The sequence below is a fragment of the Asterias rubens genome, chromosome 5 (genome assembly GCF_902459465.1).
Source record: "Asterias rubens chromosome 5, eAstRub1.3, whole genome shotgun sequence".
Taxonomy (NCBI): domain Eukaryota; kingdom Metazoa; phylum Echinodermata; class Asteroidea; order Forcipulatida; family Asteriidae; genus Asterias; species Asterias rubens.
In genome coordinates this window covers 767,358-911,536 of record NC_047066.1, presented here as the reverse complement: position 1 = coordinate 911,536, position 144,179 = coordinate 767,358, and the positions used below count along the sequence as shown (strand labels likewise).

General features: G+C 37.9%; 3 protein-coding genes and 1 long non-coding RNA gene across 6 annotated transcripts; 1 reads left to right on the top strand and 3 right to left on the bottom strand.

The window, feature by feature from the left end:
- Positions 1–42,809: 42,809 nt before the first annotated feature.
- Positions 42,810–73,281, bottom strand: LOC117290677 (myb-binding protein 1A-like protein). The gene is made up of 35 exons (XM_033772198.1): positions 72,989–73,281; positions 71,728–71,832; positions 71,502–71,585; positions 70,372–70,443; positions 68,894–69,004; positions 68,600–68,722; positions 68,025–68,117; positions 66,721–66,829; positions 65,738–65,919; positions 65,138–65,281; positions 64,678–64,751; positions 64,320–64,371; positions 63,279–63,401; positions 60,100–60,276; positions 59,583–59,633; positions 58,518–58,679; positions 58,051–58,117; positions 56,807–56,949; positions 56,352–56,406; positions 55,764–55,906; positions 55,056–55,187; positions 54,245–54,393; positions 53,027–53,084; positions 51,879–51,995; positions 51,273–51,348; positions 50,677–50,726; positions 50,418–50,540; positions 50,031–50,101; positions 49,001–49,052; positions 48,633–48,701; positions 45,892–45,942; positions 45,400–45,456; positions 44,742–44,852; positions 43,784–43,902; positions 42,810–43,246 (listed from the first exon to the last, which is right to left on the bottom strand). The coding sequence occupies exons 1-35, from the start codon at positions 73,241–73,243 to the stop codon at positions 43,156–43,158; spliced, it is 3,651 nt and encodes a 1,216-aa protein (XP_033628089.1). The 5' UTR covers positions 73,244–73,281; the 3' UTR covers positions 42,810–43,155.
- Positions 73,282–73,446: 165 nt separating this feature from the next.
- On the top strand, positions 73,447–94,410 carry LOC117290012 (eukaryotic translation initiation factor 4H-like). The gene is made up of 8 exons (XM_033771233.1): positions 73,447–73,519; positions 75,284–75,446; positions 76,424–76,478; positions 76,937–77,001; positions 78,619–78,682; positions 79,325–79,384; positions 88,821–89,009; positions 92,347–94,410. The coding sequence occupies exons 1-8, from the start codon at positions 73,464–73,466 to the stop codon at positions 92,496–92,498; spliced, it is 804 nt and encodes a 267-aa protein (XP_033627124.1). The 5' UTR covers positions 73,447–73,463; the 3' UTR covers positions 92,499–94,410.
- An 11,820-nt stretch (positions 94,411–106,230) lies between these two features.
- Positions 106,231–108,040, bottom strand: LOC117290011. The gene is made up of 3 exons (XR_004519022.1): positions 107,684–108,040; positions 106,712–106,824; positions 106,231–106,269 (listed from the first exon to the last, which is right to left on the bottom strand). It is a non-coding gene; the product is annotated as an uncharacterized LOC117290011 (long non-coding RNA).
- A 1,697-nt stretch (positions 108,041–109,737) lies between these two features.
- LOC117290010 (GPN-loop GTPase 3-like) lies at positions 109,738–134,363 on the bottom strand. 3 transcript variants are annotated; one of them, XM_033771230.1, is made up of 9 exons: positions 134,284–134,363; positions 131,545–131,652; positions 129,788–129,896; positions 128,421–128,508; positions 118,138–118,217; positions 116,411–116,545; positions 115,228–115,333; positions 111,550–111,640; positions 109,738–110,597 (listed from the first exon to the last, which is right to left on the bottom strand). In XM_033771230.1, exons 2-9 carry the CDS (start codon positions 131,590–131,592, stop codon positions 110,427–110,429), a joined length of 828 nt encoding a protein of 275 aa, XP_033627121.1. In that variant the 5' UTR covers positions 131,593–131,652; positions 134,284–134,363; the 3' UTR covers positions 109,738–110,426. The 3 variants fall into 3 exon arrangements, with proteins under 3 accessions (XP_033627121.1, XP_033627123.1, XP_033627122.1); XM_033771232.1 differs by having other exon boundaries at positions 134,201–134,359; XM_033771231.1 differs by having other exon boundaries at positions 134,206–134,359.
- Positions 134,364–144,179: the final 9,816 nt, after the last annotated feature.

Sequence of the window (144,179 nt, the reverse complement as noted above, 5' to 3'; positions counted from 1 at the left end):
GACGACTGTAAAATAAAGCTGACAATGAGGCCCCATGGCAAGGTCAAATTGGTGACATATTTCAGAAATTAATGGAAGTTAATTCATCCTTACTCTTGCTGTGTTCAGAAGCCAAACTCTGAGCTGCTTAAGCACAAAAATAAGCTGATCAAAACTAATGCTTACCAGAACATGGTTGCCAGAAGTACCATCTAATATGTACCATTTGTGACTGACATCCTGTATTTATGCTTAGCAGAATGATTGTTTTCAATACATTGCTTGAAAGCAGCTCTATGCAGCTCAGAAGCAAAATTGTTTTGTGCTTAGTTTCTTTTCATGATTCAGCAGCTATATGAAATTGGAGCCAGGCTAATGAACGAATGTTTCTCTCTGATTATTCTATGGTTTAATTCCGCTTGTTAGAAACAAGGTGAAGCTAGTCATGTCACCAAGTTGTTCCCTGGTGCACGATACAAAATTAATTCCAATTTCCTAGTTGCCTATTCACTGATCGTGAAAATGGTATTTCATGTCAAGTTACATACCGGTACACTGTTAACCTTAAATATTGTAAAAGGAGGTTATTAGCAGGAAAGCATAAAAACTTAAAATAGTACGGCAAGGAAAGTTCAAGATTTTATCTCCTACGGAGCAGAGGATTTACAATTACGTCCTTAAAAACAAAGTTCCTGCAAACGTAATTAGATATGCAGGCCCTAATATCAGACTTAAAAAGAAGCCAAGTATGTTTTGGAGAGTTGTGTTTTTACTTAGTCATGCAGTTTAATGCACCAATGAAGGGCAAGGACATTGGAATTTTTACTTAAAATTAAACACTATATTTGATTTGGTATGTTACCTAATTACCATAGAAGTGAGCTAACCAAACATGGGATGAGAGAAAAATCAGTTGGTCCTCATTGGGATTTGAACCCAAGACCCTTGACGCTCCCGGCAGATGCTCTAACAACTGAGCTTTGAGTCACAGCGGCATACTCCCTTAGGGTTTTTCCTAAAATCACATTTTTCTCTCAGCAAATTAACAAACACAATGATTTGGTGTGGTGCTTATAAATAATCACCATAGAAGAAAAATATAAACCAAACATGGGATGCAAGGAAAATCAAATGGTCCTCGTGGGACTTTAAGTTCTTAATATTGCTAAACACAAAAGTGTCTTAATGACAGCCAAAGCACAAGCACAAGTATTTTATATTAATGTGCTTGAGATCCTCACAACTGCACAGCATTTATTATGCCTTCTAGCATCCACATTGATTAGTCAAACTTTGTTTGAAGCTTTTCAACCAAAAACCAAGGACATTGTTTAAAAACGTCAGACATGAATCACTGAAAGTGACATTGTCAGGGGGCGACTCTGCCAAGGGGGGACATTTTCAGGGGGCGACATTGTCAGGGGGCGACATTTTCAGGGGGCAACATTGTCAGGGGGCGACATTGTCAGGGGGCGACTTTGTAAAGTCTCTAGGGCGAGCCGGTCAGGGGGCAACTTTGCAGGGGGCGAGATGACCACATCTTATCACAATCACGTCCTATTTAGCAGAATTAAACTCCTTAATGACGGTTATTAACTTTAAAGAAAAACACTGAAGTCACTAAATTCCTTGTATATTCTTCAACATACAACATGTAGACCTACACATGAATTTGTAATGATGAATTTGCGGAGAGGGTTAATGAAACATTGCAGGTGGCTGGAGGCGTGTGCACTGTTCCTCTAGGGCCCTTGTGCTGTGTACATGAACCAAGAAGTCTTTGTGCACCGTTAGGGTACAAACACTTCCCTCCTACTATGTCTACATGATGTTCCCTTCACCAGGCCTTTTTGTGCATGTAATTTTTTGTGCTTTTTATCATATTAACTACCTTTTTGTACATTAGAGGACATAAATCAAAATTTGTAATGCATAGTGTCTTTTTAATCAATATTTATGAAATAAATAAACCATTAAAAATAGACTAATACACTCCAAAGTGGTCTGATGATTATTCAAAGTTAAATTGAATATTCAATTGTGTACATATTCATTTATTAGCAAGCATACAATTTCCCTCGCACTACCGAGTGCTTTTAAACTCATCCCTTGCAACTCAGAATCTTCTGCAAACAATCAAAGGCTCACTCCCCCCCAAAAAAAAAAAAAACATTATTAAATTTAAATCTTGCTTCAAAAAAAAATTTATGAAAATATCCCTTTGTGCCACTATCACAATAGTTTCAACACCAGCCGTAAATTAGTAAAAGCTCCTGGGACCTTGTAAAACCATCAATAAAACATGATCATGTACAATGTTATCGGGAGACCAAAGGGACAACGTCGTCGACAGGCTCGTTGGGAGTGTCAATTCCTCATCATCCCCAAGACTTCTTAATTGCAATCATTCCATACACATGCAAGATATTACTGTCTAACAAGAACATTTCCGCATGTAACAAAACCCCCAAACATAAGTTCCGCAATAATATATAATACATTTAAAGGGAATGCAATGACTTCTTGAAACTTAAAGACAAAATCCAAAGGTTACTAATCCTTCAACTAAATAATTCTATGTTCAAACCCAACTTCTACTAGTCAGTTTCCCTTTAGATTTTTTATTGTACACTAACTGGTGATAGTTGTATGTCAACAAACGCAAAGCTGTTCTGTGATGTTTTAACTTGAATAACGCTACAGACCACTTTCTTGATCAGAAATAGTTTTTATATTGCATTTTATCGCGGGCGCCTCAGAGCTTTTAATCATCATTTTTTTCAAGACAGGTTTTTGAATTTTCTGAAACTATGATATCCGTGTATGTAACACCTTTACAAGGTGCTAAGTCCCATTCAGCAGCCACTGAAAGAAACGCCATGGCAAACCCCTTCTCTCAGTGACAAGTGCACTGTATCTGGGTGCTTTAACTCGCGATACACAACACAAGTTCTGATTGATCATATTATGGCTTCGCATTTATGCCCCATACACATACAAATATATTATAGGGAAACTATTAGATATGGTTCAGTGAAGATGCTGGGTGGATTGTGAAACGGTTTGCTAACTGGTCTGCCGTCGATTTCACCAAACTCTTCCAAACTCAGGATTAATCTTAGGACTTAGGACGGGTTCAGTTCCGTATCCAAATACGTAGGACACATTGAACTCATCCTAAGTTAGGACGGGTTACTCGTCCTAACTCGTGATAGGATTGATCCTAGCATTTCCGGAAATCGACTGCTGGCTACCTAAAGAGCTGCAAACATTTGAGTCTTGCAAACGGGGAGATTTTGTACAACAATCAGAGAGACATTTAGAATTAAATTCACTGTAGTGGAAAAGTAAGGTTTGCGGTAAGACAATGTAGTTGTAAGGTATAGTGGGAAAGGTTTCCACAATCAGGGAAACCATTTTAGAATTACACAATCAACAAGGAAAAATATTCTATAATCAGGGAGATTTTCAAATTTGTTTATCAGAACATGGAAAAATGGGTTTATTTTTAGGAAACTTTCTACAGAATCAGGAGAGTTGGAAGCTTTGTGTCTAGTACAGGACCAATAATTTGGTTGGTCTTAGCTATGGAAGCTTTTGTACCAACTCGTTGCACATATCCAATTCCAGCATTCTCTTTTAAGAGTCCACTGTCCAAATAACAGTTGAAACACCCGAGGACTAATCAAAATTCCCTAAAAGTGGCCCAACCAGCTAGCTCAGTTTTGAATAGCATTCATTATGAAATATGGCCTTCTGGAAAAGCCGAGACGGACACAGTGAAACAATAAACTACATTGTAACTGGTCCCACAGCACGTCACAAATTGAGGGCGAGTCCTTTTGCTATCATCGCAACCATGATTGTATTTATCAAAATTATTCAGTTTGAAAACAAAACTCAACTAGATGAGATTCCAAGTGAAAGTCATTGAATAGAAGAAGAAAAACTTTCTTCTTTTTTTTAAATGCAAAATTTAATGAACCTTTGGAACCGATTCATACGCAAATTTACATTCATAGTGGTGTAGAAGTTCTTGTTGCGTTGACATTACAACGCTGTCTGAACATTGCTTGTTCCACTAGCATGAGCCGCTTCACATGACAGACTTTTACATTTCACATGACAGCTCGACATAACCAGCAGCTCATGCCGTTTATTTAAACATGGGCCGGGTGGTTTAAACATTTCCACATGAGCCGCCCTGAATGAACGTGAATGGTTTGGCCAGGTGGTGAATCTAGTTTCCGTTCATAGGAAACTCTCCGCAAACCCCATGAGAAGATTGACGTCTGAGATCTATGTTCCAATAAAATAAAACCCTTTGTCCTAAATAACTCACTAAAAGACGATGCCCAGTCATACAGCATCTCAAAAATTAGGGGGAAAACGCAACACATTATTTGTCTTCTTTTGACTTCTTAAAAAATTATTACATGTGTCCTAAGGCTTCATACCTTTTTCATACATAAATAAATTATCTTAATAGGTAATATTCAAATGTAACTCTTGCGGGAGAAAGATTTGAATATATGGGTAGCCCCCCCCCCCCTCCTAACCAAACCTGCCACTCACAAAACACTCTGTGAAGCTCTATACAGAGTACTGTTACACTGATATATCACAGGCAACCACAGAACTCAACACATCAATGACCTTCCAATGTAAAACCATAAGGTAACCCAGCTTGGGCAGCCAGAATTCATTTCTGTAACATTTCCATCACATGATCATACACAGACTTGATACAACTAGGTTATTTTGAGTTGCGATCAATCGCTGGTCTATTGGAGGATGTTAAAGGAACATGTTGCCTTGGATCGGTCGAGTTGGTCTTTGAAAAGCGTTTGTGTTTATTGTTATAAAATGCATTAGAAAAATATTTAAAAAGTGGAATATAATCAAAATTGCGTGGTTTTCCTTTTACCTCGTCGACAAACAGGGTCAGCTATTTATGGGAGTCAAATTTTTGACTCCCTATAAATGGCCGACCGTGTTAGTTCGCAAGGTAAAAGGAAAACCACGCAATTTCGAGGCAAATGTATGTGGATCATTGTATTCTACTTTTAAAACATCTTTCTAACCATATTATATGCATTTTATAACAAACAGTTACAAACGCTTTTCAAAGACCAAATCGACCGATCCAAGGCAACGTGTTCCTTTAAGTGTAAGAAAAAATAGATTGCTCCACAGGGATTCTACACAGCCTTTAGAAATGACAGTTGGAATTTTAAGTTTTAAAAAATTAAGGTGTTTCTAATTCCTAATTCCTAACTGACAGATTTCCCTTAAAAAATAATCCTTTTGAACATGAAGCAACTTGCGCCCAGTAACTCCACTTTGGGGCAATTTGTATCCACATCATTCCAAGCTAAACAAACATCCTGCCAGTCAGGAGGCTGGTGGTACACCTTAACAGCCAAGCTTGCCTTATAATCCACTTGAAAAGGGCCCAATTTAACAAGGCATTCATACCCTCTCACAGAATGCAGTCATACATAATGGTGCTAATATCAATGGTGAAAAACAGTCAGCTAGTCTGTATTGTGTACAGTTAACACCAGGGGAGTGGAGGGAGCTTGAATAGGGGTCAGGAATAGACTTGAAAAGCCACTGACTAACAAGATTTCATCATGTATAGGTGTTGCTTGTACATTACCTCCTAAATCCTACAAAGTAGGACTTTGAAGGCAATCCATTGAAGTTGGGGGAACTAGTTTTGTTTCAAAAAAATTATATTAATTTCACAAAGAATAGTATAGAATGTGCTTTTTTATATCAATATAAACCACAAGGGAAACTGACTGGGTAAATTTTGAAATGAAAATGTCCTTTTTTTAACAGATTGGTATTTGTTGTGAAGGGAATGTAGGCCCTATACATTTGGTAATCACTCTACAAATTAATGGTTATAACAAATCATTTGGATAGAAGCCTACGGTAGTTTTTGATAATTTATAGCACTTTGGGAAACACGTCATTTCGAAGTAAGGTGGCTAGGTAAAAGATGTATGTTTTTATGCCTCAAAATTTGAATCTGAGAAGCGTGTTTCTCAGACTCGAGGATTATTCTTCCTGCGTAGACATATTCACTTGGGATTTTCAGCCTAACTCAAAAACGGAAACACATTTTTAAGTGAAACACGAGTTGTTTTGAATGTGGAAATAAATGTTATTATTGACTGATTGACTGGTAGTTTTATGATAAAGTATACATATTTAAAACAACCGCACGTTTTTTTGTTTTTTTTAACCAAAGGTACATGTGGATGTATACTTTGATTAACAACACATTAGTTTCTAACTTATTGTAGTCTCCCTTACAAGCCATATTTTCAAAAGTTACATTTGAAGAACAAGTCAGTCTCTAACATTTGAACACGCCATCATTTAACACAAACCTTTCACAATTGATTAAATAAATTTTATTATAAATCCACCTCCAACACGAGTTGTTTTGATCGACCATTTTACTGATCGTAAATCGCTTCAAATTGACCGGATCCAATTTATTTTTTAAAGGCACATATCATGATTTATCACCACTTTACCAATTTCCACAAGATCCAAAATCCTGAAATTTTGATCTAAAGGGGTAGTCAGTATTGCCCCCAAAATGATGAACTTCCTGTCTGAACAGAGTAAGCTTGTGACAAGAAAAGATCCGAAACCCATCAGGATAAAGAATAATACAAAAAAAACTTGTCTTAAATCCTCTTTCATCGAGGTCCATTCATCCAAACCACCTGTTTGACATCGTGCAAATTTGAGGTGCTTCTCATTTCAGCCTGTCTGAAAGCTACAGTACTGAGCACTAAGAAATTGTTTGGCTCCTAGAAATAAATCAACCCGCCCACCCCCTTTCCTAAAATGAACTGGTTGTGTAAGAATTTGACAACGAGAGGAAATTGATATAAAATGAGGGGAACAGGGGAGTGAGAATCATTTTGCACAGCTGTCTATAAACTCCAGCAAACATGGCTTTGATTTCCATAATTTCAGCAAAGATTCCACGGAACAAATTTTGGCCATGAGGGCTCCAAAGTTTATGAACTACCGGTTCGGCAGAAACTAATCTTGTTTATCTCGATTTTTCATACTTTATTTTTAAATGTTTTTTTACAGATACCCCTATTGAAACCTGTCAGTCGGAATCACATCAACATCAACTTGTCAGCACAAAAATTACATATTATTTTTTAAATAACAATTCTTTTCTGATTTTTTACTTTTAAGTCATAATTTTCTCCAAGATGAAACTGAAAGCACTAAGTGGAATAATTTCTCAAACCACTTTGTTCTCTTCAAAATAAAGTCAGCTTTCCAATATATCGGATGAACTAAACATTAAGCCCTAATTAGTTTAATGAAGGCCTGCTTCTGTGTTTTTCGTACACCTAATGTATTCGTCTGTCCTTGTTGTCCTTGTCTTTTTTTGTGTTCCTTTGTTGTTTCATACTTCATGTATGTCTGTCCATAGGTTAGGGCACAATCAGCATTTTGCTTAACCTTGCACCTAAATGTTGTCTTTAAGTTGCTGCTTATTTTTGGAGTATTGCGTACCTATACCTCATACTATATTGCTTGTTTTAATTTCAACATAAATATACATTATTGTATTATTGACAGCATTGAAATAAATGTTACTGATACTAACCTTCTCTTTAGGTTACAACATTTTTAAGGTTATTTGTAAACGTTTTCAATACAGACCAGCTAAATAAAATAATTTCATAGAAAACATTCCTCCAAAATGAAACAACTTGATTCTAAAAGAATTGGGGCAGTTCCACACTATAACACTATTATCTTAATGGATTTCAGAATTAGCCTTCGTAAACTGTATGTCTCCCCGAAGTAATGTTTGTGTAGCGTAACTCAATAATGATAATGTGTGTAATTGGATTTCTTGTCATGTTCCTTATGATGCATGGTCAGTCAGTGTTCATCTATCATGTGTAAAATACTTGTCTAGGATGTCTGCTCAATGATCCAACGATCCAACATGCTGTCTCCAGATCAAGGACTTGCCCTTGCTCATCAAACAAAATGACAACATCAGTGAACGATTCTCCTTGTATAGCAGAGATGTAGCAGATCAAAGTATCAGTGGCTACTCAAGACATTCTGATTTGCAAATAGGTAGTTGCTTTAGTTTGTATGTTTCATTGGCTACACAAGACATCCTGATTTGCAAATAGGTAGTTGCTTTAGTTTGTATGTTTCATTGGCTACTCAAGACATCCTGATGTGCAAATAAAGGTAGTTGCTTTAGTTTGTATGTTTCATTGGCTACTCAAGACATCCTGATTTGCAAATAAAGGTAGTTGCTTTAGTTTGTATGTTTCATTGGCTACTCAAGACATCCTGATGTGCAAATAAAGGTAGTTGCTTTAGTTTGTATGTTTCATTGGCTACTCAAGACATCCTTATGTGCAAATAAAGGTAGTTGCTTTAGTTTGTATGTTTCATTGGTGGTTTATTTATGTCTCTTTAAATCTTGTAATAAAGCTTCCAATAATGTATAGCCTACAGTATATTTTTTATTGCAAAAAATAGTTAGTAGCCTGACGTTTTGACCCTAGCAGAGTCTTTTTTCTCAAAGGCTAATATATATTTTTGTATACGTAGACTATTTTTGTATGTAAACTATTTGTATAAATTGTAATTCTTACTGTAATTTGGCCATTGGCCACAAGTGTAAACAAAATAATGAACTACACTATCTATCTATATCTTATCTAACTCAATGTCAGCATTCAGTGTTAAAAAAAAACAAATTTAGTCTAAATATTCAAAACCGTTTCTAGAACATTCATATTATTTCTGCAGCTTTGAGGCTTGTCGGAAACAGGGTGTACAATTAACATTGTGCTAGATATTTCATTGACAAGTGTCCCCTGTCTGTGGCTTAATCCCATCAGCTCAAGCAGTAAATATTGATTAGTAATTTGACCAATCAATAAACTAGCAGGGCACCAAGCATAACAACATCATTATTTCATGGCGTTTGTCTGACAACTGCTCATCAAGATTTTGTTCAGTGATTAGCAAATTTGTCAGCTTTGTGAAAATGGGGTCTATTTCAGCACTTTTCTTTAAAATGACCCATAAATTCTTCACATGGTACACTTTATTTAGAAAAAGATCCCTGAATTCTTCACATACAAAGTTCTTCTTATTTTTTTTAGAAATACAACTCATTATTTAAATTGTGCTTAAACAACCCACACTTATTTAAAAACTTGTAACTGTTCACCCGGTCATTTTTTTTCTTCTTCAAAATTTGAATAACTTTCAAGGAAATTTCCATCAAATAGTATGAGGAATATGAGAATTGGAATTTATCCATGCAAACCAAAAATATCCTGAACTCTAAAGATTGTAAAAACTCCTGTGTTAGAATTTACCAGAAGTCCAGGTCAAAGGGAGTCCAGTCCAGTTCTGGGTCAGTTTGACCCAGATGACAGTCTGGTCCCACCGGTACCAAGAATCCAGGTCAATTACTGTGCAAGATTTTTTAAACCAAGTCTGCAAAGACGATTAGCAAGGAAATGTTGACCTACAGTCAAACTTAGCAGCTTATCAATTCTTGATTATAGAATTTCAAGAAGAACAAGGGACAATATCTGTGAACATTCCACTAATTTTACTTCTTTTGGTCAACAAAATCAAAGACCACTTAGGGATTCAAACACTGTCTACTACATATTCACAATAATCTTGAGAACTGTCCAAGAGAAAAAAAGAAGCGCGCCACACAGGAGAAGTTCTCTGATTGTTCAGTTCCGGCTTGAGGTTCTCTTTACTTGATAAATCACCAAGCTACTTCAGACACAGAATCTGTAAACAGTTGAGTCTTTATAATCAAGCAGAGAGAGAGAGTACTTTGGTGTGATAGAGCAGATGTGGTCTGACACATACAACCCTTCTGCATGCTCCCTGCTCAATTAATATTTCACTGAATGAAAATGAATGGCATATCAAACACAAGGCTTGCCTACACGTTATGCCACTCCATAATTGCCCGTCTACAATAGAGGCTGCAGAATTCAGATGTCCTCCTTCTGCTTCAGGCCTGGCAGTGAGATCTGAAAACCTAATCGTAAATCAACATGGCTTCCCCCGGCCATGAAAGATTCATTTTCAATTCCTACTAATGTGGGGATAACAACCACTGGGTAATTATCGTAAGCATATGTACGCAATTCATTACATAGTGCATACATCCTTGACAACGAACAGAGTAAACCAACATGTTGCATATTGAGATTTCTTTCCACTTTTTAAAAAGAACAGCCTGTTCAAATTGACTAAACCTTGTTAGATGCCTCAAACAAATTTTTGGTACATTATACAACAAATAAATCAGCTTGAACAGTCAGTACAAGAACCAAACAGAACAAATGAATTAATTAATTCTAAATGCATAATGAAGCATCCCGTTCTTCAAAATCCATAAACTTTTCATTAAAGCTACGCTGTGTTTTGGCCATGCAATAAAATTATAAACAGAGCATTAAAATTAATGGTCTGCATGTTGAAGTGCGTCACACACAGTACATAGCAATCCCCACACTCTGACTATCGGACCGGGAGCCTATACACTTCTACCTAACCAGCAAAATGTCCGAACGAACTACGTTTAGATCAACAGCAATTTGGGCACTAGTGAGGAGAGGAATTTTCACAAATTGAATTAGGGTTACTCAGGCAAATATGGCAGGGTCACGAATCGATAAACTCTTTGGTGACAGAAGGGAAGTCACAAAACTGTTGCCAATAAAAAGTATTTAATATTTAACCTACCCTGGACACGTACAACGCCAATAGCCAAATAGGAGTGTAATCCCACAGGGCTCCAACTTCAAAATAAATTTAAACCAGAGAACAGGGTCATGTATTTCAGACCTTTACTTGGACCAGAATTATTTCTCTCCTTACTTCATAGTTGATTTATTTTTATGTGGAGGTTTGAGACTGAAAAGCTGGATTGAACAAATTAGTAGATTCCTTCAAAGTAGTTTTTCTTTTGTTTAATCATGTTTAATCAGGCAAATGCTTGAACAGGTTTTTTTGTGTATCATCGCATTGTTTGTTTGTATCGTAAATTATTGTTCAGCTTTTTGTAAAGCGCTCGGTATATATGGATGATATGTATACGTATATTTTGATTCCTCACCCATCGCAACAATACCCACACCCCCCCCCCCACTTTCAAAGAAGAATTATTACTACTTTTATTCTTTGCAATGTATAGTTGAAATACTATCACAAACAAAACACCACAAAGTGGAAGCTTGATTAAATTTAAACCCTGCTTCATACAAAATAATGGTGAGCGTATTTACTATACAGATTACCATAACATCTTTTGTTGCAGGAATCTTGGATTTGTGAGCTCAGACACCTGGGGTAAAGAGAACACTGTTATTTGTGGCGTGTCCTGGCCAAGCAGTCAAGTGCACTGGACTCAAGCTCTCATGTTTCTGATCAGCTGAGTAGCAAGATCTGGTTCTGACACTCGTGTCCTTAAGCAAGCAACCATTATTACTTAATTTTTTATACCTCAGTTGTGACGTAAAGCTGTAGGTCCCATGTGTCGTGCAATGCACATAAAATAACCAAGTTGCACTTATGGAAAAGAGAAGGGGTTTGCCCCGGTGTTTCTGGCAAACCTGATAAGACATAAAAAGGTTGCCGTTGTCACAAGAAAAAAGTGAGAAACTATAAACCACTGATTTCAAACGCAGGATTCGGATCAACCGCTTACTCATTTCTGAAAAACTATAGCATTTTAGGCAAACATGTTTCAAGGTAAGTTTTCCACAATGACCATGTAAGTTATGTGTAAATCTTTGAACATTTATATTTTCAATCTAAATAATAAGACTCTGTGTACATGAAAAGATATCATGCATGTTTACCTACATGCGTGTCACCTTAAATGCGTAGTGCAGATGCAAAATTGCCTCACAAAATGGCGCAAAGATTTATCATTAGTGATCAGGGCCCAATTTCATAGAGCTGCTTAAGCACAAAATTTTGCTTGAGCAAAAAAATCCCTGCTTAGTAAAATCAGATTACCGGCCAAGACTCCACTCCATTGTTATGCTAAGTAAACAACAGCTAAATACCAGTCACAAGCAACCATGAAATTTTGGCCAGTAACATGTGTAAAATAGGCGAGCTGTTTTCGTGCTTAAGCAAATTTTTTGCTTAAGCAGCTCTATGAAACTGGCCCCTGGTCAGATCAACTAGATCAGTCGTCAAAACCCAATTTTTTCTGTCTATGATGGGCTACAGAAGTTATTTTTCCCTCCATACTACTACAAAACTTATTCGTAATACACTATCAAATGAGCAGTCGTTCATGAAACACACATCTTTACCCTTTCCCCAAAATCCTGATTGCTATCACAAGCACCGATAGGATCAAAAGTCAGTTGCCAAAGTCAGTTGCCATTTGGTGGGGCACTTGTCTCAATTATATTTCAATTGGTCACGCTGTATGCACATGGAAATGCCTAATTTAAGAGGAGGGGTTAGGCATGTCTGCATTTTTTTCTTTTTCGTTTAATCCTGGTTAAGAAAGTGTGCTATTTAAAACAAAGATTTTTTGTGTTGCCAGTTCTTTGAAAGTATAAAGAAGAAATTGTTGGTCTAATACTCAAAACTTGACTACGTTTTTCACTGGTCATGGTGTACTTACACCAATTTACATAAATGTCAGTTGACAGCTTTTTCAGCCAAACATTTCTAAACTGAATAACTGTTGCCCAAAGTGATATTTGAAGTCTTTGAGAGACAGCTGTTTCCTTCAAAATAAATTGCATCATAAAAAGTTCAAATGGAAACAAATTCTGAGAAAATTGAACTTGTTTTTAACTTTTTTTAAAATCACCACATGACAAAGCAATTTGCGTCATTGATCGTCATCAAAGTGAAAATCCCTCGTCTTTCTCCAACTCTAAACTTAATCATAGACTGAATGACATGTAGTCTATGTATATTTGGTTTGCGGTAACACCATGTGTGTATCTACTTGCCAGGTAGGGTTGTTCTTAGGGAACTGTCTTGCTTTATTCTACTGCCGTGGAGTAGATAATCGGAGGTTCGGGAGACTTCTCAGTTCTGAAAAGAACTGTCCTGCTTTTTAACTATTACCAGGGCGGATAGTATAGAAATTAGACTGGACTACTACTTTAGCTTATAGGATCGTTATTAACTGTACTGCCGCGGAGTCAGTTCTGAAATTGGTCTCAACATTTCGACTAGCTTGCTCTAGTCATCGTCAGGAGACTGTGTAGTCTGTGACCCCATTTCGGGATGATGGGATTAGTATTCATCTTTACTAAGTGTACACAGTGAACAAGACTAACATGGTGTGGCAGTCTGAACAGGGTCTACTCAGCATAATTTACCTTTTATGAGTCTTCAAGTACCAATTTGACCATCCTGATTTAAACAACACACATGCAGTCCGCCTACAAAGCACTTAAAAACGAAACAGTTCTTGGAAAGAATTCTCCCTCTACTTGACACATTTCCCTAATTTTATACCTCACTTTGTAAAACACATTTAAACACATTCCCACTCTTTGATGCCTAGTGTGAGCCTATACTTTGCCAGTCAGAATACTCTCAACTCTGCACCGATACAAACAACCCAATCAACTATCTCAATGTCTACATCCGCTACTCGTAGATGACTACCACATTTCCTTGTCAACAGTTTTCAAATGTTGTCAGCAGTGGGGCAGATACACAAGTCAAAAAGGTCTTACTTAAAGGGGTTGTGTCATCATGATCAAATCAGAACAGTGGCTGTACATGGATTTATAAACATTCACGCAGTTACTGCACGCAAACCCAAGCTCTCCAAAGATTTGATATGGGGGGGGGGGCGAGTGTGCAGAATTTTAAGAGTTAATCATTCCATGTACAGCCGGAGGCCTGCTCTAATCACGACGACACAGCCCCATTAAACGGATGGTACAGCTTGCCAAATTTCCATACAGCATTTGATTCTAGCTGTTGATTCCAAAAATGAAATTGTGCAAACATGTCAGTGATTGCAATTATTTGCCTTGTACTAACAAAATCGTGGTTAATGCCAACATTCTTAATTGTTTTATAGAGCCTGTAAATGTTTATCATATCGTGTGTGTAAAATGCATGATTTGGCACATTGCATCGACTGAGGAGGTACAATCATTCCCATTATGCATTCCCATCCAGGTCAAGTATTTGTAACTTATAGGCCATGTCTAAGACGGTGACTTCGGCTACTGCTACGGCTAGATCAGCGTGTCTGTCAGTGTTGGATAATAGGCAGACGCACGCACTCTGGCCGTAGCTGTAGCCGGAGTCGCCATTTTGGACACAGCCTAATGTTCATCAGCTCATCCAAGCGGACTTGAATGAGACCGGTGGGGCTGAGCAAATAAAATCAAGGAGCATTTAAACTGCCTTGTAGTTCAACCTCTCACTGACCTCACATGTACACATCACATCAGTACAAATGTGTACTGATTTCTTTTGCCACATCAATATTTTGAACCATAGTTGGCAAGCCCTCACAAAGGTAATTTGTGCTCTTGACACAAATTAATTTTGATTTTAATTGTTTTCCTTTATTGCAAACTTTAGGTGACAAAATTAGTGACACTAACGAATGAGCAAGACCATGACTTTGTAAACCTTTAATAAGGAAGGTGTGAGATTCATTTGTAACCACAGGAAGAATATGGTAAGAGGTAATCCATCATCCCTCGAGAACGCAAGATGCTTCTTTCAACCTTGCCTATTGAGGATTAGACTGCCTTCTTCTTTCATGGCCCAAATACCCTTGAGTTTCTAGCAGCACATGGTGGAGAGTCCACAATGTGTGGTTTAGAGGTTCCTCTTCTATTCAGTTTATGAAAAGAGTATTTAAGCTTAAAAGGTTGGAAGTGGCCAACTGTGAACAAATGTAAGAGGGAATTAGTCAACATGTTTGTGAATTCAGTTTATGTAATGACCGCAGAGAGTTAATTTTGTGTAATTTTTTTACCTGAAAGCCTACATGTACTTTTAATTTGGATGGTAATTGTAAAACGCATTCTAAGAAGTTTATTTCAACTTGCCTTTTTGGAATATGGCGGATACTATACTAATTGTAATACGCATTCTAAGAAGTTTATTTCAATTTGCCTTTTTGGAATATGGCGGATACTATACAAAAGCGCTGTGGTGCCACAGTATTGTGTCCACCACACCTCAAAATGGCTTATTGAAGTGCCCCGTAGATTAAAAGTATTTAGACATTGTTGGTCTCCAAAGATTGCTTTCAGGTAACCTTTGGGAATTCCACCTTCCATGGTGTCCATCTTGTAGGCCTAAGTGTTTCGACCATAGATGCGGTTGGTACCCGCTAATAACCTCGCTAAACTTAGAAGAATTCAACATTCATAATGAAAATACTGCAAAAGTTGTCTACCCTTTTTCTCACCAAGTAAACACTGTTTATACAGCTGAAATTTTCACAGGTGACTTTTATTAATTTGGTCTATAAATCATTCAGCATTACATCAATAAAAACCAATCTATGACCCTACTTTCAATGTAGGTATCACCTAAGGGAAGAAAGAATTATTTAAAGACAAACTGAAATGTGCTTGAGTTTTCCTTTTTTTTTTTGCTGGATTTACTGGCTTGTCCTGTAGCTCTTTAGTATGGGCGCATTTACAGCTGTTTCTCCGTCAGCATGCGCTGAATTTTCACACAGGAATTTGAGACACAAGGTGTAGAATCACCAATCACTTCAGTAATAAGTTTTGACACTTTCAATTTGGGAGGTGTATGGAACAAGTACCTGTAGTACTAGGATTTCATATAGTTTGGCTTGGGGAAATGGTATGCTATATTATAAATGGTTTCGGGTGGGTTTTTTTCTGTTTAGGGAACTATCGGATTAAGCTTTCAATTGTTCCTTCCTATTACACAACATCTATTTATGTACTTTCTCTTTGTGCACGTACTGAACAGAACTTTTCAATTTGCTGCTGAATTGGGTGTGTTCGCTTAGTGATTTTTTAATTGACATCCAGAATTGAAGGGCTTGTAATTGTATTTCAATGTTAAATTCAAAACTTTTGACAAAACACATCTTTAAACAATAAGAGTTTTAATAACTACACTAAATCCACACTAAGAATTTCAGTACAAAAGATTCCAAACAACAATGTACAAATTGGGAAAACAATAAACAGTAGAATGGTTTACAGGGCTCAAACCAGCCTAGCTTACATGTATATTGCTAAGGAAAATCCACCATAGCCTAGTAAACACCACTTTTCAACTTGCCCTGTGGGCTACAAAAAAACTGCACAACCTACTTGGTGGAAGTGCTCATATTTCTTCCTTTTCAGATGTGAATGCCACAAATTTAAAATAAAAATTTCTAATTTATTTTTTGAGTGTGCGAATGTAAATTAATTTGAGAATGACACTAGATATTAATAATATTAATAATAACAGTTTAACAACCGTGAATCCACTCAAAGTGAGTGCTCGATGGAAAATGTAGGTCCATTTACTAGCAATATAGCACACCACTCCATTTGAACTGACCTGGCTTTGTTGCATGGTCAACTGCCCACTTGTTATTATTACATATTTGTATCTTAGTTGTTCAGTCAACCGTGCCTATTGCTACAGAATATATTGCTATTGCTACCATTATTGAAAAACTGGCTGAAAAAAAATAAAAAATAGTTTCACAAAGTTTCTTTGTCCCTGTATAACAAAAGTCATTCTCCTTTAAAGGCACTGGACACCTTTGGTAATTGTCAAAGTATGTACCAGTATTCTCACTTGGTGTATCTCAACATATGCATAAAATAACAAGCCTGTGAAAATTTGGACTCAATCGAAATTGCAAGAAAATAATAAAAGAAAAAACAACCTTGTTTTATAAATATGCCTGAGAAAGGCTTAAGACATGGAAGACTTTCTCAGATTAGAATATTTTAGTGAGATATAAACTCTTTTTCAAAAACCACGTTACTTCAGAGAGAGCCGCTTCTCACAATATTTTGTACTACCAACAGCTCTCCATTGCTCGTTACCAAGTAAGTTTTTAAGCTAACACATTTTTGAGTAGCTACCAAACATGTTGTTTTAGTGTTTGCATTTTCATCATCACCTGTTTGTTATATTTACCAATCCACCTGAGAAAGTATTTCCATCTGAAATCCGGGCGAATTGGTAACAGATGTGTGTATAGACCTTATTCTGATTGGATTATCTGTGACCTTGTGAACATAGGGAAGTCAATTTGTTAATACATGTATGAAACTGTTTACTCTTAAAACATTCACAAAAAAATAGTTATTTTTTACCCTTTCAAAGATTTTCATCTCTAAAGGATCAATCAGCATTTGATAAAAAAATTTAAAATGAGGTTTTTTTCTCCTTTTCCTTTTTTTTTTTTTTTTTTGGGGGGGGGCTTATGTTTTTTCAAGAATCAAAGGCGCAGTAGCAAAAAGGAACTGGCCAATTGTTCCCTGATGAAGCCTAGTGTGTAACACCATGCAGAGGCTGAGCAAACAAAATACCTGTGTACGCTAGTGTCCTATGGTCACCCTACGAAATTAACTCCTGCATGAAGGCGCTAGCGACATTATCATATCTAAATACCAGCCACATGCCTGCAGGTTTAATAAATAATGATCCATAAATTGAGTGGCCAGTTGTTGTGTAAATGGATTGCATTACAAGCAAGGCTACTATTGACCACTGCTACAAGAATTATTAGCACACACATTTTGTGACTTTATCTGTGGTAAATTGTTTGCACTGGACTTTGCCTAGTGTTTATTCAAAGAGAATGGTTAAATAGTCTGTAGAAATCTGTCCTCTGAGTTAACATCACAACCTTATTCTAAACCATTCTTTCTGTCTCAGTCGCTCTATTGTGGTGGGTTCCATTTTGGTCCCAAACCACAAAACGAAAAGGGATGCTGCTGCAATAGCGGTTGATTCTGGTATGGCATTCAACAGGCAGGAAATATGTGGATTTGTACCATTGTATTTCTTTTCAACTCAGCTTACCAAGAATTTAAATATTTTTAGTACAAGAATGACCTGCTACTAACAAATTATTTAAAAATAACAAGACAAGAAGTGGCCCCCACCAAATAATTTAAAAACCAAAAGATGTGATACACTTGCCTCTAAATGCGATGAATATATTGGGTCGGGAAACCTACATCAATTTCAGAATATTTTAGTATACATCACTAAATGATTTGTATCCATTGGACAAATTAAAATCCCCAAAAGTTTCTGTTTAATTTTTGTCTACCTGGTAATACTGGCCACTCCTAGTTAGTTTAAGGTATTCACATCAGTCAAGTACAGTTGTCAGAGGTGACCAAGGCATCGGGAAAATCAAGAACTGAATAGCCTACAATGCTAGTTAAAACACTTTCAGAAAGCCTGTAAGCACAAAAACTTACTAAGTACATAAAAGCATTGCTTAAAAGAAATTGGTTACCAGCCAAAATTAAATAAAGCTTACATTTGTTTATTTAAAGTCATTATACACTTTCGGAACAGAAAAAAAAATATAAGTTCACAAATTTACAAATAACTTACAGGGTTTACAGAAGGTAAAGGTAAAAGACTTCTCTTGAAATATTATTCCATGAAATGCTTTACTTTATGAGAAAACATTGAAACAATTATCAATTCTCGACAACGCGAATTACGGATTTATGGTAAAACATGTCATGACACGGCAAAACGTGCGGAAACAAGGGTGGGTTTTCCCGTTATTTTCTCCCGACTCCAATGACCGATTGAGCCTAAATTTTCACAGGTTTGTTATTTTATATACAAGTTGTGATACTTTAGACAATACTGTTTACCGTAAGTGTCCAATGGCTTTAAATAAAATGTATATTATAGTATTTCTTTTTTACGGCATTTTCTGCTTAACAGCTGAATGAAATTGGACCATTAAGACCATGGTTAAGACCAGTCAAAAAAAATTACAAGTGGTCTGGCTTGCTTGATCAGAGTTGAAAGCATCCCTATCTAATATGGATTATGGACTAGCAAAGAAAACCAAAACAAGTCAGGCTGACCCAACTAAAATAAAAGTAAAACTTTGCTGACCCTCTGCATTTTCTTTAAAAAACTAGAGGATTTAACTGGTTATCCTCTTCCCAATAAACCCATGTTGTGCCATCCCTTTAAGATCCCTAGACTAATCCTCAGGTGAGCCTCCTATCCTCCAGATGTCACTTGGGATCTTCCCAATAGTGACAAGAGAAACCTTGAGTTCACTAAACCCTAATACAGATTTCCGACAATTACAACGTGATAACTCTCCACACGTACCAGACAGGGAGATTCAAACCAAACTAGAGGAATTTGCTGTCGATCCGCAACTGCGCTGAATGAATCACAGGACTTCTTGTGTACGGTCCACATCAAGCCGGAATCGCTAGTTTTGGAGTTCTTAACCCAAGCTTTGGATACATACGTGTTACATGCATGCAACATGTGGGCAGGATGAAATTCTGATTTGATTATCACCGTACTGAATCACACTCTGAGTTTGACAAACACTGCGTTCATCACCAAAGAAAATAAGAGTGGATACCTAGAAAACTGTATAAAAACAAACGTCTCAACTTTCAACCAATACTCTAAGACTGTTGCTTCCATTTTTTCAGGTTTTTTGTTCATTCAAACTAACTTAAATTCATGTTTCAAATATACGGACCCAACATTTGTCCCTGTCTTGTTGGGTTTGGTCGCGTTTAAAGACTGCAAGAAAACCAGTATGTTCCCTGACATTCCCTTAAGCTATGTAGATTTTGCCCAGCTCTTCTAATTCTTTTGGGAACCTATATATTCAGCGCTTAAATCTCAATTCAGACATACCATTCATGCTCATTCAATTTGTACAGTTGAGTTCTTTAGTAATTGATGATTTTTTTACATTTCCTTTTTATGGTAAAAGGGAAGAGAGCTATGTCTGTTGGCTGATCATTCAAACTGTCAATCAACTTCAAATATGGCATTTTTCTGATAATCTGAATTTTCCCCTGAGATCGTTTTTTCTTCCTAGATTTTTGTCAGAATGTTTCAGATTGATGCATGGTTCAGATGTGAAACAGTGTTTAGACCATGTAAAACCATATAATAAGCCTCGGATTAACCCAAGTCACCTACAGCAATTGTCGTGATGCCCTGTGCTTTTACTGGGGTGCCCTTTGCAAACTTCCAATACAAATTAACATTTTCCTCCTAGAAGTGCAAGCCCCTTAAAAAAGGAAATTTGCTGTGCCCCTTCAAAAATTGAAATTCAAGGCTATAAATATAATATCAGTTTTCCTTTGAAATATTTGCTCTGACCAACATCTGTTACTAGACTGAACTTGATCAAATTACAGTCCAAAGTACACATGTACCCCCATTTAGATACGTGACTCACAGAACCATGTTGAAATCCACAACATGAAGTTGGAAACAAATACCACTCCACTCCCTCTTGCATCTATGCTGCAATTACTGTCACTGATACAGATACTCTAATAACATTTAAAGCCATTGGACCCTTTCGGTTCAGAATTAAAGTTCACAGATTTACAAATAACTTACAGGGTTTACAGAAGGCAATGGTGAAAGACTTCTCTTGAAATATTATTCCATGAAATGCTTTACTTTTTGAGAAAATAGTAAAACAATATAAATTCTCGTTAACGAGAATTACGGATTTATTTTAAACACATGTCATGACACGGCGAAACGCGCGGAAACAAGGGTGGGTTTTTCCGTTGTTTTCTCCCGACTCCGATGACCGATTGAGCCTAAATTTTCACAGGTTTGTTATTTGATATAGAAGTTGTGGTACACAAAGTGTGGGCCTTGGACAACACTGTTTACCGAAAGGGTCCAATGGCTTTAAGGTCATTGGCATAGAAACTTCATTTTTAAATATATGAAAGTTTTTTTCTTTATAATTGAAAGTACACCACCTGGTGTTTCAATCTATTTAGCAACAACCATTTTGAAGAAATTTGCATGCTGCTGGCTTCTTCAATGAATGTCCTCAGACAAGTGTATATTTTTCAAACTTTGTTTTGAGTTAGCCATAATGGTTGCGTGTCCTCCCTCAATGCCAAGATACTGTGTGTGCATGAAGGTTTGTTTACAGGTTTTGTGTTGGCCCTACCTTTTGTAAAGAAATGTTGTGGCTATGACATGAATCCCTACTCACCGTGAATGAAGATGTATGTAAATTTACCTGAGAAGATACAGAAGATACAGCCTCATTATAGTCGTCAAGTTTTTTGAGAAATAAGGGAAAATCACAGAGCATTGTTTTCAGGAGTCACCTAAATCTGATTGAGATGGACTCTGCTAGGGTCCAAACGTCAAGCCATGATTATTTGTCTAAAATAATTTTGTTTAAATTGTTATACCCATTTCTCAAAAACTACAGCACCTCGTTAGGTTATTAGTTGAAGCTTTCCACAATCATTATCTTTAAACAAAGAAAGTAAAATGTAAATCTGTGGACATTGAGTTTTGTGTTACAAAAAGTACCCAAATCCTTTAAGCCTTTTTGACTGTGAGAAACCAATCAATAAAAAGAATCCTTTTAATTGATTGGCTTGATAAAAAGCCTCAGGGACTCCTTGATTGACAGTCGAAAACATGAACCATAAACTGTCTTACAGAAATGTTACTGTTTTATCTCTGAATAACATGGCCTTTTGAACAATATGAAAGGCTGTGTTTTGTTTATGTGCACACCATGCAGTAAAATTTCACAGCATGGTATCATATTGCAGGCTGGCATATGTATCTAGGCTATCATTTCAAACCCCATGGGATGAAAAGGACTGACCAGGCTGTTGCGTACTATGGTCAGACTGATGGTTGACTGTAAATTCACCTCATAATATTATATTGCAGACTGGCATAGGTTTATTCAAAACCACTGGTCAGACAGACTGTGTACTGTGTGGATGTATTCACCATGTTGTATGATATTAAAGACTAGTTAACATAGTTTATCCTATATTAAAATCCATCGTGAAACATTGGGAGGGTTGATTTTGTACTACATCATGTATGTAGATCTATGCATTCACTTCAAGATATTAAAGAAGCATGCTACAGTGTAGCATTAATCTGTGATCCAAAACCACTGTGGATGCTATTAACTATTATGGTGAGACAGTAGGAGGGTGAGGGTTGACTGTGAAATGTTAAGACACATTCACCACACGATATACCAAATTGTAGTTAATCTTTCATTCAAAACCACCATAGATTATATTAAACGGTCAGACGATGGGAGGTTGAAAGTGAAACCAAAACCATTCATTTAGAAATAATTTACTCATTCATATTCATTGGAAGATCATCTTTATAGGGTGGCATTACCATTAACGTTATTTAACCAATGACCAGTTCCTCTCAGTACTGTATTAATCAACTCTTTAACCACAAACACCAGAACTGCAAACTGTTTCTGCAAAACGCTAATAATTACATGTAAAATTACACCATTCACAGACTATTCAAATATGTTGACAAAGGAGTCAGCTCTACTGCTGATTTTACATAAAATCTACAGTCAAAATGAGTTACAGAGTTTGACTCAGACAACAGTCAGTCACATAGTAATTGGCAATTCACATTCATAATGACTGCATGGTCCCCCAGAACTGCATGTATCTTATGGCATTGGATAAGGATCTGCTTATAATACACTCTGGTTTGAAGCATTATTTGGCTTTGCTGTTTGGCTTTGCGCTGTCTGCAATATTGATAAACAATCGGTGACCTCCTTGTCTGTTTGATCAGGCAGAACTGAAGTGATCTAAAGGGAGTTAAAGCTATCACTTGCAACTGGCTTTGGAGATCCCAATCTGTCATTATATTTCCATAAAAACAAAATAAAGATTATTTATTGAACTGGGCGACAGTTTACATTACATACCCAGGCAGATGTTGAGAGAGGATAATTTCATTTCAGTATTTTGTAAAGGGAACCGTTGGTATCAGAGTTATTTCCTGTATACATTTTTAATGTTTATTTTTGGCACATGGTGGATTTTGTGGAGCATATTTCTGGCACAGATATCAGGGAAATAACTTGGTGTATAACTGTATAACATAGATTTATTGATTATTGAAAACTGAAACTAAACTTAAATGTGTATCTGATCTTCACAAATTCCACAACTGCTTAAAATGTTATATGAATTTTATTTTGTATGGTATAGCACTATATTTTTAAACAGACAAAATTATATTGAAACGATATAAGTCAAAGAAAGAGGATCCAGTTCATTTTTTTAATAAAAACATAATTTTTTTAGTACGGAAATGTTTCCCATGTAAATTGATTTAATTCAGTGTGTGTTTTTATACCCTCAGGCCAACCCAGCAAGAGATTGTTAAATTGGTGTACTCAATGGGCCTATAATTAATAAGATTGATATACAGAGATGCCAACATTGAATTTTAAAAAAGAGTAGCATCTCCCAAATGTTAAGGGCGAGCGCAGCTTGGGCTCCCTATACCGATCTTTCTATTACTCTCTACAATGCTAATTAGCTCATTTTCAGGCATTGTTGTGAAATAACAATTACCTGTATGCATCAACAGAACAGCTACAAATGTTTATAATGGCCAGTGAAAAAAAACTTGAAAAAAAACCTGATTTCCCTCATCTTCTGACTTTGTTTCAAAAATAAATGTAACATAAAAAAGGGTGGCCTTACTTAAATGTAACATAAAAAAGGGTGGCCTTACTTAAATGTTTTTGTTTTAATGATCAGAAATGCAACAACAAGGTATTGGGAGAGAGAGAAAAAAAAAAAAAAAAGAAAAAAAAAAAACAAACGTGTCCGGATTTTGGGCAAAAAATACGTGTCCGTATTTTGGGCATTGTCTGGACATCGGTGCTACAATTACTGGTAGGAAAACATGGAAACTGTCTAGCTTAGACCTCACAGGCCACTTAGTTGAAGGTATTTTTGTTCAGAAGGTCTCCTTTTTTTGTCGCCATTATTTCGTACTTTTTTTGCCAAGCTTCGATGAAGTACAAGTACAGACAGCTTGGGCACAATAATAGTGGATACAAGAGGATGAGGTAACTGTGACACGTTAGCTCACACACAACCTCATTCCCCACGCACGTGTGCACTATTCCCCATCGTGTAATAGAGATGGGTACGATCTTGCAGCAATGCACTAGCGTAAAAAATGCACACTCAGCCGGCCAGCCAGCGGGGGAGGGCACGCAACAATCATTACGTCGAGACACGTACATTGTTCGAGTGAATTGTTCGAGTGAATTGTTCGAGTGAATTCGCCGCTATTATTCAACACTGCGTTCTAAAATTAAAAGTGTTTTTTTCTTTTCTGTTACAATTGTTTTGATATTTTTCTTAATTTTTATTTCCACTAAATAGTTCATTCGTTGTTTGCATGTATTGTACGATTTAATAAAATTATATTGGGCGGCTTGTTTAGCGTGTTTTGTTGAGTATTATCGTAGCGTCGTAGTCACAGCTCGAAATCGTATTTGCTACGCCCAAATCGTGTATGTTGGTATCTCTGGATATATAACTGTTAACTCTTGCATTAACTTTTTCCTTGACACTTTTTAACGTTTATTGTATGAAAAAGGTCAAAGTAATGTTATCTCATTTTTCATCATTTCTCAACCAACCACCCATGAAAAGTAGGTTTGGTTTGACTTGAAAATTCAATCACATATCATACACAGTCAACCAGATTTGAAATCTCCCAGGGAAACTAAAAATTTGGATCACAAAAGCACTGAAAAGTACCTAATAAAAGAATCCGCTCAATAACACAAAATGCATTCATTGTCTGTACTGAAAGTCACCCATGTATGAAAACCACACATACCATGTCTGATGACTTAACAATGAAACAGCACACCTGAATACACATAGGACTTTCCAAAAAGACTAACAATGCTCCACTTTCTGGATGTTCCTTAATTGATTTTTTGTTAACAATTTCCGAAGGGGGTTATTCAACATCGAGATGAACTTATCAAATCTGTTTAAAGCCATTAAACACTTTCGGAACAGAAAACAAATAAAAGTTCACAGATTTACAAATAACTTACAGGGTTTAGAGAAGGTAATGGTGAAAGACTTCTCTTGAAATATTATTCCATGAAATGCTTTACTTTTTGAAAAAAACACTAAACAATTATCAATTCTCGATATGTACGGGAAATGTATATTACATTAGAAGCGTTGGGGGTAAAATATATTTTGTCCACTGTGCTGGAAGTTGAAACTGAAAACCATGTGACACTTTTCAATTTGTTATGTATGGGGGTAAACAAGGACAGGGAAAGCCATTTTGATCCTCTTTGCTGAGGATAGAGTAAATAATTGAAGTCAAATTCTACATAATATTGATTTGTTGCGAGGGGTAAACATTGAGCATGCGGGGTCGTAATGGCCTGATTGACCTAGTTCTGATCGATGTGCGTATAATGGACGCTGCAAGTCGTCATCATATGCTAGTAGAGTCCGAGGTGAAATCTTTGATACATACAGACATAGATGGAATAACTGTGAAGCATCATAGGTCTTAATTACTGTCTTTAATCATGTGAAGAAGAAGAAAATTAAACACCTGCTGAAGAAACAAAACACACAAGATAGTTCATCAAGGATGTTTTTTTTTTATATGTTATGATCATTTGATCAAGTATAAAACAAGGGGAAAAATTGTTGCCAGTACCAATACCAATCATCATTGAGAGTTGTTTGTGTTTGATTTTATGATTGAGGTTTTTGCTTGGTGTTTCTGTCAACAGTGTCGTGCAAAATAATTCTGCTCAACAATGGCTCACTGAATTTGTTTGTTTAGCAACTCTTTGAAATTTAGTGTGAATTGGAGTGAACAGCTACATTTACAGTCAAATAATTATCATCATTATTCATTAATACATTTTCCTTTTATTTAGATTTATATGAACTTAAAGCCATTGGACACTTTCGGTAAACAGTATTGTCCGAAGGCCCACACTTCGTGTATCACAACTTAATATAAAATAACAAACCTGTGAAAATTTAGGCTCAATCGGTAATCGGAGTCGGGAGAAAATAGCTGGAAAACCCACCCTGTTTTTGCGCATGTTTTGCCAAGTCATGGTTGTTTAAAATAAATCCATAATTCTTGATATCGAGAATTGATAATTGTTTTAACGTTTTCTCAAAAAGTAAAGCATTTCAGGGAATAATTTTTCAAGAGAAGTCTTTCACCATTACCTTCTGTAAACCCTGTAAGTTATTTGTAAATCTGTGAACTTTTATTTTGTTTTCTGTTCCGAAAGTGTAATAATGGCTTTAAAAACACCACTTTACAAAAACAAGCTTCAGGGGTAATCTGCATATCAAAAAACAACATAAAAAAAAAAGTTGTTTGTGGATCTACTCAGTGTGCCAATGGGTTCTTTATTAGAGTGTTATATTATGAATAACCAAACCTTGCTGAATGCCTCAAGACATCGGTGGGTGAAAGTGTGGCCTGAAGTCCAAATTGTCAACAGAAATACAGTCTTAGCTCTCTATGTTGTCACTCGTACCATGGAGGTAGATGCTCGTACATTCTTGTCAGGGCTAGGCCATTTTAAAATAGAAACTTCCAGTTCTTAAAAATGACAAAAGGAGCATCTAAAATGCCTTTGAAGGGTTACAAATGGAGGCATTGGCCATAGGAAATGGCCCCTACGGCCTTAAAGGTGTTCTAGACCGTTAACTCTCAATAATGCAAGAACTTGGTCACTTGAATCTTCATGGATTATTTCCAGCTGAAAACATGAATTGTTGTAGCGTGCTCTTCTCACACCAAATTGTGCATTTAACCATTAAGAGTTGTCATGACCCACACGAGAAGGTTAGTCATTTAAAATGATATCTTGCAGAGGAAGGACTTGTTTTTTATTTCAGCCAATTCTCAAGATAGTCTCATGTGCTGGTATTGTGGCCTCCTCTTAAATGCATGAATTGATGATTAGTAACAACTGGGTCAAAACATCCTACTCTCCCGGTGCTGCTGCAACCGAATCACATGGTTTGTATTACACCTGCAGGACCCAGCTTGGCCTTGGAAGATGCTCGTTTGCGATGCCACAATTTTCATTTAAATTATCCCCGCCTTTCACCATTGGACTGAGCCCAAACTGCCAGCAGCGATCAGATTCATCACTTGTCCTGACTTCAGTCTGTGTTGTCAATAGAAGAAATGGGACAAGCGTAACAATGTGTTCAACACAAAATTATCCACGGTGCATTGGGGGGTGGGGGTGGTTCACTTTTCAATGATTGTGTGGCCTTCTGCATGACGATTCAATCACAAAAGAAGGAAAATTGACAGTTCTCTTCATAGATCTGTTTGTGAGCCGACACTGAACACGTCAACAAACGGAAGCAATACTTTGTGACTATGTAGACAAGCAACAACAACACTAGTACAAGGGTTAATCTGAATAGCATTGCTGCTGGGAATTCTAAATCTAACCCTGACCATGGATACTACTTTCATAAACAACATTTTATATTGTAATATGTGTTCACAGGACTCTGGAAAGTACTAAGTATACATTGCTAAAGCACATCGATATGGGTAAAAACCGAAATTAATATTCGTTATCCCCGATGCAAATTTAACTATCTATTTTAACATATTATAGAGTTGCTTTTAAAACTGTTCTCCCTTAACAGTTTGTGTGCTGGCCAAATGATTACATATAATTTTAAAACATCAGAGGACCAGCCTAAACTAACTCCAACTAGTTCCGCTGAGCTGGCTATTCAGTGTGGAAAAGCATGGATCCCTGTTTAATTAGACAAGTGATAATGTTCGGGACTAGTATAATGGAAAGCTACATTGTAACTAAACTAGTCCTGCTGGTTAGTCACTTAAAACTTAAAGGCAGTTTTCACTGCTTAGCAGAAAAGAAGGGTGCTTAGGACCACATCTGAACTGAATCTAGATTGGCTGTGGCTACAGCAAGATAACTGCTTAGGCTTTACTTCAACTTTGCCATCTGCAGCCATTGGCAGTAGCCACAGCCGCAAGTCACTGCAGTTCAACACATTTGGATGCTCCCTAGAAATTGTAGTACGGTCAGCAGAGAACACTTCAGAAACAATGTTTACTGATATCAATCATATGTCATTTTGGTAGGGTGCTTTTTCAAGTTTTTTTATTCCAAGTTTGCCCCAAATAAGGATAAAAGCCCCTCTTGGTAAGAGGCTTCGCTACAAACAGAAAATTTGTTACTAAAGAAAGCTCTTCTGTGGTCATAGTTTAGAAGATTTACACACTCCAATACAGATCCATATCCGGCATGACAGCCACTGGGAAATTAAACTGAGACACACTCCAGCACAGCGACATCATTCCACTTCCAATCCACCATCAGTCATTTGTTATCATTTATCACCAGTAATAACTCACAACTACAACAATCAGATTGTATTTTTCAAAGGTCAATCTCAAATGAGTTACAGATAATTGGGATGAAAGGTTGCGGTTACCGTTAAAGGGGAGATACAATTGTTAGACTACAATTTGAGATTTTCAAGGAAATACTAGGTCTAATTTCTCTTCAGTGATTTTTTTTTCAGTTATGAAAGTAAAGCATGAAGCAAAGAACACTCAGAGGGAATGATTGCATCCAGCAATTTTGCATAGCAAAATAGTTTGACTTAAAGCCATTGGACACTTTGCTTTCGGAACAGAAAAAAAAATTCACAGATTTACAACTAACTTACAGGGTTTACAGAAGGTGATGGTGAAAGACTTCTCATGAAATATTATTCCATGAAATGCTTTACTTTTAGAGAAAACATTAAAACAATATCAATTCTCGATATTGAGAATTACAGATTTATTTTAAACACATGTCATGACACGGCGAAATGTGCGGTAATAAAGGTGGGTTTTCCTGTTATTTTCTCCCGACTCCGATGACCAATTGAGCCTAAATTTTCACAGGTTTGTTATTTTATATAAGTTGTGATGTGGGCCTTGGACAATACTGTTTACCGAAAGTGTCCAATGGCTGTAACAGATTTTGTGCACACAGAATGCTAATTATTGAGGAGCAAACGATGATTTTAGAGTAGCAGAGCAAAATGCAGTCAGCATTTTGCTCTACCTCAGAAGCAATAGCTCTTTAACCCAGAGATCAGAAGATAATGTTTTTCAATTCAACAATAACCAATGGATGTAGGAGGGAAAACTCTACAAAACCTTAGTAATTTGGTAAGGACTGAAAACTATCAATATTACAAAAACTTAACCGAGCATTTCCTTTATTCATTTATCATTTTGCAGAATCTAGTTTCTATTAGCGTAAATTTGTCACCTTTTTAATTATCCTCTTTGCATTGAAAATGAAAGCTTCCCAGACGGGAATTTCCACCTTCGCTGGAAAACTACGAGCAAATTTACCCTTGGCTATAATAGCAGGTGTCAAATAACTATCATACCAAAGTTGCAAATTACCCATTTGTACATCACTTATTAAAAGATGCCAAATAATGATCCTATCTGAAAAGCTTTCCATCATCACTTTCTTACCTTTGATGGAAAAGATAAAGAAGGGAAAACAGAGCGAAAGGAATTGCGCTTTATGTGCCCCCAAGAATGGGCAACATTTAATCTCTTTGTCAAATTCTTTTGGGAACCCCCCCCCCCCCCCCCTCCTTGGTTGAATCAAGAGTCAGCCAAGTAAACACAATCACTCAATCATTAAGTACAGCAGCCTGGGTGACAACAATGGCTTACCACTTCAATCTCAATATATCACTAGAGTGCCAACCCTGAGTGCACCAACCACCTCCAACAAAAACTACTGGCTCTCTTTTTCTCTCTCTCCACTACATGTACCTGTACCTTGGACAAACTCCCTCAATCTCTCTCTGGAATTTACTGCAGGATGGAATTACTCAAGATCGCTGGATGTGGTTACCCTGGGATTGTTAAAGGTGTGCACTTTGGGAGGAATGTTTGTAATTTATGTATCCAGACTTGAGCTGTGAAGTGTGAGGGAAAAAAAACTCTCCAAGCAACATGCATTTTGTTCCACTGGCTCAAGAACTTAAGAACCAAATTTATGTGGATAGGACCCAAGCCACCAAATGTCTCTGATTGTCCCATTTTCCTAATTTTTCTTTACACATTATAATTCGTTTACACAAACCCATTTCTTTTTGTTTAAACATTTTCCAGCTCGAAGATCAAAAACAAGACAACAGGAGGAACAAAAAAAAAACCGCTGACAACTTTTAGGCTAATCTTTTATAAATCCCAAGAAGAATTATTCTAAACGGTGCAATGGATCACCAGATGGTAGTCCTACGTCAGACTCGACAAACAATGCCGTGATTTCTCAGGAGGAATGGGATCCAATTTTGAAATGCAAATTTCAAAATGCAAGAAAAACTATTTTTTTAAACAAGTAAGGATACACAGAGATGGGTTTACGCATTTTTTTTTTTAAGTCACCAAAGTCATCAACATCACTGATGATGATAGTCTAAATCGTTATTTCCTTTTCCCTCTTCCTGTGACAGCAAATGGTTTCCACAGTGTATTTACGCAAAATTACATTACATTTATTGATAACTATTTGCCTTTATATATTCCCTCATTTATTTACACATTTTCGAGGATCCTATACATTTAACTAGACATTATTTTTTTCTAGGAGTTTTTCAATGTTTGTCTGATTACAACAGTCTACATAGTAAGCATACACAAAGCGCTGCATTATAATATTAATTTTGTCACATAGCTTTTAAGTACTACCATGTTTATATTTAACACCCCTGGCATCCAAGCACTTGTTTACTCAACACATTGCCAATAATGTGCTAATTTGAATTCCAAACAGCAATGGGCATCTGATTGATGTAACAAACTCATCATTTACTGGGGTTTGGTTGAATCCACTCCAGTGGGTCCTACAAGGACGTCTTCTAATCATTCAAACAAGATGTCATACTGCTTGGCAGCTCTTAAATGCAGGAATTGAAACTCTCCTTCTGGATGTTAAAGCTATCACAGACAACATTTAAAGGGCAAAAGATATTTCCTCAATGGTAAAACTAAGCAAATTTCCTGGAGCTGCTGGCCAATAGGGCGACAGATTTGTTCTCTCAACAAAACAGGGAAGTAGGCCTATCTTACTCCTCAATGGTCCAAAACAACAGTATACAATAACACTTAGCTCGAAACCTATTTATTAATTATGCTAATTGCTTTAGATCACCAAATGTGTGTTCTTTCATTGAAACTAACTCCTGATATGTTTAATCACTAGCAAATTAAAGAAATGTGCAAAATGTTTTCTCCTTAAGTTGCTTTTAGGCAAACTTGGTCGGTCATAATCAAAACTTAACACTTAATATAAGTTGACAACCAAAATCTAACAATGAGGGAAACTCTTTTTTTTTTTTTTGGGGGGGGGGGGGTAATATTCTTAGTAATTCACAACTTTTCTATATTGCAATGTTTTTCTAACCCCCCCCCCCTTTTTCATAAAGGATTGGGATGTCAGAAACGCTACAGAAAGTTCTCGAGCTCAACGCATTCAAAAATCTAAGCCATTCCTGTACAAATTTGGGTTCAATTTGGGCCCGTGTCATAACCCAAACAAACTCAGAGGAAGATAACAACCAATAGAGAAACAAGCAGTGCCATTCCACAGAGGAAATGAACTTGAACAAACTATAGTCTCTGACCCTGGACAGCTCTTCACAAACAGCGTTAATTAACCTTGAAATGTTGTGACGGTCTGCGATCCATGCCACTTAAATAACCTAGCCTACAATCAAGTGATTAGATAAGCGTTTATTTTAGTATCTATTACACGCATAGATTGATCCATTAAATTACATGAAGACAATGTTGTCTTTTGCATGCTAAATATAATTATGGATTAATGTCCAAAAATCCTACTTAACTAAAAGGGTTTTGTACAACATCGATAAGATTGAAAACATAAATACGCACAAATTTCCACATGTGTTACACAGTATAAAGGTGATCATCTTTCCTGGCACTAACAAAATCCAACACCAACTGAACACCCAAACTGTTGGACTCTGATTGAGGTGGTACAGTATGTCTGATCCAATGTAAAGCAGTTAATGTACAAGTACTCCAAGAGTCCCAACAGAATCAAACAATACTAGTTGGACTTTGAAGGGTTGGTTTAATTAAATACTCCACTGTGTTTGATTATTTTGGGAGATTTGGAGTTTTGTCTTTTATTTGGTATATGGTTAACTAATGCTATAGTATATGAAAACTAAGACATTAAGTTACCTAGGCAATGATGCAAGGCATAATTTCAAGGCCATTATGTTGTTCAATTCTGAATGTCAGAATGTATCCTGTTCCAATACATTGAAATCATCATTCAAGAACAACAAAAGGGTAAGGCACTTTTAAATTGACTTGAACATCACTAACTAATTTTTTTTCTCAAAGCATTTTTTTTTTTGTATGAGCAATTTGCATAGTCCTAAAAATCAAAACAAAAACAAAGTTAGAATTTCTCAAACTTTAGCACCAACCAGTTTGGTGACAATTAATGTGAATGAAATCAGACGTGTGTTTTTTTTAAATGGATCAACATCACTAATTGTGAATCAATTCTATAACATTAATTCAGTGTAATTAACTTACTGATCACCACGGTATTGAAAGCTGAAAGCAAAGGCCAGCATACCCATATTGAACGTACCCACAGGGACTTTCAGCCAAGCTAAATGTAGCTATATTACGGCTATTCAGAAATAACACTTTGATGAAAACCGTGAACATAACCCCCCCCCCCCCCCAACTCTACATCAAAACCATAATCTGTTTGGGCTAGCAGCACATTTAAAGAATTTTGTTCTAGAGCATGGCCTCCAAAGCCAAGACAAGGGGGAATCTTGGTGACCACGTCTTGTTCTTACCTGTGACTCATTCTGTGTTCCCTTTCTTTTTTGGTAAAGAATATTTGGTCTGATTTAAACACTATAATAAGAGCAGAAGTCAATGCACTTTTCAGACAATGCAGTTTCACATGTGAAAACATGTAGTTTGGAATCAATTTAATTATGATGTTGCTTTTTTTAGTGATATAAGCATCTGCCAAGGTTTGAAGTTCAGTGGAGAGCTAGTCAAACTGATTTTCAAATATCTCTCTCAATCTTAGTATTCTAATTGATTTGTAGTTATCGGACCCGGTTTGTTGTTTGTTGTTTGTTTGGGTTCCATAAAGAGCCTGAGATAAAGCATTTCTACTGGAAAATCTTAAAGTCCAGGCCTTGAATTTCATATTTAAGAGGGCATGGCCATTTTCATTTTCCAAAGGGCACTTCCATTGGAAAATCTTAAAGTCTATTGGAAACTTTTGAGGGCAACAAGCCATGGCCTCAATGCTTTTCCTGGCTCGTACTGGTTGTGTGCCAAAATTCCAATAATGACAAACATTTTAATAAATTGAATAAAAGAAATTACATGAATAGTGCTCAGGCCCTTCACAGTTGATTTCTCAGTCCTTAACTGTTTTTGAATTCTAGTTGGTTTAATATCGTTATTGTTTTTTAATTATTGTTATAAAAATACATAGTCTATTGCACTATTCTGTACTTGTGTATTGTGTGTAGTGCCCTTCTTATCCACTGTATAAAGCAACTCCTACATGGTTCTAGGTTTCAAGTCATTCTTGAATTGTTTTAGGTTTCACATCGTTCTTGAATGGCTCTACAGATTTGTACTCATTTCCTCATTGGTGCTTGGTTTTGTTATAGTTTTCTAGTAATTCCTTCGCGGTTCTAGGTTTCTTGTCGTTCATTCCTTCGCGGTTCTAGGTATTTGGTAATTCCTGACGATTCTAGGTTTCTAGTCAATCTTTTGTAGTTTTAGGTTTTTTAGTCATTCCGTTGTGGTTCTAGGTTTTTGGTTATTCCTTATGGTTCTACATTTCTAGTCACTCTTTTGTAGTTTTAGGTTTTTTAGTCATTCCGTTTTGGTTCTAGGTTTTTGGTAATTCCTTATTGGTTCTAGATTTCTAGTCAATCTTTTGTAGTTCTAGGTTTCTAGTCATTCATTTGTGGTTCTAGGTTTTTGGTAACTCCTTATTGGTTCTAGATTTCTAGTCAATCTTTTGTAGTTCTAGGTTTCTAGTCATTCATTTGTGGTTCTAGGTTTTTGGTAATTCCTTATTGGTTCTAGATTTCTAGTCAATCTTTTGTAGTTTTAGGTTTCTAGTCATTCATTTGTGGTTCTAGGTTTTTTGTAATTCCTGACGATTCTAGGTTTCTATTCAATCTTTTATAGTTCTAGGTTTCTAGTTATTCCGTTGTGGTTCTAGGTTTTTGGTAATTCCTTATGGCTCTAGATTTCTAGTCAATCTTGTGTAGTTTTAGGTTTTTTAGTCATTCCGTTGTGGTTCTAGGTTTTTGGTAATTCCTTATGGTTCTACATTTCTAGTCAATCTTTTGTAGTTCTAGGTTTCTAATCATTTCTGCGCGGTTCTTGGTTCCTTCGTCATTTCTGTGCCCTTCTAAATTTCTAGTTATTCCTTCAAAATTCTATAGGATTCTTTGTGGTGGTTCTAGGTGTCTAGTCACAAATCTTCCTCCACCTTACAAAGCTAAGCACCTGGAACATTCTTGTTAATACCTTCGTCTGTGCCCGCCTAAGTTACTCCCAATTGGTATAAAATCATCAGACTGGAACAATCCCATCATGTTTTTGGTCCAATTTATGTGATCCATCACTTAGAACATGATTCATTTCAAAAATTCTTATGAATGTTCCTACGACAGCTTATTTTATAATTAAATGTCATTATGGAATAGGATGTGATTCATTGACCATAAAAATTAGACTTAAGTTTACACACTTTATAAACGTTACGGCACAATGGTCTATCGAAGATGAACGATACATATAAACATAGGCCTACGTCTGACCGTTGATAACAATTACTGCGATGACCTTTTTAAAGGGAATACAGGCATTCAAACTTTTATACAACTTGAAATGAGAAAAGGTTAATAGTTGGTCAAAACACTGGGCCAGTCACAATAATGAGCCGGTCAGATGCTTGATCTGTTCACCTTTTTTTTATAGTCATTTCCTTGGGTCAGTTGTCCGTCTTGATCTTTCTTTTGAGACGTAAAACTATTTGGCCATTTTAGGACTGCAGTCATCGTTTACTTAAAATTTGACACGGGTTAAAGGAACATAAACTTGATCATAGGCCTACCCCTTGGCTTGGTGTAAAATAATTTCAACCACTCCGGGCTCCGTACCTTATTTTGTTGACTGCGCACTGTTAGTGTTTGGACTGTAGTTTGTAGTGGTACTGAACAGTCAGTGATCTAACCTATGGAAATCCCAACATTTGAAAGTGGATATTCGAGTTCAATTGGCTTCAATTCGGAGTAAGACCGACCATTTAAGTTAGTACTTCATTCAATTTTTCAATACACAAAAGGGGCAAAATTAAGTCTGAAAAATCATTGAATGGTAAACTTACCTCCAAAGCATCCAGTGTTGTGTAGCTGGAGATAGCAAAACCGTCAATTATATCCTCATCATTGGAGCTAGAACGGGAGTTTTTTCGTCTCTTGAGCCGGTGTCTCGTTCTTTCCCTAGCACCCCTTGGGGGTGGGGGGCCGTCATCATCATCATCCCCACTACCTCCATTATCCTGAGATTTATGCTCACCGTTTTGAAGCATTTGCATTTGTCTTTGCTTCATCTCCTGTGCACGTTCACGGCGGCGAGTTCGCTGCGAACATTTCTTCTTATCGTTGTCCATGTCCGGTTCACAATGGCTCTACAGACGCCCAGAGAATCACCCACGTCTTCGGTGGGGCAATTCCGGGAGTTCAGAGCCCCTAAACGGCTTAAAATCGGCCAGATTTGATGGTAAATTTAGTAGAAGCTTGAATCTAGGTTTCCAATAGGAAAACACTCCTCTTCCTTTCACATTCACTGATATCCATTTTTACGTTGAAACAGCCATGAAACCGCCGAGTACCAGCTATGTCCCTTTTTTTAGCGGATGAACACAAAACTTGCGTGAGGGCGCTATTGCATGATTGATTTTGATCAGCAAAGTAGAGAATAGACATCATGTACGTCCGCCAGAAAAATAGTTCATAATAATAATGTTAATTAATATACTATTTAATCTATTTACTGTACAGTCATTGTTACTTATGCGGTATTTAATAGTTATCTTGGGTGTGTAACTTCGGAGACATCAACCAATATTGATGAGAAAAAGATCAATCAATTAACAATGCCAGACAGGTGTCTAGGGGAAAAGGAACCACCTGATCAAGATGAGATTCGAACCAAGGCAAACAGTAACTAATGCCCCTGACCAATTGCCTAAGGCGTCATGGTATGATAACCACTCGTATAATATTTTGTGAGCAGTCTTTCATAATATTTCGTTATTAGTGCATTTCAGCGGCGTAAAATCCCTGGCAGTGTAATGTTTCACTGAGCGAGTGTATGGTTCAAATGTGAGACAATCCTTTTATCTGAAATTTCACTTGTATAAACTGTAATAACTATAATTTTGTAGTTTTGTTCAGTATTTTGTAGTTTTGTTATTTAAACGGAACACATTCCATGGACGAGTTTGCAGCCATGGGTAATATACATACTGCGAACCAATTTAGGGATGTGTGTCAGGCATACATTAGTGTCAGCGAAATGCACAGGCCTGGCCTATTATACCGATTTTCGGATAGGTTCAATTGTATTAATCCTACATAAACGACTGTAGACATTACAATAAAACGAACATTTGGACATTTTATTTCAGCATAGGTGGTAGACATTATTGCTGACTGGAGCGGAGTGACGTCCATACGGGAGGAATAATCCGTACTTGGAACACGCAATCTGAGAAACGTTTTATGTGTTTGAATCCCTCTAAGGCGAACCCTCGGCTGCCGCTTCCCATGTTGTTTTGCAAACTTGGGTGCAATCCCTTTACGCTTACCCACCTTTACACACCACAGCATGTAACGGTTGTATGGCTTCTGACTGGCACCCAAACAAAGATGTCGACAAAATAGACCGCCAACATAAAGCTATAGATAGCTCAGTTCAGTTAGTATCGGCATATTCATAAAATAGACCGCCAACATAAAGCTATAGATAGCTCAGTTCAGTTAGTATCGGCATATTCATAAAATCACGCTCAATATTTAACTTTGTTTCGTTCAATCGAGACAAAAAAAAGTACTTTTTTTTTGGGGGGGGGGGGGGGGGGTTGTACGTATTTATGAATTATTTACTTTTACAATCTATTATGACTGATTAATTTGTTGATTTATTTGACTCATCGGTAATAATACAACAATTATTTTATATATTAATTTTGTTCTTCCAATTCGATATTCAGTGCACTGAATTTACTTTTCCCTATTTTCCCCTCCTTTCTAATTTCTTAGAATCATTCTGACCTAGTTAGATAACTCTCGATTCTGATTTCGAAAAGACGGTCTCGAGAAGCGAAAGTGCCATCTTCGTGGAATTGTGAAACACTTAGACATGACGATGACGTGCTCATCTTGCTTGATATACGTTTTCGGGTAGAGAGACCCAAATGGAGTTGCATTGTAGAAGAAGATTTTTTGAGACAGTAGCGTAACTATGTGCCCCTCAAATACCCCCCCCCCTTAAAATCTGGACTTGTAGGATTGGAAATTATGCACAGTTTTAAAGGAACACGTTGCCTTGGATCGGTTGAGTTGGTCTCTGAAAAGCGTTTGTAACCGTTTGTTATAAAATGCATATGGTTGGAAAGATGTTTTAAAAGTAGAATATAATGATCCACACAAGTATCACTCAAAATTGCACGGTTTTCTTTTTACGTCGCGAACTATCACGGTCGGCCATTAAATTTATGGGAGTCAAACTTTTGACTCCCATAAATAGCCGACCGTGTTATTGGACGAGGTAAAAAGAAAACCACGCAATTTCGAGGCATATTTGTGTAGATCATTGTATCCTACTTTTACATCATCTTTCTAACCATATGCATTTTATAACAAACGGTCACAAAACGCTTTTCAAAGACCAACTCGACCGATCCAAGGCAACGTGTTACTTTAATGTAATAATTTCAATGTTATTAAAACTTTTTTTTTCAATTACTCGCAAAAAATGAGGCCTTTTGTTTTTACTGCACACAGGGCAACAAATTGCTGTAAATCTTCAACATGTACTAGCCCATCTTTCACTAAAAAACATTTTGTTTGGTCATTAATTTTTCCCATAGATTATAGTGTTTCAAAACGAAAAACATACACACAATTAATGTTTGCACTTGGATGGATCCCAACAATAATTCATTTTAATCTTTTAAATAACATATCACTTATCATGACGGATGCTTTCGTGCAATACCCTAAATAAAAGCTTATCAGGGCCTAACTTCTCAAACATTAACAAGTAGCTTTTTAAAAATTAAATCTAAATTTGTGGGTTATCTCGGTCCCGAATCAGACATATCATCCCTATGGATAAAATTAATATAAAATGTGCCAAAGCAAATGAATGTTTTTACAGGCAATGCGTTGAGTGAGTAAGTCAATACCCGGCCGAATGTCTCCGCTAGGGGGCATTGCAAAGAACACTTCCAAGGCCTACTTCTTAGAGGGTACACTTTTTGTGAATTTTAGTTCGATTGGTCATCAAAGTTGCAAGAAAATAATGGTGAAAACACATTTTGCATAGAAGTATGTGCTTTCAGGTGCATGAGAAAAGAACGGTGCTTCATGCCTGAAGCCCATCTCATTGTTTGGGTGAAAACATTACCCCTTTCTCACAAATGTTTTCTACCCTCACCTGTGCTCCTTACCATAGAGCAAGGGACACTGTTCCTTGCTCTATCTCCTTACCAAGTAAGTTTTTGAGGTAATTCGATTATTATAATTTACCCGCAAACCTAATTAATTTATGGAGTAATTACCGAAAGTACATCGTGCCTGCCATTTCGCTGAATGGGCGAGGCAACCGCCACAGTCACACACGCATCAGTGGAGTGGCTGTGATAGTAGATAACCATACTCCATGGGAAGACTGTTAAAGCATGCAGGTGAAAAGTGGGCGTTTTCGTCAGTGGAACTCATCGGGCATCTCAGAGCGCGTATTTATAGGGGTTTAAAGCCATTTTTATGATCACAGGCTTGCAATCGGAAGATGATATAACATTTTCAGTATCAAGTTGTAACCCACAAAGGATACTGGAGATGAAATCGGTTAATGATTGAAGAGATATAAATTGGTTTTGAATGAGTTAACTTGTTGACATAATCGTTTTTGTAATGAGCTTAAAGATTATCTCATGAATATGATTTGAATAATATCATTATATAGTGGCATAAGTTAGGCCATAGTAATTAGATTAATGCATAACGAGATAGCATTTTATATTAGTTATGGTTCTTTCCATTTCTTAAAGACACTGGACACTATTGTTAATTACTAAGAAGTAGTTGTTAATAAAAACTTACTTGGTGGGAACTGTTGATAAAGCATAAACATTGTGTGAAACGGCTCCCTCTGAAGTAACATAGTTTTTGAGAAAGAGGTAATTTCTCACTCAAAAAATAAAAGACTTCAGCTGAAGCCCTTTATTAATATTATGCACCTGAAAACATACAAAGTAAAGCAACAAGGGTGTTTTATTCTCATGCAAATTCAATTATCAATTGAGCCCAAAATGTTCACATGTTTGTTATTTTACGCATATACTGGTCTTTGGCATTAGGTGCCTTTTGTGCCTCCCACTCTAGCTCTGAAACGAACACACATTTTCGAATCAGCAATAAGAGCTGCAAGGTGGTTTTACACAATTTTTTGATTGATTTTCGCGCCGGTTTCGATTTCCGTTAAATTCGGAGTGTCGTCATTTCTGAGTATCTGAGATGATCGATGGCGGTATCCAAACTGGCGGCTTTGGCTACGAGCTACGACTGTTGCTAATGACGTCATATACTTCAACACATGATGTCACAGAAATCGAGCAGTAGCCATAGCTAGCTGTAGCCGCCAATTCGGATAAACGACCTGTCTTTAAAAACATTATCCAGCTCATTTGGGGCCGACTAAAGATGCGCTGGGTAGACGACATCCAATAATGAGTGCGATATCAACGAATACAAAGCAGCAGCGCTGGAAAGACAGGCTGTATTGGAAGCGATGCCAGAGGGTTACAACATCTGAGGAGACTGTGGGCAAATGCCTTTGTATTAGAGATAGAGAAAGCTATTAAAAAGAGAAGAAAAAAGAGTGCTTTCCTATGTGTTGGTCTAACAATGGTACTTTGTATACCCCAAGCGATCCTTGCCAGTGAAATGGTGGAACTGGCGTCACGTGTCATCCTGTATTTTAATGTTAACTTGGTTTGTTGTATCCCCACGTGATTGGGTCTTCTCTACTTCGTGTTGTAACCATTCAAGCAATAAAATACCTCCCTTGCTTATACAAAAAACAACAATTACGTTCACGATATTATATTACAAGACATTTTTTTTCAAACCGTCTCTTTGTCTTTCTTTTGTAACAGAATTGGAATTAAACAAATGAAATAAATACACAAAGATTCTTACTTGTCTTGATTTTAATCATTCATGATTAATTTTTACAACATTGTGTGCAATTTATTGATTATATTACATGGATGTCAAAATCTTAACATGAGAAATGTTTTCACAGTCCAAACATGATAGCAGCATTCATGGAAATATTAATGGGGGAAAATGATAATATTACATGGTACGAAAATGGTCCTAAAGGTCAAAGTATGTCAGTCAGAAGAAGCTAAAACGTAGAACAGTTCAAACCAGACAGTGACCAAGTGGAAATAAATTCCAAAAACAAGTTTACGAATTCATGTCTTCAAGTAAATGCCATCATCAAAGAGTATATAACTTGATTGTATAAAATGTGCAGAAAGCATTAAATTGTTGAGAATTGTACAACCTGGATTTGCATGAATTTAAATATCAAACCAGGATTATCCCCAGTGGCTTCTTAGAAACTACAGCCCCAAAACATGGAAATTGAACTTTCATACAAACATAAAAATAAACGATATACAAATGTTTATTTTCTAGTCTGCCTGATTGATTATGTTAAAACACAATAAAAAGTAAAATATAGATTTATTAAAAATTAAAATGAAAACAATCAAACAGTTTTGGGTTTTATTCCTTTTTAAAATCACAGGTGATGTAAAACTATTTGATGCTGAATATGTGACCTGCTGTACCCCCCCCCCCCCCCCCCCTCTTATTGTGTCGTCATTGTATTGTGATCTATGAATCTCAGGAATTCGTTAGAGTGTACTTTGGAACATGAAGATTGTGTTCAAGTATTTTTATTTTTGTTTATTATTATTATTTTTTTATTTGTCCTTTTTGGGGGGTGGGGGGGGGGGTGGTAGACACCCTCTGCCAATTTCAGAGTTAAGATTGATTTTAACTTCAAATCAATCTTAAATTCCAAGTAAAGTGTGATGTCACAATGGTGATTACTGACAGCTCATCTTAAGATGAATCTAAGTGCTTTGTGAAATCGACCCCATGTCCAAAAAACTTATGTCCATTCACTGTGGATGCAATGTTTAAAATATTCTGTCCAAATGGTCTGATGCACAAACTTCCTGTCTTTATTGAACCCGGTATTGACCCAATCCAATAGAAGAAAATGATTCATTTTCATTTAATTTAATCTGTGAGGCCTAGTAGTACTCTCAGAAAAGCAAACTTGATCACTGTACCATCAACCCAATGGAGAGACGACAAGGAAGTTTCCTTGATCACTGTACCATCAACCCAATGGAGAGACGACAAGGAAGTTTCCTTGATCACTGTACCATCAACCCAATGGAGAGACGACAAGGAAGTTTCCTTGATCACTGTACCATCAACCCAATGGAGAGACGACAAGGAAGTTTCCTTGATCACTGTACCATCAACCCAATGGAGAGACGACAAGGAAGTTTCCTTGGTCACTGTACCATCAACCCAATGGAGAGACGACAAGGAAGTTTCCTTGATCACTGTACCATCAACCCAATGGAGAGACGACAAGGAAGTTTCCTTGATCACTGTACCATCAACCCAATGGAGAGACGACAAGGAAGTTTCCTTGATCACTGTACCATCAACCCAATGGAGAGACGACAAGGAAGTTTCCTTGATCACTGTACCATCAACCCAATGGAGAGACGACAAGGAAGTTTCCTTGATCACTGTACCATCAACCCAATGGAGAGACGACAAGGAAGTTTCCTTGATCACTGTACCATCAACCCAATGGAGAGACGACAAGGAAGTTTCCTTGATCACTGTACCATCAACCCAATGGAGAGACGACAAGGAAGTTTCCTTTTAAGATGTGGGCAGGAAAACCCCCCAAAGAATTGTTCAAGGGAAAAGCAGCAGCCAGGTAGGGACTGAAAACCAATCCCTGTAGTAACCCCAGCAAAAATTATTCGGGGTAAAATACCCGAGTCCAAGCAACACCAGTAACAGGTGCACTGATTGTGAAACAATGCTGTACACATAAAACCTGGCATAATTACATGGAAACTACAGCATGGCAGCCATCTTAGCAGCCCTGACCTATGTTTCCCAAAGATGCAGAATAGCTTTAAACCTGTGCATAGTGGGTGTATAAAAGCCGGTTTATAGTCGGTCGCGCAATGGTCGCGCGATGGAAACCTTGCGCGCAATTTTTATGATCGCGCGTCAAGATTTCCATCGCTAGACCATCGCACTACCGACTATAACTCGGACTTAATCAGGTATGGTTTGCAGTAGCACTTTATGTAAATCTCTTATGAGAAGTGTTGTTTCTAAAAAGAACCGGTGGTTAACAACTCCTTATTATCTTTTCAGAAACAAGACAAATCAAAAGAGATTTACACATGGTGCTACCATAACCCTCACCTAGTTTGTTCCATTGTTGACTTCTTGTAACCACTAAGGGGTATGGGTCCTAAATTGACAAATATGATTTTTTGATTAATTAAAGTATTATATTCTTCTAGTTGTGAATGGATTTTGCTCGCTTGCTCTGTTTGTTCCTCTTGCTTTTCCTTTTGTGTTTCTTGCCTGTAACTTTAGCATCAGTGGGTCTGCAAGGAGAGATAAAATGGATAAGTACTTGAGAAAGTGATGAATAACAATAGTAGTAGTAATAGCAGACATCTGTATTGTGCAGTACATATGAAAACACTCTATAGTGCAAAGAACACAAATGGGTATTAAACTTGGATTAAAACACATATAGTGAAGAAGACTGTCGAATACAAGGAGGGAGATTGTTCCATAGTTTTGGAGCAGCGTACACAAATGCCCAATCACCTAGGGTAGCCCTTGATTTCCTTGATGGGTAAGACAAGAATGTGTGGTCTTGCGAACTCCTGGGATGGTAAGTTTTTTGAGAGAGTGATTTCATGGTTATGAGCTCCTGAGTGTACATTGGTGCTAAACCATGATCATGGCTTTCAAAGTTATAACCAGAACTTAAAATTATATCCTTTGAAAAAATATCTAGAAAGAGATTTTGTTTTTGAAAGCTGAATGTGTTTTTTAAAGAAACATTTTAAAATTTAATAGCTAACTAATGATATAAATATTATGCCTGATACACCACCCTAGGCCATGCTTACCTGTTAGCAAAGGATTTAAGGACACTCCTGACTGTCGAGGTGAGCTCCCCTGATCGACTTACTTCAACCTTCTTCTGGAGTTCCTCAAGTACCGAAGTCATCTTAGAGAAGTCTGGTAACTGTACTCCGTCAATAGTAAAGTATAGTGTTATACTCAGTTTCAATTATTTAAAGGAACACGTTGCCTTGGATCGGTCGAGTTGGTCTTGCAAAGCGTCTGTAACCGTTTGTTGTAAAATGCATATTGGTAGAAAGATGTTGTAAAAGTAGAATACAATGATTCACACCAACATGCCTCGCAATTGCACGGTTTTCCTTGTACCTCAACGACAACCGTGTTAGTTCGCACAGTAAAAGGAAAACCACGCAATTTTGAGGCAAATTTGTGTGGATCATTGTATTCTGCTTTAAAAACATCTTTCCAACCATGCATTTTAGTATATAAAAACCTGGTTACAAACGCTTTTTAAACCTCAAGGGAAACTAACTGGGTAAATTTTTGTTTAATGACTTTGGGTTAAACAAAGAAAAAAACGAAAAAAATGGGAGTTGAACACATGATCTCCAAATTAAGGTGTCAGCTCTACCAACTGAGCACTTTGTCACGATGTTGGCGGTCTCCCTATTTTCTTTTTTCAACCCCAAATCATAATTCAAATGACAGTCTCTGACTATTTGGCCTTGCATTCAGCAAATTTAAAAACCTACAGTGTACCTTTAAAAAAATGTCTGGTGTTGTGTTTATTTCTGCTTAGTAAACAATTTTAAAGAACTTGTTACGCTTCAAAAGTTCTATGAAATTGGGCCCTAGGCTAAAAATGGGTCATGTTGGTGGTTCACATAACCTCAAGACAGTAGATACAAGGAATTTAAAGAATAAAGCCTGACTTGAGAACTCATTGAAGTAGTTTTGTTGTAATTTCTCTGAGCTCCATGATCCACAGTGTAGTTTGCGTACCTTATCAATTGAGTGACATGCCATGGCGTACTCTCTCTGAAGAATAAAGATCTGAAGAAGAAACTTTGGTTTGATGACTTGACCCTCATCTACCAGTGCACTCTGTAACAACTACAAGAGATTAATAAAAGTACCGAATTAGGTCCCAAACAAATAACTCAATTGATAAAAACATAATTAAGACATAATGATGTGAAATTATCATCTTTAAGGTATGCTGTCCTTTGAAAAAATATGTTTTACATTCCACCCAACCACGACAAAATAAATAAATAAATAAAATAACATTTACAAATAAATTTGTACACAAATAAAGATTGAAACAAAATTTTAACACATTTTAAAAGATCCTCTAAACAATGGATTACAAATTATTAACAATAGCAATTCTTATTGTTATATAATTAACATCTATGCCAACTTTCTGATGTATGTTTTGTCTGGTCAGTGCAAAAATAGCACTTACATTACACAAGAGTTTAACATTTTCTAAATATGTAGCATCTCGTCTTTAATAGCCTGGATAACATGACGAGATATGACATTCTTGCCCGGAGCATATTTGTGCGAGATACAATAGTTTTACTAACTTGTGACATGACGCTTTTGCATTGATTCAGCAATTATTACAAGAGAAAGAAAGGAAAATAAGATCTACCTGTAGAGTTTCCTCTGTGAGTTTCTTGCTGGTTCTTGACCAATGCGGTGTTTCACTCTATTGATGGAAAGGATAAACAATGTTATCAAAGAACATAATAAACTAGTATTACTTTTAGGACACAGATATTAATTGATGTAAGTGCATCATAAAAGAGTATAATGGGATATGACTGGGATTTTAGACCACATGTTTCTGTTGCTAGCTCATAACTCAGGGATGAGATTTGACGGATTTGAAAATTGCTGAAAATGGCTTGCGGCTCTGTATTCTAGACCCAGCACCTTTCAGGTGTTACAATGAAATAAGGTTTACAGACTCCACATCTTTAGAAATACAAAACTGGGACTATTTCTTTCACATACACACTTTTTCCATTTGGTGACTGCTTTACTTCTTCCTTAATGAAAATTTGAAAGGCTCAAGGAGTTTTGAAGAAAATCCTGAATCAGGAAAATTGCTGATAAATGACACGCCTAGCTGATAACTTACTTGTACAGGTCTGCTTGACATGAGTACAGCTAGTAACCGACAGGCTTGAGTCTGAAACAAAAAGGAAATATTATGTATGTTATCTTCCCGCATTGAACATAATAATCTCATGATATATTTATGGTGTGTTGTGGCTGAGCAGTGTAGTGCGTTTGACTCATTGGAGGCAAAGTCATTGGAGTTTGGGTTCCAATCCCAGACATTCTGAGACCCAATTATTTAGCACCTTATAAGGGTTTACAAGGTGCTACGGCGCATACAGCAGCCACAGCCAGGAACACCGGGGCAAACCCCTTCACTTTTTGATAAGTGCACTGGGTTCTTTTACATGCCTTACACAACATATGGGACCAACGGCTTTACGTTCCATCCGAAAGACAAAGCAATGGTGAAGTGTCTTGCTTAAGGACACAAATGTCACGGCTTGGGATATGCATATGTTGAGATACACCAAGTGAAAAGACTGGTCTTTGACAATTGCCAATAGTGTCCAGTGTCCTTAAAGAAAGTGGACACTATTGGTATTTACTCAAAATAATTATCATCATAAAACCTCACTTGTTAACGAGTAATGGGGAGAGGTTGATAGTATACAGGCATGAGAATGGAGTCTCAGAAAAAAGAAGGAAAAGTATTTGGTAAAAAAAAAGAGACAAAATTGCGATGGCGAAGCCTGCTCGCGCAAAGCGCGAAGCCCTTACGGCGTGGGGTCCGGGGCCCGCTTTAGGGCCCCGGAAATTTTTTAGGTTGTAGATGCTCTCTGGTGCATTCTAGGCCCTTTAAGAGACATTTTGATTCATTAAATTTATCTGGAATGGTAAAACAAAATGCAGTACATCACTATCTGTCCAATGTTTCAGTTCCTTAAAAATGTAATAAAAGTTCAAACAATTTTGAATTCTAACAAGGGCTTTGTTTTTATTACGGTTACCAATACTCAAAGTCAAGTAATGACACATACATTTAATATTGGTTCACCACAGTTTGTAACTTCAAGCAATTTACACTATTGGTAATAAACATCTTGAAAAGAGTTGGGAAAAAATAACAAAAGAAAAAGAAAAACACTCATTTTTTAATATTTATGGTCTCCTTCCTGGTGCCTTGTTCTTTGAAAGAGCTTCCAAAGCCTTCTTTCGGGCAATCCTTCTCTGCTTTGCCTCGAAGGCCAACCTGCCAACCCTATCAGCAATAGCAGCCTGTCTCTTGAAGGCAGCCTTTGTTGCCGCAGGAGTCGCAACTTTCTTTTTCTTTTTTGCTGCAAGCACAGCCTTGTAGGCAGCAGCTGCACCACGCATGTTGTGAGTTAGATGGGGAGATGTTTTAAATGCAGTCAATGCATTCTTATTTCTAGCCAGCATATGGTATTTGACAGTTTGGATGGAGGAAAAGGTAGGTATGTTCATCCTGCAAGATTTAGGGTCCAGGATATGCCCCATATGCGTTTGTGCTCACTCTTGGTTGCGTGTTTCTGCAACGCAGTCCAGCCAGAGCTTCCATATCTGATCGTGGCTTGGCAACATGTACAAAATGCATCGCCAGCTTGATTAAGCTTGCGAAAACAATCGCCGACTAAATGCTGGTCAGGAGATCCAGGAAACAAAACTTTGCCGCACCAGCTCCAATTCCATTTATTCTTTATCGTTTTGTCAATTTCCTTGACATCAACAGCGGCATCACGTTGCACAAACGCTACACTGAGTGCCATTTTGACTCAGCGACAGCGGAAAATGTCTGCCATGTGCATGCCGCTGGTTGTGCAACAACATGTGTAGCAAATAGACTCGCACAAGTCGCAGTTAGTTATTTTGTTCAACACTAGCATTGTGATACACATCGCGCGCGCCAACCACACACATAAAACACACAGAGGACTTGTTCTTCACAGTCTACATGATGTAGTGAGAATTTGGCTGACTGCACAGTGCCCCGCGTGTATGAAAGATTGTATTTTACGTATCACGTCTTGACAAATTCTCCATACATGCGCATTTCGGTGACGTAAACAGTGAGGATCCGAATATAAGAAACACTTCGACGTCTTTTTGTGTACACATATTAAACACGGACGAAACGAGAAAGCGCACTTCCTTTCCATCCGGCATCAATGAATTAAATATGCATTTTCTCGGGAAATTTTCACAATATTTTTCAACATTTGACCTTAACTCACCTGGACCTACCCCCCAAATTTTATATCAAATTCACATTGAACTCGGAGACCACATATTTTGAAGTGAAAAATCCGGAAATCCGGAAAAATCCGGAAGATTCTCATGCCTGAGTATAAAACATTGTGAGAAAAAGCTCCCTCTGAAGTGACGTAGTTTTCGAGAAAGAAGTAATTTTCCACGAATTTGATTTCGAGACCTCAAGTTTAGAATTTGAGGTCTCGAAATCAAGCACACAACTTGGTATGACAAGGGTGTTTTTCTGTTTCATAGTTATCTCGCAACTCCGACGACCAATTGAGCTCAAATTTTCACAGGTTTGTTATTCTATTCATATGTTGAGATACACCAAGTGAGAAGACTGCTCTTTGACAATTACCAATAGTGTCCAGTGTCTTTAAAGCAAGACACTTAACCATCTTTAATTCTCATCACCCAGGAATAAATGGGTAAATGTGAGGATAGAGTTTGTAGAATGAAAAGAAAGGTTTTAACATATCTTTAAAATGACTTCAGCATCTAAAATGGAAGACAACAAATTCATGAAATAGAGTAGGATATTTAACTTACCTTTCTGTAAAGCTGGCAACCGGTAGTCATATACTTAACAAGGTCCTCAGCGAAGTACCATGCAAGATTCTGTTTTTTGCCAAACATGAAAAAATGCAATGGTCAGAAAGTTACAAATTAGCTGTTTGAATGTGCTTATTAGTCTAAAGAACCATTTACATTAATATAAATGCGTTACTTAGGAGGTTTTATTCTTTGTAAAGTATTCTTTGTTAAACCCAAAATTGTTTGAACTGCCAATTATCCCACATGTTGGGTGAGAATTTTGAACTTTATTGAGTCATCTAAAGAGAACGGATCAACAAGTCTTGTAGGTTAGTTACTGATAACGTTAAAGGCAAAACCCTGAGAGTCTGTTTTCTACTTACTGGAAACCTCTCTATCAGCTCAGAAAAGAGAAGAGGATGAAGACATGTTCCCCTGATGAAGAGAAGGATTCAATTGAGAATTTTATTTTATTGGATGCAGAAGTCATTTTCATTCAAAGGGTTGAAAACACAGTGTCCACAGATTTACATCAAACTCACACAGTTTGAAGATAATGATGGTAGAAAGCTTCCCGTAAAATATTACTTGCTGAGGTGCTGTAGTCTTTGAGAAATGAGTAAAACAAGCTACAAAAATAACTTTTGTCTCTAAAGACAAAAATTATTCTAGCATGTAAAACATATTTTGGTGACATTGTTATACTCATTTCTCAACTGCAGCACCTCAGGTAGTAATATTTGAAGTAATCTTTCTACTACCATTATCTTCAAACGGTGCAATTTTAATGTAAATTTGTGGACATTGTGTTTTGTGTTTAAAAAAGTACCCAAATCTTTTAATGAAGTGTGGCATAGATGTGGAAGGCTAGGTACAACTACGACAACCAAAATTGTTCGACCCACGTCTGACCTCAGTGCGTTCAAGTAGCTTTGAAGTCATTGTCGTAGCTCACCTAGGTCAGACCCAATACCTGTTCATAGAACAGGGTAACTTGGGTCCCACGCCATGATGAGAAAATGTCCTCCATGACCACCAATTCTTCAGTACTTCAGCGAGACACTTTATGAAGTTTGACACATATTTTCACCCTGTAACAGTGATTATGTTACAGTTTTATCAACTTAAGACCGATCTTAGCACTTGGGGAGTAAAAGTATGGTTACTAGTACATGAAAAAAGCAGATGAGCAGTATGAGTACAACATTTCAGGTTAACTCAAGACTAATCTCAGCCCCTTGTGCAAAAAGGACCAGTACTAGTACATGAAAAAAAAAGTATTTGAGTGAGAACCAGTAATTCAACTCTGGTTTACTCAAATTAGCGAGATGTGAGCCTAGGTGCTTGGCTTACAACAATAATTATACAGAAAAGAATGATTTCTTAAGACTGAGAGAGAAATATGTAACTCACCTGTGAGTCATGAAGTCTTCCAATGCACTGGAGTAGAGTTTGCCTATCCTCTCAATATCCAACATATTCGACTATGAAGACAACAAAAATACAAATTGTCAAATCTTTCACAATATGAAAAGCCCCCCAAATAGATACATGCTTTAACATATAAGAATGACCATCTCAAAAATGAAATTTCAATCGTGTGAAGTGAACTTGACATCACAGCCCTGTTTTCGTCGCGAATGTTTTGCAAGAGAATTTGCCTGAAATTTGTGAAGTCAAAATTCGCTATCGCATTCGTAGGAAGTATGAAGAGTGGAGGGGATCAATTTTTCTGACAAGGAATAAATTCTGAATCATCAATGTCAGGAGTGGTAATATAAGAGTAGAAGATTTAAATACCTCAGGTGCAGCAGCAGCAACAATCTTGCCTGAGACGCTTTGTCTTTTCTCTTCAGCTCTCTGATGTCTTGTCTTCACTGGAGATGGGTCTGCCATCTCCACGTTTCCTCTCAACACGCGAATCTAAAATAGGAAATAATATAAATCATCTAACTCCCCAGATGTGACCTTCATGCGTCTAAAGTTACCTTGAAATTCATTTTTTCATCAGGTGCCAATAAAAATTAGTACACAATTTAAACTATTGGTGAATAATTACCAGAAAAAGGCAGCCCGCTGATGCAAGGGAAACCGTCATCAAAGATGTCGCTGAAAGTGAAAGAAATTTTGTTTTAGTAATTATTCTAAGGAGTAGCTTATTTGAGTGGCTATTGCTGTGGCTATTGACTGCAGAAGACAATGTATTTGTACTCCTTGTTTCAGTGCAACAAGGTCCCTAATCAGTATCGCAAAAGGTCATACCATGCACATTTATAAATAAACAATTTGCTCTTTGTAAGGTCGTATCTCAGTCCATTGCTTTTGGGAGAATTTTAAACAAAGAAGCACTGCCCAAAATTCAAACTAACTCAGGGTTTTTTGAATTTACAAGTCGGCCAAGCTAACTGCTGATTTCACAATGTCTAAAAAAAGTATGGTCTTCTCGCTACCAAATCAAAGGTTCTTGATTTGCAATTTATAATCACAGCCATTAAACTAGTGTTCATATAAGAGAGATTGGCTGTTGCCAGCTTGATGTTTATATCCCCCTTTTGGTTGCTTAGGGCCTTTGCTTTACTCCCTTGATGGGAAGATCATCTCAACAAACAAACAAATAATCAAACAAACAAACTTGTCTAATGGTGAAAGAGTTACCTTTCTTGGCTATTTGCATAATTTCCTCAATGGTTTTATGCAGTGACTCTCTTTCTTCTGTTATGTTGTGTGGATACTGAAAAATAGAGTCACAAAATGAAATATTTCATCATTAAGTACAATTTGAATGGTTTCATTACCAATAAGATTAAAGAGGAAATAAATAAAATAAATCAGGGGTGAGATTTGATGAATCTGAACATTCCTGATAAGTGGATAATTGGTCCAGGTTCGCCCTTAACCACCCAGAATCATAGAGATGTTACAGTTTAGGTGGTTTACATATCACTTTCCATATCAACAGAAATACAACACTGATGCTTTGGACACCATGTGAACTATTTAGAATAAATAAATTTGTAAAACTACAAAATCAATTAATATTGATTGAAAATAAATGAATACTGATTGAAAAACAATAAATATTGATTGAAAAATCAACAAATATAGATTGAAAATCAATAACCATTGTTGGAAAACCAGTAAATTCAAATCTTCCTTTTAAATTCTCACTAAATATTTGGTAGCATCCCAGCCAGTTTCAATTAAACATGAAAATCAATCTAGTATATAAAGTTGACATTATTATGTTTTGTTCAAGCATACCTTTTTGACTCTGCAGAGTTTGTTGCGATAGATACTAACTGCCTTCTCAGATAGAACTTGCTGGTCTTTGTGAACAGACGCTACCTGAGCGACCACTAACAACGGATGCACTAATTTCTGTGGACATAAATTGGGTCAATTATTTGACAGGTATAGCTTTAATCAAGATAAGAATTCCAAATAGTGGAACCAGTGTCACTTTTGTGAAGTTTCCTTCATGTAAAGACATTTACTATCTCACACACCGACCGGTTGCTACCAACCGGTTAAAATCCCTTCAGAAAAAATAGCTGTCAAATGAAAAATAAAGATCATACCGTCAAACAGTTTTCAGAATAAGAAAGAGGACTCTTAATTGAGGACATGACTGTTCCAGTTTTCCTGTGGCAGTGTCAGATGGAAACAAGCCGTTGTAGTAAAGGTATTCGGACCTAGTACATGTAGGCGCATTTTTTTGACTACCACCTCAATTTCCACAAAATTTCATCAGACCTATTAACTGTAAGAATTATTGCAGGGAAAACCCAGGCAGCACCCAATCCACAAAGTTAAGGCTGTGAGGCAGAGCTTGCAGAGCTTGCAGAGCTTGCAGAGCTTGCAGAGCTTGCAGAGCTTGCAGAGCTGTGTAGTTTGCACACTTTGATATTGAAAATACAGGTCTTAAAGCCATTGGACACTTTCGGTAAACAGTAATGTCCAAGGCCCACACTTCGTGTATCACAACTTCTATATAAAATAACAAAACTTTAGGTTCAATCGGTCATCGGAGTCAGGAGAAAAAGGGAAAACCCACCCGTGTTTCCGCACGTTTCGCCGTGTCATGACATGTGTTTAAAATAAATCCGTAATTCTCGATATCGAGAATTGATATTGTTTTAATGTTTTCTCAAAAAGTAAAGCATTTCATGGAATAATATTTCAAGAGAAGCCTTTCACCACTACCTTCTGTAAACCCTGTAAGTTATTTGTAAATCTGTGAACCGAAAGTGTCCAATGGCTTTAAATAACACCGAGATTTGGTCTGGGTCTTGGTGTGCCAAATTAAACAACTATTGTAGAAAGAGAAAGATTTTCCATTGGAAGTGCCCATTAGAAAAGAAATTGTCTTCATCCTTAAAAGATGGAATTCTAGGCGTCTTGATACCTACCAGTATGAGAGGATTCAACTGCTGCCGTTTGATAAAGATATCCAACAAATCAAGGACCCTAAAAAGCAAAAGAAAAATAGTCAGTAGAGAGGAAGGAATGAGATCCTGAATCAATTGGGGCTTTTTTCAATGATGTGGAAAGATTCGACTAAACCTTTCCAAAACTTGATTTGCTTTGATAAAACCTTCTACATGTCACAAACCTTCTCTCATCAGACCGTACAGTTTTCTTTATTGAGTTATTTGTATGTGACCTAAATCTAAAGCAAATTTTGGTGAGGCATTAATCAGTACACACAATTTTTTCCAATTGTGACATCAAAAAAATTGCTTCGCTTTTGCGTGAAGTATAAACCAGGTTTTATGGTTTGAACAGTTTACTCTGATCACATTCGGAGCAAACCTCACCTATCTTTACCCTGCCCCCCATCACCTCACCTATCTTTACCCTGCCCCACCCCACCCCCATCACCTCGCCAATCTTTACCCTGCCCCCCATCACCTCACCAATCTTTACCCTGCCCCCATCACCTCACCTATCTTTACCCTGCCCCCCATCACCTCACCAATCTTTACCCTGCCCCCATCACCTCACCTATCTTTACCCTGCCCCCCATCACCTCACCAATCTTTACCCTGCCCCCCATCACCTCACCTATCTTTACCCTGCCCCCCATCACCTCACCAATCTTTACCCTGCCCCCATCACCTCACCTATCTTTACCCTGCCCCCCATCACCTCACCTATCTTTACCCTGCCCCCAATCACCTCACCTATCTTTACCCTGCCCCCATCACCTCACCTATCTTTACCCTGCCCCACCCCACCCCCATCACCTCACCTATCTTTACCCTGCCCCCATCACCTCACCTATCTTTACCCTGCCCCCCATCACCTCACCTATCTTTACCCTGCCCCCCATCACCTCACCTATCTTTACCCTGCCCCCATCACCTCACCTATCTTTACCCTGCCCCCCATCACCTCACCAATCTTTACCCTGCCCCCCATCACCTCACCTATCTTTACCCTGCCCCCCATCACCTCACCTATCTTTACCCTGCCCCCCATCACCTCACCTATCTTTACCCTGCCCCACCCCACCCCCATCACCTCACCTATCTTTACCCTGCCCCCCATCACCTCACCTATCTTTACCCTGCCCCCCCCCATCACCTCACCAATCTTTTCCCATCTACCTATATATAAGTACATACCTGAGTTTGAAGTGAAGCAGTATTGTATTAGCCTCTTTCTTTCCTTTCCTTCTGTCGGCCATCTTGGCTTTAAAGAGACTGGTCAGTGCAGTGTCCAGCTTGATCATCGTTTCATCATCAAAGTCACTGGCAACATCATCACTGTCATCCTTAGTCAAGTATTACATCAAAACAACGTTATTCACTGAGTCTTCTTCTGAACCTCGAAAGGTTATCAGTTTATTACATAACACTTTCTTGTATTTCTAGTTGCACTATATATGGGTGCCAGAAATGGTCAATTAAAAAAACAGATGTTCAAGAATCAATTTGTTGGGTGAATTTTGCAAGTGACTTGAACAGACAGAACATCTTATGAATCAATCTACAATAGCAGAATAAGAATAAACTATAAATGATAGTAAACTTGCGGCTACAACCATGTAATCTCTTTTGAGAGAGTGTTGGCTCTGAAAAGAGTCGGTTTCGTTTTGACGTTTTGAAACAGTATACTCTGGTCGTTTTTTTGTTTGTTTTTTTCCTGCAGAAGATGAGCAGAGTATACTGTTTGTATAACGTTGAGACTAAACAGGCTATTTTTGGAGCCAACACTGCCTCAAAAGAGACTTATGACATGGTTGTACTTACAAGTTTACCATTATTTAGAGTAAATTCTTATTATTCACACCGTGGAAACATTATAGTTCTTATTTAAAAATTGGTTTTAAAACTCTCTGCAGGGTAGTTCCATGTTACCATCCTATATTTGAGGTAAAGGTTTGAACGCTAACCACAATAAACTTGACTTAGTTGTTGTGAATTTGACACGGACCTCATTAGCAGCAGCGTCACCGAGAGCAGCTTGAATATCAGCTCTGAAGAAATCATCCACTTCATCATCGTCTTCATCCTCATCATCTTCACTATCTTCATTCTCACTGTCTGAGTCTCCATCAGTCTTCTTCTGTTAAGAGAACCATTTAGTGAGTTATCATTTATAAATAACTTGGACAGTTTCCAGACTCCTTTGACCCCGGTGAGGGCGCTTAACGGACCATTCTCATTCTTTTACAAACTCAATGGTCTCAAAGAATCATGTCTCAAAGTAATGTGATTAATGCACGAAAGAGATGGGAGTCATCGTAAGCTAAAATATGGCCCCTGAACATGTCTGGAAGTATTGTTAAACGAGAAAAGTCACAAAATTTTAGCAATTTATTTCCGTTAAAAAGGTATTTATTAATGGGAATAACAGAGCGAGGACCCGGCTTGGTTTGCTAACAGCGTCCAGCCACCAACCCGGTCTTTACCACGCAGTTATTCCCTAATTAATTGCTATTGTACACTTGGTCCCCCTCATTGGGCAGTCCCTCTGAAGTAAAGCTTCCTGTGTAGCCCATATGGCATTGATAACCATTTTATGAGGTTAAGAAAATTCAACATTTCTTACTACTTTCATGAGGACTCTATTTATTAGAAAATGAAGGCATCACAAACTGAACTTTACTCTGTAGCCCATCTTGAAGGACTATTAGCATACCTTTGCATGATTTCCATTGCCATTTGGAAGGCTTTCCTTCTTCTCTTCTTCAGCATCTGAATCCTCATCTTCATCATCATCATCTTCTTCATCTTCTTCCTCTTCTTCTTCAATCATCTCGAGATCTCCTTCATCTTCATCATCTAAGAAAGAAAGTTCAAGAAACAAGAAGCTAGTTTAGTAAATGAGAAGACCTCTTCCGTGATGTCATTGAAATGCAAGCACTGGTAAACGTGTCAAAATGTTTGAGAGTTTGACTTGCGACCAAAGAAGGGCTGTCCAAAACCAAGTACTACAGTTTTAATCCACAATGGTTTGTTTCGTCTAGCCAATTCAACAAAGTAATCTGTTAAGGGCTTCACTGGTACTCGATCCATGTTATGAGCAAATAACAGCGGGAACCATTTCAACTATTCCTGATGACGACTACAGCACACTAGTCAATACGTTGAGAATAACGGACCGGCTCTTTTCAGAGCCAAGTCAACCTGGTAAATAGACAGCCAAGTAAATATTTCTTAACTTTGCAGTGAAAGAAACTGTTTTTAATGAATTATTTAAAAACAATCATCTCCAGAGTTAACTAACCTGACTGCGTGATCTCTATGTTATCATCCTCCTCGCTCTGCGTTGGGTCCAGAATCTGAACAAATCAACGTTTGAGAATTTAAAAAAAACACAAATTCTTGGGAAAAGGGGGAAATAATTAGAATCATAATTGAAACACTTTAAATTGTGCACTTTATATAACAATGATCAAAACAGAATAAGACATTTAAAAATGCAAAGAGTGGTTGAAAAAAGACTAATCATCAGACAAGTGTCCAAACCAAAGAACTCTGGAAAGATTTGAGTATACTCTGCTTGATAGGCATTGGTGTATTAGGGTCAAAACAAACTATATTCTTCATCCCTGATACAAAAATAACATCTATCAAACCACAGTATGCGGAAACATCTGGAAAAACAGTGCATAGTAATTCTTTGCACAACAGAATCTTGTTTTGCTTTTCTATGTGATGCAAATCAAACTTTGGACTCACATTCAGCAGTAGTTGTAATGCTTCTGGTGTCATCTGAGGGCAGATCATCTTGAAGACACCATCTACCACTGTACGTAGGAGATGAGACGGCTTGGAGAGGAGACTAAGTAAGATTTCTGTTACGACCTCAACCCACTCTGGTTCTATACACAGGAAACAAAGAAGGAGTAAGCAATCAAGGTAAGAACAATGGGCCCCCATGTAATTCAGAAAATTAAGCTCCGCCCCATTGCGTATTGACCAATCACAACGCAACAAGGTCCGACAAACGAAGTCCAACATGCGTGCGCCTATGCTTGTGCAGAAAGGCTTTTGGGAGGCTCACGTGTTCTTGCTCACACGTGCGTCGTGGGCGGAGCCTAATGGATCGGTCTATTGAACCTTGGACCAACTTCATGGCTCTGCCGGGCACACTATTTGGTCCTTGGAAAAAGTAGAAGTAGGAACATTGTATGTGGTACAACAGCTGAACTACATGTCCACATGTGATAGACTTTTCAGGGATCCTTAGTAAACAAATGTTTGGATTTTTCCAAGGAATACAAACCCCCCGTATAACATACTCAAGTAAGAAGACTATCATGCTTGGGCTCTGCTTGCAAAATATGCAATTTCAGCGCTTATGGTAGCGGAAAAAAGTGCACAACTTTCCATGTAACAAACGTTTGCGTAATACAATAAACAACTTTTCCTAATTTAGGTTGAGTTGAATATGTTTTCAACCTCAAAAATTCATATGGTAAAGGATTAAAAATCTGTGGAAATCCTGGTTTATCCTGTACAATTCATCACTGCAATAACCTATCTTTCTGAAAGTTTTTATGTACTCGGCGCCTCGAGTACCTTGTTTGGTAGATACGTGCGCTATATAAGACTTCAATATTATTATTATTTATTATTATTACAAAATAAATCAAATATAAAAAATAACCACAACAAAAGTTATCAAAGAATTTCCAAGTACTGTAAAATTTAGAAAATCTTGTATTTTATGTGACGCTTTCAAGGAGTTCATGACCAGATATTTACTTATTGTGCATGAATTATTAAGTGTCAAAGCAAGGTTCTCACTTCCTGCAAATACTTCATAAGAAGCCAATTTGACGTCACAAATTTACTATGAACAAATTGCAAGAGAGTTGAGCTGTGCCATACTCCTAGTGACGTCAAGTTCACTTCGCACGAAGCAGTCGCAGGAAATATCAATTGAGGGGTGTTTGCTTGTGAGGACTTTTTGGTCATACCTTCCGTGTCAATTTTCTTGGCTGATTTTCGTCTGTTGAGAGCTCTGTCATAGCAACCATGAAGATCCTGAATAAATATAAAAGATAATCAATCGAATCATGAATTTCAAAGGTGTCATATTAAAAACTAAAAGTAAGATTATTTCATATACGAAAAGTTTACACAAAATCTGGAAAAAATAAAATAAAATTGTATTCCCGGCCAATTTCCTACATTGGAGTAGTAAATAAACAGCAAAGTTCTTTTCAGAACTGAGAAGTCTCCCAAATTCCAAAATCTACTCCACGGTAGTAGAATGTTTAGCAAGACAAGTTTTCAAAAGAACATAATCTACCCAGCAAGTAGATACACACATGGTTTTACTGCAAACCAAATACACATTGATACTTCACCATGCAATGCCTCAAATCCAATATAAATAATAAAAAGAACTCAACGGAGTCCGCAGGTAAACAATATAGCTTACATCTAGAATTTCAACAGCTTGCTGTGTTTCGCTGAACATCTGCAAGCCAACATGAAGGAAGAGAAGTTGGAAGGCAGGTACAGCCGACGCACTCTTATCAGGTTTCATCTTCTTTCGGAGTTTCTCTACCACGGCCAGCATCAGATTCCAGGCTTCTGCAGCCTGCATCAAGTAAGAGAAAATAACAGATACAATCATTAGTGACTTACAAACAAAAATTGAGAGCCAAATTTTGTATTACCATTGACAAATAGTCAATGTTTTGTAAGGGATTTTGTGCCTGCTCAGATAAATGCTTATTTCAGTTTTGACAATTGAAACAAGCAGCGGTGATTGGGGTAGTGGGAGGTACTAGGTTTATTGCTGATCTTTATTTAGTTTTTCAGACAGACATAATTATTTGTCTGGAAGATCGGCGCTGGTATGAACTTTATAATTACCAAATTTTTTCAGCTTTCAAATTACAAATCAATTCTCTATTAATCACCAATCATTCACTTTAATCCACATTATTTTAGATCCCTATAAAGAGGGGCTCCAATCTCAAATTCAGTTTTGTAATCCACTCCAACAAAAGGAGTCTCTAGCCTCACATTAAAATGGTAAGAAAAGTAATTTTATCTGATATTCTTTTATTGCCAAATTTAAACGTGACAGCATCGTACAGCAAAAACAAACGGGTGTGTAAAATACATAGAACAATTTGTTGTGAAAGTCCAAAGCTCAAATTCAATGCCATTTTGATTAAACATCATCAAAATACAGGAATTACCTAAATCATCCGTACACAAATGTACAGACTATATGTTTGCAAGATGATGTAATAAAATGTTCTTGGATTTTGGCAAAAACTGCTCTTGAAGAGTATCAAACAGTGTCATTTTACACCGTTGTAATCCAAGGTTAGAAAATTCTAACTATTTTCTATTTTCAAAAAGACTTTATCAAAAAATGAGAGCATCACAAACGAGTGAATTTGACCCTCTTTTAAGGGATACATGACTTGAACTTGAAAGAAGAACAGATGTTTTTAAATAAAGTACAGAAAGCATTTATTTTACAAACCTCCCCGTTAAACTCTACAGCACATTCGACCTTGGGAGATACCAGAAGTTCCTGCAAAACACAATTATGGAAAATTCATTCATAGCAATATTAAAAGCTGTTAAAAAAGGTCTTCCTATGCGCGTCATGTTTTCTTAAAGATAAGTTGTAATCACCGATGTGCAAGTGGAATACAGAAAAATGAATTGCTTCAGGGTCCCACATCCATTGAGGCTGAAGACCAAGTTGGTGGTAGTGGGACGCAGAAGTGTTATATTTGCCTGTATTTCAGGAGCGCATCTGTGATAACGACTTTATCTTTGAGAAAACTTGAAGCACAGTTTAACGCAATACTCAGTGTTTGACCACTGTATAACGTTTAGCCTAAAATAGCGCAATACAAAGGGTGTGACACGGGCATTGCATTGTTATGAAATTGGGCCCAGTCTGCTACAGCAAGCACGGATTCTTCACTTGTGATAAGCAGTGAAAATGAACTTATGTCCTTCGTAGCTTCCAGCTGTTTCCCTAAGCCTACCTGAGCGTATTTAACGATGACATAAACCCAGAGCTCTCCTTGCTGGCCAGCATTGCTTCCCTCAGCCTCCTCCGTCCTGGTTGATAAGTTACAAACCACACCCAAAGCATTGTAGAAATGTTGAGATATCTGTTGCCTAAGAGAATCACTCACAGGTTCGCTCAGTACTGTCTTGCACTGTAATTAAAGGAAAAGTATACATTGAGAATCAATCTTAAAATCAATGACAATAAAATCTGACTTGGTTAGAGATACAGCAGCTTTTGATTGTATAAACGATTTTGAGAATCATTTCACTATGAAGTTATGTGGTTATAGAAAAATAAATCAGTTTCATCCCCTAAAATTAGAATCATAACTGCTCCAGATTTTCGATATCAAAAATTGCGACCACCTTTTGAAATGCAATTTTTGTCCCTACTTTCATTTGTCCCTACTTTCATTCTTTTTCTAAATTGTTTTTTGCCTCAACAGGTATGAGAGTTTGATCAGCATTCCACCACAAAAGAAAGCTGCACCCTCGTCATTGGCATTTGACCCCAATCAGCCAAGCACTAGTTCTGCTCCTATCCCATCCCCACAAATTGTTCCAGCAGAAGGCATCGAACATCTACCCAGTTCTACACTGGTTACCCCTCCACGACAAAGCTCACGCATAAGGCGACGCCCCCAACTACTCATCGAGCAGCAACTATCAGATTCCGAAGATGATTATAGCAAACAGCCAAGAAAACGGCGTAATCTTCACTTGCTGAGCAGTTGTCGCCGCCAACGAGTAAATATCTCTCCACTGCCAGCAAGATCACAAGTGAACTCATCCTCTGATCAGCCAGAATTACTTTCATGGAAGAGTGCAGATGTAGAGGATGATGGTCCACAGCATCGTCTACTGTTCACCCCCGGTCATACCCCTGGTACCCAGCTACCAGCCATCCACAACTACACCCCAGGCCAGTTATTCAAGTTGTTCTTCAGTTCAAACGTACATGTAATGCGGGATATCGTCAAGAACACCAACAAGCAAGGGCAGAAAATGAAAGATGCCAGTAAGAAGTACAACTGGAAGGAGACCACGGTGCAAGAGCTGTATCGCTTCCATTGCAGTTGTCATTTTTATGGGCTTGGTGACGGTTCCCACATTGCAAGAATACTGGTCAGAAGACGGATTTTTGGGTCGTCTTTTTGCCAAACGCATCATGTCCCATTCTAGATTTATGCCATTACTCTGGAATCTTCATCTTAGTGACCCAGATGAAGATCTAGAAAACCAGTGACTCAAAACCAACAACGACCCCAAATACCACCAGATAGCGTGCCAATCATTTTATGTCCCAAATATAAATATCTCCATAGATGAGCGAATGGTTGCCTCCAAAGCCCGGGTTGGCATCAAACAATATATAAAAGACAAACCAACAAGATGGGGTTTCAAATTATTCGTAATCTGTGATTCCAAAACGGGATACTATCTGATTTTATCATATATGCTGGCAAAAGCGAACGTCGCACTGACCATGGACTGACATATGATATTGTGATGCAGCTAAAGGCAAAGGGTACAAGCTATTCCTCCAGATTTGTTATACCAGTCAAGTTCTGATTCGTGATTTATACATCCGTAACACATTAGCATGTGGGACAGTTAGAGAACACTGCAGAGGTTTCCCCAAATCACAAGAGAATCATATTCCAACAAATGCCAAACGAGGAACGATTTGATGGATAAGAGACGGTGAACTTCTCTACGTTAAGTGGAACGACACACGAGAGGTGACAATGTTGTCATCAATTCACTCTGCGTGTGGGAACGACACTGTCAAGAGAAGGACCAAAAATCAAGACACGGGAGCGTTTGAAAAAGTTGACATTCCAATCCCTCCAGCCATGAAGGATTATAATCAATGGATGGGTGGTGTGGATCTTTCTGACCAGCTCATTCATTACTACAACGTCCTCCACAAAACAAAAAAATGGTACAAAACGATCTTCTTTCACTTTATTGACATTGCTGCCATCAATTCTTGTTTATAATGCACAAGGAAATGAACAGCGCCCTCGGATTGCCAGCCTTGTCTCAGAAAAACTTCCGCAAGCAGCTCGTCTACGACCTCGTTGGTGACGAGCTGATGCCACAACCCGGTGAAGACCCACCTAGTCCAGCTTCTGCTCATTACCCTTAAGAAATTCAACTGGCAGAAGACATGTCCAAACGTGCATCATTTGGGCGGAGGAATTGTTACTACTGCTACAACTGGCACAAGAAGGTACACAAAACTCCATGTAAATGTGCCTCCTGTAGCATCCCTTTGTGCATCATTCCAACTAGGAACTGTTTCAAAATATGGAATGAACTTTCCATGTATATAGGCTAACATTTCAAACATGATCACTTTCAATCTGATGAAAACTAGTGTGCCTTGTTTACATGTACACCCATTTTATTTTACAGTTACAGTTTATTTTCTTCAATTTTTACTGGTAAATTGGCTGTACATACTAAAATAATGTTTGTCTTACCAAGACAATTGTTTTTTTTCATGACATTGTTTTACTCATTTCTCATAGACTACAGCGCCTCAGCAAGTAATATTTAAAGGCAGTGGACACTATTGGTAATTGTCAACGACTAGGCTTCACAGTTGGTGTATCTCAACATATGCATAAAATAACTAACCTGTGAAAATTTGAGCTCAATCGGTCATCGAAGTTGCGAGATAATAATAAAGAAAAAAACACCCTTGTCACACGAAGTTGTGTGCATTTAGATGGTTGATTTTGAGACCTCAAGTTCTAAATCTGAGGTCTCGAAATCAAATTCGTGGAAAATTACTTCTTTCTCGAAAACTATGGCACTTCAGAGGGAGCCTTTTCTAACAATGTTTTATACCATTAACCTCTCTCCATTACTCGTCACCAAGAAAGGTTCTATGCTAATAAGTATTTTGAGTAATTACCAATAGTGTCCACTGCCTTTAAAGGCTTTCTACCATCGTTATTTTCAAATCATGCCAGTTCAATGTAAATCTGTGGACATTGTGTTTTGTGTCCCACAAAAAGTACCCCAACCCTTTAATTTTAATAGCGTACTGTCATATTTTCACCCTTTTACCTCAGCCATGTTTGCATAGTATGGTTTAAAATTTTTGTTTGCGAGTTTCTAAGAAAGACTTTATACTTACACCAGAGACTGTTTGTGTGCTTTTCTTGACGGTGAAGAAAGCATGTAGGAAGAGAAACTGGAAGCATTCACTTAGCCAATCTGTCTGCCGCTGTAGTTGAGGATTCCTCACCAAGGATAACACCTGTTAAATGGATTACAATTAATTACTTAACAAAGATTAATTTTACTTTTGTACAACTTTGTTTTTAGGTATACTGGGCTTTGTATTTATCACTATTATTAATTTTTGTTTTAAACCATACACCGACGTGTGTTAGCACTGCATAGTCAGTACTTTAGTCCTGTGAAAAAATATCACAAACATTACTAAAATAAAAATCATATTCTTTATCCCAATGCAAATTTAACATCTTCTTTATCACTAATGTTTCACTTTGTTGTACCAAAACCTCATGCAGTTTTTTTTTACATTTATTTAGTTAGTCTTTAAGAGCTTCCACTACCTTCCTTGTTTTTTCGTATTAGTAAATCTATATTTTTATTGGTCCAAGCTAAATAGGTTATTTTGTATAGATTATTTTTGTAACAACTGGTATTTTGGGGGGATCTTTTTAAAAGCTTGGTACTGTTTTAACTTGATACATGTATATGGCTATTTGTCTCTGTTTATAGGGTTGCACTGTGTGTATTTTTGAATCCCAATGATCCAGGCTACAGAAACCCAATAGTCTTGGCTATGGAAACCAATAAAGTAAAGTGGATGTATCTCTATTCACAGAATGACTTAAAGACACTGGACACTATTGGTAATTGTCTAAGACCAGTCAACATGTGAAAGTTTGAGCTCAATTGGTCGTTGAAGTTGCAAGATTATAATGAAAGAAAAAAACACCATTGTCACACAAAGTTGTGCGCTTTCAGATGCTTGATTTCGAGACCTCAAAATCAATACTACATTACTTAAGAGGGAGCCGTTTCTCACAAAGTTTTATACTATCAACAGCTCTCCATTATTCGTTACCAAGTAAGTTTTTATGCTAATAATTATTTTGAGTAATTTCCAATAATGTTCACTGCCTTTTAAAGAGAACATTCTTACCTGCATTGCTACCCACTGTCTTCCAATGTCAATATCAGGCGTCTCATCATTTCTGTAATAAATAAGAAAAGTGTCAACCATGAAGTATACATATCTGATAAAGATTTCCTCTTTACATTATTACGAATTAATAATGACAATATTTTTTATATAACACATGATTTTTATACAGAACATTATCTAGTGACATTCAAAGTGCTTTTACAGTCCAATCTGCCAATAGTTTCAAAACTGTGATACCACCATGCAAGGTTAATTGATGTGACTTCAATTTTCAAATGCATTTTGCAAGAAAATAGTTTACAATTATTTAAAATACTTAGAACTCAACTATAACTAAAATGTTTATAAATCTTACCCAATATTTGCAGCTCCTGTAATGAACAGCTGTTTTAACCATTTGATATATAACTTGACTGCGTCTGAGTTGAACTGTAAATTAATCAAAAGAATGTCAATGTTAAACAGTTTCTAAAAAAATTTTTTTTTTGTAATTTGCAAGCCGATACACTGTATGGTACTCGTTCTTTCAATTCGCTTTACCTGAGGCTCTATCTGAATTACAACAAGTCAACATGTTTCCTTTAAATTGTTGCTTTACTGAACTTTGTGTACCTAATATATCATACCCCATACTATATTGCTTTTGTAATTTTGACATAAAGGTGCGTTATTGTTTATTGTATTGTGACAGTTGAAATAAATGTTACTGAGCTGAACTGAATTTTTGCTTTTTAATTCAATTTTTTAATTCCATTTGAGTGAAAGTTTGAATTTCTTGGTATTTGACACAACGTCTTTGGTCAGTTTATACTTACATTACTAATCACTGAGTACACTGTTCTACTCTTTGTGATCTCATCAAAGTTAAAATGGCCGGGAGTTTGAAGTAAACTTTGTGCCACGGCTAGCTGGGTATGTGGGTCCTCCAAGCTCTGAACAATGGTCCCCAGTGTTCCACTCTGGGGGGTTAAAGGTCAAACAAGCAATAATCAGTCTTGTTTTATAATAATACTAATTTATTGATTTATATTGTGCTCAATCCACAATAATCAACAATAACTAATTTCACAATAGGGTATGGATTAAAAAACTAAACCTGGAAACCACAAATTAAGCACAAATAAATTGGTAAAAATTGGTTTTAATTGTACAGCGCTGTGTGATGTCTGTGACATGGAAGGCGCTTTCAAATAATAAATATTATTATTATAAAGAAGCGAATCAAATGAAGACTGCATTTGCATGAAACAAAAGAGATGTCTTCATTGTGATTTACCAAATGCTTTGTTTTAGTGAAGACCCAACATCAGGAAATTTGTTCACCAAATAAATACCAACTAGTACAAATGCTAGTTCAATTGCAGTGTACTTTCTGAAATGTTACAGTTTATGCTTTAAAGGGTCTAGGCACTTACTAGTTTGACTGCAGCGGCGTATAACCCAGCCTGTCTGTTGGCCAGACTACTGATGTAACGTTTCAGCAAGTTTTTGGAGAAAACCACCCGTACTTCATCTGTGTCGCAATTGGGGAGGACGATTTCGACCAAGCGGAATGCCAGGAAGACGCATTCATCTTGCGTGCTGCTACACAAGTACTCTGAAATGTAGACAATTTAGAGTTTAAGTGAGCAGGGATGAGAAGCATTGCTAACAGAAAACTCTGAAACCAGGACCCAACTTTGAGGCGTGTGTTAACATGATGGTCTTTCTAACTACTGTTAACCCCTTGGGTTTGGATTTCACACTCAACACAAGAGAAGTTGATCAAAGAGCAGGAGTTATTTCTATGTGGACAAAATAACAGCTGATTTTCTTCACGAAGCCGTCTTGAAAAGTCTGAATTCAGAGGTGAGGTCAAGGTACTGGGATAACTGTTGCATCTGGAAAGCTAAGCAGGCCTGAAATTTCATCTTTGAGAGGGCATTACCATTTTGCAAGGGGCAGTGGAAAATCTTAAAAGTCTATAGGAAACATTTGAAGGGGCACCAAGGCCAAGACTGGGGCAATAGAAACAATGGCCTTCATGTAATTCTAGGCATAGCTAAGGGCATAATAGAGGCTCTTGCTGGAGTTCGCACAAGGACAATTTGTTGATTAGCGGCTGGTATTTTCTGGAACTCATGCTTAAAAACATGACTTAAGTACCAGGCAACATCGAAAGCTAGTTGACAAATAGTCAGTGTGAACTTGGCCTCGGTCTTTGTATGCTTATTCATTTTTTAATGATCTTCCCATCAAGGAAACTCATCAAACTCCAACAAGGGGATATAAGTGCTAAGCTGACAACAGCCAATCTCTCTCATACAAACATTGATTTATCGTCTATAATTATTAACTGAACGAAACCAAGAAATTGTGATTCAGTAACTAGACGACAATACTTAATCTAGTAACTCACCATCAACGACTTTCTTCCAGAAGAGGGAAAGTTCCTTTCTTTCCGTTACCCATGAGAGTAGTATTTCACAAACAGCGTGTGGGTTAGGATGGGAGGCAGCAGTAGAGTCCTGTCATAGTAATAATAATATAATAATAATAACTGGATTTATATAGCGCCAAACTACCAAAGGATTGCAAGGCTCTTTAGGAGAAAAGAAAAACCAAAGTGATGGTGACAACCCGCTACAGATTGGAGAGGTGTGTCTTGAGACCATTTTTGAAGGACAGAACAGTCCGAGTTTTTTTTTCAAATGGGGACAGGAAGATCGATTCTTTGGCGAGAGCCAGCCTAATAATGACATTGAAGTTAAACAATTCAAAAACTGCCCTCGCTTCACTGGGGGCTAGTTTAATGGTTAAGACACCTGGGCCCGATTTCATGGCTCTGCTTACCGTGAACAAAGAATTGATGCTTATGGAAGCAGGGAATTCTGTGCTAACGTCAAGCATGTTTCACAAGTTAGCAGGGAATGTTTGCTTGTGAGCAAGCAGAGTCCCTGTTACTAAGCTTTCTTCACTTACATAGATAGTACAGAAGCTCATCAAGTGGAGAATGGTGATCGCATGCGCAGAATTTGACAGAAAATATTTAAATAATGGCATTTTGAAAAAATTGTCACTAGGAAGGAGAAGAGTCCTCTCCTCCTTAAATCATCCAGAGCACTTCCGTCTTAAAAAGTGGTAAACTTCCGTTTTCTCTCCAACAGACCCAATTCACCTGACGTCATCATATGATCAATCTTAGTTGTGCCATTTCATCAGAAACACTGTGTTACTGTGTAGTGCGCATTTTAAGCAATGAGCATGCAGTTAGAAGTGCATCGTATCTTTACAAGTGCATCGTATCTTTACTCGCATTTTGATGGGCAGACCATGGCCGACAGTAGCAAGGTGTGGTGTCAATGCATGGGGTAAAGACTTCACCTTTTTGTCGAGTATTTAATACACCGTATAGAATAACCCCCTTTGTTGCTATGAAAGTCGCCAACTTGTAGGGCAAACTGTATGCGCGTCAAAACGCGTACATCAATGAAGCACGCAAACTGTATGCGCATCAAACGCGTACATCAATGAAGCACGCAGCGGTCCTAGTTTGATTTCTATGGCACACGTACACATACCCTCACGGACACCATGTTGTAGGGCAGGTATTTAAATGGTGACGTCATATTCAATAGTCTATAAAATAGGAAAAAAATATTGGTTCTAATTACAAAACACCTAAATGAAAAGTTGGTTAAACAGCAATGTTACAATACTCACTGCAACAATTCTCGCAATGTGGTGATAGTTGGTAACATCCAGTAAGTCAGCGTGGCCCCAGTGTTTCTGCATAAATTTGTCCTCTATGATTTTCTGTCAAATAGAAAAATCAGGAGACACGGTAAATACTTATCAATACAACAATATAGTTATTTAGTTCAGTCATCTTAGAATAGACATCGAAATTTCGCGCAAATTCGAACATATTTGGGACCACTTTGGTCCCACATATGTTGCTTTAAGGAGTGAAGGAAACAAACATGTGCACATTAACAGGCGCCAATGTTTGATGCCACGTGTATCGTGCACAATCTATTAGGATCAGCAATGGTAACTTGGTGTTTGTAGTTGTACTGTTGGCAAGCTGCTTCTAAGCCTGTATGCTAGCTAAAAAGCATTGTGTAGCATATACAGTGATATTACACACTGTTGAAAAGTAAAAATCTAATAATATCAACGGTGATGTTTTAGTTGTCTTCACAATTACTGCCATTTGCTCACATATCTTGAATAACATGGCAAGTTTTGATTAGGTTTGTTTGTATATCAAAGTCTGCATGAATGATTTTACTCACAGGAAAGCGTCGTTTACTGGTGACTAATAGGGCCAGGGTGTAGGGACTGCAGGAACCCCACCCTTGTTTAAGCTCCGACTTTAAGGTCGGCCAGATGTCCTCTTCAAACACTTCAGTCGTGCTCTGTAACAAAACAAACACCAAACAAACAAAACAAACTATTTATTTCTTGAAAAAGAATATGACTAGAATGAAAAACAAAAAGAAAACGAAAAACAACAATATTTGGGCTACGTTTATCAAATTCAAGCAAGGCCATGCAATGGACAATTATAGGGAGAACAATTGACTTACTCTCGCAATGAGATCAGTGACAGCTCGGAAACAGATGTCTTCAAGGAAACCTTTCTGTACTCCAAGATTCTGAAGTTGTTTGATCACCTCAGCTGAGAAACGCCCATCCTCCTGTGAAACAAAACAATAATAATAATACACAGTTCTCATATCACATCTGAGGGCATCTCAATACCCTCACTATTATGTCTATGAAAAATACGAAGCGATGTAGCACCATGTAAATAAGGTTTACAGGGTCCTGTACGCAATCTGCAACCAACCAAGTCCTACATGTCATTTCATTCAGATGATGCGGAGCATCGGATGATGGCCCTCCAAACACGTTAGTCCTCCATTGCTGTACGCAGCTGATCACCAAACACTGGAGCTTGAGTCCAGTGCGCTTGATCACTCAGCCACAAAAAAAACAAAGAAAGTTATATGAATGAAGCTGAGATTGGTGAAAAGTGTTAATAATAATTGCCATTTTTGTTTCTTTTCCAAAACTGAGACTAGAAGTTGAAATAGTCTGGTCTTCTGGAGAATTGCAATAGCACACAGGAGACATAACAGAGAGAGACTAAGGCCGTGTCTGAAACAGCGACTTCGGCTACAGCTAAGCTTGGGCGATATCACGATATAATCGAAAATCGCGATACCATTTCTTAAACGATTACCATATCGTCTTGATTTTTTTTAATCGAGTTATCGGCATATCGTGGTTTTGATGAAGTATCACGATGTCTTCCCTAATTGAGACGTCTTGCAACCACAACGGGCTGTTTAAAAAAAAAGTCCCAGAACCAACCCCAAGATCCCCCAATTGAAAAAAAATAACATGAAACACTTTAGCGCCCAGGCGGTCTCTCACAGACACTTCAGAAGTAATACAATGTATCAATTACCTCCCCTGTGTGGGAGCCTTGTGCGCCGCCTTGCCGCCGAACTGCAGACCACAATGGGATCATATTACACAAACCACAACCCATCCACAACCGTTTTATGAATGAGAGGTCACCCCATGTGCATTATGGATGCTTATTGGTCAGCTAGAATGAAATGGGCAGGATATACATAAATAAGAACAGTCATGCGCAGTAGACACTTTAAAAGACACTTTATGTGTGTGGGTAACTCATAGAGCTACAACACCATGGGTGGTCAGTACACCTCACAGATCCATACCTCGATTTGTTTTAAGTTTTGAAATGGAAATTGAGCATAGTAATTTTCAGAACTTTATACTTTAAATAATATACATCGCGATTTAATTGAATATCGCGATACTTTGTTGACGATATATCATGGGATAATAAAAGCAATATCGCCCAAGCTTAGCTACAGCTACGGCTAGATCGTGCGCGGCTGCCTATTATCCAGCACTGGCAGACACGCTGATCCAGTTGTAGCCAAAGTCACTGTTTCGGGTACGACCTAAGACTCCATTCCAATCAATCTCTCTGATGAAAGCGAAAATAGACGAGGATAGAACTTACCTTTTGTAGTTTCCCTGATTGAATAATTGCCAAATATGCAAATGCTTTCCCAAACAGACACTGTTTCTCTTCCTGATATTGGGAAAAAAATTATTATTCAGTAAATCAGCAACAAAAATTACAAAACTGATAATATCTCATCAATAAAATAATATTTTACATAACAATGTGCAATAATTCAAACAACAAAAGTCACTAGTCTACTTTATATAGGGTCAAAGGTCAGGATTCTTTGCCTTGAATCATTTAGGGAACGTGCAATAAAGAAACACCTTCAAAGAAACATTTCTTAGTGGTTGGATACACACTGCATACAGTTAACTACAAGGCGACAGTGTTGATAAAATAAATTGAGAGTTTAAAAAGCAAGCAAATGAAATGACCCCTAAAGAAACCTAATATCATAGGTCCTTATTTAAAATATATACGATTGTTTTTAAAGAGGTACTATTTTTTCATTACTTCATTTTGTTAAAGATGCTATGTAAAATGTTTGGCCCCAAACATTAAAAAATAGTATTTCAAAGAGTATCACCCGCTCTAAAGTTTTACTTTTAATGGTCAGGAACCATGAATTGGTCACGTGATATATTGTCGGGATCCCGACAAAAACTAATTTTGAGCACTTTATTTCACTGCTACTAATAATTGGTGGACTTTTTCGAGCAATGGCTCAAATGAAAGCTTGTAACTTTCTCGATCCCCATCAAAATACCTATTAAATTTTAAATCAAGATCGGCCAAAAATCTGACATAGCATCTTTAACTCTTCCTGGTAAAAGCACCAAGGGATTCCCTATGACGACTAGGTCTGTAAGCGAAAGTCCTGATGTAACCAGTGTAAAGAAGACGATGAAGAAACTGTTCACACCAGTCACTCTGTTTTCACTCTCATAGACAGAATGTTTTGACTCAGTTATTACTTTACTTTTACCAACACCTAACACTGAAGCTGTATTGTGCATTTATGAACCTTTCAAACCCAGGCAAAACTATGGGAAGGTCTTTGAAAGGCATTTGAAAGGTCTTTGAAAGGGGTTTAAAGTTGGCATTATTAGTTTAATGGTGACAGTTATCCATATAGTTTATAAATTGAGGTGCCCTCCTCTTGAAAAATGAAGGAAACTTACGCTCTTAAGACCTTTGATTTCTAGGTGCTCCTGGATGAGTTTCAAGACGTCAGCGAGAAGGATTTGATCAATATGTTCAAGAAGCTGTAAGAAAACAATCAACCAAAATATAAAAGTTTAGCCAGAAACTTATCTTTATCAAAAACATATATCTGACACAATTGCACCTCTATATTAACCAGCAACATCTCCTGCATACCTCAAGGAAGTTTGAATTATATCTTACCTCGGCCAAAGCCATAGCGTAGCCTTGTCTTGCACCCTTCCTTGCTGAAGCCAACCCCCTCACCAGTCTCTTCAAAGTGTATTTAACTTCTTCACATAAAGCCTCCTAAGAGTGAGGAAACAAATACTAAAGTTACCAAATCTGCCACTTACAAATCCAAATTACTTAGATGTCAGTCTAAGACCATCTACAACCAGGTACAATTGATGTTCAGTTTGAAAATCATAGCTCCTGGTCATGTCTTCAACAGTCTTTGACTGTTGAGAGTCCGGATTGAGAACTACTATTTATTAAAAAAAACAGAACTTTTAAGAAATCGCCTAACATCACTTCATTGTGAGAGATGCACTTATTTGGGCTGTCGACTTAATCCAACTGTCACTGTACGTCAGTGACATGTTGTCACCTACTCCTAGGGCTGAAATAAGGCTTTCCCCTTCACAGTCCGCAAGGCTTAAGGTTACGAAGGATGTAGGCATGGGTAATATTATTATTATTATCCATGAGGAGCCTGGCTGGTAGAGCAGAATACACTTCTTCTCAACTTTTTAGGAAGATGATTATTACAGCGGGCCCAATTAGTCAAAATATGAACCTGGGAATTCGCTCCGGGATCTGGTAAGTTTTTGTCCATTTTTCTTCGAAATATATTCTAAATGGTGTTTTGAGTATTATGGCAGGCTGCATTAGACATTGCGGATTAAGTTCGTACCCTCAGAATTTGTGTCATGATTTTCTGAAAGTTTGCTGTTGAAATTGTACGTGTTGGACCAGATCAACCGTTTCCGATCAAAAGAATCTCGTAACCCTCTCCGGCCTGGCGGCCGTCGGGAGGAGGGTTACGTTATCGCAACTACATTGAAACCAGCTACTGCAGATTGGAAACAAAGTCAATTAACATGATGAATTGGATAATTAATTGAATTGGTCATTGACATTGTTTAAAAACAAATTTAAAATTAAAATAAAGTAAAACACTTTTTGTATATTAAAAGTTATTAAAAATAAAATTAAATAATAAAAAACAAATGAAAATAAAAGTTAACAAATTAATTAAAAAAGACAAAACAAAAAATAGTTAACTTGATGGAAAACTTGATCACGGTTTCGGAAGGTGACACTAATGATGAACATAAAAATTAGTGAAAATAACAATGCCATTCTTGACGACATTACCGACAGTCATGGCCCCAGTGAATTTCATGCATACTGTAACTGGTAAAGGTAATTTTAAACGCTATACCAAAGTCAAAACACGCACCGTAGCTCCATTTTTCTGATGACTTTCTTGCTTTCTGGTGACAAGTTCGATAAGCTTACTGGCCCCTTCAAGCCTTTTGTCATCAGATGTAGCAGCAAGATCCCAGAATGTCTCCAGAAGTTGTTTGTCCTGTTTGCCATGTCGCTCTGGGTTTTTGGATTCCGACTTTATTTCATCCACGTGCGCCATTGCGTTAGCGGCCATGCAGTAACCCGACGTGTGGCTATTTTTGGATTTTAATGTTCGGTGTTTCATTACTCCACTGAAACCAACGAAGGTTTAATTAATATTTGAAAGCAATAAACCCCCATAAAATTACATTATATTTTAATTTTATAAATATCAATATCAGAGGTGTTAAATAAGCATAAATGTTTTAATTTGCTTCGAGGATAAAAGACACAAATTCGTTTTTTAAGAAAAAGGTCAGGCTGTGTCAAAGGTTAAAAGGTTAGATCTTCTTCTCGACTTCAAGATGTCGGGGTATGCTGACAACTACCAATCTTTTTCAGGAGGTGCTGGTTATTCTAGGTAAGCAAAACATATTTCTCACTTTTTAAAATATTTGAAATCAATCAATACTTTTTATAATGTGTCAGTATGCAAAATGTGATGTATTTGGTTAAATTATTGGTGAAAATGTTGAGTAAAGTGAGTTGAAAATACGTGTACGATCGAAACAAGCTGTGTGTGTGACTGTACCATGCCTCATGTGATAGAGACTATCATGTGCGTTGAGAGGTGGGCGCGGGAGGGCGCCGCTTTGATTCGACGTTTCGTCGAATCAAGGGAAGTGTTTACATCCAGCAGGGCTTTACTTTATGTGTAACCTCATTCTATGACAAGAACATTTAGTTGAGCATACTTCATCACTCTTCATTTTCATGTGTGTGTCTCTCTTGCTTGGTCTTGCTGGATCATTCAATTTCATACTTTGGACTTTGGTTGAGAAGATCACTATTTATTTTGTTGTTTTTTGTTACACAAAAATTAAAACAAAGAAAGTAATTTATTTGATTTTGTTGAATCCCATTGATTGATTGCAAACACTTTCTTGTTGATTTTGCACAACGATCAAAAGGAAAAAGGTGTTCCTTTTTTCTTACCACAATGCCTTTCAAGTTTCTACCAATTCCATTGTGCGAAATCAACCATGTGTTAATAATAATAATGGAAAAGTTTCCGTATGGCGCCACCACTTTTTCATTCGAAATAAAATAATATAGTATCTAATTTACCTGATTGATATATCCCTTTTTGTAAAAATTAGTGAAAAAGTGGTGGCGCCATACGGAAAGTTATCCATAATAATAATAATAATAATAATAATAATAATAATAATAATAATAATGGAGTCTTATATAGCGCCGGTATCGGAAAAGTTTCCGCATGGCGCCACCACTTTTTCATTCGATATGAAATAATATAGTATCTAATTTACCTCATTGATATATCCCTTTTTGTAAAAATGAGTGAAAAAGTGGTAGCGCCATACGGAAAGTTGCCCCTGGTATCCGCCACAAAAAGGCGCTCATGGCGCTCGCTCGAGATACAAAATAAACAGTTCAAAAGAAAGGAACAGAAAAAGTTTGTAGAGAGATGAGGTCATTGTTTAACTGCAAAGAGGTGGGTTTTGAGGACAGTTTTGAAAGAAGATGTTGTGTTTGCAGTCCTGATGTGGTAGGGAAGACTATTCCACACCTTCCCCGCAGTAACCAAGAAAGCACGTGCTCCCCATGTGTTCTTTGCCATATGTTCTACGAGGAGACGTTGATCGGCTGATCTTAGGTTACTGCGGAAAGGTGCATACTGAGTGATGAGATCTGAGATGTAGGATGGCGCCATGTTGTGCGATGATTTGAAGACCAGGAGACCGAGTTTGAAGACTATCCTTTGCTCAACTGGAAGCCAATGGAGTTGCTTTAGGATAGGGTGATGTTGTGTGAGCTCTTGGGTGTTAGGCCTATTACAATAATATACCTTACTTAGTTCATCATGTTTATTCTTAAACAATATGAATATGAATTAATGATGAACAACATAAGCTTGCATTGTGTGGTAGCCAGAATGCTTTATAAAGGCTAGCGAGTTGTGTGGGCTGCACAAAACAATTAAGGACCCAATTTAAGCGATTTACATAAAACATAATAATTAAAAATTCAACATTAATAATTTTCTTGAATATATATTGCGCTGTCTCCAGGAGCAACCTGTTGGAGGGTTGCATAACAATAACAAACACTAACCTTGTACTTTAAACATCACATTTTGAATTGATTGATTTATTGTTTTCAGGGGCCGGGGTCGTGACAATGACTCCAGGGGTGGTGGCGGATATGGTGGAGGCGGTAGAGCACCAACAGCTTTACCAACTGAGCCACCATTTACAGCTTACGTAGGCAACTTGCCGTCAGACTGTCTCCAAGGGGACTTGGATACTATTTTTTCAACTTTATCGGTAATTTGCTCTTTTAATTTTTTTGTCAGTAGTCCAAGGGCCAAACTATAAGCCTCAAATGACACAGAGGTCACAAGGTCTCGATGCCCCTTCAAAAGTTTCCCATAGACAATAAGATTTTCCAATGGTATGGTCCAACCCATGGCAACCAATGTATTAAACCCATAGCAACCAATCTACTATACCCATAGCAACCTGTGTACTATACCCGTAGAAACCAATCTAATATACCCATAACAACTTGTGAACCATACCTGTAGCAGCCAGTGTATACAGCAGCTTCTTCTCGGTACCTAAACATCTCTAGTATCTTATTTCTTTGTGTATCTAGCAAAAGTTTACCGGAGAAAGGGCGACAAGTAAAATAGTTTCCAAAAATGTGTTTCAAGAAAGATGACTATGAAAGTTTGATCAGTTTTCTGCCATTCAGTAATTGTAGGAAGGTTAAATTATAGCGTCAAAAATGAAATAGATTTTTTTTTTTTTCAGTTGGAGTAATTTTTATTACTAGTGGCCTTTCGTTTTTTTTTTTTACTGTATACTTTGTGTGTCTGAAAGTGCAAAGAGGTTTATTAAATTATACCCTTCTTCTGGCCACAGTATGGGGTGTTTTATAAAACAAGTACTGGCTGCTTTTGCTTGGTTAGTGATTAAAACTATGACTTTGCATCAGAGAACTGGAAGGCTCCAGGGATCCCTTAATAATAATAATAATAACAGTATTTATAAAGCGCCAAATTGCCAAAGGATACAAGGCGCTGAGAAGGAAAGAAGAGGGAAAAAACAGAACAAAGATAAAGACGACCAGCTACGAAGAGGCAAAAAAGTTGTAGTTTTACCAATAGCACTCGAAATAGTTGATACAGTAGTCAGACTGACCCTATGATAGAGAACAAACTGCCTCCTTTTAGAATCATCACTGAATTATGGTTATTCCAGTTATTCCAAACCTCAAAGTTTTGTTTTTTATTTTGCAGGACCAGATTCGAGGAATTCGTCTAGTTCGTGACAGGGAAACGGACATATTCAAAGGTGACTAGGATATTCATACATGTGTTGTAACAAAGTGGACATTTAGCCTCGAGAAAGAAATGGTCCACATTGTGTCCAGAACAGTAGTTTTATATTTCTAAAGATGCACAAAGTCTAAAAACAACCTCAATTGTAACATTTAGGTGCCGCAGACTGTTTTCCAAAAATTCAGTTTCCCAATTCCTTTTCCTGAATTTTTCCCCCTGAAATCAGTATCTATAAATAAACTTTCTCTTTGTTGTGAGTTTGTGGTGCATTCATTCCAGTGCAGATGAGCAAAACGGAATAGCAAAACTGTCTTAGGTATTTATGAATAAAGATTTAAAAAGCGCACAAATCTGCCTATAATAGCACCCAAGGCGCACAAAGAAATACTAGAACAGTGCACTCCCCAATGGGTAATTCAGATTTATGATTTGTAAGGATTCTTTAGGTAATTTAAGTTTCTTTCTCTTCAGGTTTTTGTTACGTTGAATTCGCTGATCAAGATGCGCTTAGAGAGGCATTGGAGTTGGACAATGCTGTAAGTACTAAGTTTGATACATTACCGTTTATTTATATTGATTTATTTATAATAAAAAATGTGTTCAACCCCAAAATAAAACTAAACTTATAAATTTGTATTACTCCAGTACTCGCCAACTTATACCACTCAGAACCACGTTAGAAACAAGTAAAATGCAAAGGAAGATAACAATCTAGAAGTTCATAAATACAGTTTATCATCCCTGAACAAGAAACCTATGAAGTTCTTCTTTAAACTCGGCAAAGATGAGGAAGATGCAAATAATTTGGGAATGAGGTCCGTCCAGTGGCTGCTGAAAATCCATATTATGAGGTATTGGACCTTGTGGGCATTATACTGGACCTTATGGCCATTATACTGGACCTTGTGGCCATTATACTGGACCTTGTGGGCATTATTCTGGACCTTGTGGGCATTATACTGGACCTTGTGGGCATTATACTGGACCTTGTGGGCATTATACTGGACCTTGTGGGCATTATACTGGACCTTGTGGGCATTATACTGGACCTTGTGGGCATTATACTGGACCTTGTGGGCATTATACTGGACCTTGTGGGCCATTATACTGGACCTTGTGGCCATTATACTGGACCTTGTGGCCATTATACTGGACCTTGTGGGCATTATACTGGACCTTGTGGGCATTATACTGGACCTTGTGGGCATTATACTGGACCTTGTGGGCATTATACTGGACCTTGTGGGCATTATACTGGACCTTGTGGGCATTATACTGGACCTTGTGGGCATTATACTGGACCTTGTGGGCATTATACTGGACCTTGTGGGCATTATACTGGACCTTGTGGGCATTATACTGGACCTTTTGGGCATTATACTGGACCTTGTGGGCATTATACTGGACCTTGTGGGCATTATACTGGACCTTGTGGGCATTATACTGGACCTTGTGGGCATTATACTGGACCTTGTGGGCATTATACTGGACCTTGTGGGCATTATACTGGACCTTGTGGGCATTATACTGGACCTTGTGGGCATTATACTGTGAGTCACAGCAGAATCACCCATAGGATTCCTGCAGCTGATTTCACAAAACGCTAGGATTAATCCTATCGCGAGCTAGGACGAGTAACCTGTCCTAACTTGGAATGGGTTCGATGCGTCCTATGTATTTGCATACGGAACTGAACTCGTCCAAAGTCCTAAGATTAATCCAAAAATTATGAAGAGTTGGGTGAAATCGATGGCTGGTTCTCCCCTGGATTTTTTTACAACTGTGGGGCATTCTGGACCAACAATTTTATGTTTGGCCAAAACATGCTGAATTGGAACACAGTCTTTAGAATGTTTTTTACTTGGTTGTTATCTTGGTTTCAAACGTTCTACTGTGCAACCAGGAGCATTCTAAATGTTTTCCTCTTGATTATTTGGGGGATATAAAAGTTTCGCGTATCGGCGCATATTATTACACAATCTGCGCATATTGGTACACAATCTGCGCATATTGGCACACAATCTGCGCATATTGGCACACAATGTGCGCATATTGGCACACAATTTGCACATATTGGCACACAATTTGCATGGGGAGAACCTGTTTTTGTTGGGAAGCAAAACTAATTTGTTATTGTTTTTCTCTGTTTCAAGTTGTTTGAAGGCAAAAACCTCAGGGTAAATGTAGCTGAAGGAAAGAAGAAAGATGGACGAGGAGGTAATTATCTTGACTTATTTTTGTGTTTGCTTGAAAATAAATTATGTTTTCTGTTTAGTGAAAATATAACCAATGGTAGTGTCAATCTCTAGATTGTTTTTTTTTAACAAACCTGTGAAAATTTGGGCTTAATCGGTCATCGGAGTCGGGAGAAAATATCTGGAAAACCCACTCCTGTTTCGCGCGTTTTGCCGTGTCATGACATGTGTTTAAAATAAATCCGTAATTCTCGTTCACGAGAATTGATATTGTTTTACTGTTTTCTCAAAAAGTAAAGCATTTCATGGAATAATGTTTCAAGAGAAGTATTTTACCACTACCTTCTGTAAACCCTGTAAGTTATTTGTAAATCTGTGAACTTTTTGTTTTTCTTTCTGTACCGAAAGGGTCCAATGGCTTTAATTGCTAAATAATAATAGTAATAATAGTGGCTTCAGAAATGGCGCTTACATCCGTCAGTCAGAAATGCTCAAAGCGCTTCAACATTCAGTATTTTCCTCAAGGAAACATTAATATTTCTCTAAAGGTATTTTGTACTAAAATGAACTTTACAATCATTGAGCTTTCAGATTGTTAAGAATCATTCCTGTACATTCTGTTTTTAGATGATGTTTATGCTTTGTGGTACATTTTTCTGTTCAGGTTTCAGAGGTGGTCAAAGAGGTCGAGGCGGCCCACCCAGAGGGGGTTACAGAGAAGAAGGTAAGAACCTGGGGATCTAGCCAATGGGGAAGCCCTTTAACAGAACTAAGAGAATGCTGAGCTCATCTGTTGTCTGTGTTTGCTGTTTACGCCCTCTATGTCAGCTATAAGAAAGAGTACCAGTTCAGTGTTACTGGAATGTATAATAATAATAATAATAATAATAAGACTTGTAATGCGCACATATCCACCCTGCTGGGTGTTCAAGGCGCAGTAAAACCAAAAACAAAACAAACACAAAACACAACACTAAGAAAAACAGACACAACAAAATTAGTCATTGAAAACCTGTGACATAAGATAAGTTTTGAGAAGAGACTTGAATTTTGCAGTACAAAGACAAGATCGAAGATTAAGTGGTAGAGAGTTCCAGATGCGTGGTGCGACTGAAGAAAAAGACCTGTCACCCCATGAGTGTCGAGACGTGGGTTCAATGAGGAGAAGCATAGAACTTGATCGAAGATTCCTTGATGGAGTGTAAACTTGAAGCAGTTCAGAAATATAGTGGGGAGCCTTGCCATTAAGAGCTTTGTGGACAATGAGCATCAGCTTGAAGATGATTCGTTGAGAGATAGGGAGCCAGTGTAGTTGTTTCAGAATGGGGGTGATAGAACAGGATTTTCTAGACAGTGTCACAATGCGGGCAGCAGTATTTTGGAGCCGTTGAAGTCTGGAAATCTGGTTGTTAGGAAGACTGTAGAGAAGAGCATTGCCGTTGTCAAGACGAGAAGTAACAAATGCGTGAATGACCTTTTCAGTGGCACTTTTGTCCAAGTACTTGCGAATCTTACCTATATTCCTGATGTGATATGATGATAAACGAACAACGTTGTTGATGTGTGGCTGAAGTGTCATTGATGAATAAAAAATAACCCCTAAGTTCCGAGCTTTCAGCGAAGGAGCTATCTGAGCATCACCGATGGAGATGTATGGCACTGAAACCTTAGTTAACTGTTGACGTGACCCAAATAGAAGGAACTCTGTCTTATCATCATTTAACTTCAGGAAGTTTTGTTGTGTCCAACGTCGAATCTCTTGGATGCATTTCTCAAGTCTTGCAATAGATGCATTGGCGTTTTCTTGAGAAGATTTAAACGTGATGTATAGCTGAGTGTCGTCTGCGTACACATGGTAATTCAGATTAAATTTCAGGATGATGTCACGAATCGGTAAAGTGTATAGCGTAAACCACTGCGGGCCGAGTACCGACCCCTGTGGCACAGAGTAGTTCAAAACAACAATATTGTATGATGCAATTTAACAGATGGACCAATAGGAAGAATGGAACTTGCCCATAAAAAAGACATAATAACAGACTTCAGCTCAGCATTTTTGGGTTTTGCATTTAGCCAAAAATTAAATAAAATATTTACATCGGACCAAGGCCCAAATTCATAGAGCTGCTTATAAGCAGAAAATGTTGCTTACCCCAACAAAATTAGCAATATACTAGTCACAGACTACACGAGAAATAATATTTCGGCTGGTAACCATATTCTGGTAAGCATATTTCTTTTGTGCTTATCTACTTTTTCTGCTTAAGCAACTCTATGAAATTGGGCCTAGCCTTGAGCTTCAATGGAAAGTGCATCAATGTAATAAAGGAGGACTACTGCCATTCCAACCCTCTTGTTTTCAATAACCGCACCAAACTGTGAAATTTTTATTGGGTTTGGTGTCTCGAAAAACAAATGAACAAACACTTGTTGTTTTGTTAGGGGTTTTATGTACAAGTTCGCTCATATTAATGCTTATTTGAGTTGCGGCAATCAAAATAGGCAATAGTTATTTGTGCGGTATTACTATGCTGCTTCTTGGATGTTGGGAGTAATTAGATCATTATCTAATAGAGCAATCTCCATAAAGAAGACAAAACATTTGAACATACATCTGTCAGTGGAATATAAAAAGTATCAAACAAGGACGTCACTCTAGAGTAAATATCTCGCATTTATTTTAACAAGAGTCCTAGTGTTCTACTATTAAACAGAAATTGGATAATACGGCAGTGTGAAAATCAAACCACAATGGGCTTCATTAACAGCGTTTCTGCTACAGGTCATAAATTTTTATTAGAGGTGACCTTTACTGATAGTCCTTAAGAATGAGGGAATCACTTTCTACTTTAAAGGAACATTACAGAATTGATAAGAAGAAAAAAATTGTGAAGATCACAGATTTACATAAAACTTACACGGTCTAATAATGATGATAGTAGAAAACATCCCTAGAAATATTTCTGCAAAAAATAGTTAATGGCCTGACGTTTCGACCCTAGCAGAGTCTTTCTCGAAGGCTAGAAATATTTCTGTCTGAAATGTCATATTTGATGAGAAATAAATAATCTAATTTTCCATTTGGAGTTTTTTGCTCAGTGTGCATTTTATTCATATTTTTGTTTGCATCAATGTCATGCAAAATGTGTAATCGTTTTTTTCCGGCTGTTTTCTCATAAACAAGATGGGCGATCGATATCAAACTTCTACAGGTTTGTCAGTTTATGTACATGTATATGGTGGATTACATAAAGTGCTTACACTGCCAGCAGCTGTTTTGTTACCAAAACCAGTTCTGTAATGTCCCTCTAAGCTGATCAATTAAGGTGATTTCTGATCAGATCAATAACCCAGTGCAGGGCTCGTCTTTGGGGGCAAATTCACAAGACTGCAGGGATTGTAAATCGACATTCATAAATACCTCAGACAGTTTCACTATTCCTATTGGTGGAGAGCGCCTCACGTGGGTGTGTATAAACTATTGTTTATGACCGGTAAAAAGTGTTAATTCATGGGCGTGACACGCAACCTTGCACTCGTTCTTATAATTAGACAGTTTCTTCATTCCTATTGGTCAAGAGCAATGGCTGAAACAGTTGTGCCACATCACGCGATACGCACAACGCGCACAGCATTTCCTTATAAGGAGTTGTTTACCCGAGGGCGACGGAGGGCTTTACCATTTCATAGCTGGAGGGGTGTTGTGTTGAAAGAAATCATTTTACAATTATAATTTTTACATTTATTTTACTTTTTGACTAAAAAGTGATGATGTTTTTGACCGAAAAAGGTATTTATGAATGGGAATCAAAGTGTGTTGAATCGGTTTTCAACTAGTGGTTTAAACCCGCTGAGGCCTGGTTATTTATAATTTACCTCGTCTCAGTAAAATTATCAAGAACCAGGCCTCGTTGGGATTAAACCACTAGTTGAAAACCTCTTCACCACACATTGATTCCCTTATTTTAACTGGACCAATTATTTGTTTTCCAAAACCAGATTCTAGCTTCAGGCCAGTGGACCAGTGTGAATTTCTAACCCTGCTGTGAAATTGAATTGTAAAATCCAAATTACATTTATCAAGGCTCTGTAAAAAATATTCACTATGACTGTGAATTTACCAATTTTGGCGTGGCCATTACACTTTGATTTTTGGGGTTGAACAAAGAAAAATTGACTAGAGTGGGATTCGAACCAACGACCTCCAGATTAAGGTGCCATTACACTTCGTTATACTAATACAGTTTATAAACAATCAGTTATTTTGATGGTGATCTCATTCTCACTGAGAACAAACACACTGGTCTATTTAACTACAAAAACCAATCCTTAACCCAAACAAGAATATATACTAAAAAGTAAATCAGTATTTCTACCAAAGTTAACTGCTGCACTTACATCAGCAACTCCCATCTCTAAAGTACGTAGGGCAACACAAATAAAAATGGCAATTTACCGCTAATAGTTTCTTTAAAAGTTGTCCTATACGGGATGGTTTTTATGATGAATATTTCAGACAAAATGTATTTTTGTTTTAAATAAAAGTACACCTTCCTAGACTCCATGAATTCTAGGCCTGATTGCCCTTGGCCTTGGTGCCCCTGGACTATTTCCCATAGACTTTAAGATGGAAGTGCCCTTTGTGAAATAAAAGTGACCTTGCCCTCTCAAAGATGAAATTCCAGACTTGTGTGGGTGCTAATAGTTGGAACCCAAAATGTTGTTACAAAATATTCTAATGGTCATTCATTTGGAAATGCAAAAAGACACTGATAATTACAACCCCCAAATTAGACTTATAAAAGAAATGACACTGTTTCGCTGAACAGTTCTATCAACTACAGATGTGATAAATCAGGAGAAACACAAATATAGCATTAGACTTGCAATAAAATGACAAAGATCCCCGAAACATTGTTCCATTATTTGTACATACATGCTTATAAAATATTGTTGAATTGGCGGCTACGACTATGACTGTTGCTAAGGGTGTTGCTAAGTACTTCCTATACTTCAATGCACGATGATGCTGTCAATTTAAGAATGACTTATTTACAAAATTACAGTTGTACTACTTGTACTAATAGAAAGCAGGCAATTTCATTCAAGAGTTGGAAACACTTAGTTAAAAGGCAATTTATGCAAAAGCTGTAATAATTCACCTAAAAGCAAAACTTATTTGGGGCCTACAATAAAACAATAACAAGTCAATAGTACGACTGCATCTTGGCCCAATATTACGGCTCTGCTTACCAGGGAATTTTCCGCTTAGCTGAACAAGCTGAATTTCTGCGATATTTGTGTAAGCGAAGAATGCTTAGTATCGTGGAGTACACACGCGCACAAGCAAAAGTTCCATGATAACTTATGAAATTTGCTTAACATAAGCACAGAGTTCCTTGCTTTCGCAACTGTTGATTCTTTGCTTAAGGTAAGCAGCTCCCATGAAATTGGGTCAATGTCTGTTCATAACAGAGCAAAGAACAACTTGGTAACACACAATTGCAATAATCATACAAAATTTAAGTATTTTCTAGTATTTATAATTTGTGCACTAACCCTATAATGTGAGGTTCTGCAAGCTTCCATTGGTCAATTTATTTTTGGATATGTCAAAATAAGTTGCTAGTCCCAAAAAGAACACTTCTATAAAAAATCCCTACTACTAGCAAATTCTGGATTTGACATCTGTTGTCTGGCAATCTAAATTGAATGGCACATTCCAAAAAACAAAAAGAAAGAAATATCTTGAGCTATGTCGTATCTTTCTTGCCTAGAAATGCCATAAAATGTACAAGGCTGGTCACATCTTTTTGGAAGTGCAACAAGAATAAGGTACATACAATTATATACTAATTTGGGTTAAATACACACGTCCAAAATGTTAAATCAAGCACTTGAACACCAAGTCTACAATTATATTAACTGGATATGTACATTATTGTTTTATTTACATTGTCTCTGCTGTGCCTTGAACATCCGTTTAGATTGATTTGGCGCATTACAAATACCTATTACTATTATTATTATATATATTTTGTTTTGGCCTTTATCATTTGTATTTTAATAATTTTTGACACCCATTTTTTCCCCTGCTTTTTTAACCTTTTGCAATAAATTTTATAGTTTCAGTATTTATAAAACAATAAATAAATAAAACATATGCTAGCAGGTGCATGCTAGTGCTTCCTTTAAATACTGGGAAATTAAATAATAAATAGCAAACAATCGAAAGATGTCCGTCTTTAAAAACTTGGTAAAAAGAACTTTGTAAGAAGCAATGAGATTTTTACCAGCATTATAGAAATAACAAACTTTACAGATTTTTAAGAATAGAAGTGAAGATATATACATGTTTTCTTAAATTGTCCTCTTAACTCTCAGAAAGCAAAAGAGGGCATTGTTTCAAAACCAATCCCTGGCCCCCTGCAAGCAGTCGCAATTCTGTTACATGTATGTTACAGTTTGCTCTGTGCACTATTTTGATCGCACATCCGCCCCCTTTACCTTACAAACATTAGTCTGCTTTGACAAATAAAAATGATAAGCATGTTATTATTTCACACTTGCAAGCCTGGAAATAACCAACGGCACACACAGCAGTTGCTGTGGTGCCCTGTACTTTGCTGTGGTGCCCTTTGTAAAGCTCACAACAAATTTATAATTTTCCTCAACAAAGAGTGGCCCTTCTTACTAGAGGAAAATTGCTGTGCCCCTTTAAGAGCGGGGTTCAAGGCCTGCACTTGTTTACCAAAACTTCAGAACCATCTCCCAACTTTTAACACGGATTTTCCACCACTGCTTATAAATTTTAATTTTTAGTTATTTTCAAAATTATCCACAGAACACTGAATTTTGCTGAGTAGGATTTGAAACTTGGCATGGTGGAAATACGATATGGAAAGGTTTGCATCTCTAAATGAGTTGGGGTGGTTCTGAACAGAACCGTTGATTTCAACTCGACGTTTCATTCAGTATGCTCGGATCGTCTTGTGGAGAAAGCAGAAAGCAGAAGATGATCAGAGCATACTGATCGAAACGTCAAGTTGAAACCAACGGTTAACGGTTCTTTTCAGCCACCCCAACTCTTTTAGAGATAGTCATTACATGGAGTTATTGCAAACCTCTCCATATTGAATTGTCTGGTTTAACTTTTAGGAATTGTGCTACTTTTTCTTTGGTTTCAACTGAAATGCCGACATGCTTTCTGCAACAATCATGTCACCACATTGTGTTAATGTAATACCTCGTGGATATGAGCATTCTTTATTGATGTATCCAATGTATTGGCCATCAGGGCTGTACTGCTGAATTCCACCGGCTTGTCCTTTCCATACCGCAACGTAGACCGTGCCATCACTGTGACAACACACACCGTTAGGGGAGCTGTCATCACCAATATCTACTGAGTATACAAGATCACCATAGTAGTCCACTGAGAGAAGTTTTTTATTCACCCAGCTTGTGTAGATAAAAGTGTTCTTGTGGATTGTCAAATATTCATTTATCATTGGAGCATATATTGTTTTGATGAGCGTTGTATCTTTGTTGTATAAAGATAGTTTTCCGCAATGATTGTAACCCACTGCAATGAGATCGCCTCCGACGGCCAGACACGATGGTTTTTTCCCATTGTATGTAATTGCTGAGAACTGACTAAGGAGCTTGCCGTTCTTACTGAAGACCTTGACGCCGAAATCATCAAGTATGTATATCTTGTCATGTTCATCCACGGAGAGGTGACGTGGACAAATAGACAAATCTTTGATCTCCAATCGGTTATGAGGAACACAGGATTGAGGCTTTGCATCTTTTATAGTAAACCCTCTGTGGTTAATGTCGGCTAGGACTACTACACTATTAGACAAAGCTGCAACGTCATAGAATTCATAGCTTGGTTTGTATAGGATCTGGGCCTGAAGGTTCCACTGCTGTGAGGGTTCTGTTGATGAAGCAGCTGCTGGCTGTAGGCTTGCTGACCTAAATATCTGACTCTTAACTGGCGTCTTCACTGGTTGCGCAACTTGCTTCTCTACAGATTCCACAACGGATGTTTTGTCAGTTTCTACATGTGGTTTATGTTGAGGCACTTTCGTCTTCACTGGTTGCATAACTTTCTCATCTGCCGAACCCACAACGGATATTTTGTTGTTTTCTCCATCTGGTTTACGCTGAGGCATTTTTCCTTTCAACATCTGGAGGTTTTGGAGGAGTTTGTGTTTAAGATTGACCACCTCAAAGCTAGTTGAGTGAGCCATCCTTTGCTTCACCAAGTGTAACTGCTTCTCTGTGTGAGAAACTTCAACCTCACATGTTTCTTGAGATAGTTTCAGTCTGTCGACTTCATCTTTGTAACTCTTGTCCAGTTTTTCTATTTGTTTAGCTTCGTAGTTCTTCAGTTTAGCTATCTCTAATTGTATATCTTTAGATATCTTGTTTTTTGACTTATCAAGTTGAGATTGTTGTTTCCTTTTGGTTTGTTTAATGTCATCTAGGTCTGCCTGCAGCTTCTCCTTGCACTTCTCACATTCTGCAATTAATTGATCAACTTCTAGTTTGCACGAGTCTGCAGCTTGATGCAAATCAACGAGGGCGTGTTTTGGAGTCTGATTGTTGCATGTTAGGACAATGCACAGTACACAGACAAACTTCTGACATGTGTTACAATGAAGGCTTAGAGTTTGCTGTGTGTGTGTCTGGCATTTAGGTGTAAAATCTCGGAGTTTGCTCCTGTACTGAATTTCCTCTGATTGTAGCTGATGCAGCGTGTATATTTGGTGAGACTTCATTATGGCCATTTTTTCATGTGCTCGCTGACATTCCATGCAAATAAAATTTCCACAGTCTGTACACCATGCAGTGGAATGGTGCTCATCATCACAAGCTTGACATGCTATTTGTGACCCTTGACCTACAAGGAGTAGCTGTTCCTGCATTGTAACCTCCTCTACCTGGGCACTCAACTCCAATGCATCTGGAAGTCCATTCACACCACTCCCCTTCAGCACAGTAACCTGTCTGCATTGAGGGCATTGTACCTTGCCGTCATTTAACCCATTGTTCTCCTCACAGTACAGTTGCAGACATACTGCACAGAAACTATGCAAACAGTCCAGAATTTTGGGCTTTTTTAAACGTTTAAGACATATTGAGCAGTCTAGATCCTCTTTAGTAGTCGCTTGTACTGTAATGGTGTCCATACGGTTGGTGGCCATCATGACAAACTGTGGATAAATACAAAGTGTATAGAGTCTGTTTAGTGTTGAGCATAGACAATGAACTTGTTACCTGTGCTGCATTGCAGCTTAGTGTTAGGGCTTTCAACATTTAGTGTTCATTGTGCATGCTCCTTGAACTACATGTTGATGTAGAGACAGCAAAAAAAGTAACGCAGCTGTTGTAAAAGCACCTATAATTTTAAAATTGTTACTCGTATTCTAAAAATGAAAATACCAGGAGACGGACACTTTAATTACGGTGATTTTGGCACCTTGTTTGTAACAATCGATCGAGTATTGTTGTCGCGGTATGTGCTTAGTGGTGAAAAGTGCCAATTTCCATTGTTGCAGTAATTCCTTTTGACAAGAGCAGCTTTTCAAAATTAAATTAAATTAAATTGTACGTTTTTCTGTAGTGCTGGGCGAATAGTGAAATTTTGGTATTCGGATACCGCTGGCCAACTATCCAAAATTAACCGGATATTCGAATAGTTTTTGATTGGCAGATTGATATTAGTTTTAGACAGTGTCACTCGGTTCATTCATAAAAATAACTGGATCTATTTTAAAGATAGCGATTTGCTTTTTCTTTTGATCGTGATTGACTCTACGTGAAAGAAAACTTTGTAATCTTTGAACAAATTACGTCAGAAATGTCATTTTTTTAACTCTTCACGGAGGTGAGCATAGTTAAATATTAATTTAGGTCCGCATCCAATAAAAGGATGAAATAGTAAACTGAGCCTTTAGGCCGTGGATTATGACGTCCTTAGCAACAGCTGTAGCCGCCAATTCGGATACGGCCTTAGGCTATTCAAATAATATAAATGATGACATCATTCTTGACAGGGCTCTCTGGTGACTTAGTTTTACAACTTTAATTTGTTTCTGAAAACCTTTGGCAAACTGTCAACTTTGACATTCTGTTACCTTCACTTTCAGGTGGTTTTGGAGGCGACTATAGACGGGGTGGAGATAGGGGAGCCCCACGTGGTGGTGAGGACTACAGAGGAGGTAGAGATGACTACAGGGGATCAAGAGGGGGACGTGGAGGGGCTGGCAACAGAGATAGAGGGGGCTATGAAAGAGAAAGGACTGGCAGGCCAGATGATTTCAAGGAACCCGATGCAGGCAAGTTTCTTGGTCCACTCATTTCTGATTCTTGATCAAAAGTCTGAAACATTTTCCAGAAGGAATTTGGCAGGTCATCCTCCAGATTTTAAAAGGTTTTGGTACTTATTGTTATACACAAAACACAAACGTCCACAGATTTACATTAAACTGACACGGTTGAAAGATAATGATAATAGAAAGATTTCCTAAAAATGTGACTTGCTTAAAGCCATTGGACCCTTTCAAATTGTCCTCGAAAAATTATGAGTGTGCGCTTCATTGGACACTTTCTGAACAGAACAAAAATTTTAAGTTCACAGATTTACAAATAACTTACAGGGTTTACAGAAGGCAATGGTGAAAGACTTCTCTTGAAATATTACTCCATGAAATGCTTTACTTTTTGAGAAAACAGCAAAACAATATAAATTCTCGTTAACGAGAATTACGGATTTATTTGAAACACATGTCATGACACGGCGAAACGCGCGGAAACAAGGGTGGGTTTTTCCGTTGTTTTCTCCCGACTCCGATGACCGATTGAGCCTAAATTTTCACAGGTTTGTTATTTGATATAGAAGTTGTGGTACACAAAGTGTGGGCCTTGGACAACACTGTTTACCGAAAGGGTCCAACAGAGATACCAACATACACGATTTGGGCGTAGCAAATACGATTTCGAGCCGTGACTACGACGCTACGATAATACTCAATAAAACACGCTAAACAAGCCGCCCAATATAATTTTATTACATCGTACAATACATGCAAACAACTAATGAACTATTAAGTGGAAATAAAAATTAAGAAAAATATCAAAACAATTGTAACAGAAAAGAAATAAACACTTTTAATTTTAGAACGCAGTGTTGAATAATAGCGGCGAATTCACTCGAACAATGTACTCGACATAATGATTGTTGCGTGCCCTCCCCCGCTGGCTGGCCGGCTGAGTGTGCATTTTTTACGCTAGTGCATTTCTGCAAGATCGTACCCATTGATCTCTATTACACGATGGGGAATAGTGCACACGTGCGTGGGGAATGAGGTTGTGTGTGAGCTAACGTGTCACAGTAACCTCATTCCTCATGTATCCACTATTATTGTGCCCACGCTGGCTGTACATGTACTTCATCGAAGCTTGGCAAAAAAAGTACGAAATAATGGCGACAAAAAAAGGAGACCATCTGAACAAAAATACCTTCAACTGAGTGGCCTGTGAGGTCTAAGGTAGACAGTTTCCATGTTTTCCTACCAGTAATTGTAGCGTCGATGTCCAGACAATGCCCAAAATACGGACACGTATTTTTTGCCCAAAATCCGGACACGTTTTTTTTTTTTTTTTTTTTCTCTCTCCCAATAGCTTGTTGTGGCGTTTCTGATCATTAAAACAAAAACATTTAAGGAAGACCACCTTTTTTTATGTTACATTTAAGTAAGGCCACCTTTTTTTATGACACATTTATTTTTGAAACATAGTCAGAAGATGAGGGAAATCAGGGTTTTTTCAATTTTTTTTTCACTGGCCACTATAAACATTTGTAGCTGTTCTGTTGATGCATACAGGTAATTGTTATTTCACAACAATGCCTGAAAATGAGCTAATTAGCATTGTAGAGAGTAATAGAAAGATCGGTATAGGGAGCCCAAGCTGCGCTCGCCCTAAACATTTGGGAGATGCTACTCTTTTTTAAAAATCAATGTTGGCATCTCTGGTCCAATGGCTTTAAGCGCTGTAGTTTTGTAAAACAATTTCACAAAAGTATTTTAGCTTGTCAATGGATTTACGTGACTCTCCTGAAAGCATTGCGCTGTGATTTTCAGGTAAATTATGTTACATACATGTACATGTACATCTTCATTCACAGTCATGTCATGTCATGGCCAAAAACTTGATCTACGAAAGATACAAAACCCTTTAAAGCTCCTTTAGAGAAACCCTACTCTGACCCGACTTAGGACTCGGCACGGCTTCACCAAACTAATTCTTTGGTAAAATGCTGAGCAGTTAATAATTTAATCACAGTGCAGTTGTTTTTTTTTTCGCGACAGATTTAAAGGATTTGTGTACTTTTTGTAACACAAAACACAATGTCCACAGATTTACATTAAACTTACACCGTTTGAAGAGAATAGTGTGCTTTCGCAAGAACACGGTAGGGACACAGGACGGGAGAGAGTATAACACTGTAGTCCGTATGCTCATGCTCCGGTGCTCCCGTCCTTAAAGTTGTGGACCCGGGTGACGTAAAATTGACTCAAGGTCCATTCCCATGAGGGTCCTTTTTTATCCAGTCACATCACACATGGAGGAACCATGCATCACCTAAACATCAGACAACTTTTACGAGGCTTGCATCCCCCAACCCTTGACTGGCCATTCTCGGGACCACAATCGCTACATTTTGACTTCGGATATATGACTAGGGACTTCTCACACGAAAACGGGGCTTAAATCAAGTCTATCACAAGGCTCCCTCACCAACCATACAACGTGTACAAACGACATCACTCCGTTGTCGTACAGACCGGACATTGTTTCATCAAAATAGCGTTCCCAATCTCTACACGACGGAGACTACTTCAGTTTGGCGCATGCATCGATCGATTTCTCCTGCTCCCTTACACTGATCTCTATTATATACAATCAGTAATCCCTTATAGCGTATTTTTCCCCCAAAGATGAGGCCACTAAGCATTAATGTACGTGTTGTACATGTACCTTCTTTCTCACATGGGCGCAACCAACCAAGCATGTCTAGAATACCCTCTATTCACGTGTACTTGTATTGCATCTCCATGCATAACATGCAGCGTCCTCCATCTTTCGATTGGGACGGTAAGGCCATGGAGTTTTCCTCCATAAGGCACACGTTGTTATTGTAGCCTCATCTTCCCTGGGGAAAATAAAACACGCTTAGAATTTTTTACCGTCCTGTGTCCCTACCGTGGTCTTGCGAAAGCAGGCTATTGATAGTAGAAAGCGTACCTTAAAATATAAGTTGCTGAGGTGCTGTAGTTTTTTAGAAATGAGTAAAACAATGTCATGAAAATTAAATTTTACATGCTGAAATAATTTTCATCTCGTGATCACTGAGACGAAAATTATTTTCATGACATTGTTTTACTCATTTCTAAAAAACTACAGCACCTCAGCAAGTAATTGTTTACAGGGAAGCTTTCTACCATCACTATCTTCAAACTGTGTAAGTTTAAAGTAAATCTGTGGACATTGTGCTTTTTGTCCTACAAAAAGTACCTAGACCCTTTAAACTGTGGCCTAGTGACTCAATCAAACTCTTCGATATCTGTCACTTTGTCTCATGCCATTAACCTCTTTCTCTTGATATTGCAGAGGACTTGGCTAGAAGGCCGAGACTGAATCTAGCAAAACGCTCCGTCAAAGATCCCGTAAACCAGTTGGCAAGCGACATTCAACGTAGCAGCATCTTTGGAAGTGGGAAACCTCGTGAAGAGGCTGCTAAGAAAGAGGGTCCAGAAAATTAATAATACCTAGACTTGTTCATTGCTCATCCATAAATTATACCAGTAAAAATGATAAATAATTTGTTGGAACTTGTTTAGTGCCTGAAAGCTTGACGGCAGACAGGGGGCTAATTTTGAAAAGCTGTCCTGTAGAAATTCTGCTTATTGAGATGCATAAACCCAATTAAGAAATAGTAGGTAACCCAGTCACATCCATTGTAACTCACATGACATTGTGCCTGGTAACCTGTGTCTGCTAAGCGAGATTTCTCTTCGCTTAGCATAATGCTGGACAGCTTTATGAAATTGGAAAAAAGATATTTCACCTTTTTTTTCTAAGATGTTATGTGTCAGTTACTCATTGAAACCATGAGCAGTAGTGGTGTAATGTTTGTTTTTGCAAGGTACCAGTATGTACGGTAGCTTAACTGGTAACCATTAATGTTATTCAAGTTTTCAAACTTTCTGCAAACAAAGGATTTCTGTTGGGCTATGTTGTGGATATTTGTGTACATTGTTCATATACTTACTGAATAGAAATTTGCATGGCGTTTAGATTCCTGTGTGTTGTGCCTCACATTGTCAGCATGTCGTATGCACTTGATTTGATCGGCCAGTTTCTGTCTGTGATCTTTGTCTGGTTATCATTTAAAGACTTATTTAGAGTATAGGTAAAAGTTTGTTCCCCCCTCAAAATTTATATGTTTTATTCTAATCGATGTCGCAAGTTGTCGGCAAATAATAAATTTGTGTATTCTGAAACAGAATGTAAATTTAGCAATGAGGCAAAAATTTGTTTTGGGGTATTTGCTAGACATTTGATTTGGTGTCTGTAGTTTTAAGTGACTGACCAGCTTCAGTATGACTTTTTCATACTGGTTATCCTGCAGAATAAAAACTAACTGTATCTAGTCTTCAATACAGTTGTTGATTCCATTAAACTACAAGATTAAATAAAACCAAGTAAAACAAAAATCAAGATGATCATCCTCACCCGCATCCCTTTTTTTGAAGCTACATATTTTTTAACAGTTGTTAATAATTATAGTTTTTTTCCGAAAATGAATGTAACTTTTGTCATTTATGCAGTAGAAATTCAGGTTAAATAATGTTTTGTATGGATATTTCCGCTAGAATTTGGAAGAAAAACTAAAAAAAAAGCTGTCAGTAATTTGGACTAAAAGGTTGCTGGCCATTTTGAATAAAAAAAACTACCAGTGGCGAAATTGAATAATGTACCTAAAAAGGCCCTCATCATACTTCTCTTTTTGATTAAACCCAGACGACAAACTCTTTTTTTTTTTACTTGGCCTAATGAGGATGGTAAAACACCAGAGATGAGGGGATTCTTTCAAGTTCAAATTGCCTTTGTAGTTGAAACACATTATGATATACATCATAGTTTGTTCAGTTGATTTCAAAAGAAATTGCAGTTGGTAGAGCACAATGATAGCAATTTAGGAGGCGCAGGTTCGAATGCCACATACTTTACTAACCCTACCCCCCTAAGATTTATTCGTATATAATGTAAAAGAAAGCCCTGAATAGTTAATTTAAAATTAAAATTACTTGCTCTTGTTAATTCAGCAATTCACACCATCCACCTAGTCGAGTCCTCTCATTTATTTTCTATTTTGTAAACAAAAATATTTGGGTAAAAGTTGGGCTGGTGGATGTTGTGAAGTTTGTTTGTTGTCAGTTATCTGTGACAAGTAGACTAAAAAAATGATGATTGTTTTGCAGTAGTAACATCTAGAACTTAGCTGTCTGTGTTAAATATTAGCATTCTCTTTAATAAAATTATAAGAAGATTCGCTCACCTTGTATTATAAGCAGACGATTTATTACTAGACGGAACCCAATGTAGCAAACTTATGTACAAAAGGACTGCTGTCACACAGTACAATAAAACTTGTTCCCGAGTTAAAAGGAATCATTCAAGTTGTCTTTCAGGTTCTTGTGTCAGATTGTTAGAGGGGAGTGGTTTAGAGCATCAATAGTGGTTATTAAAGGCACTGTACTTGTTTGGTAATTGTCAAAGACCAGTGTTCTCACTTGTTGTATCCCATCATAAGCATAAAATAACAAGCCTGTAAAAATTTGAGCTCAATTGGTCATTGAAGTTGCGAGAAAATGATGAAAGAAAAACACCCTTGTTGGACGAATTATTGTGCTTACAGATGGGAATAAAAGACTTCTAGCTAGAAGCCTTTTATTATTTTAGTGAGAAATTACCTCCTTCTCAAAAACTACAGTACTTCAGGGGAGTTTTATACTATAGGCTTAAAATAACAAACATGTGAACATTTGAGTTCAATCGGTCAACGAAGTTGCAAGTTAATAATGAAAGAAAAAAAACCTTGTCACACAAAGCTGTGTGCGTTTAGATGGTTGATTTCGAGACCTCAAGTTTAGAACTTGAGGTCTCTAAATCAAATTCGTGGAAAATTACTTCTTTCTCAAAAACTATGGCACTTCAGAGGGAGCTGTTTCTCACAACGTTTTATACCATCAACCTCTCCCCATCACTCGTCACCAAGAAAGGTTTTATGCCAATAATTATTTTGAGTAATTACCAATAGTGTCCACTGCCTTTAAGTCATCATCAATGTGTTAGTTTGATCCCGGTCATGACACTTGTGTCCTCGAGCAAGATGCTTTTCTGAACCTGATTTCTTCCAACTCACTGGGATATAAATTGGTACCTACGAGGGCAGAGGTTGATATTGTGAATTTAAAAAGCCTTTGGAGTGTCAAGGCAACCTGGAGCTGTACACTCCCCATCAGGCAGCTGAGAAAGATACATATTGGGATGTATATAATGCAGGCAGGTGACTGAGCAAGAAGAGGTACATAAAGTGTGCACCTGTCCTGATGATACGCATGTCTATTGCTTGAACTTAAAAATAACTATTGTTGGTGCTAAGGGGTAGCTAAGCTTGTTCCATTTTGCAAGAGGAAGGACAGCTTGTATCTTTACTGTGCCGGGGGTGGGGGTTAATGAAGACGTTTGCAGCCTGTTCAAACCCTTTCCCCATATACATTGTTCTGGTGGCAATCAGTGTCAATGGCAACAAACTTGTGGACAGATCTGTAAAGAAGTGACACAAGTTTGAATGGCCCTCCAATCCAGCCCCATAAATCGGTCCAATCCACTCCGTATCCAATATACAGAGTGGATTGGATCGATTTATGGGGCTACCTCCAATCCAGCTTTCCGAGGCTGTAAATAATAATGTATCTCCCCAATTATAACATTTAAACCTGGCTCTCAACAAACACCTTATCTCTACTTACATTTGATGCCATTTGAGCTGCTACATGAAGAATACAGAGTTCCACGAAGGAGTCATCAATGTGGGAACAGAGTGAATTGAATGGATTTTTTGTTTTTTGAATGCCACGTTTGAGTTTAGTTTAAATAAACGCAATATCATGTGATGTAGCCATATGGCTGAAGTGTACAGCTGCTATCATTGCAATGCTGGGCGGACATTGAGTCATTTAATTATTGATAGAACCTAGGTGTGTAAACTATTATTAGAAAACTATTAACAGAACATCAACAATTGATTTTTGGGGTTGAACAAAGAATTGACTAGAGTGGGATTCGAACCAACGACCTCCGGATTAACGTGCCGGCGCTCTACCAACTGAGCTATCTAGCCCTATATTGGCGGTGTCCCTATTTTGTCAATATCTTTGTTCGGGGGTGCCAGTCAGAAGCCATACAACCGTTAACTGCCGTGTAGCCAGGGCTCACACCCAAATTACGATACAACCTGGGAAGCGGCAGCTAGGGGATCACCTTAAGGGGATGCGACTTTTTGTTTCAGATATCAATATAAACCACAAGGGAAACTGACTGGGTAAATTTGTAAATGATTTTTGGGGTTGAACAAAGAATTGACTAGAGTGGGATTCGAACCAACGACCTCCGGATTAACGTGCCGGCGCTCTACCAACTGAGCTATCTAGCCCTATATTGGCGGTGTCCCTATTTTGTCAATATCTTTGTTCGGGGGTGCCAGTCAGAAGCCATACAACCGTTAACTGCCGTGTAGCCAGGGATCACACCCAAATTACGATACAACCTGGGAAGCGGCAGCTAGGGGATCACCTTAAGGGGATGCGACTTTTTGTTTCAGATATCAATATAAACCACAAGGGAAACTGACTGGGTAAATTTGTAAATGATTTATGGGGTTGAACAAAGAATTGACTAGAGTGGGATTCGAACCAACGACCTCCGGATTAACGTGCCGGCGCTCTACCAACTGAGCTATCTAGCCCTATATTGGCGGTGTCCCTATTTTGTCAATATCTTTGTTCGGGGGTGCCAGTCAGAAGCCATACAACGAACAGTTAACTGCCATGTAGCCAGGGATCACACCCAAATTACGATACAACCTGGGAAGCGGCAGCTAGGGGATCACCTTAAGGGGATGCGACTTTTTGTTTCAGATATCAATATAAACCACAAGGGAAACTGACTGGGTAAATTTGTAAATGATTTTTGGGGTTGAACAAAGAATTGACTAGAGTGGGATTCGAACCAACGACCTCCGGATTAACGTGCCGGCGCTCTACCAACTGAGCTATCTAGCCCTATATTGGCGGTGTCCCTATTTTGTCAATATCTTTGTTCGGGGGTGCCAGTCAGAAGCCATACAACCGTTAACTGCCGTGTAGCCAGGGATCACATCCAGAACATCAACAATTCAGTAACTGGTTTGTTTGCCAATTGCCATGTCAAATGGACTATAACGGATTATTGATATAGCCAATATTACTATTTTTGTACAAGAAATGTAAAATAAGGACTGATATTTTAGTAGTATTCAATAAAACCTTTTCCTTCATGCAAAAAAAACACAAATTCGCGCGGCGTACTCCGACCCAGAAAACTCAGTTTCGGCAAAAGCCGGTGACCCACGAACCATTCATACACAGTGTGTGACGTCACACTACGTACCGAAGCTCTGTACACAGTGTGTCAGGTCGATCGTGTGCGTGCATTTTTACATGTACATTGAATGTGAAATAACATCGGACACTATAGGCTGCATTTTTTTGACACAAAAAACAGCGAAAATGTCCGATGGCAGCGGGTCTTGGGAAAACCACAGTATAGATGAGGAAAAGGCATTTCAGGGAGGCATTTCAGAGGAAAGTGAGGGCTCTAGCGATAAGGGGAGCTCACCGGACGAGAGAGAAGCCGAAGACGTGTTATGAGTACATGTAGTTAACCAGCCCGGAGACGATGATCGTCAGGCCGAAGACGATGAGCCAAACCCTGATGATCGACGGCTAAAGACAGACTGGTAAGGCCACAAAACGTTTCATGAATTATACTGAATGATGCTTCGTTTGATCAGTTTATTCCTGCTCCCAAAAATAGTTGAAGGCTATCCTTGACTAAATTAAAACATGAACGAACATAATGGACAAGGTTTATTGTTTACCTCCATTCACGTTATAATTGTAATACATGTATGTGAACAACACATGCACTGACTTAGGCAGTAGAAATGTGAGGGGAGGGGTAATTTTAGTCTTGCGTTTTATACTTTGTTGGCAAAATTCATACATTATCAATTTAAACTGATATTGTAGATAACCTATGTTGTTGTTTTTCTCCACCAAGTAACTGCGTGGTGGTTGACACATGTGCATCTACCGTACACAAATATCTCATGTACATGTATGTAACTGTTACTTTGGATTATGATTGCCTTCTGGCATGGGTATAGTTTTAAAGCAATTCAGGTACACACATGCAATATTAACACTTCACCATGCAAACCACTAATCTGTTGTTAATAATTTTGTATGAATTCTTTTGTTAATAATTTTGTATGAATTCTTTTGTTACTAATTTTGTATGAATTCTTTTGTTTTGTTTTACAGAAAACACTGCAATGTTGAATATCAGCAAGTGGTGAGCCTAGGACTATCTTGTCCGTTCAACCGCTGCCACTGACATCATGTTTGGTGGCAGCAACACGAAGGACATTTCCAAACCCTCGTGTACAGTACAGTGGAAGGATTTTCGTATCCACCAACGGATTAGGCAGCTTTGCTTTGGTTTATTTGTCTTCAGTCGTAACAATTTTCCAAGTTATAATGATCCGGAGGGAGTGAGAAATAATTTTATAAGCCATAATAATTTACGTATAAATGTACATGTATATTATTTCATTTTGTTTCTTTCAGAGGGGTGGGTGGTTCAAATTGATTAATTTAATTTGAACCACCCGCTCCTCTGACAGACACAAAATGTAAATTACTCTGGCTTATAAAATTAGGTGTGTGGTTCAAATTGATTAATTTAGCACTTATGTGCAATAAACTTGTCCCCTGTTGTCAACAATACACTATGATTAACATGGTAACAACATTCAACTTGGTTAGCAGAAATATAAAAACAAAACCAAAAAAGAGAAGCCTACATGTACACCTCCATAATAACGACAACACTAAAACTAGAAAGCACGGTAGCTGTATTTGAGCAAATACGGGTATCTCTGCCCGGCGGGGGGTGGAGCATAATATTCTGCATGGTTTATGTTGCACTTGGAGAAATGAAAATTGTGTGTGTTTTGGGGGTGATACAGAACAATATTCGCATACGTTACTCGCGAATACGAAATCCGACCATACGCAAGCGCATACGTAAGCATGCGCACATATTCCCAAATATTTTCACGACATACATGTACGTATGCCGACAAGTTTACAGTTATGCGATGTGCTTTTGGGCCACCGTACCTTTTTGATTGCATACGTTTGCGATGTCACAAATTTATTCGCAAATGTTTGCGCATACGTATGCGGTGTCAAGAAATTATTCGCGAATAAGTATGATGTCGCGATCAGACTGGATGCTAAAAATCCACAGATATATATTAGAAATTTTAATTAAACATATGCGACAAAGTATAATAAAATTTTCGACAACTCAAACATATTCGCATACGTTACTCGCGAATATCTTAACGAAATCCCACCATACGCAAGCGCATACGTAAGCATGCGCACATATTCCCAAATATTTTCACGGCATACGTATGCCGACAAGTTTACAGTTATGCGATGTCCTTTTGGGCCACCGTACCTTTTTGATTAGGTAAAAGTCAGCTGCCTATTATTACATGGACAAGTGATAACACTATTAATATCAAGTGTCCAACTTTTACTAAGAAACACTTAAGTTTGGTACTGTTACCAACAGTATCATGCAGTTGTTTTACAACATATTTCATTGCAAAGACATTTGGCAAGGTAATGAATCTCACATAAATTCCAAAAACATTCAAAACCTTTTCTTAAGATGCACTGTGAAAAGAATAATCTGTAAAAGCTAATAAGCTAATTTAAAACAATTTTTCTATAAAAATGCTCCGTTATTGAATGACTATTGACTTACGGATTAACGGTGACGATTGCGAAGTTTCCTCACTCAAACTAAAGCTCATGTAACTAACAACCATACACGGTTAGCACGGTTAACATCCGTTGGCTCTCCGGGTTTTCACCGAACCCGTATGCCGTGAATAAGCTCCAGACCACGGCAGAGTGTTTTTAACGTTCACGGTGCAGGTCACACTGCGACCGGAAAATTCCCCATTGCAATAACGTGGGGAAAAGCTTCGGTGGTGATCGTCTCGCAGCGCAGCGTAGAGGATTCACTCATCACGTAAATAAAACAACCTCGTTATATTTTTACGTTGCAATTCTGATCGGCTTACAAGCTTTAGGTACGAGGTTGGAATTTTTGGTTCCGTTTTTTACGAAACCGCGGCTTTAGCTTGGGATGTCACTTGGGCTTCGGCTTGGGCTTCGTCTGCCTGTTTGAAGCCCCGTTAGAAAAGCACATGTTTTCTAAATAACTGACGGAGCCTAAGCCCAAGCCCAATATGTGGCCACGGTTTTGCAAATGCAAGCTGAAGAAGAAGGAGAAGAAGAAGAAGAATATCCACCACAAGGACAACTAGAAACTAGAAAGCACGGTAGCTGTATTTGAGCAAATACGGGTATCTCTGCCCGGCGGGGGGTGGAGCATAATATTATGCATGGTTTATGTTGCACTTGGAGAAATGAAAATTGTGTGTGTTTTGGGGGTGATACAGAACAATATTCGCATACGTTACTCGCGAATACGAAATCCGACCATACGCAAGCGCATACGTAAGCATGCGCACATATTCCCAAATATTTTCACGACATACATGTACGTATGCCGACAAGTTTACAGTTATGCGATGTGCTTTTGGGCCACCGTACCTTTTTGATTGCATACGTTTGCGATGTCACAAATTTATTCGCAAATGTTTGCGCATACGTATGCGGTGTCAAGAAATTATTCGCGAATAAGTATGATGTCGCGATCAGACTGGATGCTAAAAATCCACAGATATATATTAGAAATTTTAATTAAACATATGCGACAAAGTATAATAAAATTTTTGACAACTCAAACATATTCGCATACGTTACTCGCGAATATCTTAACGAAATCCCACCATACGCAAGCGCATACGTAAGCATGCGCACATGTTCCCAAATATTTTCACGGCATACGTATGCCGACAAGTTTACAGTTACCGTACCTTTTTGATTAGGTAAAAGTCAGCTGCCTATTATTACATGGACAAGTGATAACACTATTAATATCAAGTGTCCAACTTTTACTAAGAAACACTTAAGTTTGGTACTGTTACCAACAGTATCATGCAGTTGTTTTACAACATATTTCATTGCAAAGACATTTGGCAAGGTAATGAATCTCACATAAATTCCAAAAACATTCAAAACCTTTTCTTAAGATGCACTGTGAAAAGAATAATTTGTAAAAGCTAATAAGCTAATTTAAAACAATTTTTCTATAAAAATGCTCCGTTATTGAATGACTATTGACTTATGGATTAACGGTGACGATTGCGAAGTTTCCTCACTCAAACTAAAGCTCATGTAACTAACAACCATACACGGTTAGCACGGTTAACATCCGTTGGCTCTCCGGGTTTTCACCGAACCCGTATGCCGTGAATAAGCTCCAGACCACGGCAGAGTGTTTTTAACGTTCACGGTGCAGGTCACACTGCGACCGGAAAATCCCCCATTGCAATAACGTGGGGAAAAGCTTCGGTGGTGATCGTCTCGCAGCGCAGCGTAGAGGATTCACTCATCACGTAAATAAAACAACCTCGTTATATTTTTACGTTGCAATTCTGATCGGCTTACAAGCTTTAGGTACGAGGTTGGAATTTTTGGTTCCGTTTTTTACGAAACCGCGGCTTTAGCTTGGGATGTCACTTGGGCTTCGGCTTGGGCTTCGTCTGCCTGTTTGAAGCCCCGTTAGAAAAGCACATGTTTTCTAAATAACTGACGGAGCCTAAGCCCAAGCCCAATATGTGGCCACGGTTTTGCAAATGCAAGCTGAAGAAGAAGGAGAAGGAGAAGAAGAAGAAGAAGAATATCCACCACAAGGACAATATCTCTGCCGTTGCACGGGCAGAGATAACTAGAAAGCACGGTAGCTGTATTTGAGCAAATACGGGTATCTCTGCCCGGCGGGGGGTGGAGCATAATATTCTGCATGGTTTATGTTGCACTTGGAGAAATGAAAATTGTGTGTGTTTTGGGGGTGATACAGAACAATATTCGCATACGTTACTCGCGAATACGAAATCCGACCATACGCAAGCGCATACGTAAGCATGCGCACATATTCCCAAATATTTTCACGACATACATGTACGTATGCCGACAAGTTTACAGTTATGCGATGTGCTTTTGGGCCACCGTACCTTTTTGATTGCATACGTTTGCGATGTCACAAATTTATTCGCAAATGTTTGCGCATACGTATGCGGTGTCAAGAAATTATTCGCGAATAAGTATGATGTCGCGATCAGACTGGATGCTAAAAATCCACAGATATATATTAGAAATTTTAATTAAACATATGCGACAAAGTATAATAAAATTTTCGACAACTCAAACATATTCGCATACGTTACTCGCGAATATCTTAACGAAATCCCACCATACGCAAGCGCATACGTAAGCATGCGCACATATTCCCAAATATTTTCACGGCATACGTATGCCGACAAGTTTACAGTTATGCGATGTCCTTTTGGGTCACCGTACCTTTTTTATTAGGTAAAAGTCAGCTGCCTATTATTACATGGACAAGTGATAACACTATTAATATCAAGTGTCCAACTTTTACTAAGAAACACTTAAGTTTGGTACTGTTACCAACAGTATCATGCAGTTGTTTTACAACATATTTCATTGCAAAGACATTTGGCAAGGTAATGAATCTCACATAAATTCCAAAAACATTCAAAACCTTTTCTTAAGATGCACTGTGAAAAGAATAATTTGTAAAAGCTAATAAGCTAATTTAAAACAATTTTTCTATAAAAATGCTCCGTTATTGAATGACTATTGACTTATGGATTAACGGTGACGATTGCGAAGTTTCCTCACTCACAAACTAAAGCTCATGTAACTAACAACCATACACGGTTAGCACGGTTAACATCCGTTGGCTCTCCGGGTTTTCACCGAACCCGTATGCCGTGAATAAGCTCCAGACCACGGCAGAGTGTTTTTAACGTTCACGGTGCAGGTCACACTGCGACCGGAAAATCCCCCATTGCAATAACGTGGGGAAAAGCTTCGGTGGTGATCGTCTCGCAGCGCAGCGTAGCGGATTCACTCATCACGTAAATAAAACCTCGTTATATTTTTACGTTGCAATTCTGATCGGCTTACAAGCTTTAGGTACGGGGTTGGAATTTTTGGTTCCGTTTTTTACGAAACCGCGGCTTTAGCTTGGGATGTCACTTGGGCTTCGGCTTGGGCTTCGTCTGCCTGTTTGAAGCCCCGTTAGAAAAGCACATGTTTTCTAAATAACTGACGGAGCCTAAGCCCAAGCCCAATATGTGGCCACGGTTTTGCAAATGCAAGCTGAAGAAGAAGGAGAAGAAGAAGAAGAACTAGAAAGCACGGTAGCTGTATTTGAGCAAATACGGGTATCTCTGCCCGGCGGGGGGCGGAGCATTTATTCTGCATGGTTTATGTTGCACTTGGAGAAATGAAAATTGTGTGTGTTTTGGGGGTGATACAGAACAATCTGTAACATGAAGCTTATAACTCCGGCAGGCATGGGGGCCCTGAAGGGACATATCGCTAACAGGTGCGCATACAATTGCGATGTCACAAATTTATTTGCAAATGTTTGCGCATACGTATGCGGTGTCGTGAAATTATTCGCGAATAAGTACGATGTCGCGATCAGACTGGATGCTAAAAATCCACAGATATATAGTAGAAATTTTATTTAAACGTATGCGACAAAGTATGCAATAAAATTTTCGACAACTCAAACATATTCGCATACGTTACTCGCGAATACGAAATCCGACCATACGCAAGCGCATATGTAAGCATGCGCACATATTCCCAAATATTTTCATGACATACATGTACGTATGCCGACAAGTTTACAGTTATGCGATGTGCTTTTGGGCCACCGTACCTTTTTGATTGCATACGTTTGCGATGTCACAAATTTATTCGCAAATGTTTGCGCATACGTATGCGGTGTCAAGAAATTATTCGCGAATAAGTATGATGTCGCGATCAGACTGGATGCTAAAAATCCACAGATATATATTAGAAATTTTAATTAAACATATGCGACAAAGTATAATAAAATTTTCGACAACTCAAACATATTCGCATACGTTACTCGCGAATATCTTAACGAAATCCCACCATACGCAAGCGCATACGTAAGCATGCGCACATATTCCCAAATATTTTCACGGCATACGTATGCCGACAAGTTTACAGTTATGCGATGTCCTTTTGGGCCACCGTACCTTTTTGATTAGGTAAAAGTCAGCTGCCTATTATTACATGGACAAGTTATAACACTATTAATATCAAGTGTCCAACTTTTACTAAGAAACACTTAAGTTTGGTACTGTTACCAACAGTATCATGCAGTTGTTTTACAACATATTTCATTGCAAAGACATTTGGCAAGGTAATGAATCTCACATAAATTCCAAAAACATTCAAAACCTTTTCTTAAGATGCACTGTGAAAAGAATAATTTGTAAAAGCTAATAAGCTAATTTAAAACAATTTTTCTATAAAAATGCTCCGTTATTGAATGACTATTGACTTATGGATTAACGGTGACGATTGCGAAGTTTCCTCACTCAAACTTAAGCTCATGTAACTAACAACCATACACGGTTAGCACGGTTAACATCCGTTGGCTCTCCGGGTTTTCACCGAACCCGTATGCCGTGAATAAGCTCCAGACCACGGCAGAGTGTTTTTAACGTTCACGGTGCAGGTCACACTGCGACCGGAAAATCCCCCATTGCAATAACGTGGGGAAAAGCTTCGGTGGTGATCGTCTCGCAGCGCAGCGTAGAGGATTCTCATCACGTAAATAAAACAACCTCGTTATATTTTTACGTTGCAATTCTGATCGGCTTACAAGCTTTAGGTACGAGGTTGGAATTTTTGGTTCCGTTTTTTACGAAACCGCGGCTTTAGCTTGGGATGTCACTTGGGCTTCGGCTTGGGCTTCGTCTGCCTGTTTGAAGCCCCGTTAGAAAAGCACATGTTTTCTAAATAACTGACGGAGCCTAAGCCCAAGCCCAATATGTGGCCACGGTTTTGCAAATGCAAGCTGAAGAAGAAGGAGAAGGAGAAGAAGAAGAAGAAGAAGAAGAAGAAGAATATCCACCACAAGGACAATATCTCTGCCGTTGCACGGGCAGAGATAAGAATATCCACCACAAGGACAATATCTCTGCCGTTGCACGGGCAGAGATAATATCCACCACAAGGACAATATCTCTGCCGTTGCACGGGCAGAGATAATATCTCTGCCGTTGCACGGGCAGAGATAACTGTATGTATTTGCAAACGACAATAGTTTATTTTTCAGTTTTAAATATCAAAATTGAAAAAAGGTTGCCTAGTGATAGCGAAATCAACTGAACATTCCGTCATCAAAAAAAGTTAACTATACAACCCTGTCAACGCCCCTCCCCCTAAAAAAGAAAACCTAAGCCATGTTATGTACCTAGTTAGCTGTGGTTCTCTTTGTAAATTGTAAATTAAGTTGTACATTAAAAGAATATAATAAAATCATTGTGTACAGACCATGTTATTCTGTTTTTAAACAAAGTTGATTGTACTACCCTGGTTACCCCCCCCCCCCCAAAAAAAAAATATATATAAAAAATAAAATAAAAACCCACATCAATGTGTACAAGCTAGGGCCCAATTTCATGGATCTGCTTACTGTAAACAAAGAATCGACACTTGCGGAACCAGACAATTCTGTGCTTACGTCAAGCGTGTTTCACAGGTTACCAGCAAATTTTGGCTTTTGCGGGTCATGGGTGCATACTTGGTTTATACCAGGCATTCTACGCTTACAAAGTAAGCGCAGAAATTTAGCGTTTGGACGCAAGCAGAGAACGGTGATCATAAGCGCAGAATTTGGTGGTGAACAGATCCATGAAACTGGGCACAGGTCATTCTTTCTTCAAACAAAGTTGAACCCACTACCTTTGAACCCCCACCCCCCACCCCCAAAAAAAGCTGCTGCATCCTTTTCCGGCTGGTGAAGGTTGATGTCAATGACACGGGGGTTACACATCAGCTGCGGATGGAGTTGTTTTCATGTCTTGTCACCCTGCTGACAATGAACAAGTGCATTGTGCATGCATTCTTTGCGTATCTGTTTAATGAAAAATAAAAAACAAAACCAAATAATAGTTATTTGGGATTTCTTGAAAATTTACAAGGCAGAAATACAATCTCGGAAGGTTTGACGTAACACCACAGACTGACGATCTCTCTTTGAGTTGGCGTAGTTTTGAAAAGAACCTTACAGGAGTTAACGCAAAACCAGAACAAAAGGAGTCCACATGCAACAAAACCAAGGGGGCAGAAAACATGACCTCCAACCACCCCCTCCCCCAGATCTACACCTAGTACAAAACTGTTCAGGTACTGATCAGGGTGGGGGGGGGGGGGGTTCTTGCGATTCAACACCCCATCCCCTCCCCCCCCCCCCCCCCCCTCCACCGTGAACAGTTTTCAAAGGGGCAGCTGAAAAACTAAAAATGAAGAAATCATCTGATCCTCTGAAAATTTGCATGCATAGGCCTACTACTTACCTAAAGTGCTATTAAGAATCTTAGGTCTCCATTTCTAGTTCTGGCTAGCATGTCTCTGTCCTGCATTGTCTTCGTCCTGCATTCTCATTGTAGTGTAGAGCTGCGAGTTATTTCTGTACAAAAAAATATAAAAACAAAAAATAAATAAAAAAATAAAAAAACTAGTGCTGAAAAAGGATAACTTTCCGTATGGCGCCACCACTTTTTCACTCATATTTACAGAAAGGGATATCTCATTGAGGTAAATTAAATACTATATTATTTCATATCGAATGAAAAAGTGGTGGCGCCATACGGAAACTTTTCCCTGAAAAAGAACTGGCCTTATTTTACAAATGCAAATATAGTAAACACTCCATGTAATTAACCGTGCCAAGCCAATAAACACAGCTATAGGAAAACTTCACACTAAACTTCTCTGGAATTGGTAATTCCTGAATTAGGAGAGAAAAAAATCTGAATGACCATGGATGGGCAATTATATGGATGGGAGTTTGAACATATTTTTGAGCTGTGCCTTAAAAAAAAACCGAACAATTCTTAGGCAGCGGGCAAAAACAATGTCCAGCAATTCAGTATAGACCAATATAAATACATGTCAGCAAGGCCAATAAACTGTTAACTGTAACAATCAACTTTTTAAATGGATTAATATAGTGTTCACACATGGTTGAGCATGAATATGCCAGAAAGTGTAAACCAGGGCATAAACATGCCAAAAGCACTTGGGTGGCTACATGGATTCATCACTCAACAGAGTCAATACACTGTGCAGCTATTTTATGGTAGTCGGGTCAGGTTCAGAGCATGCACATCGTGTCATTTGACAAGATGATTGTTCCTTGCATGAAAAGGGTAGAGATTGTTTACTATTTTTCTTATTACAAATACATGTACATGTATTGGGCCTGAATTAATAATGGAGATAGTTTCTCAGTAGCAGATTTTTACAAATTATTAACAAGTACTTACCAGGCTTTTCTCCCTCTCTTTTCTGTAATGCCACTTCATTCTTTTGCTGTTCCACGGCCACTTGCGACCAGGACCGGCCACGGCAGAGGGACCCCGCCGACGTCGTACTCGTAGCATGCACAAGCAGCACTGGCTGGGGCCTGGTGGTAGAAGATCCCCCTGAATTCTCTCGATGTTTAGAGGTTTAAATTTCGGAATCGATCCAGGCTTCTTACACAAACTTTGAAACTTCTAGTGCATCCACAAACAACCAAATAGTCTGCAGTATTTATAGCTGATACACTAGAAACAAAAAGCTTCGTAGCACACACGCACGCCTGTAGTGTGGATGAAAACGCATACACAACTAATCTTTGTTTACTCTCGTTGCTTCATGGGTATGACATCACCATTTTTTGACCGCGTTCATGACGTCCGCTGGTTTACAAATCCGCTTGGATTTCAGTGTTGGTTTAATAGCCGGGAACCAGTACAGGGCGGGAAATTTCAAAATCGAAGAATCGAGGTCAAATTTTTTCGGTCAAATTGTAGCAAAATTATTTGGAGAAAAACATGACCACAACAATGAATTGATAGCTGAACACAACATAAACAAGTTCTGATAGTGATTTTAATGTAGGAGTACCGTTATAGTCCATGTTTAAAATTGCAGGTCGCCTCCTACAGAGACAATGTGAACAGACCATATTATGTTAACCCTTTAAATGTACGTGTACATTGGACATTTTTAAATATACATTTTTTTGTTAAAGTAGTTGGAGTTTTATTGTTTAATAGATATTCTTTATTCTAACAAGATGCCTCAGCTTCGACATTCACAACGAGGCCACACGAAGGTCCACGTGGTACATTTATTATCATCAGTGAAATTGTCATGTATATTTCTGGTAATAAAACCAAGGATGCCTCATAAAAAAAGTGAACTTAATCACTGTAGCTCACAAGCCTGAGGAAACCTGTAAACAAGGGTGCTTGCTACATGCATGTATGTGAACCAGAAACACAAGGGTTAACCCCTACTCTTCCGTGAGAAGTGTTCTGGCAGTGGCACTAACCAACCCCAGTGCAAGGGACCTACGGCTTAATATCCCGTCCAAATGTTTAATTATCTTACTCAATGACACAATTAAGTGCCACAACCAGGACTCAACCAAACCACACTCTGCTGATCAGAATCACCAGAGCTTAAGTCCGGTGCTCTAATATTTCTGCCAAGTGAACACAAAAGGGAGAGTAAATCAACCATAATGCCACAACGAATGCCAGAAAAAAATATATCAAGAGTCTGATGCTTCAAAGCTAGACTTGATTTCAAGTCTGAGACTATAGTCCGAGACTATACAGTTGTATCAGCACCATGCACGCTAAACTCCCCCAAATAGGCTATCACACGCTCTTACTCGGTCCATACAAAAAGGTGTGATACATTTCATCCTTATTTTCATGTTTGTGGACTGCTGTTCAAAACAGCTGCCATGGTTAATCATCCACATTACTATTTATTTTTCAGTTTTTTGTAAACACTTTCAAAACAACTTCCTGCCTTTTAATTTCTGTTTTAAGTGTTTATAGCCAGTGGACTTCTTTGGCGTTTTAAAACCACAATCCAACTCTAGGCATATAGGGCTGTGATGGTTGAGTCTAATAACCAATAGTATTCGTCTTAAAAGGCACTGGACACTATTGGTAATTACTCCAAAAAAAAATTAGCATAAAAACTTACTTGGTAAAGAGCAATGGAGAGCTGTTGATAGTATAAAACATTGTTGAAAAAAGGCTCCTTCTGAAGTAATGTAGTTTTTGAGAAAGAAGTGATTTCCCACTCAATTATTTGAGGTCTCAAATTCAAGGGATCTGAAAGCACACAACTTGTGCGACTAGGGTGTTTTTTCTTCCACTATTCTCTTGCAACTTCAACGACCAATTGAGTTCAAAATTCTCTCAGGTTTTTTTTTTTTTGAGATACACCAAGTGAGCATCAAAAATCTCACTTTTAAATGGTTCAATAATATCTTCATTGTCCGGAAATGAAATTGTCGCTGAAGATGTTACAAAAGACACAGAAAAGCTTAAATAAAATAACACAGGCAGAACCTAATATCATTAGCTTTCTTTGTACACAAAAGTCAATAGAACTGAGCTGTGAATCATCTTTTGTTTTAATTTGGAAAAGGGGATTGCCCTGCACTTAAAATGTATAACTACAAAATGGAGATAAAGCAGGTTGCAGCTTGACAAAATATTTGTATATATATATACATAACAACAAGTAGGGGAGTTGGGCTTAGCTTTCAATCCAGACTTAGCTGGCTTAGTCAGCGTAATATGCAGTTCAATGGGAGACTTTTGAGACGCTGGCGGCAGCAGACATAACTGTCCTTTTACTTGGTGGCTCCACTGAGCGTGCGTGCATATGCTCAGGTCTGAGCATGCACACTCCCAGCGAGAACTGTGAACAAAGACTGTCAAAAAGACTGCCATTCCAAGTATGCAGATATGGTGATCAGTAAGTCATCAATGAGTGTTAGACTGTGCTGGAGGAGAACTGTCAGAAGAAACTGGCATTCAAGCCATCATCGACACTCATCACAATAGAAAATCTTCTCATCCTCTTTAATTGATGTTCTGATTTCACTTTTGTTTTGCATAAAAGTTCAACTAAATGTTGACTCTTGAAGCAGCTATCCACAAGCCCCACTGTACGCATCATCTTCATCAACATCTCTTGGTACCCTTGAAGCTGCTATCCACAAGCCCCATTGTCCGCATCATCTTCATCAACATCTCTTGGTATCCGAACATCCTGGTCTTCATCAAACTGTAACGTTGTGTCGATGCTGAGCAAAAGGTCCCCAATTGATTCTTCATCAGTTGGATCCAGCGGGATGAATCGCACAAGACTATAGTCCTCAATCTTGGGAGAAAGAGACAAAGGTTTTATTCCCTAGGAAAGTTATTTCGTAAGCAGTTATACTACTTGTTGAAATGATTCTTAATTTATTTCCACCAATACATAAACACAAATTGCGAAAATAAACAACATCAAACAATATAACTGTTGTTTAGACATTTATTTCAATATTGGCAACAACAAGAAAAGCATCAAACGCAATTCAACCATTATACAGGCTACATAATTGAAACATACTATAATATGGCTAAAGATACTCCGCTAAGTTATTACCAATATGCAGGGAAAATTTGAAGCATAGTGCTTTTTTTAAATCTTACCCTGGGACAGACAAGACTATGACAAAACAAGGTGTGATGCACGATATTGAATGATACAAAATAAAAAACAACAAAAAGTCAAGTTTGGTAAACACACATGCCCAGCAAGCCAGTCCAATTCTTGACATTTGACCTAGGTGGTCAACAAATAATAGGCTTTTGAGTCCAATCCATACAACAAGTTTTGGGATAATACGCCAAGCCCTCCTTAAGTTATAGATCTGACTACGTTTCTTTTTTTTTTAGCCCTAAGGTCACCCAGCCAAAACGGAAGGACATGTAAATATATAAATAAATAAATGATAGTTAGTTTCTACATGACTTGAACAATGTCCCTGATAATTTTGTGTCGTTCTGAAATATTGAAATATTGCATGAGCATCTCAAAATACTTTACTCTTCCAATGGTCTTGCTTAAATCTGGATAAATATATAGCCGAAAAATTGAGATTTGCAACAGATAGTTAGTGTTTGTTCTTTTTGGGAAAATCCAAATAAACTGAAATGATTTCTCTGATGAGTTGCAGAGATTCTAGAAAAAATCCCTTTCACAATTATAACTAGTTGAGAAATTGATTTGTTTTTTAGTTTGGTAAGCAGTTTGCAACAGTTATTATTATTTTGTTTTTACTTACCAAGTTTGCAAATGCCTTGTTCAGCTTCTCAAACTTTGGCGAAAAATGTTGGGCTTCACAGAGAAGCAACTGTGGATCCGGATCCAGAAACCTGCAGAGGAAAAAGGACAATAAAAGATGAATGTTTTGCAAATGGATTACAATTTTAAGCTTTACATTTTAAATCTTTTAATAATTCTCCAGTTTTACCCCAATAAAAAAGGTACAACTAACAGTAAAATAAACAACCTAATTTGCATAATAATATTCATCTTTATAAGAGTATGTTCTTTAATTTCAAATTCAATACAACTATTTACTTTGTACCTTTTGATGGTTGTATGTAACTCATCTAAGGGCATTTACCCTTTATATACCCTTTATGCTTATTTGAGCATATCAAAATTAATTTAAATGTGTAATAATTTGTAGTATACTAATATCATTATTATCTAATAATGTGGAGACATGGGAAGGAAGCCGCATTCACCAAAATACAATAAATAAATGCAAAAAAACCATACAATGACGTCTACCATGTGGTCTCCTGTACTACTCAGTTCTTATATACCGGTAGCGCCTGATCACATCCCTGAGGGGCGTATCAAAGTGCTCAGTATTGTTTCCTGCAATGTTTGTGAGCTACGTTTTGAAGTATGAGACCTATTCCTTTAAAGCACCATGTATTGGTTTACAGGGTGCTGTGGCGCAATATGCTGCCAATTACTTTTCGATAAATGCACTGGGTTCTTTTGCGTATGTTACACAACATGGGACCAACAGTTTTACGTCCCATCCGAAGGACGAAGCAATGTAAAGTGTCTTGCTTAAGGACACAAGAGCCACAACTGGGGATTCAAACCCACACTCTGCTGATCAGAAACACCAGTTTGAATTTGGTTTCAATCATCCAATACAAAATAGACAAAAAGTCACTAAAATAATATATCCATTACACAATGTGTAATGACGCAAAAAGGTCAACACAAGGCTGGCAATACATGAGTTTACAATTACCGGATACAATGGCAGTCCTTCAAATCACAATATTTCTGGAATAAAATGAGGGTTTAAACACAAAACAATACTCACAGACTGTTGGATTACTTACCCCTCTAATATAAATAGTGTTTGGAGCATGGTCAGAGCCATGCTCCCTACAAAATAGAGGGAGATACAGGGAGAACATAATAATAATGCTCTCTCATGCTCAGAGCTACAAAAGGAATGGGCCATATTTTTGACCGCGTGAGGGCGCTCTCAATCACTTCCGGGGGTATATTCATTCATACGCAAAACAGTTTTTAAAGATTGGAACACATTATAACCACAGACATCTAATCCATCACAGACAATAAGACTTTTAAAGGAGCCGTTATAATCCACCTCTAAAGCAAATTGAAACTACGGCGCAACAAAAGTGACAGAACGCCTATTAATTTGTGCAGGGCGAATCGCGTGTACCCCCGGAAGTGATCAAAATACTATTTATAGCGCCCTCGCGCGGTCAAAAATAAGGGGCATTGAGAGTGAGTTTACAGGTCGCGACCCACACGTTAACTTTTTTTACTATGAATTATGTAAATCACAAATTCGGATTCAACAGTTGAACGCCGAGGGCGCACTTGGGCTCCCTTTATTAATATTAGGTGACTGATCATATAACAAGACTGGTTTGCATGGTGGAGATACAATCCAGTAAGGCTCGGGGTATAATAGGTCTATACATCCTACATGAGTAGCATTTTAAACTTTGCATGGTGGAGATACAATCCAGTAAGGCTCTGGGTATAATAGGCCTATACATCCTACATGAGTAGCATTTTAAACTTTGCATGGTGGAGATACAATCCAGTAAGGCTCGGGGTATAATAGGCCTATACATCCTACATGAGTAGCATTTTAAACTTTGTAAGGTGGAGATACAATCCAGTAAGGCTCGGGGTATAATAGGCCTATACATCCTACATGAGTAGCATTTTAAACTTTGCATGGTGGAGATACAATCCAGTAAGGCTTGGGGTATAATAGGCCTATACATCCTACATGAGTAGCATTTTAAACTTTGCATGGTGGAGATACAATCCAGTAAGGCTTGGGGTATAATAGGCCTATACATCCTACATGAGGGCAATTCCACGGTGACTCGTGCTACAGTTTATGGTGTCCTTTTTCATACTCCAGGCTCCAGTTATTAAACAATATTTGATTTGAATCTTAATGTTTTGTATTTTGAAAGCCAACATCCAACCAAGGCTAGATCCTCATAGTAATTTGACAAGAAAAACATTAATTGTTGTATGCATGGGACAGCTCTGAATATCGGTAACTCGTGCTACGAGCAGAGGGCATGCTAAAAAATTACCCATTTTTATTTTGATCGTGTCCTGAAACAAAAACCAATCAAGTCTAATTGATTATATGATGAGTAACTACTATGCCGAAGTTTATTATGGTATACCTTATTATGGTATATTAATTCACAAAATGTCAAAGTTTCTTAAATAGCATTCTTCAGCAACTTGTAAAATAATTTTGCCCAATTTGCACAACTTCACCGGGAAAGTGGTCTCCTTCATAAGGCTTCATATTCAACCACAATATTTACAAACCATCGACCATCACAAATCTCAGTCTTTAGGTCTTTAGTAGTTTGCCTGCCACTGCCTACCATAGACCCCAGGCTTTAATATTGCATTTATACTAATCATTATATGCAATAGAGAGCTCTCAGTTGTTGCCAAGTAATACTTGGTAAAACTTGGTAACTCGTGCTACAGTTTTTAACGGATCATTAAAATGCAGTAGATAATGCTTGACAGTTCAATTTCTTATAAATACTTGAGGCACCAATGGTAGAGGATAGATATTAATTGGCATCAATTAAAGTGTCACCATTTTGTAGTAAATTTAAAAAATGTATGTTTCGGTAACTCGTGCTACACTATATCTAAAGTATCTGAAGGTAAGCGCTGAAAGGAAAAGTGGAGGGTTATCATCATCATCATTCGGCATAGACTTGCGTCCGTGGCCGCCTCGTACTCGGGTTGTAATGGTGGCGCACTCCTGGAGATGCCGCCATCACCTGGTGTCTTTCAATCGCTTCTCGTCTCAGTTCTTTGACGCTTCTTCCACTCCACTTTGAGACGTTGTCTATCCAGCGCAGCTTAGGGCGGCCTCTGCCTCGAATTGTGCCTGTAGGCAGACCATCTATAGCTGCGCCGGGTAGGCCTCCCTGTCTCATCACATGAGCGCACCATTACGCCTTCCGCGGAGGGTGATGGTTAAAATTGGATGAATATTTCTTGTACACCATATTTCATGGATATAAAATGTATTGACTTTTATTGAAAACTGCTTATTGCTGAAAACATTGGACCCATTTGAAAAAAGTCAAAGTTTTTAAGGTTTTCCCACTGAAAAATACACTTCCCGAACAAATGATTTTTTAATAATCAAACTGTGAAGCAAATCCTAAAAAAAGTTTTGAAGTTGCTGGCATGTGTTTGGAATAATAAGAAAGTGTAAAGAAACATGTTAGCACAATTTGATTTTTTTGAGTCATGTCCACTTTGGCTTGGAAATGCCCATGAGTAGCACTTTAAACTTTGCATGGTGGAGATACAATCCAGGAAGGTTTGCAATAAGAAAGTGACAAAATTTGACGAATATCTGAGAGGGTACAAATATCCAACTTACTTTTCAACATCTTTCTTTGCTTTCTTGCTCAGTAGGTCCATCTTGGACATAACATTGATATGTGCAACCTCAAGGTTTACCATTGTAGAAAGAGCAGCCATGATACCTGAGCAGTATAGAATACAAGAATGTAACCTGGAATCATGTTCTTAAAGATAGTCCTAACTTACTAGTCCTCTTTAGGAGCTACTACAAACTTAAGACTAGTCTTACTCGAGATAAGACTAGTCTACTCTTTGTGAAACCTACCCCAGGGGTCGATTGCACAAAGAACTTACATGTAGGTTAGGACTAATCCTAGTACTAAAAACTTAAAGCCATTGGACACTTTCGGTAAACAGTATTGTTCAAAGGCCCACACTTCGTGTATCATAACTTATATATAAAATAACAAACCTGTGAAAATTTAGGCTCAATCGGTCATCGGAGTCGGGAGAAAATAACGGGAAAACCCACCCTTGTTTCCACACGTTTCGCCGTGTCATGACATGTGTTTCAAATAAATCCTGTAATTCTCGATATCGAGAATTGATAATTGTTTTAATGTTTTCTCAAAAAGTAAAGCATTTCATGGAATAATATTTCAAGAGAAGTCTTTCACCATTACCTTCTGTAAACCCTGTAAGTTATTTGTAAATCTGTGAACTTTTTTTTTTTTTCTGTTCCGAAAGTGTATACATGTAATGGCTTTAAGGCAAATCCTAAGTTAGGACGAGTCATCCTAACTCTAAATAAGACTAGTCTAACTCTTTCAGAAATCCACCACAGCACCTACCAAACTAGAAAGTATTTTATTCCAACAAAGAGAACATGTTTCTGAAGGCAGCATAGGTTTTTAAGGCTTTGCAGGGTAGGGATAGATATTATTCATTATTATTTCACTTCATTTATTTTTGTTGTGCAGCCAAGGACTCCCTGAAAAGCAAACTTAATCACTGTACTGGCCAAGAACCCCATGGAGAGAAGACAAGAAAGGAAGTTTCAGTCTTAGATGTGGGAGGAAAACCCACGCAGTCGGGTAGGGACTGAAAACCCACTCCACATAGTGCCCCCAGTGGGATATGAACCAGGGTCTTACAGATGGAAGGCGAGGAAAGATACATTTAAAGATACATAAAGATACATTACTATTGGCTCTAGTATATTAGTTGTGAAATAAAACAATAATATAATCCTTTGTTACCTGAGAAGAACTTTGCAGTGTCCACCATGAACTGAGAGTCTATGAGAAATACTGCACACAGTCTAAAATCCCAGCTCTGGAGGGTTTCCACAAACTGCTTCATGACTGGGATGTGTGTGTATAACTCAATCTGCCCTGAGAATAGCAAAGCAAAAGAGAAAATTGTTGACTCCCACTGGCATGATACTTCACGGAGGCGATTGCCTTCATTCCCCCTGGTCATTGCCTTGGTGCCCTTAAAATGCTACAGTACACAATTTCCTGATAAGGTAACCAGGGAAATTTTTGTCGGTGCCCTTCCCCTTTCAAAACCGAAGCATACAGGCCCTGCTCCTAGAATGATGCAAAAGGGAAATTACACACGCCTTTTCTGTCCGCCATTTTGACAGTCACAATGTACACTAAGGAAGAGACCCCCACCAACCTGATGAAAACCCTTTCCTAGTTGTGGAAGGAGTCAAAAAATATCATTGGTTTTTACAAAAGTCAATTCAACAGATGTTGGTTGTGAATCAGGGATAAAGAATACAACTTTTTGTTTTACCCTAAATTCGATGTTTACTCAGTACTTTCCAGAGTTCTGAAAAAAATCCAGTCAAATCACTCGGATGGGATCTGAAACCTTGACTCTTGCATTGCTAGAGCAGATGTCTTACCACTAGACCACTGAGATTGCCCGGTGGCTAGAGGCAGCGAACCTATCACTCGGATGGGATCTGAACCCTTGACTCTTGCATTGCTAGAGCAGATGTCTTACCACTAGACCACTGAGATTGCCCGGTGGCTAGAGGCAGCGAACCTACACAACTTGGGAAAGTACTGAGAATACAGTGCTAATAAACATTGGTGTAAGAGTACAAACAAGTTTTATAAATAAACTTATTCAAATCCTCTAGTATTCAATAAACACACCATCCAACCAACCTGTGAAAATATCATTAAACTTGTTTGTAAACTAAACCGAAAACAAAGTATTCATTTAAAGGGAAAGGTAAGGTCATACTTTGGTACAAAAATTGTCTATCTCAAAGATACAAATAAAGATGGTAATGGTGGTAACCATCCTGTAATTATTTCTTCTAAAATGCCCTCATTTATTAGAAATTCACAAAAGTAGGTCAACAGATTTGATTCTCCGAGAGGAGTTTCGGAAAGGTTGCAGCTTACACCAGAACAAGAAGATAATTCAACTAGCGAAGGAATTTTGTGTTTAAAGGGTCTGTATAATGGTAATAACTCTGAAAATGTATGACAATAAAAAACTGACTTTACTATATGTGCAGATAGTATAAAGCATTTAGAACAACATTTTCATTTTCAAGTATTGCGGTTATGGAAAAAGATATCACTTTTTATCCCCCAAAATTTGAATCTGAGAAGCATGACTGACAGTAATGTTTCTCAGATTGTGTACCTTCCTGCATGGACATTACCCCTTGGGATTTTCAGTAATATCTCAAAAATGCTTTGAGCTCAATTGGTCGTCAAAGTTGTGAGATAATAATAAAAGAAAAAACACCCTTGTCACACGAAGTTGAGTGCTTTCATATGCTTGATTTCGAGACCTCAAATTTTAAACCCGAGGTCTCTAAATCAAAGCCGTTTCTCACAATGTTTTATACTATCAACCTCTCCCCATTTCTCGTTACCAAAATAAGGTTTTATGCTAATAATTATTTTGAGTAATTACCAATAGTTCTACTGCCTTTAAATAAACATGTTTGTACCTGGACAGTCAAATATAAGATAATCGTCTTCAATATCACCAAGCTGCTCCTTCAACCAGTCAAAATTCTGCGCAAAATACCTGCATATTTGAGAAGGGAAAAGTGTTAAAGCGTGTTAAAAATGTTTACAATAAAGGGACCTTTGACACTCAAAACATTTTTGGTCTTACACACAAAATACATTTTGTAAAATAATAAAAAATGATACAATTAAGCAAGGGACCCTTGCTAAATTGCTCTGATGTGAAAGGAGCTTAACTGCTTCCACCTAAGACGAGTCTCCTATTCGATTCTGTCATTTTTTAATTGACGATTGAAAAAAGGGGCCAAAATAAAAAGACGTTTACATATTTTAAATGAAAAGAGACAGGTACAACATTTTGTACAATGGATCCAACATGGAATCTGTTGATTGCTTTTAGATGAAAATAATCCCATCCAATATCAAAGAAGACTTATATTGCCATTTTAATTGGCAGTAGTCTCGACATCAGTTTCTTCAATATGCTTGATAAACTAAGAATCAGCAATTTGACATCCCTGTTAAAGGGTGTATGTAACTTTTGTAGGACAAAAAACACAATGTCCACAGATTTACACTAAACTTACACAGTTTGAAGATAATGATAGTAGAAAGCTTCCCTGAAAATATTACGTGCTGAGGTGCTGTAGTTTTTGGGAAATGAGTAAAACAAAGTCATGATTCATGAAAATAATTTTCGTCTCATGAGACGAAAATTATTTTAATCATTTACAACGTATTTTCATGACATTGTTTTACTCATTTCCCAAAAACTACAACACCTCAGTAAGTAAGATTTGTAGGGAAGCTTTCCACTATCATTATCTTCAAACCCTGTAAGTTTAATGTAAATCTATGGACATTTTGAAAAAGTACCCAAATCCTTTAAAGGCAGTAGAACTATTGGTAATTAGTCAAAATAATTATTAGCATAAAACCTTACTTGGTAACGAGTAATGGGGAGAGGTTGGTAGTATAAAACATTGTGAGAAACGACTCCCTCTGAAGTGGAGTAGTTTTCGAGAAAGAAGTAATTTTTCACGAATTTGATTTTGAGACCCCAAGTTTAGAATTTGAGGTCCCGAAATCAAGCATCTGAAAGCACACAACTTTGTGTGACAAGGGTGTTTTGTTCTTTCATAGTTATCTCGCAACTCCAACAACCAATCAAGCTCAAATTTTCACAGGTTTGTTATTTTATGCATATGTTGAGATATACAGCAAGTAAGAAGGCTGGTTTTTGACATTTACCAATAGTGTCTACTGGCTTTAAAGGGAAAGTATATGTTTAGTAATCACTCTTAGAATGAATGGAAGTAAAATCTTTTGGTTAGAAGCCTATAGCAGCTTCCGATAGTACAAAACATTTTGAGAAACATTTCACATACATAACAATATATCAATTTTTATCAATATATCAGAGTTAAGACAAGGTACACGTTTGGTAATTGTCAAAGACCAGTGTTCTCACTTGGTGTATCCCATCATAAGCATAAAATAACAAGCCTGTGAAAATTTGGGCTCAATTAGTCATCGAAGTTGCGAGAAAATGATGTAAAAAAACACCCTTGTTGGACGAGTTTCAGAAAGGAATAAAAGACTTCTAGCTAGAAGTCTTTTACTATTTGAGTGAGAAATTACCTCTTTCTCAAAAACTATGTTACTTCAAAGAAAGTCGGTTTCCACAATGTTTTATACTATCAACAGCTCTCCAATGCTCATTACCAAGTCAGTTTGAGTAATTACCAAACGTTTACCAACAAAGCAGGGGTTTGCCCCAGTGTTCCTGGTTTGATTGGCTACATATTGCACCACACCACAGAACCCTACAGGCCCATTCCACGTTACGTGTGCTACAGTATTTTATGTGGTGTGAGGCCTGCTGGAAAAATACTAGACTTAACTTTTCACAAATATGTAACAAAAATCTTCTACAGGTACACACTAATGGCTGAAACTTAAAAAAATTGTTGAGGACATTTGAGTGACAGTTGTACAAGACTTCTTGTGAGCGTTACGTGTGTTTCTCAGACAAACAAGACAAAAATAAAACTAAAGTTCAAGTTGAAAACTCTGTGAATTGCAATGAGCTTTTGAATGGAACTATTGTGCATTATGTAGATGAATTGTGTCCCTGTCCAATAATTACCATCAGAAAAGTGTCTGTTATAAGTGGGGTCTGTCAAATCAAAAATACTATGTTACGTGTGTTACATTTTTCTGTTACATGTGTTACACAGTCTGAAATGGGATTGCTGAATTAGTAATTTAAGGTAGAATGAAAGCTGTTCCTTACATTGTATGAGCTGCATCTATGTTTGTGCATGTTAAGTCACAATACTAGGCTTGCATGTAAAGTGCTTTCAGAATGTTTGAGTGCCCATCATCATGACATGACCAATCACATGGGGTCACATGAATCCTTGATAAAGCAGTGTGATTTTGCTATGGCTTGTACTGCGAGTACCAAAGTGAAGTGCAAAGTGATCTTTGATCAAGTTAAAGTTTAAACTTGCTCACTGCAGCTCTGTACCATCAAAATGAGAATATCGTATCTTCTTGTAACAGTTTATCCTGTCTGGAATGTGGAACAACAAATAATAACTGCCACATCTCCCACTGAAACTTCCTTCCTCGTCTTCTCTCCATAGGGTTGTTGGCTAGTACAGTGATTAAGCTCACAAACAGAATAAATGAAATGAAATGAGATGAGATGAGATGAGATGAGATGAGATGAGATGAGATGAGATGAGATGAAATAAACTATCCTCAGCAACTTGTTTAAAAGCAAAAGCAACTATGGACGAGAGCACCCAAACGCACCAAAACGCAATTCAATCAGTTCCAGTACACAACTCCAAAACAGAATTCCATTTACTGTGTTTATAAAGTTGTTTTAGAGGGTTTCAGGAGACACTTGCAAAAAAAACATTTCTGTTGCAATTTTGTCTAGGTCAAACCATAGATTGACTAGACTATAAGTCAGAGTTACGAGCAACAACAAAGAAAATACAGCGGAGATAATGTTGATAATGCAGGGAAGACTTGGGGTAAATAACCCATACCATTATCAAGATTGCGCTGTTCAGGAACATTGACAAAACCTTTCAACGTACATGTAACTCCCTTAAGTCAGAGTTATGAGCAACAACAAAGGACAGAAGGCGGACAGTAAAGGAAATAAGGCAGATATAATTTAAAGTACTACATGCAGGGAAGACTTTGGAGAAATAAACCAAACCATTATCAAGATTGTGCTGTTAAGGAAGATTGACAAAACCTTCTTAATACTGCAATCTTCCTAAAGTTTTTGCTTTAATTTGCACTTCAATTTGAGATTTCTGTGTATTGTATTATAAGTAATTATTATCAGTAATTGTTTACTCTTTTAAATGAGCAGGGTTCTGGGAGGGCAAATATTTTTGTGAGGACAGGTTTGTTTTACTTTGCCTTTACCTGGACGGCCCCTGCTCGTTATATTGTATAGTCCCCAAAACAGAAATAAAATGTTAAATAAAAGGATCCTGAAGACAATACTAAAAAGAGCTTTTAAAAACAGAAACAAAAGTTGAGTCTTGCTGGAAAAATTACACTTGAAATCCCAACAATGTTTATCAACACTTGAAATATGAAAAGTAGCAATTGATGTGGATCATCAACACATGTGTGCAATCTGCAAGGATAAACTGAGTATAATTTATTTTATCCCTTACACCGATGTGTATCGCACTGTATACTCAGTACTTTCCCCTTACACCGATGTGTGTTAGCACTGTATACTCAGTACTTTCCCCTTACACCGATGTGTGTAAGCACTGTATACTCAGTACTTTCCCCTTACACCGATGTGTATCGCACTGTATACTCAGTACTTTCCCCTTACACCGATGTGTGCTAGCACTGTATACTCAGTACTTTCCCCTTACACCGATGTGTGTTAGCACTGTATACTCAGTACTTTCCCCTTACACCGATGTGTATCGCACTGTATACTCAGTACTTTCCCCTTACACCGATGTGTGTTAGCACTGTATACTCAGTACTTTCCCCTTACACCGATGTGTGTTAGCACTGTACACTCAGTACTTTCCCCTTACACCGATGTGTGTAAGCACTGTATACTCAGTACTTTCCCCTTACACCGATGTGTGCTAGCACTGTATACTCAGTACTTTCCCCTTACACCGATGTGTGTTAGCACTGTATACTCAGTACTTTCCCCTTACACCGATGTGTATCGCACTGTATACTCAGTACTTTCCCCTTACACCGATATGTGTTAGCACTGTATACTCAGTACTTTCACCTTACACCGATGTGTATCGCACTGTATACTCAGTACTTTCCCCTTACACCGATGTGTGTTAGCACTGTATACTCAGTACTTTCCCCTTACACCGATGTGTGCTAGCACTGTATACTCAGTACTTTCCCCTTACACCGATGTGTGCTAGCACTGTATACTCAGTACTTTCCCCTTACACCGATGTGTGTTAGCACTGTATACTCAGTACTTTCCCCTTACACCGATGTGTGTTAGCACTGTATACTCAGTACTTTCCCCTTACACCGATGTGTATCGCACTGTATACTCAGTACTTTCCCCTTACACCGATGTGTGCTAGCACTGTATACTCAGTACTTTCCCCTTACACCGATGTGTGCTAGCACTGTATACTCAGTACTTTCCCCTTACACCGATGTGTGTTAGCACTGTATACTCAGTACTTTCCCCTTACACCGATGTGTATCGCACTGTATACTCAGTACTTTCCCCTTACACCGATGTGTATCGCACTGTAAACTCAGTACTTTCCCCTTACACCGATGTGTGTTAGCACTGTATACTCAGTACTTTCCCCTTACACCGATGTGTGCTAGCACTGTATACTCAGTACTTTCCCCTTACACCGATGTGTGTTAGCACTGTATACTCAGTACTTTCCCCTTACACCGATGTGTATCGCACTGTATACTCAGTACTTTCCCCTTACACCGATGTGTGTTAGCACTGTATACTCAGTACTTTCCCCTTACACCGATGTGTATCGCACTGTACACTCAGTACTTTCCCCTTACACCGATGTGTGTTAGCACTCTATACTCAGTACTTTCCCCTTACACTGATGTGTATCGCACTGTATACTCAGTACTTTACCCATACACCGATGTGTGCTAGCACTGTACACTCAGTACTTTCCCCTTACACCGATGTGTGCTAGCACTGTATACTCAGTACTTTCCCCTTACACCGATGTGTGTTAGCACTGTATACTCAGTACTTTCCCCTTACACCGATGTGTGTTAGCACTCTATATCTCAGTACTTTCCCCTTACACTGATGTGTATCGCACTGTACACTCAGTACTTTCCCCTTACACCGATGTGTGTTAGCACTCTATACTCAGTACTTTCCCCTTACACTGATGTGTATCGCACTGTATACTCAGTACTTTACCCATACACCGATGTGTGCTAGCACTGTACACTCAGTACTTTCCCCTTACACCGATGTGTGCTAGCACTGTATACTCAGTACTTTCCCCTTACACCGATGTGTGTCGCACTGTATACTCAGTACTTTCCCCTTACACCGATGTGTATCGCACTGTATACTCAGTACTTTCCCCTTACACCGATGTGTATCGCACTGTATACTCAGCACTTTCCCCTTACACCGATGTGTGTTAGCACTGTATACTCAGTACTTTCCCCTTACACCGATGTGTGTTAGCACTGTATACTCAGTACTTTCCCCTTACACCGATGTGTGTAAGCACTGTATACTCAGTACTTTCCCCTTACACCGATGTGTGTTAGCACTGTATACTCAGTACTTTCCCCTTACACCGATGTGTGTTAGCACTGTATACTCAGTACTTTCCCCTTACACCGATGTGTATCGCACTGTATACTCAGTACTTTCCCCTTACACTGATGTGTATTGCATTGTACACTCAGTACTTTCCCCTTACACCGATGTGTATCGCACTGTATACTTAGTACTTTCCCCTTACACCGATGTGTGTAAGCACTGTATACTCAGTACTCTCCCCTTACACCGATGTATATTGCATTGTACACTCAGTACTTTCCCCTTACACCGATGTGTGTTAGCACTGTATACTCAGTACTTTACCCTTACACCGATGTGTATCGCACTGTATACTCAGTACTTTCCCCTTACACCGATGTGTGCTAGCACTGTATACTCAGTACTTTCCCCTTACACCGATGTGTATCGCACTGTATACTCAGTACTTTCCCCTTACACCGATGTGTGCTAGCACTGTATACTCAGTACTTTCCCCTTACACCGATGTGTGTTAGCACTGTATACTCAGTACTTTCCCCTTACACCGATGTGTATCGCACTGTATACTCAGTACTTTCCCCTTACACCGATGTGTGTCGCACTGTACACTCAGTACTTTCCCCTTACACCGATGTGTGTTAGCACTGTATACTCAATACTTTCCCCTTACACCGATGTGTGTTAGCACTGTATACTCAGTACTTTCCCCTTATACCGATGTGTGTTAGCACTGTATACTCAGTACTTTCCCCTTACACCGATGTGTGTTAGCACTGTATACTCAGTACTTTCCCCTTACACCGATGTGTGCTAGCACTGTATACTTTTTTCCCTTACACCGATGTGTGTTAGCACTGTATACTCAGTACTTTACCCTTACACCGATGTGTGTTAGCACTGTATACTCAGTACTTTCCCCTTACACCGATGTGTGTTAGCACTGTATACTCAGTACTTTCCCCTTACACCGATGTGTGTTAGCACTGTATACTCAGTACTTTCCCCTTACAACTATGTGTGTTAGCACTGTATACTCAGTACTTTCCCCTTACACCGATGTGTGTTAGCACTGTATTCTCAGTACTTTCCCCTTACAACTATGTGTGTTAGCACTGTATACTCAGTACTTTACCCTTACACCGATGTGTGTTAGCACTGTATACTCAGTACTTTCCCCTTACACCGATGTGTATCGCACTGTACACTCAGTACTTTCCCCTTACACCGATGTGTGTTAGCACTGTATACTCAGTACTTTCCCCTTACACCGATGTGTGTTAGCTCTGTATACTCAGTACTTTACCCTTACACCGATGTGTGTAAGCACTGTATACTCAATACTTTCCCCTTACACCGATGTGTGTTAGCACTGTATACTCAGTACTTTCCCCTTACACCGATGTGTGTTAGCACTGTATACTCAGTACTTTCCCCTTACACCGATGTGTGTTAGCACTGTATACTCAGTACTTTCCCCTTACACCGATGTGTATTGCACTGTATACTCAGTACTTTCCCCTTACACCGATGTGTATTGCACTGTATACTCAGTACTTTACCCTTACACCGATGTGTATCACACTGTACAATCAGTACTTTCCCGAGTTCTGTTAAAAAATCCACAGGCAAATCATTCATATACAGACTGGGCCCAATTTCATAGAGCTGCTTAAGCAAAAAATTTTCCTTAAGCAAAACATTAATTGCTTAGTAAAATCAGATTACCGGCCAAGACTCCACTCAATTGTAATGCTAAGTAAACAACAGCTTAATACTAGTCATAAGCAATGTATATGGCAGGAAATTTTGGCCAGTAACATGTGTAAAATAAGCGAACTATTTTCGTGCTTAAGCAATTTTTTTGGTTAAGCAGCTCTATGAAATTGGCCCCTGGTGGCTAGAGGCAACTCGAATTCTATGTTTTAGCAGCAGGTACTGCAATGATTTAATAGATGTTATTTTTGCAATGGTGAAAAAAAAATATAATTTGGTTTTACCTATAAATTGAGTAATTTGAAGTAATTTTGGATAACTTAAGCCGTGTGCGCATTGGATTCAAATAGTTAACTTACCGCCCCAAATTGTTAACTTACCGATATTAAATCCCAGTGTTAACAGCCGGTAGCTTTATAACGGGGTTGTAAGTTACTGGGTTTGTAGTTACCACCACAGGGCTGTTAACTTAACAGGTCTATTCAAGCCGCGATAACTTAACAATGTTAACTTAATAGGGACAAGAAGTCCAATGCGAATGCACCACTCTGGTAACTTAACAATACTGTCATGTTACTTCTATCTAAAAGGTCTGCTGATGTTGGAACCACCGCGTGTAACACACGCTGCTCCGAAAATTTCAGGTTAAAAGCATAGCTGCGTGTCCATTGTGTTTACGCATCACGCGGAGCCCAAACCTGAGCCGGAGGCCAAGCCGAGGTTCTAGAAAGGCCCCTGGTAAATTACCGGACACAAATTAATCCAAGTCGAACAGCTGTTAACTTACCGGGCCGGTAAGTTACTAGACTCAAAAGTCCAATGCGAACCTAGCTTTAAAGGGAATTTATGTTTGGAAAACACTCCTAAAATTAATGCCAATAATACTTTAATTGGTTAAAAGTATAGAAGCTTTTGATAGTATAAAACATTTTACGAAACATTTCACTTTGAAGTAATGTGGTTAGGGAAAAAAGAACTTATTTTTTCCCCCTACAATTTGAATTTGAGAAGTGCTATCAGTGCTGAATCAATCTTCCTGCGTGGACTAAACCACTCCGGATTCTCAGCAATATCTCAAAAATGCTACCAGCTTTTGAAATGATATTTTCACAGGTTAGTTTGATTGTTTATTTCATTTAAATGGGATTAAAATCGAACAGCTACAAAAAACAAATGTGTGGGTTTCTCTTAAAAGGCAAAATGTTCAATTATTTTAATCCCATAAAAATGGAAACATACACCAAAACACTAACATGTGACAATTTATATTTCACCTTTTTTGTTGTGTTTTTTTCAAATTTATATTTGGGGGCATATAGGTTTTCTCGGTCAATTTGGAAAAAAGAGCAGCCAATTTAACCTCCAAGCTATTCAATTTCTCGGTCAATTTGGAAAAAAGAGCAGCCAATTTAACCTCCAAGCTATTCAATTTCTCGGTCAATTTGGAAAAAAGAGCAGCCAATTTAACCTCCAAGCTATTCAATTTCTCGGTCAATTTGGAAAAAAGAGCAGCCAATTTAACCTCCAAGCTATTCAATTTCTCGGTCAATTTGGAAAAAAGAGCAGCCAATTTAACCTCCAAGCTATTCAATTTCTCGGTCAATTTGGAAAAAAGAGCAGCCAATTTAACCTCCAAGCTATTCAATTTCTCGGTCAATTTGGAAAAAAGAGCAGCCAATTTAACCTCCAAGCTATTCAATTTCTCGGTCAATTTGGAAAAAAGAGCAGCCAATTTAACCTCCAAGCTATTCAATTTCTCGGTCAATTTGGAAAAAAGAGCAGCCAATTTAACCTCCAAGCTATTCAATTTCTCGGTCAATTTGGAAAAAAGAGCAGCCAATTTAACCTCCAAGCTATTCAATTTCTCGGTCAATTTGGAAAAAAGAGCAGCCAATTTAACCTCCAAGCTATTCAATTTCTCGGTCAATTTGGAAAAAAGAGCAGCCAATTTAACCTCCAAGCTATTCAATTTGGAAAAAAGAGCAGCCAATTTAACCTCCAAGCTATTCAATTTCTCGGTCAATTTGGAAAAAAGAGCAGCCAATTTAACCTCCAAGCTATTCAATTTCGCACAAAATCGAATGCAACTGAAAAGAGTCATTCGATTTCGTTTTATGATTATTCAAATGTAATGTTGCGTCATTCGATTACACAAAATAGTTATTCAATCTAACAATTCATCAAAGCAGCAATCAAATTCGCAGCAATTCTTGAGGCGTGTGTGTCACGAAAAAGAATGACAATACGCTTAATTGAACGGAGTGCTGAATGAATTTGACTCAACTCAAAACGAAATTGAATGACCGAATTCTGAATTTGAAAAGCAGTAACAACTGCAGAGGCAAAACAGCTTTAATTCGAACGCACGATAATGAAATTGACTGCTGATTTGCCAAATTTGACAAAACCTAGATACATAACTAAATAACTTGAAACATATTTGTTATACTTGATATTCTAAATTAATTGTTTATTTTTAATCAGTCTGTCTGTTTGTTTATTGTTATAAAATGTTTAGTGTACTTGAATCAAAGCCAATTTTAGTTTCCACAGTGTGGGATAATTAAGTTCTTATCTTATCTAAATCTTATGTTATTTTACTTTGAAGTGAAATATTTCTCAAATGCTTTATACTATCAAACGCTTCTGTAGGCTTATAACCGAAGGTTTTTATTGCAATTAGTTTGAGAATGATTACCAAAAGTATGTGTTTCCTTTATTGTAATGACTTACTCCATACAGAAGACCAATCCACCGTTTGGTCCAAACCTGAGAGCATCGTCATCCATGACATCATCAACTTCAATTAATTCTCTTATATCTAAATAAAAAAAGTGAGACAAATATCATCAATAGTAAATGATAGAAAGTATAAACAAAAAGTATTTACTTTGGAGTAAGAGCATTATGTAAAAGCAAAACCTTGAAATTATAAAATGAAAAAAGAAGTTAACTTTTGAACATTTGCTAATAGACACTTCCATAAAATATGCTACCTAATTACATTCACGCATGCGTACCGACCCTATGGGTTGGCAAACGCCATAGAGATTTGCTTGAAGTAGATGCACAATCGCCTCTGCGTCATGCAGCCATTAGCCGCATATAAAACAGAGTGATTTTCCCGCATTTTGCCAACCAAAATGAACCTGATAATTATCTTTCAATTATTTTTAAAGAGTATTGAATATGCAAATGAGACAGATCTTTGGGGGTGTTGAGGCCGAGCGGACAAGAGCATCGGACTCAAGTTCTGGTGGTTAAGTCGCCGGAATCTGGGATCAAACCCTGGTCTTGACACTTGTGACCTTCAGCTTTTCTCTTTTCTGGGTGGAAAGAAGCAATGGTTAAAACCATTGCTTCTCTCCACCCAGGGGTAAAATGGGTACCTGTGAGGGCAGTGATGGTTTATGTGAATGATTAGATTGGGGCGCGGTAACTCGCAGCACCGACTGTATACTCCCCAGGGAGCTGAGATGGTTTAAGGAATGATTTAAGGCCCAGTGACCAGGGGGAATAATACTGGAAGCGCTTTGAGATGCACCTTCGGGCTTTGGTAAAGCGCTTTCTTCTCTGGCTGTTTGTTCAACTCATTGATTGTTCAACTCATTGATTGTTCAACTCACTGATTGTTCAACTCATTGATTGTTCAACTCATTGATTGTTCAACTCATTAATTGTTCAACTCATTGATTGTTCAACTCATTGATTGTTAAACTCATTGATTGTTCAACTCATTGATTGTTCAACTCATTGATTGTTCAACTCATTGATTGTTCAACTCATTGATTGTTCAACTCATTGATTGTTCAACTCATTGATTGTTCAACTCATTGATTGTTCAACTCATTTTGATTCAGGTCTTGCAAGATACATTCTGGGCTTGATTTCACCAAGCAATAAAATCCATCATAAGACAAATTGTCAGTCTTACCATAGTATTTTTTATTGCGTCATCACACTTCCCTTAGCAACTACGATTGATTTGCCGTTAAGATCAATCTTAGCTCTTTGTGGAATCTTCCCCATGTCCCTTTTATGAGCTACAAGCCCTGCCGTCTTGTAAATTCCCAAACCCCCTAATTCAAAACATGACATACCTGCAACTGGCTGATAATCAAAATACTCAGCAGCGGGGTCAAGGTTCACAACGTGAGCTGCTCGGTGGATATTCTCACAGTGACGCAGCATGTTACTGCAGTATGTGGACTGTAATTGAGAAAAAACACAAGGAGTTAATGAATATCCAAAGTTTGATAACAGCTACCTTTATTTGACGCTATCTCTTTTTTGGTTTGTTGTAGGAGATACATGTTGGTATTTAATACAAACTTATTAAGTGTATTACGCTTCAAAATGGCACAAAAACCAGCTCTCTAGGTGCTGTACTTCATAAGGTATTTTAATTTATCAATATAAACCACAAGGGAAACTGACTGGGTAAATTTGTAAATGATTTTTGGGGTTGAACAAAGAATTGACTAGAGTGGGATTCGAACCAACGACCTCCGGATTAACGTGCCGGCACTCTACCAACTGAGCTATCTAGCCCTATATTGGCGGTGTCCCTTTTTTGTCAATATCTTTGTTCGTGGGTGCCAGTCAGAAGCCATACAACCGTTAACTGCCGTGTAGCCAGGGATCACACCCAAATTACGATACAACCTGGGAAGCGGCAGCTAGGGGATCACCTTAAGGGGATGCGACTATTTGTTTCAGATATCAATATAAACCACAAGGGAAACTGACTGGGTAAATTTGTAAATGATTTTTGGGGTTGAACAAAGAATTGACTAGAGTGGGATTCGAACCATACAACCGTTAACTGCCGTGTAGCCAGGGATCACACCCAAAATATTTTAATTTGTGAGGTATTTCTAAAAGTTAGCTAAAAGTTTGTTATCGTGTATCTCACTAATTAAAGGCACTGGACACTCTCGGTAATTACTCAAAATAATTGTGAGCAACTAAACTTTCTTGGTAACGAGCAATGGAGAGCTGTTGTATAAAACATTGTGAGAAACGGCTCCCTCTGAAGTACTGAGCTTTTGGGAAAGAATAAACTTCCCACTAAAATATTTGAATTGATTTTGAGACCCAATCTGAGGTCTCGAAATCAAGCATCTGAAAGCACACAACTTGTGCGACAAGGGTGTTTTTTCTTCCATTATTATCTCACAACTTTGACAACCAATTGAGTTCAAATTATCACAGGTTTGTTATTTCTTTTGCATCGGTTGAGATACACCAAGTGAGAAGACTGGTCTTTGACAATTACCAAAGATGCCCAGTGCCTTAAGAGTCATAGATCAAACGAAATTCAATATTTGCCTTTTCTCACGGGTCCCAATCAATCGTTGAAAAATTGAAAACAAACCGAGTATTTAGGGGAAATTCTTGGTTGATTTGACACATAATGATTTTTTGAGATAATTGAAACGTTCTTTTTAAACCAAATTAGCGATCCAGCGTATTATTTAGTACAAGCCAAAGTATGACAATAATTATTTGCAATAGTAATTTTACACAACAGACCTACTTATTATTGAAAATAAAATCTATTGAATCATTGAATCAGGAATAGATGACCTGGTTTTATGTTAAGTGAGGGGAATGGTTCAAATCACAAGTGCATAAGTAAGCACATCACAGTGCAGTTGGATTTCTGGGGAAACAAAATACACCTGGCTTCATTATAATTGTATCATTGTTTATTTGGTATAATATCGTCCTGGAGAAAGGGGTCAATGAAATAAGATAAACTTAATTCTTTTAAATGTCTACATTTAAAAAACTAGTCCTTTATTAATGTAATAGCAAGTATAATATAAAAAGCAGAATTAATGATGCAATTAACCTTTCCACTGCCTGCTGGACCAATGACAAGCTGTGCATAACGCGGCATCCTGTTGGCAACAGCAGTTCAATTATCACAGAACGTCAAGTTGTCTATTTGTCATTTGATCTGGTGAGAAAATAAAAATCTAAACAATTTACTTGGGCTATAAAGGGGGTCCACAAGACAACAGGGCTTGGCACTCAAAATATTTACAGACCAGCAACATTTTGGCCAGACAGAATCAAACCCTTAACACTGTACCCATTCTCAGTACTTCTAGAAACTATTTATGGTATATAAGGCTCCCCCGTGAGCCTTATGTACTAGGGGTACAACATTTTGGGCCTCCTAAAATCTTCATTGATTAAATGTAGGTGAACGTTTTACGATCCACTGTCCTGTTTTCAAGGTAATATGGCTTTTTCTTTGAATAAAAAAAAAAAAAAATGATCAATGCCATATAACAACTGATTATTTTGATTATTTTTATTTTATTTTATTTTATTTTATTTATTTTTATTTTTAATAGCTTTCATTTGTTAATAAGAAGTATGCAAACATACATTTAAACTTGATGGACATTAAAATTTTCACACCACACACCGATCTTCGATGACTTCAGCTGGTCCCATTTGTTTTGAGTTTTTCCTGTTTTCAAGGCAAACGAGAAAGTATGGTTTCCCGGTGAAGCCATACAGTGAAGAAACATCTGCAGTGACTACAAGTGTTCTGTGAGACTTTGTGTTTGACTCTAAAGCCAGCAGTTGTCTTCATATCATTCAAAATATTTGTTATGACATAAAAATACCCATGGTAATTTGCAAAAAAATAAAAATAAAAAAATTAAATAGAAAGTGTGAATAATAATTGGCTTTCAAATCTGATTTTTATTTAGTCTTTTTCTTTCTTAACATTTATAACAAAAGCGCATAAATAAACAGTAATTAATTGAAACACCAAGCCGGTGTTTTAATTTTAATATTAATAATAAATAAGAATATTGATACGAGGGTTAAAAAATAATTCTCCAAATATATTAAAAAATGATATAAGGCACATGGCTTCTTTATTTAAGCCTCTGTATTTTTTTCCAGAATGCTCAGCAGAATTAGTTGTGATAACATAACCCTCATCCCGACGGCCGCCAGGCCTGTGCGGCCGTCGGGAGGAGGGTTACGTTATCGCAACTAAGCAGAATGTTTAGTCACATGATTTGATCATCGTGAATTGTGAATTGGAAAAGTGTTTGGTGAAACTTTTTCGGTGGGCAATTTTTTGTATATGGACCAAACATGATTAATTATGACAAAAATACCAAACTTTTTGCATTACAAGTGCAACTTATCAGTGGAGCCTTACGTGTTTCTAAGTAAGTTCAGTTTTGGTCAAGGGAGAGGAGACTCTTTCTTTGCTTGGCAAGTCAAACCACAAACTTTTATCTAGGGACTGTTTACATCGAACCCGAACAGAGAGGAGATTTGCAACAATTTTAGGGACACCTTGAAAACAGGACGTCCTATCATACGATACATTCATAATAATGCTTGCAAACGCCCGACCATTTGTCAACCACTCGCCAATGTTCCATGGTTACCTACGCATGAAGTACATCCTGACCTGGGTACAAGGTAGCCCAGGTTGGACTCCTCCATTGCAGGCAACGCGACGGTGTCCAAGGTATAAAGGTACTGTAGCATTGCGAAAAAATTTTCTTTTTTAAAATATATCTACTTAACTAAGGAAGCTAAACTTTTACTCACATGTTCCTTGTAGTTGGAACTCCAAGACGGTTTTATTTAAAATTGTTGAATTTTTGCCTTTGGTGTTCATATTTTGTGAAAAGAAAATTGAAATTGTATTTCCCACTCGCATGTCGAGAACGGACTTGCTTGCAAACACTTTCTTGCATTGATCACTACCGCCCTCTCGTGGCGGCTGGAGATGTGACAGTCTTTCTTAATTTGCGCAAGCTGCATTTTTGTTACGGCGCAAACTTCATTTTCCTCTGCTTTTTTTGAACGCACGACTGGCTTGCGCAAATTTAAAAAGGGTCATATTCATTGAGTACACCCAACGTATGGCCAATTACGGCACTAACTATACTCACACTATAAATTACGGCTCACACTATAAATTGGTACATGATGATCACATCGCTAGTGCAGAACTTCTGCTTTTTTCCGGCAATAATTTCTTCCATGGATATAATTGTTAGGTGTGAACTAATTGAAAATGTACTAAGGGACACTAAGAATATATGAACGGAATTTCAACTTCTCAAATCAGGTAAAAAATAATGAAAATTGTAGTCAAATTTGTGTTCGCATTGTAAAGAGCCTTTATACCCAGGACGTCAGTGCAGTGTGGCACTGACTGCAACCTACCAAGGCTAGGTACAAGGCAAAATCGCCCAATGATGGTCGACAATGAATAGTCAACTTTAGTCTCTTGTTCTCTTGTTGAACAAACTTGCCCTTATTAGTCTTAGTTGTCATATATGCACTACTCGCGCACGCATCGCCTATATCTTTGAGTTCAACAAACTATTCGCGTTAAACCTGTCCTTATTTATTGGGAATTTTGCTTTCTTCATTCAGACTTCACACAACTTCACAAGTCACAACCAACCAAAGAAAAGATATAAAGAAACTTTTGATCCACCAAATCAGCTAACCTTACCACCAATTCCATTGAATGAACCACACACCAACTGGGGCTATAGCATCTTTAACGAAAATTATGAATCTGATAACTTACAAAATTTAGTCCTCTGAATTCCAATTAGTAATATGAAAACACCAACATGTGAACCTACTACTGATGTTGTCTCGTGGGCGCAGCCATCTTAAAAAACGCTATGCATTGTGGGTGAAAATAGTCACGTGACATAGGCATGTAGCTAGCTGCATGCGCACTCGCCCATTTATTGTTGTAAAAAATGTGCTAGAGTAGATGAGAATCATAATTTTTTATAGAATTATAACAATAATTTTACAAGGGATTAAAAGAGAAGAAGACGAGGTCTTATTAATTTTAAAGCTGCCGTTTTAAGGCGGTTGTCATGTCCCAGGGAAATCTATCTGCTGCCCGTATTGTTGTGAGGGCTGATGATCGGGGAGGATTTAAAAGAGGGCGCTATCAGGAACTTTAGTATCACTACAACGGACATGACACTGAGAATTCATGCCACACTCGCGCAAACGTTACCAACAGTTTTGCGCACGTTTGCCAACAATTTCAAGTGCAACGAGCGAGTTGTGTGCTGCCACCGTACTATTGTTAGGCCTACTTTCCCTTCTATACCCCGCTTCGTTTATTTGTACTTCAGTTTATTTTTTTCCTATCCCGTATCGATATTTTATATGAGTCATTTTTTGTTTTCTTTTTCTAAAGGCCTTTTATATCCCCGGCCCCGTATTTTTTTTATTTTTTTTTTTGGCCGTGTGACCCCCCCCCCCCCCCCCCGTCCCGCCTTGTGGCCCCCCTTCCCTCTCCCGCCCCATTTATATCTTACCTGCGCCTCGAGTTCGGTGTGCCTTCGTCCCGGTATGGTCCCTGCGAGACCGTGCGGTGTAGTGGCATTGTTCTGTGCTTGCGGCTTGTGGTTCTTTCCCAGTCCCGTTTATACCACGTTGCGGGACCCGCTAGAAATCATTGCGTTCTAATTCCGCAAGAGCGCAGTGAAGTAAAGGGGGGGGGGGGGTAAGTGGGGGGGGGGGGGGTAAGTGGTTAGGGACTCCTAACCCCCCTCCCTGTCCCACCGTGTTCCCCTTCCCTCTCCCGTCCCATATCTAAACCGCGCCTCCCGTCCCCGCAGTCCCGCGCGTTGGCATGCATTGATCTTTGAGTGCCACTACTGTTTGCCCATAACTCATCCAATTTCGCGAGGGTCCCGCTATTATTTCCCAGTCTCGTTATACCCAGTTCTAAAGTTAGGCCGCCAGGGCTTTCAAATTGTGTTATTTAAGTACGGATTTTTCATCCTGCTGCGACAGAACCGCGCGAAATTGATAGCGACACATTATAACACTTTCTGAAATGAAATTTTCCACAGGTAAGTTTTTAATGTTTATAGTTATTATATAAAACATTGATTAATCGATCGAATGGTTCCATAAACCAAACTGTACACTTTGCTCAACGATGTCATGATAAAAATCCTCTCAAAACAAACATTTTGGTTCATGACCCAAGTTCTCTTAATGACCGTGTACCGAATTCAATAACTATAAACACATGTTGTTTGTGTGTGCTTTTTTATATTTAAAGTTAAAGATTTGAACTAATTTAAACTTTAGAAAACATGTAATTTCCTTGGCTCAACTAATTGGCTCAACTAAAAACTACAGTATAAAGGCAAAATAGTGTTTAAAACTCCCCTATTTTGTCTCTGTTATAACATCATTATGTTCTGAGTAATATTAGCCATATATTATATGCAAAATTATCGGAAGACGTATCTTTGTATGCAAGCCTCATGTACGTCTTGTAAAATCCTCAAAATTGCCTACTAACTATCTAAATGAAACTTCAAACTAAGTATAGAAACATGTTAGACCCGCAAGCCCCAAACTAGACTGATGTGCACGGTGGGACGCGCCTTTCACTGAATAATGATGCCGATCGGCAATGTTTAATTACACTTCTGAGATTCTTCGACGAATCACGATGGATGATAGGAAAACTGAATAAACTTTACATTCTTGTAATTCATAGGGCCCCAATTAAAGGCAGTGGACACTATTGGTAATTACTCAAAATAATTATTAGCATAAAACCTTTCTTGGTGACGAGTAATGGGGAGAGATTGATGGTACAAAACATTGTGAGAAACGGTTCCCTCTGAAGTTCCATAGTTTTCGAGAAAGAAGTAATTTTCCACGAATTTGATTTCGAGACCTCAAGTTTAGAACTTGAGGTCTCGAAATCAACCATCTAAAACCTACAGAACTTCGTGTGACAAGGGTGTTTTTTCTTTCATTATTATCTCGCAATAAGTTCGATGACCGATTGAGCTCAAATTTTCACAGGTTTGTTGTTTTATGCATATGTTGAGATACACCAACTGTGAAGACTAGTCTTTGACAATTACCAATAGTGTCCACTGGCTTTAGAGGAACACGTTGCCTTGGATCGGACGAGTTGGTCGTTGACTAGCGTTCGAAACCGTTTGTTATTATTAATGCAAATGGTTAGATAGATAATTTTAAAGTAGAATAAAAATATCCACACAAGTTTGCCCAGAAATTGCGTGGTTTTCCTTTCACTTTGAGAACTAACACGGTCGGCCATTTATGGGAGTCAAAAATTTGACTCCCATAAATGGCCGACCGTGTTAGTCGACGAGATAAAAGGGAAACCAGGCAATTTCGAGGCATAATTATTTGTGTAGATCATTGTATTCTACTGTTTTTAAAACTGTTTTCGGGACTGAGCGCGCCTGATCTTATAATTGACAGATCAACGACACGCCCACAACAAAAGACATCACATGACCAAGGTTCAGATAAACACATTCTTTGTTAAATTTACTTTGTCTGCATTGACGTTATGACTCAATATTATGATACAAGTACTGCTTAGTTTTTGTTTTATAAAGAGTTCAGCCACCCAATATTAAAGTAACACGTTGCCTTGGATCGGACGAGTTGGTCTATAAAAAGCGTTTCAAACCGTTTGTTATGAAATGCAAAAGGTTAGAAAGATGTTTTAAAAGGAGAATATGATGATCCACACAAGTAACACTCAAAATTGCACGGTTTTCATTTTACGGCGCGAACTAATACGGTCGGCCATTGATGGGAGTAAAAAAATCATGAGACTCGTACAATGGCCGACCGTGTTAGTCGACGAGATAAAAGGGAAACCAGGCAATTTCGAGGCATATTTGTGTAGATCATTGTATTCTACTGTTTTTAAAACTGTTTTCGGGACTGAGCGCGCCTGATCTTATGATTGACAGATCAACGACACGCCCACAACAAAAGACATCACATGACCAAGGTTCAGATAAACACATTCTTTGTTAAATTTACTTTGTCTGCATTGACGTTATGACTCAATATTATGATACAAGTACTGCTTAGTTTTTGTTTTATAAAGAGTTCAGCCACCCAATATTAAAGGAACACGTTGCCTTGGATCGGACGAGTTGGTCTATAAAAAGCGTTTCAAACCGTTTGTTATGAAATGCAAAAGGTTAGAAAGATGTTTTAAAAGGAGAATATGATGATCCACACAAGTAACACTCAAAATTGCACGGTTTTCATTTTACGGCGCGAACTAATACGGTCGGCCATTGATGGGAGTAAAAAAATCATGAGACTCGTACAATGGCCGACCGTGTTAGTCGACGAGGTAAAAAGAAAACCACGCAATTTCGAGGCATGTTTGTGGGAGGGAGCCGTTTCTAGCAATGTTTTATACTACCAAAAGCTCCCCATTACTAGTAATCAAAAAAGGAGGAAAAAACCCCAAGACAATTAGGAAAGAGTGGTTTGAGTCTATTTGTTTCGTGTGCGTCAAAGTTTCCGACATAGGACATGCCTTTTTCCTATAGCGTAAACATGTCCGATGCATCACCAGGAGTAGATTTCACAAAGAGTTATATGTCTTAATATCTCGAGAGACTTGTCCTATCTCGAGTTAGGACGGGTTCCCCGTCATAACTTTAAATTCCAATCATTATGATGATTATTTCATGCTCTTTTCGGAAAATAATGAAATGTTAGAGTTTATCAGTAGGCCTACATAGAAAATATCAAACTCAAAAGCGCATAAGAATGCAAAAGTATATAGGATGTAGGCATTGCATGATGATGTATCAATGTATATTTGGTTTGTGGTAACACCATGTGTGTATCTACTTGCCAGGTAGAGTTTGTTCTTAGAACAGTCTCCTGACGATGACTAGAGCAAGCTAGTCGAAACGTTGAGACCAATTCAAGAACTGACTACACGGTAGAACAGTTAATTACGATCCTATAAGCTAGTAGTCCCAGCCTATGTCTATACCATCCGCCCAGGCAGCCGATTTCACGAAGCTTTATGGCGCAAGTTGCTCATACAGTTCTTTTCAGAGCTGAGAAGTCTCTCGAACACCCGAACAATCTACTCCGCAGTAGTAGAATTAAGCCAGACAGTCCTTTAGAACAAACTCACCTGGCAAGTAGATACACACATGGTGTTACCGCAAACCAAATATATTAATACAAAAGTAGTTAATGTAGTAAATGTTGTATAAATAACTAGGAACGAAGTTAGGACAACGCTTAACTTTTGATAAACTCCTAGGAATAGTTCTAAGTAAGAACTATCTTTGTGAAATCGACCCCAGATTGACCATAGAAAAAGTTTGTTCAAAAACTGTCTTCTTGGAGGGTTTCGTTCTTTCCATGTCAGGCATATTGATAACTACTCAAACATAAAGTACATATTAATTTGAATCTAACCTCTGTTTCAAAAGACAGGTGAAGTTCACCACGATCAATAAAACAATAGGATATTCACAGACTCGTAGATTGGTGGGAATGCCACGTGAAACAAAGATACGAAGGGATTAATGGAATAGAGGAGGAAAAGTGCAACTTGTCTGAGGGGCTTCCGGCTGGTCGCCCGTGGGAAGATCCGACATGGTCAAAATCGACCGTTTTTTTCCAAAGTGTGAGCGGACAGACCCCGACTATCATGACACGTCCATCGAGATGAGCACTGTCAAGAGGCGGCGGCAGTGCCCACGATTAAATTAAGTAAGTTCATGCCCTCTGTATCAAATGTTTTCTTCTTCCCTAAATGATGAACTGAAAAGCGTGATGCCGCCATAAAGAAATCGCTTGAAGTGAAGCTCGAGGTCTGAATACTCCACTTCATTTTTATAAATCAGGTTTGAAAATGAAGAAAGGGACAAAGACAAAACAATTATCCTGTATGAAGGGCCGCAACGAGGGCAGACGCTCACAGACACTGTTTCCGCTCTACGCTATGCAGAGAGAGAGAACACAAATTGTAAGCTTTTAACCTTTTGCTTAGAGGGTATAACAATGACCACGCCTACTTGCTCGGACCATTTATCGCCGTGCTATCCGGATCGCCGCATGTATACTTACCGTGCATCGCTATGGTGTGTTATTATTCTACAGATCACTGCACTTCAAATCAAATCAAATACTTTCCCGAAATCGCATGGAGTGCGAGATTTAAGAGTTTCAACCTGCAATATGATATATCGTTCGTGACTATTTACCTTATGCGAGACGATCGCTGATATTGATTTGAATCTGATTCTTCACACTGGCTGGACAATTCGAGACTTGTACCCAGATAGTCAGAACTTTTCAAGTTGACAGATTGTAATAATGTTGTCGCTAGATTAAGCCTCTTACAATACGCTTAAATTAGCTGGACAGACAAACTTGTAATTGTTTAAAAAAAAAAAGATTCAGGGAAAAAACAAAGACCCACCCCACAAACAATACAAATATGAGTAAAATCAATTAAAATACAAAATACACAATAAATAAAAATCTATAAAACAAAAAGTCGAAAAGCAACAACAAGGAAAACAAATTATTAAAACAAAAATACACAATATTAATCAGTTGCGTGAACGCACCCGTGCACCGGAACACTGTACCGATTTAAGCTTAGTAATGAAAGGTTTATAGACCTTTAAAGCACTATGGGCACTATTGGTAGTATTCTTACTTAGTGTATCCCAAAATAGGCATAAAATAACAAATCTTTGAATAATTGGACTCAATTGGTAATGTAAATTGCAAGAAAAAAAAACTAATGCACAAACTTGTGTGCTTTTGGATGCCTATTAAACGTCTTCAGGGCTGAAGTCTTTTTTATTATTAATTGAGTGAAAATGTACCCCTCTCTCAAAAACTATATTACTTCAGAAGGTGCCGTTTCTCTCAGTATTTTATACTACCAACTCCATTGCTTATTACAAAGCGTTATGCTAATCATTACTTTGAGTAATTCCCAATAGTTTAAGAAACTTGGAAATACCAGTCTACGTGCCATATGCTTCGCCTCAAACTAATTTAATTAGTTAACAATGTCATATTTAAGGAATATTAACTTCCCCAGACATCCAGCAATTATCGTGAGGAATTCAAATAATTTGCATAGAAATTTCAGTAACTTGAATGAAAAATAGTTGGACCATGTTGGACACATTTTTTTTCTTTAATTAAGTCCAGCGCTATACACGCATCGACCATTAGAAACAAGGGTTGTCGAGCGTAACCAGCTTCATTTCCCCAAAACAAGAACAGTTTTCCTTAGCCCTTTTTTTATATTACATTAACACAGCGTATGCCTAAAATACTTCATGCATTTCATAAAAATAATGCGCCAATGTGTCTGTTGCATCTCAGCAAAAACAATTGATGACCACTTAATGAATAAACTACGTCTTACAGGAGGTAAAACAACAACACACTTGTTAAACCAAGTGGTTTGGACAAAGGATAATGAAGCAATACAGTAATGAAGTTTGGAGTAGGTTTGTTTGAAAAGCACTTCAGTGTGTGAGCCGCGCGGAGGGGGGGGGGGTTGTTGTTTAGGACATGAAGAGTGAGATAATAATGACAGATGAGCTAATGAGTTGGTTGTTATTATTATTATTAATTGTTCATTTATTACTCTTTTTTTTTGGGGGGGGGGAAGGCGGGGGTATTTAAGTTCACACAGCCTTGTTTCGCTACTTAAGCTGTTTATAATTTGAAATGTTAATGCTTCATGTTTAATAACTGACTAACGACAGAACTCCATTGGCAAATAATGTGCTTTATAAATGCTTGTATTGTTAAAGTTTTTTCAACAATACATGCTATAAAAGAGCATCTTCAAATATTTAACAACTGTACACCAGACGGTATCATTTATGGTTGGTCACATCTCTCTTGCCAGATGAAAATTATACTTGTAGTGGAAAATAGCACAACATTACAACGCTATCAGTTGTTCTTTCTAAAAGGATTCTGCATTTTTTTGTACAAAACAGGAATAAAGAATCTTACCCACTTTTCTGTTGTGAACATTATCGCAGCCCAATCCCCAATACATTTCCAAGTTGACGTCATTTATTTAATGATTTATTTTCCACTCTTTAAAAAGAGAAATACATTTCTTAAAATGTCCGAAAGCTCCAGAACATGACAACAAAATGTTTAAAGCTTCATAACATGACAACAAAATATTTAAAATTGGTTGAATCTCCAGAACAGGACAAAACATTGTTAATATAAACAAACGTTCAGTACAGTACAACGAACATTGGCATCAGATCACAGTCTTAAATTCCTTCCAGACAATCATATTAAAATTAAAATTGAATTTGCCCCCCAAAAAAATGCAAATAAGGTTCAGCATACTTTTCCATATAACGCACAAAGGTTGATACAGAAATTGATATCTACACTCGACTTATTGATGTTTAAACATCAAGCCAAACTTAAAACCAGACTCGCGTCATCATTTGGTCATAGCTGAGCATTCTTGAGTTCCAGTTTTATTTGTTCAGCTGACACACTAAAACCACTTCAAACCTGAAGCTTACGAACTCGTTTGTTCTAGGGTTTTTACATCAATTCACACGGTGTAACAATTCAATCCAAACTCTGTTCACACGGGTAGACGTAAGAACCAGGTCAAGATGAAATTGCGTCAATGTTGCTAACAATGTATTCAGTCATGCTTAGCAAGCTTGTGTTTTTAACAGTGCTAAGATAACCGCATTTTTGCGTCGTATTAAAGACCGTTCACTTTCGGTAATTGTCAAAGACCAGTCTTCTCACTTGGTGTATCTGAAAATTATGCACAAATTAACAAACCTGTAAAATTTGAACTTGATTGGTGGTCGAAACTGCGAGATAATAATAGAAGAAAAAAACATTGTCACACGAAGTTGTGTGCTGTCATTTGCTTGAATTCGAGACCTCAAAATCTAATTCTGAGATCTCGAAATCAAATTCGTTGAATCTTACTTCTTTCTCAAATACTACCTTACTTCAGAGGGAGCCGGTTCTCACAATGTGTTATACTACCAAAAGCTCCCCATTACTCGTCACCAAGTAAGGTTTAATGCTAACAATTATTTTGAGTAATAACCAATAACGGTGTTAAGTTAAACGCATTTTCAGAACGCCAAGCGAAAAGTAGGCGTCGCATTAATACGCCGGGAAAGGAAAGTAGGCAATGTGGCTGAGTGATAAGCAGCCCAATCCATGCAGCGTGTACCCGTGATGAACTGATCCTGTAAAATCAATAGAGACACCTTGCAGGCTTGACTTCCCAACTTTGCCAGAGAACGTGTGCATTACCAACTTACAAGCTTACTGCACATAAAACCTGGGCTCATACCACATTCCATCTACGAGTAGCGGACTAGTTGGCAACCAGGGTTACCAACGAATGACACATATCCACGTTTATGGATTGGCGCGCTTATTCAATTATTTTATTTTTTGTGAGCAACAAGCTCAGTGCTTATCATTGCACTTTCACTGAAAGTACATTCCCTGGTGGATCAATCTAAACATGTGGTATGCTGGATATATTTAATAAGTAGCTTTTAGGGAGTAATACAAGTTCAGGTAATCTACTTTTAAGAAAACATTTCCTTTCTATTACAGTTCAAATAATGTCAGTTAAATTGAAGAACTCAATAGGGGAAGCTAGATTCTTAAATTAAAGGCATCATCAACGATACGCCAAGCTGTCTGATCGATAAAGCTTTATTTTGACATTCGAATGTAGAGGTAAAGGGAATGGACACAAGTTCATGCCCTTTCCAGTTTGTAGGCACCACATAGGCAACTCATTATAATGTACTTTTACCGGAGGGAATTGTGTGAATCAGAAGGTTAAATAATTACTCACCAGTTGTGGAGTAACACCGAAAATGGCTCAAACATTTTAACTTGATTAAATGAATAAAATCATCGCCCCAAAATGCGGGTAATTGATAGTTTATTAAATACCCCCAAAATATGTAAGCCTAAACAAATTACCGAACTATTGGGTACAGAAATATACCTAACTATTGATGAGGAAATATTACCCAATTATTTGGAAAATAGAGTGCCCAACTGAGATTGAGAAAAAGTGCTCAAATGAAGGGCATGTTGATATTTTATGCAACGTTTGGTTTAAAATGTGTGTTTTGTGCCCATTATTTGTACAGTGCCAAAAGTAATCCATTTGAGGTTGGGTAGTTCAAGTGAACATCAAATCTCCCCCCCCCCCCATTAACCATTGCTATTGTTTCCTCAAAAAATATCTAAGTCCAAGTTGTGTTTTATATTGTCTAGCAACTATTAGCACAATTGATCTCTTGAGCTGTTCATAATTGATTTCAGTCCAAATAAACCAGACAAGTAAAAGCCAATGTTTGTATAATAGCGGTAGCGACAGAACGAAATGATACTGTTATCCCCTTGTGAGATGCCTGGAGGTTGGCCTTGGTGGCCCGGGGGAGATTTCATCTAAACACGGGCAATGTCATCAGCCTTGAATGAAGCCTACATTTGGTTCTTATCATATCAAAAATTACCCTACCATTACAGTATGAACAGTGGAAGGGGTTCTTATTGGTTCATTGGTTCTTATATCAAAACCCTATCATTACAATATGAGCTTTG

Bases quoted from the DNA above. Each gene is read 5' to 3' on its own strand.
- LOC117290677 (XM_033772198.1), bottom strand. From the start codon at position 73,243: ATGAAACACCGAACATTAAAATCCAAAAATAGCCACACGTCGGGTTAC. The intron at 64,752-65,137 runs GTAAGTATAAAC...ATTAATTTACAG, and splicing joins TGTACTCAGTGATTAGTAAT to TTCAACTCAGACGCAGTCAA. The intron at 48,702-49,000 runs GTAAGTAGAAAA...GGCAAAAAACAG, and splicing joins AGCTGATAGAGAGGTTTCCA to AATCTTGCATGGTACTTCGC.
- LOC117290012 (XM_033771233.1), top strand. From the start codon at position 73,464: ATGTCGGGGTATGCTGACAACTACCAATCTTTTTCAGGAGGTGCTGGT. The intron at 73,520-75,283 runs GTAAGCAAAACA...TATTGTTTTCAG, and splicing joins GGAGGTGCTGGTTATTCTAG to GGGCCGGGGTCGTGACAATG. The intron at 76,479-76,936 runs GTGACTAGGATA...CTTTCTCTTCAG, and splicing joins GGAAACGGACATATTCAAAG to GTTTTTGTTACGTTGAATTC.
- LOC117290010 (XM_033771230.1), bottom strand. From the start codon at position 131,592: ATGCCGCGTTATGCACAGCTTGTCATTGGTCCAGCAGGCAGTGGAAAG. The intron at 128,509-129,787 runs GTATGTCATGTT...TTTTTTATTTAG, and splicing joins TGATTATCAGCCAGTTGCAG to ATATAAGAGAATTAATTGAA. The intron at 115,334-116,410 runs GTAACAAAGGAT...TATACTGCTCAG, and splicing joins CACTGCAAAGTTCTTCTCAG to GTATCATGGCTGCTCTTTCT.